Source organism: Pistacia vera, unplaced genomic scaffold (assembly GCF_008641045.1).
Source record: "Pistacia vera cultivar Batoury unplaced genomic scaffold, PisVer_v2 Contig284, whole genome shotgun sequence".
In the NCBI taxonomy this organism is placed as follows: domain Eukaryota; kingdom Viridiplantae; phylum Streptophyta; class Magnoliopsida; order Sapindales; family Anacardiaceae; genus Pistacia; species Pistacia vera.
Genome location: NW_022196095.1, coordinates 1 through 137,636, shown reverse-complemented (window position 1 = coordinate 137,636; position 137,636 = coordinate 1). Strand labels below are relative to the sequence as shown.

Sequence of the window (137,636 nt, the reverse complement as noted above, 5' to 3'; positions counted from 1 at the left end):
TCTTATAATTCGTAAAGTATGTATTGGCAGAGCTTGTACAATTTTGAAGCTACTCAGGTGGTTCAGTGTATGTACCAACAGCCTGATCTGCTCATAGACCAACAACCCAATACTGACATGTATCAACAACCAAATTTCTACTCTGACCAAGACAACCCTCCTGGCCAAACTCCGTTGCTCCAGGTATAAATAATAACCTCAGCATTTACACAACGATTAATTTGAAATATTATTATGAATGATTTACGGAGATATTACCATACAGGAACCTTTGATACGTAACACATATCATGAGTCTGTCTCGAACAACACTCACCTGAGGCAGGTAAGCAGAAGCGGAGAAATAAATTTGGCTAATAGTTTTTGTATTTAGATGCCGATTTAGCCTTTCCGTACTTATTTAATGTGCTTCTGGTATGTTTCTGTAGGTAATGGATCTTGACATGCACCATCCACATTCATCTTCATTTATGCTTTATGATCACAGATACAGAACTCCTGACACTTCATATCTTGTACCCAAGTAATGAAGAAGAATACCCTCACGGCATTCTTCTCTTGTGGATATATTTTGTGTTGTACAGTTACAGTTGCAAATTATTTAGTGTTGAATCATAGAATTAGGTTGGAATACAAAGGAATCAATCTTCACATCTTCTGTATTTTGTACGCATTAATTTGTAAACAAATTGAAAGATGCAGAGGCAATTCATGTACTGATTTAAAATTTTGAGATCAATAAGGTAACCCAGATTGCAGTCATACCTAAAACAAAAGCAATCACTAGCCAGCCATTTGGGTGGGTTAATGTTCGAGTCAATTAGCAAGGCCTTATTACTATTGTTATAAGTAATAAATCGTTGACAAATTTCATGAATTGTATTACGTTTATAATTATTATTAAAATATAAGTTTTTTTTTTTTTTTTTTTTAATTTGAAATTTAAAATTTATAAATCCAAAATAAAACAAGAATAGAGAACATCGCACATGCAAGGAGAGAATGAAATGTGCACTCCTACATATAAGCTATTGTCTACCAAACGCCCATTGAACAATGAAAATGAAAAATCCATTTCCTTTGTTACCATTAATCCTTCTCCTCTTGGTGGTGGGATGGAGTGAGGCAGGAAAGGCGAAAGTCCACATAACGGATGATCTTGACGACGTCGTTGACGATGAAGAAGATGAGGCTTGGAAGGAATGGGGCAAGAAAAAGCCATCCGTTCCTGACGAATTCGATCCACCAAAAATTGATCATGACAAGATGAGCTTGTCTGAGATCCAGCACGAGATCATGAGCCGCCAGTATGGCCCTGTTTACGGCTTTGTCAAACTCCGATTAGGAACTCGCCGGACTCGGGTAATCAATTTCTCTTTTATTTTCGCTTTGGGTTTTCTAGTTGATGTTTTATTTTGGATCTGGGTATTAAATGGCTTTCATTCTTTCTTTTTAGGAAACGGTGACTGAAATTACTAAGAAGTGGACAAAAGTTCTAAAAACTGGAGGTATTGAAGTGAATTTCATGGGTGTTGATCTAGTCACCGTCATGTTCACCCTGCAAAGAGGCCTAGACAACTTGGAGGTAGGTTAATTTCTACAAGTCTGTATCTTCAATTTCAATTTTTGTAGGTTCATTTCTACTAATCTATATCTTCAATTTCAATCTGTGCTTACATCAAATGCATGTGTTTGTGATCTGATTTAATTTTTGTATCAATCCAGTTGAAAGAGTTTTTACTGAATCAACCAGAAGCTTATGAAGTTAAGATAGGGGATCAAGTTTTTCGAAGACCTGGAGATCCTCCTTTAGACCAAGTTATTAAGGAGAACCTTGAAAATGAAGAAAACAAAGAAGTTGATGATGCCACTGCACCAAAACAAGAACTCTAGTTGACAATAATTTTCTATATTAGATTAGGGATCAAACCTTACGTACACCTAGATCTAGACTAAGAATTGATTTCCAACTTTGCTATCTCCATCACCCACATCTAAGAATTGATTTTCTCTTCAATTTACATCCTGCTTATATTTTTCATTTCTCCATGAATCTGTACCGTCTTCACTTACAAAACTGTATTTAACTTATAACTGAAGAACTGAAGTACTGAACTGAAACTGCTGCAAAGATCGAGGATTTATTACCGTATGACTTGATAATTGAAATTTATTCATTATTACTAGGAATCAGGGTATCAAACAAATTATTACAATTGAAATCCACAAGTAATTATCTGTTTGTCTTTGTGATACCATCAATAGCTCGGAAATACATGGCTTCTTTATTAGAAGGCAATGCTGGACATTCAAATAACTCATCTCCATGATTTTCATGAAACGAGAAATTATGCCGTTTTTATTTATAAGTGAAATGAGTAATCTATGAATAATTAACAGTACAGTGAAATCAATCATTATTTCAGCTTCCGACTAAAGTCCGAGAGTTCGAGAACTTGAACCCTGGGAATGCTTGCTGCTTCCTCTCTCTCTTTCTCAGTGTTGTACCCCCATTTACCTGTTCCAATTGATCCACGTTAGCAACTAAAACTACATGCCAGTATAAATATAACATAAAAAGCCAAAAGAGACTTTGGAGGCAGAGAAGACGAAAAGATGGTTACAGAAATTACAAGAAAAACCCAGAAAACGTATTACCGAGATACAAATTCCATGCATTTAATTCAGGCTCTTTAATCACATTCTTCAGAGTTGCAAGTCGATCTTCCACAAAGCTAGTCCAGAATCAGAGGTGATATAGTCAGTTTCATTCAACCTTAGTTAACAACCTATCAATTCAGAAACACGATAGTAGTAAAAGATTGATGGGCAACAGCAGTGCTGTAAAATGATAACTATCAATTATCAAAACCCATCAATTAAGAAACATGGACTACATTATTTGATGTTTAATGATAGTGGAAAAAAAAGTAACCTACTGTAGTGTCAGCCCCTGGTGTTCTGGTTTCTTCTGAAGTTGCTTCAGCACTTCCACCTTAGGACTGTAAGGAGATCAAAATATTTTTTACGAGAGTAACCACAAGCAACAGTGTAAGAGAATCAACCCCAATAATTTACTAGTCTTAATTGCATATGTGAACATACTAACCCAGTTCCAAGGCCATAAATTCTCTCAGGTGGTATTGTAACTCCTGCAAGCTTTTGCAACAAAGCATCTGCAAATCGGCTCTGAATTGGGAGAAAAGGGAAGGTCATTTACTGGTGAGAAATAGAATATTTAAGAGTATTTCTTTTAAATGAGTCCCTTCTTTAGTTTATTTATGTGCACAAGCTGAGTATTGACGTGGCTGAGAGCAAAGAAGAAGAGACTGCACCTGTTTTGTGGTAACTATATATATCCTTGAGCTTGCAAATTTCAGAGCATCAGGAACACCTGGATAGAATCTGCAGAAGAAACACCTTTAAATCTGAAAATTTTCCTGGTCCTATTTGCAGTTCTTTTCAACAAAGTTCAGTTACAATATGTCAATAGTAAACTTATATAGGAAGTCACAAGAATTTGGTTGACATGAGAAGCAACTGAATAAAATTAGGCTAGTCTTGAAAAATGATCACAAAAAAAGCACCACATTTTTTCATCATGCAAACTAGGAGTATCACATATGGTCACTCTCAATAAACTCGTTCACAATACCTATTTGCACCAATCCAAGTTTCCAAGTCTGTATCCATCCATTCGTCTCTGACCTTCCCAAAAAGATCTATTAGATCATCTCTACTGTTTTCGCCCCATTCTTCCATAATGACAGGTTTAAGCTTAGACCAGTTCTCCAATATCCCCTCTACTGTGAGTCCCTCTGCAACCTTGCAAATTGAATGATAGTCATCAGATCCACCAATTCTTTAAAATGCAAATAAAAGAATCTCTGATTATCACTATTCTTGTCTCTGATTATCACTATTCTTGTCAAGAACAAATTTGAAACTAAACATTTGTTTAGCCATTTAACATCCATCAGATAATTTCAACCCAGAATGGAGAGTGTGTGTTCTCTACCCACCGAGGATTTCCGAATGGAAGGTAGTCTCGTCTCCAGCAGCAACCTCACAAGCAACAGATTTTCATATCCAGTTTCGACCACAGGTCTCACCTGCCATAGTATAAGGCATTAATCATCTTCAAAATAACCTTTTTTCCACACAATTCCACTCTCAAACATAGGCAATATCGACCAAAACAAAAAGTCTTATCTTCTTATATATAATACGTTTTCATAGCTAAGAGGTAGCTTCAACATTCATTGAATCTTTTAGTGGCACAAGAGTTGAGAAGTGAGAACCGCTCTAAATCCTATTTTCCACTGTCTAATTGTGCAGTATAAACTCTAATCAACATTTCAACAGAATGGAAATCCTAAACATATAAATAACAAATTATTGAATTTATCTATATCTGGGCTTTTAGAGTGTGAATGAAATTTGAATTGACTAGAATTTCAGAGACGTGAGACAACCAGCTAAAAAGAGATACAATTAAAGAAACTGTGGAGAGCTTACTTTGTACATTTGATCGACAATCCAATCCTCCATGGCAGAATCCGCGCCATCGAATAAACCCGGCCATCTCACTTTGGCAGCCTATCGTACACAAGTGACCCAAAAAGAAACAAAATTAAAATAAAATTGTAATTTGCAATATGAAACCAACGGCAACAGGAAAGGTTGAGAGAGGACCTTGACAGCAGAGAGAGAGCTCTCTCCACAACTGTCACAGAGAACTCCATCAAAGTCCAAGGCATACAAATCTCCCATTTCTCCTTCTACTTTATTTTTCTTTCTTTTTTTCAAAAGATAAATGATTGTATCGTCCCCGCCACCCAACCCTGATTACACTGTTCTTCATTTAGAGACGCCATGAAGCAGGTAGGCTTTTTTGCTTACCAATCAAATTAGGCCACATATTGCTTAGTAGGAAGAGTGTTGGACCATACTATAACAATATTAATATTAAAACTACACTAACAACCTCCTTCCACCCCTTTTATGGAACAAGTTTCGTAATTAGTTGGTTTATAATAGTTCTTATATAGATCTCATAATTAATTATGAATTAATTAATTATAAACTGCTATATCAAGATTATGAGAGAAAATTTATCAGAAATGATTGTTGGTATAGTATTAGTATGACTTAAATTAGTTTTTTTCAATTAAGAAAATAATTTTATACCAGAAGTGACAAAAAAAAAATTAGCCTGGTCGGGATCCGGGTGGATCCAGGTGTTATTCAACTCGGGCCTGCTACGATAGTACCCGAGTCAGGGTCCATTAAGAGAACTGTAGATTTCCGGGTCCGGCTCTATCATTCTAACAACTGGGCCGGGTCCAGGTATGCAATACATTACCTATGATTATCGTGAACTTCGCCGCACCTAATTTAACCTTTTTGGCGGGAACAATTTTCTCAGATATTCTTTTCTCAAATCTCAGCAACTCTCACTCCATTAGGGTTTTCTGATTGCAAGAATCTCTGATTCTCACTTGAACGGCTACGTTTCTGTCAGGTATGTCTCTTTAGCTTAAGTTTGTTTTCCTCTTTCTCGTCTTCATCTTTGATTGGTCGAAAAGGAAACGCAGGAAAATTTAATTTCAAAAGGTTTAATGTTCAACTAGAAATATTTTCGCTTTCTCCGGTTTTGTATAATCACTATCCTCGAGTTACTGTTGCTGAAATTACTTTCCCTAATTTATCAATCATTTGTTAATTTACATAACTGCTTTTTACTCTGTTTGGATTTTGATTAATGGGTTCTTGAAAAAGATATTAATTGAAGTCCCTAATTGGTTACTGTTATATTGTTTTAATTTTTTGATTTTATTGTCGTATGATGCTCTTGATGCTAGTTTACTGATGGATGTTATATATTTTTTCCCCCTTTATTGGCCAGAAATTGTATTGATGGCCAAGGACAAAGAGGAAGCCACACAAGTGAGTAGGAGAGCTACAAGATTGTCCTTGTCTACTGCTAATTCAACCAATGATATTGAAGCAGCAAAATCATTTAATTCCCAAACACTAACACTTGATAACTTAGTATTTGGACAAGAACCCATTGGCTTAGATGATTTGTTATCTTGTTTCCCAGGGAGGCGTGTTCAAATTCTCGAGATACTGCATCTTTTGGGTACCATAAAGTCTTCAATGCCTCCTATGTTTATATACGGGAGTGCTTCTACTGGAAAAACTAGTATTATTCTCCAAGTATTCCGCCATCTCAGAGGCCCTTTTGTTTATATAAGCTGTCTTTCATGTTACAGTCCTCGGATCTTGTTTGAGTCTATCCTGAACCAGTTGTTGTTTCATAAAAAGGATGCAGTTAATGGTTATTCAAGTGTGAAGAAATGTGAAAAGCCATCTGATTTTGTTAATTTTATACGTGAGGCATTGATAAATGTTATAGACAGTCTCAAGGAGAACTCAAAGAAAATGAGCTCAAGTAAGTTGAAGGGACAAGTTAATGGAAGGATGATTTACTTGATTTTTGATAATTTTGACCTTGTTCGAGAGTGGGATAAGAGTTCTAGTATATTACCTTTACTGTTTGGTCTCTGTGATATCTTGAAGATGCCTGAAGTGGGTTTTATATTTATCAGCAATAGCTCTCCTGATACTTATTACTCAAATACTGGTTACATGGAACCTATTCTTGTTTATTTTCCTGAATACACAGAAGATGATCTCCGTCAAATTTTCTTGAGAAACCAAGCAAATCAGAAGCTCTATTCCTCCTTTCTAGAGTAAGAATACAGAACTTATTTTTTCAATAGAATACAGAATTTATGTTTTCATTGATTCTCCTTTGATGGTTTGCTCATACAATTCATGGAGTTGTTTTTTTTCTTATCAAACAGTGTTGTGCTGAGACCATTCTGCAGAGTTTCCAGACGTTTGGATGAACTATCTACAGCATTTTCAACATTATTTAAAAAATATTGTGAACCTTTAAGTGATTTGGGAGTTGTACCAAATGAAGATATGAAGAGAAGATTGTTTAGTCATATTCAGCCACACATTGCTCATTCTTTGAATGAGATATTTAGTGTTGCATCTCAACCTTCTGTTGAATCTGAAGCCAATCAGGAGACCAGGAAGAAAGGAAGTGCTAAGAAATCAGTGGGTTCCAGAGATTTTGATGAGATAGACTTCCATATGTCTACTTCTGCTAAGTATCTCCTTATTTCAGCATTCCTTGCTTCAAGAAATCCCGCCACTCTTGATGCATCACTTTTTGATTCAACTGGGGGTTCTAACAGTCGCAAAAGAAAGAGGAAGTAAGTTTATTGGCAATCTGGTCTTTTAATTTATTTTAATTTTAGTATTACTTGAAAACCATGGTACTATGTAGTAGGATGTACAAATACTTTCACTTTTACTTCTAGAGCTATTTTGTCATTGTATTAATTGTGAGGTTAATTCTGCAAATTGAACAACATTCCCCATGTTTTTTTCCAAAATGATGAATGTATACTCAACTTATTATCTTTCCTCTGTATCAAATGGACTTTGAGTCAAAATTTTAGTTGCAACCTCTTGGTATTTTCATCAGTTTGTTGATCTTTATTTTTTTGAATAGATAGTATATCATCAGCATTTGTTAGGTACTAGACATTGATAATATGATGTTGCTCTATTGCATCTTTTACTTGTCAACATTTTAATTCTCTAGATTAACTACTTCCTGCTTAGGGTCTCTGAAAAATCAGTGGAAAGGAGGGAAGCAGAAGAAGAGGAGTTATTTATGAAAGGGCCTGGAACTTTCTCTTTGGAGAGATTATTAGCCATATTCCAGTGTATCACATCAGTAGGAGAAGATTCATTCGGTGAAGAGGGAGGAGCTGATGGTGTAACAGTTGAAGGAGAGAGTAATGGACTCATGTCTGATGTTCTCTTGCAACTATCCAGTCTCTGCAATGTTAATTTTATTGTCAAAGGAGGAAGCTGTCCTTTAGAGGGTTCAACTCGATATCGTTCTACAGTATCTGAAGATTTGGCTCTGAAGGTAAAAATTCTACAATTTTTACATTTATTACTGTTATTTGCATGATGATGATCTGTGTAATGCAATTTAATTCTCTCAATGATATTGTAAATTATTCAGTTACATACTTTGATCAATGTAGGTTGCAAGGAGCCTTAAGTTCCCTTTGTCAAAGTACTTGTTCAGAAGATAGTCAGTGATGTGAAGAGAAACTTGTATCATGGCCTTTTATCCGTTCCAGTGAAGAGAAATCTCAGAGACAAATCATATGGCCCATAATTTCAGATTCCCATGGTTTGTGCATGGCAAGTTGATTAACACACTCCTGGTACATATTAAGGGAGTGATTATGGGCATCAAGTAGATGAGATCAGTTTTTGATAGGAACTGTTAAAGAAATCTATATATGGTTTGATCAAAATACTGGTTTCTGGATAGTCAATGACTATCTTGCGCGTGTAATGGATTAGGGACTTGATGCAACCTAGTTGCTCTGTTTTATTTTATTTTTTTAGATCTGTATATGTTTATTTTTCATTCTTAGAATTCAAACATGTAAGCTTTATTTGAAAAGAGGCAACAGCAGATAGTATCGGCAGGAATTTGTAAAATTCTGAAGAAAGGGTTAGCTTATGCTACCACTTCTAAAAGGTCTGTTATGAGGACTGTTCTGTAAGGGCCACCCACAACCGGACCTGTTGACACCTTATAGGCCTAAGCATGAGGAGTGAAATAGGTCTTTAACTTTTTCAAACATCATGCCATGCCAGGACAATTGAACAAAATGTCATTGACAAACTCAAAAGAAAAATGTTCAGTGGGTACAGTTGCACTTGATAGATGCATGTTTGTTTGGATCAGTTGTCTTAATTCTTAAATACGGGAAATACGTGTATTTCTGTTTAGGTTTTCCAAAGGGAAACAACCATTGTTGATGTGTGACAAAAGCACAAAAAAATAGTTGGAGTAATTGATGTCTTAATTGACCATCAAGTTTGTATGAAAGCAATAAGGAAATTAATAAAACTAGTGGTGCAGTTGGTGACCTAAATTAATACAAAGACTTTAGTTGGCGTTTGAGATTGACCGCAACCTCATCCAATTTTATGAAATTTTATAACTCTCTGTTCCTTTGAACCATACGTGTTTCAAAAATAGGGTAGAAACCTCTGTTTTAAAACCCAGATCGGACTGGTTCGACCAGGACCTGATAGCTTCTCCGGTTCGATTCAGGTTGTAGAGGTTTTTTTTTATAGTATTTCAAATTTATAGGAACTAATTGAACTTTCTAGGGGTTTTTTGGAGATATGTCAAAAGTTTAGGGATTAATTGGTAATTTTTTGGGGTATTTTTAAAATAAATAAAAAATTTTGGGACTACTTTAAATTTTTTAGGGGTAATTTTATAATATACTAAAATTTAAGGGATTAATATATAATTTTAAAAAAAATAAAATTATTGCTATGTCACCAGTCCAACCGGTTGGACCGGTTGACCCGTGACCTAGGTAACAAAACAGGTAGCCCTCCGATCCAGGATTTAAAACAATGGTAGAAACTATCATTAACTTGGGCAAAAAATAAAATAAAGACTTTTCTCAATTTTGAAAATATTTGTTTAGGGATTTTTGTACCTTAAAATAATTAACAGGTATAATTATATACTACTACATTAGGAGGATTCATAAAATTTATTTCGGTGGCACTGTTCTCATTTCGAAAGTCAATATATATATTACAATTTCTTTATAGTCATAATGGTGAGACTAACTAATTTTATTATTATGAGGATGTTGTAACTTAATAAGAGGTATAGTTACAAAAATTTCTTATTAATTTTATATTTCATGTTTTAGTAGTACAGTATTAGTTAGGATTCTAATTCATGTTTTAATAGTATTAAATTTCAATTCAGCACTTTAATTGTCTACTTTTGAAACAGATAGAAGATTATGTCTTGGAACCAGCAAGGATAAGTGTCCTTAATGGAATTATAAATGTAGTTGTTATATGGTCAAGTTAATGTGAAGCCATATACAATTGCCAATTGTTTTAAGCATTACAAAATTAGAATCTCCAATGTCGATGAATTACAAGTTACAAATAAAGTGGATGAGGAAAACCAAAGAGTCATTGTAAAATTGAGTGATCAGATTTGATAACTTTATTACACTAATCGAATAGATATTAATATCTTTCTCAATCATCCAAATGAGCAACAAGTCATGTATGTTTTAAATGAAGAAGAAATCACTGCAACAATTAGACAATAAGAGAAATAAAATAATCAAAAGGATGATAATACGGAAATATAAAAAGTTCCATGCCAATAAGCTTTAAACATACTTGAGAAGTTAAAAATATTTTGATTTCAACAAGAAGATGTTCATGCTAGCAAGTATAGTACCTGCAAGTTAAAAGATGTGGTAACAACTCTAAAACATAAATTATTCTCTCAAACAACTTTAAATAAACATTTTATTTCATCTTAAACCTTTAATGTAAGGTATATATATATATATTTTGCAATATATAGATAATTATTACTATGTAGAAACAACTTTTCTTAAGACGGGAATTAAAAAAATTATAACTTATTATAATGTGGAGTTTATTCTTATTTATAACTATCCCAAATTGGAAATATAATTTTTTATATCTATATAGAGTTTATTTTTACATAGAGTATTATCATAGAAAGCTTTTACTGTATATATTTTTTTGTGATTAAGGGTGTTCGAATTAGTTTGCGTGCACCTTGACAAATCCTTTGAAACCCTGAAGTTAAAGACCGGATAAAGCATCTAGTAGCCATTTCTTTTAACAACCGAGAGAAATCAAAATCAAAATCAAAACCTCTTGAGTAATATACTTAAAAGTCTCTATCGCTACACCCAAAAGTCTATATTTAACATAACTAATAAAGGAAATTTGGGCAAATACGGCCCCATAATGGCTCGTTCGTTTATTTATTAAAGGTAGAATGACTTACACCTACCCAAGGTATGGAGAAACAACAGATTGGTACCCAAAAGGTTTAAAAAAGACAAACATGTACCTTTCGTTAGGGAAAAGACTATAATGCCCTTTGAGAAATATTAGTCTATTTTTTGAATTACTTTTAGACCCCTTAAGTTTATTAATTTCATCAAATACCCCCCAGAAAAAAGTTTAAAAATTAACAAAAACACCCCCACCCACCCATACTTGCCAGATTCCGGAGGCCACCGACGGTGGTAGCCGGAATCTGTCACAACAGTCTACGCTATCACCGAAAATGGTCGGTAGTTCACCGATCTGGCTGGAAAAGGCCAGATCTGGCTAGAAAGTGACAGCCAAAGATGTGGCCGTCGTTGTCTGTCAACGATGGCCAAAATTTGGCCATCACTTTCCAGCCAGATCTGGCCTTCTCACGTTAGATCTGGCCGAAAAAGGCCAGATCGGTGAACTATCGGCCATTTTCAGTGGTGGCCGCTGGAATCTGACAAGTATGGGTGAGTGGGGGTGTTTTTGTTAATTTTTAAATTTTTTTCTGGGAATATTTAATGGAATTAATAAACTTAAGGAGACTAAATGTAATTAAAAAAATAGACTAATATTTCTCAAGGGCATTATAGTCTTTTTCCTAATGGAAGGTACCTGTTCGTCTTTTTGAAACCTCTTGGGTATCAATTATCGTTTCTCCCAACCTTGGATAGGTGCATGTTGTTTCCTCTTTATTAAAAAGAAAAAAGAAAGAGAAAGTGAAAGTGACTCATAAATAGTTGTGCGGTGGCACGGTATCGAAACCCTTTTCTCAATTAATTTGAGGAAACGAACCGAAGTTTTAAAGTGGATAGAATTAATTTTTGGCGCGTTAGAATATGCGAACTCAATTAATTCTAGGACGGCAAGTTCTCAACCGATTGTATCATTAATAGTAATCTCCATTAATAATTTCATAAGACCAATGTTTTTTTTTTTTTTTTTTTTTTCAATTAAAAGCTTTTAAAGAAACATTTTAATTTCGATGATCAAACAGTTTCTTGCACGGCATAAGAAAGACCTCAATTAGAAGCTGACCAATCTTAATTGCCTATCTAGATGCATCAGTCCAACTAATATTAGCCAAGCCACCCATTGTAATATATTGCTTTCCCCCCACCCCCCCCCCCCCCCCCCCCCAAAAGTAATAGTCAAGTTGCTTAAAGGAGTTTTGACCCGACTATTAAAATGGATAACACAAACAATAAATATTAATTACTTACAAAATAAGTTTGGTTGATGATTACCTAACAGGGTTTTGCACACCAAGCTTCAAATACTTTTATTTAATTAATGTGGCAGCTGGAACTGGAAGTGAATTAATGGAGGCAAGAAAGACCATATTGTAATTTGATCGATCTAATAAATTTTCATTAAATATTAGGTTTTCAGGAGTCTCTTTTTTTTTTTTCACAAGTTATTAGCTATTGGATGATATATATTTTGGGGTCAATGATTCTTAAATATTTGTTGACTTTATCCACCTACAGAAATTACGGGAGTTTACAACATCATAAATATTTTGTAATAGTAATCAGCTGCCAACAGTCAACTAATTAAATAATAATTTTGTAGAAATAGAAATCAATGGAGAAAAGAAGAAAACAAAAATATCAATGAAGCATGAAAATTAGGAGTGCCGATCGGAGTAAGCCATCTGCCTTCTGGTGCGCTTAATCTACATTTGACTTTGCTTTTTTTAATAGATATCAGACGCACTGGGCACGCATTTTCTTATCATACAAGCATTAAAAGACCAAGGTCAACCGTTAGATGAGTCTCGAGAATTTGTTTTAATCGGAAACATATAAAAGATGAACAGTAATATTATTAGTATATGCATGGCAGAGAGGCAAAGTTTATAAGATTGTTGGCGAGTTGCTCACCGAACCCTAACCAAAGTCCGCATGACGAACCCATGCATTTTCATTCAAGTATTTTTATCCAGAGAAAACTAATATAAATCAGAGTTACAATATGGTCATACATTACACCAACCTAGAAACAGTGTGTCTTTTGTGACCCTTTTTATTTTTTATATTCAGTTCATCGTTTTGTGTTTTTTTTTTCTTCTATGGTATCAGCTAGGTGCTCTGGCTCCTCAACCAACCACATTAAATTCTCTTCATTGAATGCATTGAATTAAAGACTCTTTTCTTTCCTGCAAAATTAGGTGTAGAAAAGAGAAGAGAGAGATCTAGTCAAATTTTGATGAGGTTGTAAGGATTAACTGTGTGCATGCGTTTTCTTTGGGTTGATATTAGATAAGAGTTTTTAGCTTATAAAAGTTTCAACGAACTTCTTCTAGGGTATTTATGATGGTTCATCTGATGGTTGCAGAGAGAGAAAGAGTAAGATGGTGCAATTCAAAAGAACAGTCTGGCCTTAATAATTGCTTTTGAATGTAGTTTCACCTATAAAATACGTCTCTAAAACTCTCATTTTGTTCTATCTATCTATCACACTCCTATTTCCTTCTCTTTCTCTCTGCGTTTTACTTGTTTTGCTCTTTTAGATCTCTTTCAACCTTCATTTTCTTTACAAATAAAGCTTATATCAAAAACACAGCCTTTCACTTTATTATCTTCACCCAAGTTTCTTGCATTGTTAAGGTAACTTCTTTTCTATTTTCCCGGAGAAAAATAATTCTCTATAATATCGGTCACATTGTTTTTCTTCCCCATCACCGACTATATATGGATATAGCTACTGCTTTGCTTCTGTTTTCGGCTGTCACGGCTTATCTACTGTGGCTCACATTCATCTCACGCACCTTGAAAGGTCCACGTGTTTGGCCTCTATTCGGCAGTCTCCCGGGTTTGATTGAAAACTGTGATCGTATGCATGACTGGATCTGCGACAATCTTCGCGCGTGTGGTGGCACGTACCAGACCTGCATCTGTGCAATTCCATTCCTCGCCAGAAAGCAAGGTCTTGTGACTGTCACGTGCGATCCTAAAAATGTAGAGCACATATTAAAGACCCGCTTCGAAAATTACCCCAAGGGACCCACTTGGCAAGCCGTGTTCCATGATCTACTTGGTGAAGGGATCTTCAATTCTGATGGTGACACGTGGCTGTTCCAGAGAAAGACTGCCGCATTGGAATTCACCACCAGGACTCTGCGCCAAGCCATGACTCGCTGGGTTAGCCGAGCCATTAAGCTTAGGTTCTGTCCGATTCTTGAGTCTGCTCAGCTCGCCGCTCAGCCGGTTGATCTACAAGACTTATTGCTTCGCCTCACGTTTGATAACATTTGTGGCTTGGCGTTTGGGAAGGATCCGCAAACCTGCGCGTCTGGCCTTCCCGAAAACAGCTTCGCATGGGCTTTCGACAGAGCCACTGAAGCTTCGCTTCAACGTTTTATTTTGCCGGAAATCTTGTGGAAGCTGAAGAAATGGCTGAGGATGGGCATGGAAGTGAGCTTGAGCCGGAGCCTAGTCCACATCGATAAGTATTTATCCGAGGTAATCAATGCACGTAAGCTGGAGTTGCTGAATCAGCAAAAAGATGGGAACCCACACGATGACTTGCTCTCAAGGTTTATGAAGAAAAAAGAATCATACTCGGATGAATTTCTCAAACACGTGGCACTTAACTTTATCCTAGCTGGACGTGACACGTCATCAGTAGCGTTGAGCTGGTTCTTTTGGTTGGTCATACAAAATCCATCAATCGAAGAGAAAATCTTATTTGAATTATGCGGTGTCTTAATTGAAACACGTGGTGATGACACGTCAAAGTGGTTTGAGGAGCCGTTAGGGTTTGAAGAAGTTGACCGTTTGATATACTTAAAAGCAGCATTATCAGAAACCCTAAGGCTGTACCCTTCGGTACCAGAGGACTCAAAGCACGTGATCTCCGACGACGTATTACCGGACGGAACATTCGTGCCAGCAGGTTCATCAGTTACGTATTCGATATATGCAACAGGGAGAATGAGGTCGACGTGGGGAGATGATTGCCTAGAGTTTCGTCCAGAGAGATGGTTGTCGTCTGACGGGAAGAAATTTGTGATGCATGATTCCTATAAATTTGTTGCATTTAATGCAGGGCCGAGAATATGTTTGGGGAAGGATTTGGCTTACTTGCAAATGAAGTCGGTGGCAGCAGCGGCGTTACTGCGGCATCGACTGACGGTGGTGGCGGGACACAAGGTAGAGCAAAAGATGTCATTGACTTTGTTTATGAAATATGGGCTGAAGGTAAATGTGCATAAAAGAGAATTAGAGGGGATTGTAGGAAGAATTAAGGAGAAAAAGGAGGGAGAATTATTGCAATTACATGATGAGAGTAATAAATGTAGTGGTAATGGTGGGGTAAGGGTTGACGAAATGGTAGGTGGTGTTGTTTAAGGTGGTTTTTAATTTGGAGTGTTGGTGGTTTCATGGAAGTAGTATATTTAAGGCGAGGGGACGGACAATGGCTACGAAGCTGTTCAAGTTACGGTGGATCAATTTCATGTCATGTGCAACATTGTGTTTATGTTTCCCACGGGTTGTCAGCAGAAAAAAATTAAAGAGGACGGAGCTTCTACATAGATCATAGTAGTATCATGATATAGATCTCTGCTTTCAATTCCATCAATATTCTCACGAGAGAAAGATAACCATTATAAATTCCTTACTTTAATTTATTTTTCTTGCAGGAAGATGTTTCGTTAGTCTATAAAATTCTTTATTTTCTTTTTGTTTAACTGGATATTACAGGTTGATCATTAAGTTATAGTTTTTTTTGTTTATTATAAATTAATGTCAATAAAATGTTCTTCATTGAAATAAATTATTGGAGATACTTTCTTCGAAATAGGAGTACTCCTCAGTCCGAGGATTTGATGATTCCTTTTCTTTTTAATAGGAATAATCGTAAGATTCTTTATGTCACTTAACTATATTTCTGATCGATTGTTTCTGCAACTTGGTCATGACTAATTCTTAGAATATATGTATATATTTTCTAGTTATGAGGACAAGATTTGGATACGACTAATCTTTAAGAGAGAAAATGGGGAAAAATACCATCGGCAAGACAGCACACAAATTGAATGACAACACTCTCTCAAAATCATGTGTTACATTTTATGCGTCCACCCGACCTAAATTCTTGGGACAAGAGACAGTGAAAAGCCCATTCAATTTAGTTCCTGCGATTACGCTTTTTAGTATGGACTATAGGTAAACCTCAGGCCCAATGGGCTCAAGAAAACCCCGGGCCCAATGGGCTCAAGAAAACCCCTACAACTGACACAAGATCTGTCAAACTGTCACAGATCACTGCAAAGGAATGTAGGTGCATTCTGATAGTTTATTTATTCAGGCAAACAGCAGATGAGGCGTACTTTAAACTTCAAAGCATTATATGGGCAATGGAGAAGGTTCTTGGGTGCAAAACTGCAAATTACCCAAGCAGTGTCAGAAACATGTAAATGAAAAAAAAAAAAAAAAAAAAAAAAAAAGCCATCAACCTGTATTAAGGTCTCAAGTCAACTCAAAAGTTGTCAGAAGTCAATTCAAGGGCCTCAAAAGTTGACGAAAAACTTTCATAAATCATAATAGCATCTTTAAGACTTCTTCATGAGGGTTTCAATTTTCACCCCAGCATGTGTGTATAGATATCTCAAGCCTTATGATTTTCCTGTCATTTCTTTATAACTTGGCTCCTTTTTCTTCAGTTATTAATTTATACCCTCCATCTTCCTCTCATTCTTGCACTACTTTGTCTAATCCAGAATTTTCTCTCCAGTTGCAAATAAGTTCCAAACTAATGTGCCGATGAGGTATAATGCAACAGCTACCTTGAATACGTCATCCCAAGTACCTGCAAAGATAGAGCCCCAGAGATGAAAGATAGACAATAAATAAAAAATTAAAATGTCCACAATAGACTAGGACTGCTATACCTCTTTGGAGTATGTAACCAGTTGCAGCGGTACCAAAAACACCCGCTAGCACTCCTGCTGTGTTTGATAGCCCTAACAGAACTCCCTGTCATTGATACAAGAAAGAGATTTTAAGTTAATCAAGCAAATTATTTAAACAAAACAATGAAAATCAGTTCTCTGCTGGAAGATCACACATAATTAAACTAATAACTCCTCAACTGGGTTTGAATTCCAAGTACAAAATCTCTGTTTACCATTGTGGAACTAAAAGTAGCAGTTAACCAATGAGCTTAAAAATATATTGATATATGTTGTCTAAGAGTTTCTAAATATTCATTAATGTGTTATGGGCAAAATCATTTCAGAGTTGGACAATTGCAAGTGCCATATCCTGTAGTCCTTGAAATCTATAGTTATGTTGAACTATGGAAGATAGCAATAACTCACAGCATAGCGTGGCCCAATGTCTTGGTGATTGGAATAAAGACCAGATTGTGAGAATGCATCTGAGCCCTGTAAACAAGAAGGTATGAATAATTCATCAGGTTTATAACAAGATAGACAGTTGTATCTAAACTACACTAAATCAGCATACACTATCTTGTGTGCATTGATTGTATATGATTACTGTGACTATTTAAATACAGCATAGGAAGGGTATGGTCATCATAACAGAAAAACTATAATATAAACAGCAACTTCTGATTTTCATTAAAGATGAGTTATATCCCCTTTTTATAAAATAGTTAGTTGCATTGGCTCTTGTTCAGTGAAGTGGAACAGTATGCCTCCTTTTCCTTCCCATGCCAGATACTGCTTTTATGGCCTTTTAAGATCAATCTGTTGAATTGTTGAGCAGGTAACAAGTAGCTTCTTCTAGTTTGTTTCTGACAGACAAACATTATTTGGACTATGCTCACTGCACTTATATTATTTAAACCTAAATATCTGAAGGAGCTGCCCCAGATGGTGACAATGTTATTAGCTTTCAGTATCTATAATTTTCGGTACAATTATAACTGCCAATTGTTGAGGATTTCACTGTAAAAATCAATATTTTCTACACATCTTACTTCTAGTGTGATGTACGCAATACTTAGCAACTGACAGCAGAGCTTTAATAACATATAATTGAAGATGATTAAATAAATCGACTTAGGTGAAACTGACATAAAAAGAGATCAAACCTGACTGCATGCCATGCATAGCACTGCCATTGCAGGAGTCCTGACTTTGCTCAGCTGTGTGAGAAAGAAAGCTGGGCCCAGAAACCCAATTGATTGCATGATCTGCAAAATTGAAAAGGATGGAAAAAAATTATTTCCAATTGGTTGAATACCATTTATAAACCACGGTATGGTTGCTTGGTTGTACCCTTGTGGCACTATCCATATGGATAAGATCGATATAAATTAGAATGATATGTGATAACATCCATATTCAGCTGCAAATGTTCCTAAGAAATTACCGTAAGAATCAACCACAGTGTTAATGTCTTACCTTACGAACTGCAGTTATGGAAAGACCTTTGCTCACAAGTGTGTCCGCAATCCAGCCTCCAAGATTTGCAAAAGCTGCCATTGTCAACCAGGGCAAGACACAGAGGAGTCCGGATTCAGTGAGGTTGAACTTCAAGACCTGAGAAAACAAAATAGTTTTATAAGCTTCGTTATGATCATTATAATTATGTCATTATAAAGCACTTGGCCCAATCAACTGCATTGCTTAGAAAAACCATGAAATGAAAGAAAACAAGACACTAATTTATGTCTACCAACCAGGTCACTTTATAAGGTTTATGACCTGCATAGCTAAGTATAATAATATGGGAAGTGTATGCTGGCGAGAGCACTGGTGAGAAACTGGCCATGAAACATGGTTCTAACAGAGATGACCCTACACCAAAAGTAAAAAGGGAGAGAGCTGAAGAGAATTTTGTACCTGGACCGTGGCCACTGAAAACTCAGAATTTCAAGAGGTTTCTAAAACTAAAGGATAAGCAATGTCCAAGAAAACTTGGATAAAACACTACTATAAAGCAAAAAGGTTCATTGTCACATCTAACATTTGCATCCCCACTGTCAGGTAACTTAAATCACATACAGAAACTAATATTACCAATCTCATAATGAAGATACCTGATTATAGTATGTAGGCATCCATGTCAACAGTATAAAAGTGCCCCAATTGTGGCAGAAGTGAGAAATTATGAGAGCCCAGACAGGTGCTTTTGATAATATTAATTTCCAGGGAATCACTGAAACAGGTTCCTTTGACACGCTGCCACCCAATATAAATTTCTTTTCTTCAGCTCTAAGCTCTGGGTCTTCTTTAGGAGAGCTGTACGCCTGGGAAGAAAACAATAAATAAGGAAAATGTTACTTCAGATTTACATTTAACAAATGACTACCATTCAAATATTGTCTAATCTAAGGGAAGCAACAATTTCTGGTGTCCAGCCATTACACAGTTACTGCATGAGAAAAAAAGTAGGCTCGGTTTGTTTTTATTTTAATAATTCAACATATTGTCAAAACAGTACCACTAGATATTGCAACCTAACACGTAAAAATGAAAATTGCTTTCTTGAGATAGGTGAATTAGATGTATCATCAGCAGAACAATTAGGAGAATCATCTACTTACTTTTTTCAGCCACAATGCAAACCAGATGCTTCCCAGGGAGCCAAATGAATAGAAGACAGACGGCCACCCAAATTTGTGGATTAGAATAGGAGAGATGGCCAACCCAGTAACAGAACCAAGATACATTCCGCTATACACTAGGGCAAGCGATCTGCTTCTCTCCGACACTGGAATCCACCTAGATAATATGTTATTCATTGCAGGCATAGCAACACCCTGTAAAGAGATTCTCACCAATAAGAACACTTTGGTCCGTTATTAAAGGTCAAATCCTACATCTAGGAAGCAGGAAGCACTGATACTACATCATTCAAAGTATATAATGGTGTATATTTACGTCATTTTATAATTTCAAAACAGTTAAATACAAAGTAAGACACTATGAGCCACAAAGACCACATGCCAAATAAAAAGTTGTAACAATTGTAGCATCAAAGTCTAACCACCAAGACTAGACATTGAAATTTTAATTTTTCTAATATTCATAAGGTCAATTTATTTCATCTGTCCTCCTCATCTTCTAACCGTTAAGTTGTACCTATCCTTCCTACCATTTAAGCAAATGATTCAGAACAAGAGAAGGAACTTCAACAAGCAAATGATAAACTTATTCACTATGGACTAGTAAAGAATAACAAAGTCAAAGAATAAGAAGATGCCAACCTCTCCAATCCCCATAAAAGCACGCATGATAAGCAAAAAAGGAAGTCCGATTTTTGCAGCAATAGGTGTCAAAACAGTTGCTATTGACCACCAGACCACTCCAAAACCCAATACTAGCTTGCCACCAATTTTATCTGCCCATATGCCTCCAACAATCTACGTGCCACAAAAGTAAGAAAAGTTTTGTTAAATTAAAAGATTGCAGGAGGATATTCAAAGATCATTAATTGGTTGATACAGAACTTTTGCAGTGCCAAGTCATAAAGATTAAAGTACATCCTTCAGGACAAAACAAGTCAATCATAGAAAGTACTCAGCTGCTTGCTGGTGCTTTTATAGAGGGATTAACTATAAATTCTTAAATCCGATTTTGTGTATCTCTAAGGTATACAAGGTAATTTGAACTGCACCTGAGTGAGTAGATAGCCCCAGAAAAAGGAGGACTGAATTAAACCCACTGTTGCACTGTTCCAGTTGAATTCTTGTGACATGGGAAGTATTGCAATGCTCATGTTCACCTACATAAAACATTTGAATTAGCCCACTTGTAAAGAACAAGACATAAAATAAACAGCTGGGTTCAACAAACTTGTTGGAAGTGTTCAATTCTCATGTTTATCAAAATGAAACATTCAGTTGCCAATTCAATATGACATTGGTTGTTAGATATAGCTAGAGAAGGCACCTAACACCAACTTGAAAATAATTAAATTTGACATGTCAAGGAATTTTGTTGAATAAAGAAAACTTTGAACAAGAAATGTCTCAGTAAATACACAATTAGAGAAAAACAAAATACTCACACGATCCATGTTGCACAATAGAAATGCCATAAAACAGAGCAGTACAATCACCCAGCGTTTAGGAAATTGTTCCAACCAAGAAGATGTTTCATGCACATTTCCTTCCAGTAGAACGCCTTGCACTTCTGCTGATGTCAAAGAGTCCACCTTTGCTTCTGTTTTGTCATACTCCTCAGATTTGTAGAAAGCACGAATTCTGTTCACCTTAGCATGCTTGGATTGCAAGGATTTCCAATGGCCAGTTTCAATCCTATCTACTGCTCTTGGTTGAAGCCAACTACCAAGTGAATGTTCTGAGGAAAGATGACATTCACATCTTACACTACATCTTTGTCGAAGATAAATTCTGTGAAACTTTTCATTACATCTTATGGACAAAGGATGTCCCTTCCAGAGGTGACAATGTGTGTATCCAGATATTAAGCCATTGGCCATTTGACTACGCAACTTTTGGTAGAACATGCTTCCTTGTACATTCCGGGCCACAGCAACGCCTGCTCGTTCTCTCCTGAGATGTGAAATAGTTTGATCCTTTTCACATATTTTCCCTGCCCAACATCAAGAAGCACTTTAGAGAGGTTCACCAAAACCACGTAACACTCAATCACACAAACTTTCCGAATGACCAGTCCAAATGTGACATAGATCCTCACCCTCTAAAAAAGTCTGACAATAAACTACAAAACAATCATCATAAATTTAAGTGCAGCAGCTTTAAGACCTTTCTAAAATATCAACAAATGATATTAGCAGTTACAGAGGTAATAATATTATAATAGTTGTAGAGAGACAAATCAGCAATATACAGATCAGTAATACTATATTTACCGACCCAAATACCGATTTTTATATACCGACTCACTACCCAACAACCCAAATCTCAAAATTTAACCCAGAGTGAGTATGTCAAATCGGTCCTGGGTCGGTAAGCCTAGCATTACTGTATACAGATTGCTTACTCTATTTCTTTATCCCAAATTTTACATTTATTTATTGAAAATGTGGGGCCACTTCTCATAAAGCTTACATACTTTAATGGACACGTTTCACACAGAGTTATGGGCGTTACCGACTAGGCGGACTTTCCAAAGTTTCTCCTCAGAAAATAATCAAGAACCTTTTTCTTCTAGACAAACCTCAAATTTATCGAAGTCTAAACAATAGTTAATAAACTATCAAAATAACTGCATGCAGTATTAGCTCTGTTCCGATTAAGCAAAAGTTGTTGCAATCAGATTAAAAGAACAGCCACATATAGATAAAAAGTCTCAGTCCCAATTTGAACCTATCAATTACTCACTGGATGCCGAGATACATCTTCTCCGGTCAATGAATTGAAGGAGATGAAATTGCATAGAGTAGAAGAAACTATTAATAACAACAATAAATGGTAACCAGTTAACTGTTAGCAAAATTTTATATATTTGTAAACAACATAATAATTCCAGATAACAGGTAACTTAAATCACAACGAAACTAATATTACTAATCTCATAATGAAGATACCTGATTATAGTATGTAGGCATCCATGTCAACAGTATAAAACGTGCCCCATTGTGGCAAATGAGAAATTATGAGAGCCCAGACAGGTGCTTTTGTAAATTAATTTCCGGGAATCACTGAAAGGTTCCTTTGACACGTTGCCACCCAATATAAATTTCTTTTCTTCAGCTCTAAGTTCTGGGTCTTCTTTGGAGAGCTGTACGCCTGGGAAGAAAACAATAATATAGGAAAATGTTACTTCAGATTTACATTTAACAAATGACTACCATTCAAATATGTCTATCTAAGGGAAGCAACAATTTCTGTGTCCAGCCATTACAGTTACTGCATGAAGAAAAAGTAGCTCGGTTTTGTTTTTATTTTAATAATTCAACATATTGTCAAAACAGTACCACTAGATATTGCAACCTAACACGTAAAATGAAAATTGCTTTCTTGAGATGGTGAATTAGATGTATCATCGCAGAACAATTAGGAGAATCACTACTTACTTTTTTCAGCCACAATGCAAACCAGATCTTCCCAGGGAGCCAATGAATAGAAGACAGACGGCCCCCCCAATTTTGTGATTAGAATAGGAGATGGCCAACCCAGTAACAGAACAAGATACTTCCGCTATACACTAGGGCAGCGTCTGCTTCTCTCCGCCACTGGAATCCACTAGTAATATGTTATTCATTGCAGGCATAGCAACACCCTGTAAAGAATTCTCACCAATAAAACACTTTGGTCCTTATTAAAGGTCAAATCCTACATCTAGGAACGGGAAGCACTGATACTACATCATTCAAAGTATATAATGGTGTATATTTACGTCATTTTATAATTTCAAAACATTAAATACAAAGTAAGACACTATGAGCCACAAAGACCACATGCCAAATAAAAAGTTGTAGCATTGACTGTATTAAGGTCTCAAGTCAACTCAAAAGTTGTCAGAAGTCAATTCAAGGGCCTCAAAAGTTGACGAAAAACTTTCATAAATCATAATAGCATCTTTAAGACTTCTTCATGAGGGTTTCAATTTTCACCCCAGCATGTGTGTATAGATATCTCAAGCCTTATGATTTTCCTGTCATTTCTTTATAACTTGGCTCCTTTTTCTTCAGTTATTAATTTATACCCTCCATCTTCCTCTCATTCTTGCACTACTTTGTCTAATCCAGAATTTTCTCTCCAGTTGCAAATAAGTTCCAAACTAATGTGCCGATGAGGTATAATGCAACAGCTACCTTGAATACGTCATCCCAAGTACCTGCAAAGATAGAGCCCCAGAGATGAAAGATAGACAATAAATAAAAAATTAAAATGTCCACAATAGACTAGGACTGCTATACCTCTTTGGAGTATGTAACCAGTTGCAGCGGTACCAAAAACACCCGCTAGCACTCCTGCTGTGTTTGATAGCCCTAACAGAACTCCCTGTCATTGATACAAGAAAGAGATTTTAAGTTAATCAAGCAAATTATTTAAACAAAACAATGAAAATCAGTTCTCTGCTGGAAGATCACACATAATTAAACTAATAACTCCTCAACTGGGTTTGAATTCCAAGTACAAAATCTCTGTTTACTATTGTGGAACTAAAAGTAGCAGTTAACCAATGAGCTTAAAAATATACGGATATGTGTTGTCTAATAGTTTCTAAATATTCATTAATGTGTTATGGGCAAAATCATTTCAGAGTTGGACAATTGCAAGCGCCATATCCTTTAGTCCTTGAAATCTATAGTTATGTTGAACTATGGAAGATAGCAATAACTCACAGCATAGCGTGGCCCAATGTCTTGGTGATTGGAATAAAGACCAGATTGTGAGAATGCATCTGAGCCCTGTAAACAAGAAGGTATGAATAATTCATCAGGTTTATAACAAGATAGACAGTTGTATCTAAACTACACTAAATCAGCATACACTATCTTGTGTGCATTGATTGTATATGATTACTGTGACTATTTAAATACAGCATAGGAAGGGTATGGTCATCATAACAGAAAAACTATAATATAAACAGCAACTTCTGATTTTCATTAAAGATGAGTTATATCCCCTTTTTATAAAATAGTTAGTTGCATTGGCTCTTGTTCAGTGAAGTGGAACAGTATGCCTCCTTTTCCTTCCCATGCCAGATACTGCTTTTATGGCCTTTTAAGATCAATCTGTTGAATTGTTGAGCAGGTAACAAGTAGCTTCTTCTAGTTTGTTTCTGACAGACAAACATTATTTGGACTATGCTCACTGCACTTATATTATTTAAACCTAAATATCTGAAGGAGCTGCCCCAGATGGTGACAATGTTATTAGCTTTCAGTATCTATAATTTTCGGTACAATTATAACTGCCAATTGTTGAGGATTTCACTGTAAAAATCAATATTTTCTACACATCTTACTTCTAGTGTGATGTACACAATACTTAGCAACTGACAGCAGAGCTTTAATAACATATAATTGAAGATGATTAAATAAATCGACTTAGGTGAAACTGACATAAAAAGAGATCAAACCTGACTGCATGCCATGCATAGCACTGCCATTGCAGGAGTCCTGACTTTGCTCAGCTGTGTGAGAAAGAAAGCTGGGCCCAGAAACCCAATTGATTGCATGATCTGCAAAATTGAAAAGGATGGAAAAAAATTATTTCCAATTGGTTGAATACCATTTATAAACCACGGTATGGTTGCTTGGTTGTACCCTTGTGGCACTATCCATATGGATAAGATCTATATAAATTAGAATGATATGTGATAACATCCATATTCAGCTGCAAATGTTCCTAAGAAATTACCGTAAGAATCAACCACAGTGTTAATGTCTTACCTTACGAACTGCAGTTATGGAAAAACCTTTGCTCACAAGTGTGTCCGCAATCCAGCCTCCAAGATTTGCAAAAGCTGCCATTGTCAACCAGGGCAAGACACAGAGGAGTCCGGATTCAGTGAGGTTGAACTTCAAGACCTGAGAAAACAAAATAGTTTTATAAGCTTCGTTATGATCATTATAATTATGTCATTATAAAGCCCTTGGCCCAATCAACTGCATTGCTTAGAAAAACCATGAAATGAAAGAAAGAAAGACACTAATTTATGTCTACCAACCAGATCACTTTATAAGGTTTATGACCTGCATAGCTAAGTATAATAATATGGGAAGTGTATGCTGGCGAGAGCACTGGTGAGAAACTGGCCATGAAACATGGTTCTAACAGAGATGACCCTACACCAAAAGTAAAAAGGGAGAGAGCTGAAGAGAATTTTGTACCTGGACCGTGGCCACTGAAAACTCAGAATTTCAAGAGGTTTCTAAAACTAAAGGATAAGCAATGTCCAAGAAAACTTGGATAAAACACTACTATAAAGCAAAAAGGTTCATTGTCACATCTAACATTTGCATCCCCACTGTCAGGTAACTTAAATCACATACAGAAACTAATATTACTAATCTCATAATGAAGATACCTGATTATAGTATGTAGGCATCCATGTCAACAGTATAAACGTGCCCCAATTGTGGCAGAAGTGAGAAATTATGAGAGCCCAGACAGGTGCTTTTGATAATATTAATTTCCAGGGAATCACTGAAACAGGTTCCTTTGACACGTTGCCACCCAATATAAATTTCTTTTCTTCAGCTCTAAGTTCTGGGTCTTCTTTAGGAGAGCTGTACGCCTGGGAAGAAAACAATAAATAAGGAAAATGTTACTTCAGATTTACATTTAACAAATGACTACCATTCAAATATTGTCTAATCTAAGGGAAGCAACAATTTCTGGTGTCCAGCCATTACACAGTTACTGCATGAGAAAAAAAGTAGGCTCGGTTTGTTTTTATTTTAATAATTCAACATATTGTCAAAACAGTACCACTAGATATTGCAACCTAACACGTAAAAATGAAAATTGCTTTCTTGAGATAGGTGAATTAGATGTATCATCAGCAGAACAATTAGGAGAATCATCTACTTACTTTTTTCAGCCACAATGCAAACCAGATGCTTCCCAGGGAGCCAAATGAATAGAAGACAGACGGCCACCCAAATTTGTGGATTAGAATAGGAGAGATGGCCAACCCAGTAACAGAACCAAGATACATTCCGCTATACACTAGGGCAAGCGATCTGCTTCTCTCCGACACTGGAATCCACCTAGATAATATGTTATTCATTGCAGGCATAGCAACACCCTGTAAAGAGATTCTCACCAATAAGAACACTTTGGTCCGTTATTAAAGGTCAAATCCTACATCTAGGAAGCAGGAAGCACTGATACTACATCATTCAAAGTATATAATGGTGTATATTTACGTCATTTTATAATTTCAAAACAGTTAAATACAAAGTAAGACACTATGAGCCACAAAGACCACATGCCAAATAAAAAGTTGTAACAATTGTAGCATCAAAGTCTAACCACCAAGACTAGACATTGAAATTTTAATTTTTCTAATATTCATAAGGTCAATTTATTTCATCTGTCCTCCTCATCTTCTAACCGTTAAGTTGTACCTATCCTTCCTACCATTTAAGCAAATGATTCAGAACAAGAGAAGGAACTTCAACAAGCAAATGATAAACTTATTCACTATGGACTAGTAAAGAATAACAAAGTCAAAGAATAAGAAGATGCCAACCTCTCCAATCCCCATAAAAGCACGCATGATAAGCAAAAAAGGAAGTCCGATTTTTGCAGCAATAGGTGTCAAAACAGTTGCTATTGACCACCAGACCACTCCAAAACCCAATACTAGCTTGCCACCAATTTTATCTGCCCATATGCCTCCAACAATCTACGTGCCACAAAAGTAAGAAAAGTTTTGTTAAATTAAAAGATTGCAGGAGGATATTCAAAGATCATTAATTGGTTGATACAGAACTTTTGCAGTGCCAAGTCATAAAGATTAAAGTACATCCTTCAGGACAAAACAAGTCAATCATAGAAAGTACTCAGCTGCTTGCTGGTGCTTTTATAGAGGGATTAACTATAAATTCTTAAATCCGATTTTGTGTATCTCTAAGGTATACAAGGTAATTTGAACTGCACCTGAGTGAGTAGATAGCCCCAGAAAAAGGAGGACTGAATTAAACCCACTGTTGCACTGTTCCAGTTGAATTCTTGTGACATGGGAAGTATTGCAATGCTCATGTTCACCTACATAAAACATTTGAATTAGCCCACTTGTAAAGAACAAGACATAAAATAAACAGCTGGGTTCAACAAACTTGTTGGAAGTGTTCAATTCTCATGTTTATCAAAATGAAACATTCAGTTGCCAATTCAATATGACATTGGTTGTTAGATATAGCTAGAGAAGGCACCTAACACCAACTTGAAAATAATTAAATTTGACATGTCAAGGAATTTTGTTGAATAAAGAAAACTTTGAACAAGAAATGTCTCAGTAAATACACAATTAGAGAAAAACAAAATACTCACACGATCCATGTTGCACAATAGAAATGCCATAAAACAGAGCAGTACAATCACCCAGCGTTTAGGAAATTGTTCCAACCAAGAAGATGTTTCATGCACATTTCCTTCCAGTAGAACGCCTTGCACTTCTGCTGATGTCAAAGAGTCCACCTTTGCTTCTGTTTTGTCATACTCCTCAGATTTGTAGAAAGCACGAATTCTGTTCACCTTAGCATGCTTGGATTGCAAGGATTTCCAATGGCCAGTTTCAATCCTATCTACTGCTCTTGGTTGAAGCCAACTACCAAGTGAATGTTCTGAGGAAAGATGACATTCACATCTTACACTACATCTTTGTCGAAGATAAATTCTGTGAAACTTTTCATTACATCTTATGGACAAAGGATGTCCCTTCCAGAGGTGACAATGTGTGTATCCAGATATTAAGCCATTGGCCATTTGACTACGCAACTTTTGGTAGAACATGCTTCCTTGTACATTCCGGGCCACAGCAACGCCTGCTCGTTCTCTCCTGAGATGTGAAATAGTTTGATCCTTTTCACATATTTTCCCTGCCCAACATCAAGAAGCACTTTAGAGAGGTTCACCAAAACCACGTAACACTCAATCACACAAACTTTCCGAATGACCAGTCCAAATGTAACATAGATCCTCACCCTCTAAAAAAGTCTTGACCATAAACTACAAAACAATCATCATAAATTTAAGTGCAGCAGCTTTAAGACCTTTCTAAAATATTAACAAATGATATTAGCAGTTACAGAGGTAATAATATTATAATAGTTGTAGAGAGACAAATCAGCAATATACAGATTGCTTACTCTGTTTCTTTATCCCAAATTTTACATTTATTTATTGAAAATGTCGTGCCACTTCTCATAAAGCTTACATACTTTAATGGACACGTTTCACACAGAGTTATGGGCGTTACCGACTAGGCGGACTTTCCAAAGTTTCTCCTCAGAAAATAATCAAGAACCTTTTTGTTCTAGACAAACCTCAAATTTATCGGAGTCTAAACAATAGTTAATAAACTATCAAAATAACTGCATGCAGCATTAGCTCTGTTCCGATTAAGCAAAAGTTGCTACAATCAGATTAAAAGAACAGCCACCTATAGATAAAAAGTCTCAGTCCCAATTTGAAACTATCAATTACTCGCTGGATGCCGAGATACATCTTCTCCGGTCAATGAATTGAAGGAGATGAAATTGCATAGAGTAGAAGAAACTATTAATAACAACAATAAATGGTATCCAGTTAACTGTTAGCAAAATTTTATATATTTGTAAACAACATAATAATTCCAGATAATCCAACACTTCTCCCATCTACTTTAAAATAAAATTCAATTCAATAAAAGATATAGAATTATCAAAACAAAATGCCACCGTCCATTACATAAAAAATTGAGATAAATCCTCCAAGAAGAATATAAAATTATCGAAATGCAGCCGTTGAGCTCCATATCCGAAGCAGAAAAAAAAATTACAGTGAAAGACACGTATACAACAACGGAGCTATTTTTTTTTTTTTTATGTCAGTGAAAATTAATCTAAACCACATATTGAAGTTCATACCTGAACCGATAAAAGAACCGAAATCCCGGCTAGAAATGAAACTGCCGATAGCCATTGGTTTAATACAAGTTTTGAAGACTAAGCTGAGAGCTAATCTATAACATTACAGAATTCAACAACTAAAGGGAGATTCTAGTAGACGTCACTGTTTTTAAGCTCCCGTCTATGTGCAGCTCTGGTCTCTTAGCTCAGAGAGAGGATAAACGGAGTGGTTCTTTTTTTTTTTTTTTCCCCAAGGAGATTTTAAAAAGCGGGAAGTATCTCAGTGGTTTATAATATTCCAAGTAAAAGAGGGTGGAGAGGACGACACGTGGCATCATCATCTTTGTGAAGGAAGTAACGGACAAATTTATACAAATACCCCTCCATGCAAAGAGAAATAACGTTTATTTTAGTGCGAGGCAATGGTAAAATGATGAGTCAGAGATGGGTAGTTTGGAGAATAAAGTTGAGGCAATCTGAGCCGTGCTTACCGAGGAGGCTTTCATCATCGCAAAAGTTGTATTCAGACAAAGACCCACCTGAAAAGGGCCCAAAAAGGGATAATAGAACCAGAATTTTGATTATTTTTGGTCTTTGGTTATATTGCCTGCGTGGAATATTCGCATCGTGACACCTCAGAGTTGGGTTACGCCAGAATTCTATCCGGTAAATTTACAACTCATAATTTCTTAAACAGTGTGCCATATTTATAGGTGGAAAAATTCTTAGAGATGATACATTTCGTTTCTCTTAGATTTTTTTTTTTTTTTTATCACAAAATATCTTAGATTGAAACTATTTAAAATGTAAATTTATAATACAATTTTAGAAAATATAGTATTATTCTTATAAAATAAATCTCACTTTCACATAAAAACGAATGAAATATATCTACGAAGCTCCCGTAACTACGAAAGCCGATATTGATGGTAAAGTCCATCATTTGAAATTTTTACAACACTGTTAGAAGCACAACATAGTCTTCCATAAAAATGATAGTTTTCTTTATTTTACATTTAAACGTGATCAGTAATTATTAAATAAAATAACTTGTTATACATATAATGACCTATGTACAAATAGCATATCATCTTAATATTTTACGAATTTAAACTATTGTGATGTACACCATTAATTAAATTTTTGATTGCAAATTGGAACTCTCTTGAATGATAAAGATAATTTTTTTTTTTTTTTTATAACCGGGATGTCTGAACCAGCTTACGTACACCTCAACTAGTTCACGAGATCCATAAAACAATCTACAAATCTAAATGATTAGGTAAATCACAATATTATTGTAGTAGATGACCCCAAGGTTTGATCCCAGAACTAAAAAAAGAAACAAACTAATGCCTTGGGATTGAGAAAGATAACTTTAATTGCAAGTATTTAGAAGTGTGATCAATAATAAGAACTTTCTGATTCCAAACTCAAATACTGCCAAATACATAAAAGTCTTCCAAATTAAAAATAGTTGCTGAGACTATTAGTTCCTGCATCATGCATATGCCTAAAGTAACATACTACATGCCCCTATTTTACTTCTGAGTTCTGAACTCTAAAAACCGTATAGTTAATCTCGTAGTGCAAACGAATGCTGCTACTTCAATTTGTCCAAGTAACAAGAAAATTTCCACATACTTAAGAAATACAAGATCATAAAAGCCCGAAAATTCTACAGTTTAAACAAATCATTATAAACCCTTTGAAAACAATTTGGAAAACCAGTTCACTGTATTAATTTGTCCCTCCAACAATGACTTGAAAAAGACAATTAAATTGTTCGCAATACCTTCTTACTTTTTGGCGTTGTACATCGACTCCACCTTGCCATCATTCCCTCCCAGCAACAAATACTTGTCCTTCCTAGTTAATGAAGTGCGTTCTAATCCCAGAACATCACCCAACACCTTCTGCACGTAATTCGCCACCTCAATTGATGATTTCCCTCCAGCCTTACACGTCATCTCTACTGGCAAACGATCAAGGAATGTCACCTCATATGTGGGCCTAGGATTCATGAAAAAGAAATAAGGGTCCCAAAATTTAACCCCACGTACGGTCGTCCCATAAAACATACTTTGCTTACAATTCATTGCCACTGGTACAATTCTATCGCTCATTTCTGCGAACAAAGCACTGAATCGCAGCAAGAAGTTTTCACGACAAGTAGTCCCTTCTGGACAAACCACTAGATCACCCTTTTGAAGAAGTTCTGATATACGAGCTGCGTCAGCTGCGCGATCACGTGTCAAAGCAATGGCTGGGATCGGTGACAGAAATCTTGAGAGGCGACTCACGCTATATGTAACACACGAAACTTTGCGTCCAAGTGCAATGGCAATTATGATTGGATCAAGGGCTGTGCGGTGATTACACACGTAGAGGTTGCCAGGGGACCCAGAAGATGGTGCAGGAGGTGGATTTCCGCGAATCACGAGATGGATACCAAGCATTTCGTATGTGTACCGTACGATACGCTCAGGAAGAGGAAGATTAAAGTATACACGAATGATGCTGAGGATAAACCCAAAGGGCAGCCAAATATAGGTGATCAAAGCATTCAATGGGGTCAGCCGCTGAACTAAACGACCATCATGGAAGATGATTCGGCTTTTAAGTCGATCTAGTGCTACAGGTTTTGTTGATTTCCTAGGATGCACCATGAAGCCCTCCTGTTTACCACATAGTATCAATAAATTTATCACATTAATCTAACTTAAATAACTAAGAGTACGAAGAAGAAAATAAAAAAAAACCACGTTTTTTCTACCACATCTGCACAGGAGAAATCACCCACGATGATAGCCACAAAATGACCAAATTAACCAAATAATCAGTAACGTTTCATACCAATGCAATCATAATTCCAAATGTTTGTTTAAAAAGTACTTGATTATCGGTTATCCATGTTTATGAAAAAGGAAAAAATTTTGAATGGAAATTGTGGTGATGACAACTTGCAGCCGTAATTTGAGAAGCGAGAGGCTGGCAGCTGGTTACCAGTGCACCGTAGCTCAACAATAAAAGTCTTTGAATGGACCACCTAATCTTTACACAGGCAGTTGAGGATAGTTAAGACTTAAGACTGTGGGTCAGTGGGTCCTGTTGGGTTAAAAGCTTTAACCTACCACATATCAATGACCTCTGGTCTATGCTGCTTCTCTCTTCTTAAGTCAACAATTAGTTCATAGATTCACTGTTTTTCGTTTTACGTGGCCATCAACAAATTAAACAATTAATGGTAATAAAGATACGCAAGAAAGATAATATAATAAGATAAGATATATATCATGACATTAATACGTTTAACTCTCAACAACCAGAGTTAGAAAAACCTCAAAGAGAAATTTAGATCATATAGATTATATATTGAAAATATTTTTAGACATTATCTTAAATTTTTGTGAAACAACTCTTCTTATGGAACATGTTTTAATATTAATTAAACCTATTATATAGAGTTCCTTAGTCCTTACCGCTTAAAACGTATTATCAACAGAAATAATTTGGAAAAGAAATGTAGTAAAACACAAACCTTGCAAATCGCCATGAAATCATGATCCGACTCTCGGTCACCAATTCCAAGATCCGGGGCTTCCTCCCCAAACTCCTTCAAAATGGCTAACCTCTTCCATTTCCCAACCAAAACCCCGGGCTTCTTCACAAACCCGGTGGCTCTCTTGGTCTTCGGGTTCACTTCGATCTCCGTGCCCAAAACCTTGTCACCACCAAGGAAATCCTTCACAAAAGGCTCCACCATCAGAGTTGGATTCGCCGTCACCACCACCTTCCTCTTGCACTTGTCAAAAACTTCATAACTCTCCTGTCTCACATCAGCTGCATAAAACCTATCAAAATACATATAAATAACTTAGCATAGAATTAATCTAATAATACTCAAAGTTTTTTCTCCTAGCATCGATCTCCTAAACTATGAAGTTGACTGGAAAGTTTTCCCTCCAATCAAACATCTGCAGATCAAGGGGAATAAGCCATGTATATAAGGACAAATCAATTAAAACACTAAGCTGGTAACTATGGTGATTAAACTAATAAAGCCACTTAGGTTAACTGGCTAGGGTTTATTTATCGAAGTCACGAAAGATTATACTAGTATTACTATTGATTCATTCATTGGTATTTGGTTCCTTTTATCTTACCTTGGCAAGACAGCACGAGAAGCTAGTTCAATATCTCGGATCTTGAGGCCAGCGAATGAAATGAAAATGAGGATTTGAATACCAATAGCTTCTGATATGAAGAGGTAAGCAACAATGACGATAGGGAGAGAGAGAAGAAGGACGAGACCGCGAAGTAGACTACCGGCTTCCATGGCCACCAGCATAAAGTAAGGGAAGGAGCTTCTAGAAACTAGTAGTGTGCCATCAAGATCGGCAGCAATTGAGCCGTAAGTTGAGCCTCTACATTCCGTAATCGAGGGAAACTTTCGGGTCTGTTTAGCAGACATTTTTCCGGCCCAATAAGATATGTAACGGTTGTATCTCTCTTTGCAGAAACTTCTGTAAGCCTTTTTCTCTAGAAATTTGTTTCTTTCTATTGTCTCTCTCTTTCTGAGTGGAGGTGAAACTGGGAGGATGGAATGATGAAGAGGTAGCGCCAGGTTTTAAATGTGGGCGTTGAAGGGTGAAATTACGTGAATAGGTTTTTTCCGAAAGGGTAGAAATTAGAATGAACAGTTAAGCGACTTAACGATTATATTATTATATCGCCTAGTTTGACCTTCTGGTCGTCTGACATTTTTATAGCTTACCTTAAATTCATTTATAAATATTGAAATGTGACAAATATTCATAATAAAATGATAATACTACTGTACCCGAAATATTAAAATGAAACATTATATTATATCACAATCATAATTCATGCATGATAAAAATACTTTTTTTAATATGTATACTTCCTCATCGCTATGCTTATAAATTAACGTAACAACAAAATAAAAAAAAATTATATGTGGGGGTCAATGCATTTTTTTTAATGATATTTTTCACTTTTATGAGTATAACATCATTAAAATATCATTTATGTGTGAATTTGTTCACGTCATTTAAAACTGTGTAATTCATAGTACCTATAACATGACATTACAGGTTAATGAGTTTGATTGTGATAATGGGGCGATCTCTTAGCCGGTGGCATGGCATGAATGACTGTACGTCGGTGATGACAGTTCGTGCATTTACTTCTGCTGCGAAACTTTGACTTAACTCTCTTAGAAATAAATCTAGACCGTTAAGATCTTAATCACATAATTATTTTCTTTTTCACACTGAAATGTCCATTTTCGTTCTCTGGAGTGGTGTAGTGTATCGTCAATACAAGAAAAGATCCGTAATTATATATGTCTTAAATGCACGAAGCCTAAGAACATTTTTGTTGTTTTGGCCTTTGGGTGATGAGTACTGGATAGACGATCGGCGTAATAACATTTTTTTAATAATAAAATGTTTTGGTTAGTTGGAGTAGTTGAAGTCTTGAAGAGCTTCAGATTGATGGGTTGTCTGCTTTTATTGGTGGCCTTATTTTCTTGGTTTAGGGTCTATTTCCTGCCAATTGTTGACGCGTGGTTACGTGTGGGATTCTTGCATTCCAGTATGGGTTTGGCTAGCTAAATATTCCTAATCTCAGGACTATAATTTACCACAGTCGACGTAGTTGAGATACTTGTTCATACCTCTTCTGACATAAGAATTTAGTGAGAAATTTTTTATGTTGTATATATTGAAAATGATAACTAATATATGAAAACCAGATTAATTATGGATGTGAACTCTTGATTTTTTTTTTTTTTTTTTAAATTAGGCATCTCCAACCTAACGTTAAGCGTCACGCCATTTTGGTATGGTGCTACAGTGCTGCGCAAAATTACTATAGTACATTACTTTTTTTTTTTTTTTTTGTTAAGTTAATTTGAGTATTAAATTTTATACGAAAGTTCACAGCAAATTTGTTTATTTGTATTTAATTTAATTTGATTATTATTATTAATAATAAATTCATAATAATGATATAATATACCCAGAGTGGTATACTCTCGTACAAACTATTCACGATCCACGTGGTCCCAAAAAAAATTATTTGCAATGAAACAAGAGGGATGTAGAAAAGATGTGGAACGTGCGTTTGGAGTTCTCCAATCGCGATTTGCAATTGTGGCAGGACCGACATGTTTTTGGGATAAAAATGTATTACATGATATAATGACTGCGTGTATTATTATGCACAACATGATAATCAAGGATGATCGTAATGTTGTGCATCGATTGAGAATCAGATGGAAGCGTCAACTCCCGAAATTGAAATTGTCGTAGATGAAAATGTCTGATTTCGAAATTTTCTTACTCGACATAAACAAATCAAGGATACAGAAGCTCACCATGCTCTTCGAAATGCATTAATTGATCATTTGTAGGAAGAACATACTAATTCGGAAAATTAAATTACTATCAATATGGAATTTTACCTTTGTGTTGTTATTATTATTATTTTTTTTTTGTATCATTTTATATTAGATGTAATGTTTTTCTATATTAAATATAATGTTTATTTGATTAAATAAATACTTAATTTTATTAAATTAGTATAATTTTTAAAATAATAATTATTTAATAAAAATATTATTCTTAATATTTAATTAATATATATATAATTAATAAGTAAAATAGATTAATTGTTGATTATTATAGTAAAAAAAATATATATTTTAAAATTTTTTTTTTTATGTAATATTTGATATAATGGATCGGAGGTATAATAGTATTTTACACTGCAAATTTGGTGCAAAACGGTTGGAGATGGTCTTAGGCGATATCAGTCGTCCTTATCTGTTTAAATATCTGTTTCGCTACACCTTGAATTCTCTGGCATTATCCTTTGAAGTACAAGTCTCACTCAATTCTCAGTCAGGTAATCAATTTTCATTAGAAGCTGCAATTTTTGGTTAAAAAATTGATTGAGGCCGGTTACTTTAAATGTCAGTGGCCCAACTGTCACTGCTTGATCGAGATTGTTTAGATGCTGGCCGTCTCTTAATTCCCAGCAACCAATTTTCCTGCCAACACCTTCCAAAGAATTAATTATCATAGGCCTAAGACCAAAGGATCTCTTTTATCTTATATTACTTGCCATCTCACCTGCATCACCTTGACTATAAGCCTTATAATCTTATATATGGTGACTGGTGAATCCAGCAATTTTACACAGGGAAAAGAGAGAATTTTTAGATCTAACGAGATCTGTTAACAGTTAAAATGGGGAATATATATCTATCTACACATTGAATAATTGATAGAAGCTTTTAGGTTAGGTGGATGTAACGTTCACCATTCACCAACCTCACCAATAATTTGCATTGGAGTTATGATGCTTGCAAGGGAGCCCAGGACTACGAGTATTTTGTGAATAAGAGTTGTAAAGGTTATTGATCATTATCGGTTCATTGAGAAAAATGTTTCCCAAACTAATAACAGAGACGAATATTCAGAAATTTTATCAAATGAATTTAATTATATATAAGAACTAAATTAATCATATAATTTGCCAATCAAAAGATTTTTACTATAAATACTTTTAAACCATTAAATATAATAATAGCATAAATAAAATAATTTAATATAATATAGGTTAACACCAATTAGGAATTATAATATTGATGTAATTGATTTTAAAAAACTGTCGGTGATTTAATTGAAAGAAAACTGTGTGTGTGTATAATGTGACCAGAAATTCTCTATATATAAAATCACAAGGAACAAAAAAATTAAAAAGAGCACTGTAGCCTTCTACTATTATATATTCATTGAATACAGATAGCAGATTTTAATGGATGGCTGCCTAGCTACAAGCCTACAACTCATATTTACATGTATCGATCTGACACAGTTGAAAGTTTATGTCGCCATTGAACATTTTTTATTTTCTTTTTGGTTTTTGCTACTACATCGGATCCAATTAATGCCGTCTGTTAGTTGTTACAATGTGAAATCACGGCAACACTCATACTTCAGGTGTGTAGCTGCAACCTCATTTCAAATTCGTTAAAGTAGTTATAAAAGAAAAAAAAAAAAATCGCCTTGACCCAATTACCCAGTTCCTGATCCATGACGCTCAACGTACGAAGGCGATAGAAATTAAAATCAACTTACCAACACTACCTAAGGAGAGGCACCAAACACTTGAACTATTGCAGAACATTGAACTCGAACTCGATTGAGAAATTATCCCCCGAGCCGAAGTAGCTAGGGTGGTATCAGTTGCCTGAGTAACCAATAATCATAGCGGGCAGATTTTAAGCATGAAACTGGACTTTGCCTAAGTTTCATATAATGAAGTACATTCGAAGGCTTGGATCGAATTCATATATAGGACATCTTGTTATTGCCCATGTAGGACGAACTTAATTATTCAGGAAAAAACTTAAACCTCAGTCTTGGTTAAACTGATCAAGCTACTAGCTAGTTGGACTTCATGACTGGAATGATAAAGTTTGGTAATATATCATTAGTTGACTTCCCAATGATCAGATTAAGAAAGGTGACGTGACTAAATCAACTCTAATTAGTGCATTAATCGTGTTCAAGTAATAAAATAATGAGTTTAAGTATCAAAATAAATATTCGTAATTACCTAAAAATATTTACACGTTATTTGAGAAAATAAAATTTTAGATTGTAAAGCTAATGGATTAAAAATAACTAAATTAAACAAATAAATAATATGAAGAACTTTACAATATTAATGAAGTTATGGTACAAATTTCCCCATAATTATGCTTGACAACTACTCTTAATACTCGTTTGTGCTATGAATTGGTAGGATTCCTCTAAAGCCAATTATCTTTATTCAGGTATAACATTCAACTTAATACAGATCCATATTTGGTTACTCTGAAATTAATAAGCATAAATTCATCAATCTCTTATGACTAATTCGCCTTATTCGGTTATGAATTAGATGGACCACAAATTAATCCTAAAATCTCTATTCGATTACTTCTAGTTTTAATACGCTGTGCAATGTTATTCCAATAAAACAATTATGAATATGAATTAAGCAAAAGACCCTAACTTCTCTATTCGAAACATCATCAAGGTAATTGAATCAATCTAACATTCATAAAACATTAAACTTAAACTCTTGCACAAATTCATAAACATAAATATGGTATTAAGAATAAAAATTGTTCAAAACATAATTAGGATATCAGAGCCAAAGTTCAGTTGAGTTGAGTGTTTGACAAACAGATGAGAAGTTAGAGTCGATAACTATCTCTAATACAAGCATGACCCAATATATGGGCTTGACCCAGAGGAGGAATATTGGAACTCACACCGACTAGGCACGCTTAAGCCTACTAGGTGAAAAGAGGGGGTAATCAAGGTGGGCCTCACTCCTCACCCAAAAAAGCCTTGTTGAATGGAAGGATTACCCCCTCTTATAAACTAGTAGGCTTGAGCATGCCTAGTCGGTGTGGGATTCCAACACTCCCTCTCACGGTCAAGCTCATATGTTGGGTCATGACTGTTATTGGAGGTAGTTGTCGGCTCTAACTCCTCACCTATTGGTCAAGCACTCAACTTAACTGAACATGGGCTCTGATACCATGATACAATTTGAGTTGGGCCTGACTCCTTATCCAATAAGCCCTTATTGAATGGGATGATTACCCCCTCTTTTAAATCAGTAGGCTTGAGCGTGCCTAATCGGTGTGGGACTCTAGCACTCCCCCTCACGGTCAAGCTCATATGTTGGGTCATGTCTGTCAATGGAGGTAGTTGCTAGCTCTAACTCCTCACCCGCTGGTCAAGTACTCAACTAAACTAAACCTAGGCTCTGATACCATGATAGAATTTGATATGGATCTGACTTCTCATCCACTAAGGCCTTGTTGAATGGGGGGATTACCCCCTCTTATAAACCAATATGCTTGAGTGTGCCTAGTCGGTGTGGGACTCCAACCTTATTGGGTGAGGAGTTAGGCTCACCTCAAATTCTATTATGATATTAGAGCCCAGGTTCAGTTGAGCTAAGTGTTTGACCAGCGGGTGAGGATTTTGAGCCAACAACTACCTCCATTAACAAATATGACCCAACATATGGGCTTGACCGTGAAAAAGAGTGTTGGAGTCCTACACTGACTAGGCACACTCAAACCTATTGGTTTATAAGAAGGGGTAGTTCTCTCGTTTAACAAAGGGTAATGCTATGGGTACTAACGAATTTTACTAACTAGTGTACTAACTTAAAGGATAGTACGGGTACCATACGCATAGTATGGATACTATATGTGATTTTAACAAATGTTAGTATACTGGTTAGTAAAATCCGTTAGTATGTACAATATTATTCTTATTTTATTATCAGCTGTGAGTGGTATTGTTGCAGGGAATTACGATACCAGGTGAGCTCCATTTTCCTCAAACAACATTGTTTCGTGATAAGAGTTTACTTGTCATCCGCAACAACTGAAGTTAGGTTGTGCTCTCCTGATGTTTTCCTCGACTCACTTGTAATGATGGGACCTTGGTTTGGTTTGGCCCCATTTCAATCATGATCATCACTGAAAACTTCAAATTTTCAACCACCATAACTTTGCATAATCCAATTGTTTATACAATCTTCTTAAATTCCTTTCCTCTTTCATCAAATCCCACTATGCTTGATCTAATTCATGATATTTTTATGAAAAAAAAAAAAAAAATACTGTTATTGAGCGCCTTCAGACACTCAACTCTTTCATCTTAAGAGAATTTACATGTATTGTTTTTAAATTAGGCATCTAACCTAACGTTAAGCGTCACGCCATTTGGTATGGTGCTACAGTGCTGCGCAAAATTACTATAGTACATTACTTTTTTTTTTTTTTTGTTTTAAGTTAATTGAGTATTAATTTTATACGAAAGTTCACAGCAAATTGTTATTGTATTTAATTTAATTTGATTATTATTATTAATAATAAATTCTAATAATGATATAATATACCCAGAGTGGTATACTCTCGTACAAACTATTCACGATCCACGTGGTCCCAAAAAAAATTATTTGCAATGAAACAAGAGGGATGTAGAAAAGATGTGGAACGTGCGTTTGGAGTTCTCAATCGCGATTTGCAATTGTGGCAGGACCGACATGTTTTGGGATAAAAATGTATTACATGATATAATGACTGAGTGTATTATTATGCACAACATTGATAATCAAGGATGATCGTAATGTTGTGCATCGATGAGAATCAGATGGAAGCGTCAACTCCCGAAATTGAAATTGTCGTAGATGAAAAGTCTGATTTCGAAATTTTCTTACTCGACATAAACAAATCAAGGATACAGAAGCTCACCATGCCTTCGAAATGCATTAATTGATCATTTGTAGGAAGACCACTAATTCGGGAAAATTAAATTACTATCAATATGGAATTTTACCTTTGTGTGTATATTATTATTTTTGTTTTGTATCATTTATATTAGATGTAATGTTTTTCTATATTAAATTAATGTTTTTGATTAAATAAATACTTAATTTTTAAATTAGTATAATTTTTAAAATAATAATATTAATAAAAATATTATCTTAATATTTAATTAATATATATATAATTAATAAGTAAAATAGATTAATTGTTGATTATTATAGTAAAAAAAATATATATTTTAAAAATTTTTTTTTATGTAATATTTGATATAATGGATCGGAGGTATAATAGTATTTTAACTGCAAATTTGGTGCAAAACGGTTGGAGATGGTCTTAGGCGATATCAGTCGTCCTTATCTGTTTAAATATCTGTTTCGCTACACCTTGAATTCTCTGGCATTATCCTTTGAAGTACAAGTCTCACTCAATTCTCAGCAGGTAATCAATTTTCATTAGAAGCTGCAATTTTTGGTTAAAAAATGATTGAGGCCGGTTACTTTAAATGTCAGTGGCCCAACTGTCACTGCTTGATCGAGATTGTTTAGATGCTGGCCGTCTCCTTAATTCCCAGCAACAATTTTCCTGCCAACACCTTCCAAAGAAATAAATCATAGGCCTAAGACCAAGGATCTCTTTTATTATATACTTGCAATCACCTGCATCACCTGACTATAAGCCTTATAATCTTATTATGGTGACTGGTGAATCAGCAATTTTACACAGGGAAAGAGAGAATTTTTAGATCTAACGAGATCTGTTAACAGTTAAAATGGGGAATATATTATATCTAACATTGAATAATTGATAGAAGCTTTTAGGTTAGGTGGATGTAACGTTCACCATTCACCAACCTCACCAATAATTTGCATTGGAGTTATGGTGCTTGCAAAAGTGGAACCCAGGACAGGAGGATTTTGTGAATAAGAGTTGTAAAGGTTATTGATGATTATCGATTCATTGAGAAAAATGTTTCCAAACTAATAACAGAGACGAATATTCAGAAATTTTACAAATGAATTTAATTATATATAAGAACTAAATTAATCATATAATTTGCCAATCAAAAGATTTTACTATAATACATTTTAAACCATTAAATATAATATATCATAAATAATTAATTTAATATAATATAGGTTACACCAATTAGGAATTTAATATTAATGTAATTGATTTTAAAAAACTGTCGGTGATTTAATGAAAGAAAACTGTGTGTGTGTATAATGTGACCAGAAATTCTCTATATAAAATCAAAGGAACAAAAAAAATTAAAAAGAGCACTGTAGCCTTTATATTATATATCTTTGAATACAGATAACAGATTTTAATGGATGGCCGCCTAGCTACAACTCATATTTACATGTATCGATCTGACACAGTTGAAAGTTTATGTCGCCATTGAACATTTTTTATTTTCTTTGGTTTTTGCTACTACATCGGATCCAATTAATGCACGTCTGTTAGTGTTACAATGTGAAATAATGGCAACACTCGTACTTCAGGAGTGTAGCTGCACCTCATTTCAAGCTCGTTAAAGTAGTTATAAAAAAAAAAAAAAACGCCTGGACCCAATTACCCAGTCCCGATCCGTGACGCTCAACGTACGAAGGCGATATAAATTAAAATCAACTTACCAACATACCTAAGGAGAGGCACCAAACACTTGAAGAACTATTGCAGAACATTGAACTCGAACTCAGAAATTATCCCCTGAGCTAAAGTAGCTAGAGTGGTAACAATAATCATAGCGGCAGATTTAAGCATGAAAACGGACTTTGCTAAGTTTCATATAATGAATTCTATTGTCTCTCTCTTTCTGAGTGGAGGTGAAACTGGGAGGATGGAATGATGAAGAGGTAGCGCCAGGTTTTAAATGTGGGCGTTGAAGGGTGAAATTACGTGAATAGGTTTTTTCCGAAAGGGTAGAAATTAGAATGAACAGTTAAGCGACTTAACGATTATATTATTATATCGCCTAGTTTGACCTTCTGGTCGTCTGACATTTTTATAGCTTACCTTAAATTCATTTATAAATATTGAAATGTGACAAATATTCATAATAAAATGATAATACTACTGTACCCGAAATATTAAAATGAAACATTATATTATATCACAATCATAATTCATGCATGATAAAAATACTTTTTTTAATATGTATACTTCCTCATCGCTATGCTTATAAATTAACGTAACAACAAAATAAAAAAAAATTATATGTGGGGGTCAATGCACTTCTTTTAATGATATTTTTCACTTTTATGAGTATAACATCATTAAAATATCATTTATGTGTGAATTTGTTCACGTCATTTAAAACTGTGTAATTCATAGTACCTATAACATGACATTACAGGTTAATGAGTTTGATTGTGATAATGGGGCGATCTCTTAGCCGGTGGCATGGCATGAATGACTGTACGTCGGTGATGACAGTTCGTGCATTTACTTCTGCTGCGAAACTTTGACTTAACTCTCTTAGAAATAAATCTAGACCGTTAAGATCTTAATCACATAATTATTTTCTTTTTCACACCGAAATGTCCATTTTCGTTCTCTGGAGTGGTGTAGTGTATCGTCAATACAAGAAACGATCCGTAATTATATATGTCTTAAATGCCCGAAGCCTAAGAACATTTTTGTTGTTTTGGCCTTTGGGTGTTGAATACTGGATAGACGATCGGCGTAATAACATTTTTTTAATAATAAAATGTTTTGGTTAGTTGGAGTAGTTGAAGTCTTGAAGAGCTTCAGATTGATGCGTTGTCTGCTTTTATTGGTGGCCTTATTTTCTTGGTTTAGGGTCTATTTCCTGCCAATTGTTGACGCGTGGTTACGTGTGGGATTCTTGCATTCCAGTATAGGTTTGGCTAGCTAAATATTCCTAATTTCAGGGCTATAATTTACCACAGTCTAAGTAGTTGAGATACTTGTTCATACCTCTTCTGATATGAGAAATTTTTAATGTTGTATATATTGAAAATGATACCGAATATATGAAAACCAGATTAATTATGGATGTGAACTCTTCAATTTTTTTTTTTTTTTTAGAGTAAACGACATATTCCCATGTAAGGTTTAACGAAATCTTAAATTGGTACCTCAAGTTCCATTTATTCTAGATTTCCACTCTTAAAATAATACTGTTAACAATTTTTAAGGTAGTGAGGATGCAATTATCATAATGCCCTTAACCTACATTAATAAATTATGTTTTAACCCCTAAATTACTAAAATTATAATTAATCATCTTATTTTGAAATTACTTCAATTACACCCTCAATGACTGCGCATCGTCTCGGTTTTCACCGGATCTGGGATGTTTCCGATGGCGGCGAACCCCCTGGACACCTCTATCACCTTCCCCATCGTCCGTTGTCCAAAACCCCTCTGGTTCCCGACTCATTGGGCCCTCTAATCGTCGACGCTGTTAGGCTTAGGTTTCCGTCGTTCTTCGCTGGATTCTGATTGATTCCGACGACGAAAATCCAATTGGACATCTCCACTGCAACCAGCGTCTCCAAATCTACAAAATCCTTATGTCCCCAGCAATCGTTTAGTGGCCATTCGCCGGTGGAGACCGACAAAAACTAGTCGCATGTGGCAGCTGTCGTGGCTGGCAATCGGTGAGTGATGAGGGGTTGTGAAAGGTAAGGTTTTGTAGAGGGGAGAATGAGGGTTCGAATGGTGGTGACAAGGGTGATTTTTTGTGGAAGAATCGTCGAAAAAAGGCAAAAAACGTCGACAATTATGTTGGCTAACATGTGTCGACAAGGGCGACAAAAACTAGTCGTATGTGGCAGCTGTCGTGGCTGGCAATTGGCGAGTGATGAGGGGTTGTGAAAGGTAAGGTTTTGTAGAGGGGAGAATAAGGGTTCGAATGGTGGTGACAAAGGTGATTTTTTGTGGAAGAATCATCGGAAAAAGGCAAAAAACGTCGACAATGATGTTGGCTAACATGCGCCGGAGCTTTATTTGGGGCGGCGATTTGCTAATGTGCACCTCTTCTGTGAAATGACCAATTTACCCCTAAACTGTTATATCTAACCATTTTCTGTTATTTTAAGGGTGAGAATCTGAAATAAATAGAACTTAGGGTATCAACTTAGGTTTTCGTCAAACTTTGGGTGGGAATATGTCGGTTACTCTCTTTTTTATTAGGTGATATCAGCCGTCCTCACATGTTAAAGTCCTTATTTGTTTAAATGCCTGTTTCTCTACACCTTGAATTCTCTGGCATTATCCTTTAAAGTACAAGTCTCACTCAATTCTCGATAAGGTAATCAATTTTCATTAGAAGCTGCAATTTTTGGTCAAAAAATTGATTGAGGCCGGTAGAATTATATAGATTTCTTTGATTAACGACAAGAGATTTCAAATGTCAGTGGCCCAACTGTCACTGTTTGATCGAGGTTGTTTAGATGCTGGCCGTCTCTTAATTCCCAGCAACTAATTTTCCTTCCAACACCTTCCAAAGAATTAATTATCATAGGCCTAAGACCAAAGGATCTCTTTTATTTTATATTACTTGCAATCTCACCTGCATCACCTTGACTATAAGCCTTATAATCTTATATATGGTGACTGGTGAATCCAGCAATTTTACACAGGGAGAAGAGAGAATTTTTAGATCTAACGAGATTTGTTAACAGTTAAAATGGGGAATCTATATCTATCTACACATTGAATAATTGATAGAAGCTTTTAGGTTCGGTGGATGTAACGTTCACCATTCACCAACCTCACCAATAATTTGCATTGGAGTTATGATGCTTGCAAGGGAGCCCAGGACTACGAGTATTTTGTGAATAAGAGTTGTAAAGGTTATTGATCATTATCGGTTCATTGAGAAAAATGTTTCCCAAACTAATAACAGAGACGAATATTCAGAAATTTTATCAAATGAATTTAATTATATATAAGAACTAAATTAATCATATAATTTGCCAATCAAAAGATTTTTACTATAAATACTTTTAAACCATTAAATATAATAATAGCATAAATAAAATAATTTAATATAATATAGGTTAACACCAATTAGGAATTATAATATTAATGTAATTGATTTTAAAAAACTGTCGGTGATTTAATTGAAAGAAAACTGTGTGTGTGTATAATGTGACCAGAAATTCTCTATATATAAAATCACAAGGAACAAAAAAATTAAAAAGAGCACTGTAGCCTTCTACTATTATATATTCTTTGAATACAGATAACAGATTTTAATGGATGGCCGCCTAGCTACAACTCATATTTACATGTATCGATCTGACACAGTTGAAAGTTTATGTCGCCATTGAACATTTTTTATTTTCTTTTTGGTTTTTGCTACTACATCGGATCCAATTAATGCCGTCTGTTAGTTGTTACAATGTGAAATAATGGCAACACTCGTACTTCAGGAGTGTAGCTGCACCTCATTTCAAGCTCGTTAAAGTAGTTATTAAAAAAAAAAAAAACGCCTTGACCCAATTACCCAGTTCCCGATCCGTGACGCTCAACGTACGAAGGCGATATAAATTAAAATCAACTTACCAACACTACCTAAGGAGAGGCACCAAACACTTGAACTATTGCAGAACATTGAACTCGAACTCGATTGAGAAATTATCCCCCGAGCCGAAGTAGCTAGGGTGGTATCAGTTGCCTGAGTAACCAATAATCATAGCGGGCAGATTTTAAGCATGAAACTGGGCTTTGCTTAAGTTTCATATAATGAAGTACATTCAAAGGCTTGGATCGAATTCATATATAGGACATCTTGTTATTGCCGATGTAGGACGAACTTAATTATTCAGGAAAAAACTTTAGTTAAACCTCAGTCCTGGTTAAACTGATCAAGCTACTAGCTAGTTGGACTTCACGACGGAATGAACAAGTTTGGTAATGTATCATTAGTTGACTTCCCAAGGTGATTGACTAAATCAATGTTCAAGTAATAAAGTGATTAAGTTTGAGTATCATCTGACAGAGATCAAAACAAATATTCGTAATTATCTAAAATTATTTACACGTTATTTTAGAAAATGAAATTTTACAGTGTAAAGTTAATGGATTAAAAATAACTAAATTAAACAAATAAATAATGTGAAGAACTTTACAATATTAATGAAGTTAGGGTACATATTTTCCCCTAATTATGCTTAACAATTTCTCTTAATACCCGTTTATGCTATGAATTGGTAAGATTCCTCTAAAGCCAATTATCTTTATTTAGGCATAACATTCAACCTAATACAGATCCCTATTCGGTTACCCTGAAATTAAGAAGCATAAATTCATCAATCCCGTACGACTAATTCACCATATTTGGTTATGAATTAGATAGATCACAAATTAATCCTAGAATCTCTATTCAATTACTTCTAGTTTTAATATGCTCTGCAATGTTATTCCATAAAACAATTATGAATATGAATTAAGCAATAAACCCAAACTTCTCTATTCGAAACATCATCAAGGTAATTGAATCAATCTAACATTCATAAAGCATTAAACCTAAACTCTTGCACAAATTCATAAACATAAATATGGTATTAAGAATAAAAATTGTTCAAAACATAATTAAGGTATCAGAACCCAAGTTCAGTTGAGTTGAGTGTTTGACCAACGAGTGAAAAGTTAGAGCCGACAACTACCTCCAATAACAGGCATGACTCAACATATGAGCTTGACCGTGAGGGAGAGTGTTGGAGTCCCACACCGACTAGGCACACTCAAGCCTACTGGGTTATAAGAGGGGGTAATCAAGGTAGGCCTAACTCCTCGCCCAAAAAAGCCTTGTTGAATGGGAGGATTACCCCCTCTTATAAACTAGTAGGCTTGAGCGTGCCTAGTCGATATGGGACTCCAACGCTCCCCCTCACAGTTAAGCCCATTTGTTGAGTCATGCCTGTTATTAGAGGTAGCTGTCAGCTCTAACTCCTCACCTATTGGTCAAGTACTTAACTTAACTGAGCTTGAACTCTGATACCATGATAGAATTTGAGGTGGGCATGACTCCTCACCCAATAAGGTCTTATTGAATGGGAGGATTACCCCCTCTTATAAACCAGTAGGCTTGAGCGTGCCTAGTCAGTGTGAGACTCCAGCACTCCCCCTCACAGTCAAACCCATATATTGAGTCATGTCTGTTGATGGAGGTAGTTGTTGGCTCTAACTCCTCACTTGCTAGTCAAGTACTCAACTCAACTAAACCTAGGCTCTGATACCATAATAGAATTTGAGGTGGACCTAACTCCTCATCCAATAAGACTTTGTTGAACGAGAGAATTACACCTTCTTATAAACCAGTAGGCTTGAGTGTGCCTAGTCAATGTGAGACTCCAACCTTACTGAGTGAGGAGTCAGACCCACCTTAAATTTTATCATGGTATCAGAGCCTATGTTCAATTGAGCTAAGTGCTTGACTAGCGGGTGAGGACTGTGAGCCAACAACTACCTCCATTAACAGACATAACCCAACATATGAGCTTAACTATAAGGGAGAGTGTTGGAGTCACATACCGACTAGACACACTCAAACCTATTGATTTATAAGATAGGGTAATTTTCTCATTTAACAAAGTCTTATTAAATAAGGAATCAAACTCACCTCAAATTCTATCCAGTAATACATTATTTTATTATCAGCTGGGAGTGGTATTGTTGCAGGGCCAAGGCCTTTGATGAGAATTACGATACCAGGTGAGCTCCATTCTCCTCAAACAACATTGTTTCGTGATAAGAGTTTTACTTGTCGTCCGCAACAACTGACGTTAGGTTGTGCTCTCCTGATGTTATCCTCTACTCACTTGTAATGATGGGACCTTGGTTTGGTTTGGCCCCATTTCAATCATGATCATCACTGAAAACTTCAAATTTTCAACCATCATAACTTTGCATAATCCAATTGTTTATACAATCTTCTTAAATTCCTTTCCTCTTTCATCAAATCCCACTATGCTTGATCTAATTCATGATATTTTTATGAAAAAAAAAAAATACTGTTATTGAGCGCGTTCAGACACTCAACTCTTTCATCTTAAGAGAATTTACATGTATTTGATATTAATTTTGAAAGCTTGCAAACAGACAAATTTTTTTGGGGGACAGAACAGGATGGAATTCAACGGAATGATATGAACAGAATGTTTGATTGAAGACATATGGCACGTGGTTGCGGCATTGTTATATATTGAAATAAAATAGCTGAATGAGTGGCAAATGCGTGTTGGTTCTTCAGATTTCTGACATGGATTTGAACATGGGCCTTCAAAAACGGGGTCAGTTAACTGATTGTGACCCATACCGAATTCAACTAAAGTTCACAAGAGTACGTTACGACAGATGGGCTTCTAAAACAATTGACTCCGCTTGGCCCAAACTGATTTTTTTAAAATTATTATTATAAGGGTTAAAGTGCAAAAGAAAAACGGTTTCTAATTCTTCTCATTCTCTCGTTCAGTCCAGAAATGGAGGGGAGGAGAATTACTTCCATTATTTACCTTTCTATACCTATAAGGCTATAACTGTTGATTTAAAAAGAGAAAAATTAAAATTCTAAAGGGACCCAGCCTAACCAACGCTAATAGTAAATAGGGTTCACGTGTGGCGGGCGTTTTGATGTCTTATCGGACCCTCGCTCGCTCGAGACAGCGACGCGAGGCGCACCACATTCACAGAGAAAATCTTTAAACACAGAACATAGTTTTCCGGTTACATACATATATATATATATATATATAAATATATTTATTTAAACCTTTTAATTTTATTTTCTCTCTCATTTATCCATTCTGAGGTCGCCGAAAACCGCCAAATCTCTGCAATTCAAAGCGGACTCTCTCTGCAATTCCAATTATTACTCTCTCTTCTCGAAGGTATACGATAGAAGTTTACACTTTCTTTCTTCTTTGATTCTTTGTTTGTTTGTTTGACGATAGAGAGATTCAGGGAGTAGAAATGTGTATTGTTAACCTAGTTTTAGTGTTTTTCTTTGTAGTATACAAGGCTTTAATCGCTGCTTTGTTCTTATAGGTAGGGTTATGGCTTTGCGTGTGTATATTTATTTCTTGAATTCGTTTTATGTATAAATATTTTTATTCTTTTCTTTGCTTTCTTTTCAGTTAATTGTTTATATGTTAATATTCGATAGGTAAATTTTATATTCTATATAAAGTGTAAAGAAAGAATGGAACTTAATTCTTGAACTGTGGATTACTAGTGGTTAAGATGCAGGAAAATCCAAAACATGCTAAAAGATTTGTTTTGTTGAGCTATATAGCTTAGCTCAAATATATCTTAATAGTTCAGTTTTTATTGTATGTATATTTTTTTATTTGTTAAATTTTAGAATGGTGTGTTATGAAATGTTCAAATTAAGTGATCAAATTGGAAGAATTACTTATACTTGAATAGAACTTCATGTTATACATATTGATTGTAATAGCAGTCTGAGAAATATTAGCTTAACGAGTATGAGATTTTCCAAGGATGCATGCAGGAAAACAGAATGACACACATATAGACCATATCTATTTAAATGATAAATTGGCTGAAACAAAAATTTGAGAAACTTAATAGCATGAGTAGCATGTGTGTGTCTGTGTTATGTTTGGCTTTTAATTGATACATTTATTTTCTTTTTCATTCAAATACTTGTATCTTAAGCTGAAAGTTAAGTTTTGTCAGCTGGATGGTGTGGGGTTTTTTATTCTGATAACTATACCAGTTTGATGATGCAGCTTAAGAAAGTTCATGAAAACTGCTGCTGATAGCAAGGTTCATGGAATTCGGTATTTTTCCATTTCAGTTAGCTTTGTGGAAAACTTATTATAAATTTGAGAATCTTTATTACTTGACAAGGGTAAAACTCTCAGTTGATCTGGTGAATCTAAGCTTCTGACGTTCAAAGAGGGAATTATACAACTTACTCTGCAAAGGATCTCTATAAGTGCTTCTATTGTTGGTTCAAATATTGTCAAATGTCAGAAGTTGATATGGCAGTCATTAAACCTGAGGTATAATATCTTATATGGTTTTGAATCGTTCATTTCAATAAATAAATTAAAAAAAAAAAAATGCAACATTTAAAGGCAGTATAAGGCTAATTAGTGACAGTTTATTCTTAAATCAATTTATTATATTGAAGGTGGTCAATATGTTTCTAAGATTGGAACATATTTTTGGTCCCATGTGATCTATGAGTTATGAGCAAATGTATGGTCGCTAGATCAAATTGTTGTATTGTGGACCATGTTTGTGTGCAATTTAATTTAGTAGTATGATGTCAATCTGTAGTTGAATGTTCTAACTACTTCTGATGCATTGATATGCTTTTTCCAGATGATGAAGTCCTACATCTGGCTCCAGACAGCTGATGGTTCAATCCAACAAGTGGAACAAGAGGTTGCCATGTTTTGTCCCATGATATGTCATGAAGTAATACAAAAGGGCATGGGATCATCCAAGAGCTATGCAATATCTGTTCCGCAACGAGTCAATCCTGCCTCATTGAGCTTGATTCTTGATTATTGCAGGTTTCATCAAGTGCCAGGCCGTTCTAACAAGGTTTTATATGTTTATGAATCATCATTTACCTTTTGTTCAGTTGATATCCTTCTTTGTTATTCCAAGTGGGTACTTGACATTTTCTGTAAAACCATAGAAGTTGGGGCAGATTATAAGCTATCTTTAGAGCATTTAGGCCCTTTTCATTTAATTTTGACCTTTTTTAAGGTATGATGAAGTTTAGGAATGCACCCCTTTTATTTCCTGTTTGACATCATTTAGGTGCAATGAAGTTTGGGAAGGCAGAACTCTGCAAAGTATAACTAGAATTTGATTTTCATCTCTTTTTGTTGGGTGTATAGGAGCGCAAGTCTTTTGATGAAAAGTTCATTCGAATGGATACAAAGAGGCTATGTGAGTTGACATCTGCTGCTGACAGCCTCCAATTGAAGCCTTTGGTTGATCTTACTAGTCGTGCACTTGCACGAATTATTGAAGGGAGAAGTCCCGAAGAGATACGTGAGATATTTCATTTGCCTGATGATCTTACTGAGGTGTCTGGTGCTTGTGGGAACTGTGTTTGCTTAGTATGTCCTTTTCATCTTCTTATTGTTCTAACATAGATCCTTTGTTTAGGAAGAGAAATTGGAGCCTTTGAAAAATACAACTGATGATCCACGGATTCGACTTCTAAACCGTCTATATGCAAAGAAGAGGAAAGAACTGAAGGAAAAGGAGAAATTAAAGGTGACTTGGTTTTTTCTTTCCCCGTTTTACCTTCATCTTCTATATTTTCCTCGTTTGCAGTTTGAGTTCTTGGTTCTGCAGTGTGCATTTTGACCTGAATATTCATTGCAAACCAAATGCAATTATGTGTTTATACTTATGGGATCTGCATATTGACAATGATGGTCATTTTTTCAGATTGTTGAGGTTGAAGAAGACCGTGTGGATGACCGTTCAGTTGATGACCTTTTGTCCTTTATAAATGGAGGAGAAGGAGGTATCATCGGGTGTTGGTTCTTCTGTCCTCTACTCTTGAATTCTTGCTGCTCTATCTTTTTTCTGATTGTATAAAAATTATTAGTGCTTCATGAATAGTTATTATTATGCTGACTGGCTTAAATTGGTGGAAGCGCTCATCACATTTGGATCTTAATTAGCTTACTATTTGATCTACATTTTGCTTCTCCAGTTGTTGTCTATAGCAATACCAACTTGATTATGGTGATATGTAAATTTTTAGTTTAGCATACTTATTTGAGTAATAATATGGAGGGGATTTGGTGACCATAGATCTTTGCACATATACACTTATACACTTGAATGTTTTCTGTTAATATTTTCATAATTTCTTAATTGACATTAGAAACTTAATATATTCAATGGACATGTATTATTGCCTCTTATCCCTGTTTATTCCACTCTACTTCCTCTTTAGGGCCTCATTGGAGGTTATACAATTCTTTTTGACAGATTCTAAAGGGGTTAGAACTTCCAAGAATAAGAAGAAGCATCGAAGAAAAAAAGATCAACAGAAGAGTGCCTCTGCTAATGAAACCATTAAAACCCATAAGCAGGTCTGAAGGACTGTGTAGCTATTTTTTGTATCTTCCTTTTAAGATAGTCTCTAAATCTTAACTCATGCATAAATTGTAAAGGTATTGATTCTTTACATGTGTTGTAGGAGTCAAACGGGCTTAATTCTTTATGCCCTTGTGCTGAGGCTGGGAACGAGTTTAGGCCTGATCAAGGAGAGACATCAAATATGCAAGATGTTGAGGATGATATTTTTGCTCGGAAGTCTGAGTTTGATGACGGTGATGTAGATGACGAGATTGATCCAGCATTGAAGGAAAAAATAGATAGGTGAGGCTATGTTCTTGGATTATTGAATATACTTACTGACTTGTGCTGTTACGCATGCGCACACACATGCACACATGGATAGGTCTTTGTTTGAGAATGCTTGAGGACTGAGGAACTCTGTTTTTTTCTTTTTATCAAATATCAACTGTTATGTCACTTAATGGGGATCTGAGTTTGTTGGTATTTTGTGACATAGATCTTAAGGAAATATTAAGTTGTTTCTTGAAGTTCTAATGATAAACATATATGTATTTGTGTGTGTTTGAAACATCTTGGCCTAATTCTAATGCCGATTAGAAGTTGTGTACAGTTATTAACAATGTATGATATCTGATTTTATTTGGTTTTGTGCTTCCACTGTTGGGAATGCTGCATAAAGAGTTGAACATGGGTTTCTGTGTCTGCGTGTGAGCCAAGTATGGTGGAAGAATTTGTTACATTGATAGGCCCCAAACAACATAGTTGTCTTAATTTTTTATAAGATTCTTAAATCTGCTTCCTCAAAGACACCTTTAGAAATGGTTTGGCTTTATAGAACCTCTGCTGGAGTTTTAGAAATTTTTTGAAGAAGAGAGGGGGAGGGGAGTTTTGTTTATGCTTTATTGAGTACTGCAAATGTTCTTGATATTACATGAGCTCAGTAAACTGTGAGCAGCATGAAGTTGTCCAATCAGGGTAGTACTTCATTGCCTCTATGTAGCTACTTTCTCTGTTGGTGTTAAATATTTTCTTTTACTGTTTTCATAGTGACCTGCTCAATGTTGTCAAAAAATGCCCTTTCAGATAAACGATGTTTAAATTGCGGATATACTGTATGTGAAATAGTGAACTCATTACACCCAGTTATGTTCAAGCGCATCTATAATCGTAATTTATGTTCTGCTCATCTTTAAGCATAGATGAATATGTTCTGCTCATCTGTAACCATAGATGAATTAGAAAATTATTGCTTAAAATCTGGCAAATGACAATGCTAAGGACTTTTAGACATTTAAATTTCTGTCATGTGACCAGGAGCTATGTATCATATTAAGCACCTTTAGAAGTCTTGTCATAGAAAGTAGAAAATTCTTTCACTTATTCATTTGATATTTCAATAGATCATCAAATATGCAGCAATAGTAGAGAAAAGTAATATGCACATGAAGTTGAAATGTCAAAATTTTTTATATGTTGCCTATTGGCTTATGAAACGAAATCTTAAGCTCTGGTATGATATCATGTGATGCAGGGAGGTGGAGGATTTTGCCCGGAGACTGAATTCTGACTGGCCTGAAAGGATGCAAGAGATTCTATCTTTGGGTCAAGAAATAAGGCCACTACATTATTCTGTTAATGGCAATGGTAGAAGAAATGCAAGTATGTTAACTGTTCCTTTTTTTTCCTTTTTCATTACAGTGTCACACTACCTTTATGTGATAAATATTATATTATATTTTGCGTTTCCCTTGGAAGTATGAGATTGTCTGCAGATTTCTCTCAAATTAAGAGTGGAATTTGTTGTTGTAAATGTAGTGTTTGTTGAGTTGCTCTTGAAAATTCTTTCCCTGATTCAAAATCTGCTAGGCTCTATTCACCCCTTGACTTTAGAACACAACTGTCAGAAAAAGCTACTTTTATCAATATGATAATTGCTTATTGACTGATCTGCTCGACCCACCATATTTTAATATCCTTTAATACCACAGTCCATTTGAGCCATGATCTTAATATTCTACATTACTCACAAAGTAATTTCTTTGCATGGAGAGAACCAGATCGGGAGCAGAAATGATATTACCCCAGATTGGCCGCATGGCTGGAACAATTTTGATCAGATGCTTATGCAGGTGGTTTAGTGGCGTCTAAGGAGTTGGTTTTGTCATTAATGTTTACATGTAAGTTTTTCAATTCAATTTTTTAATTTGTTTTCTTGGTTGTGCTTGGCCAAAACGCAATTTTGATTGAAAGGGCAACCTCTTTGTATTTTAATGGAAAACAACTAATAAAGAAACTGTGTTTCTGCAAGTTACTTTGTCTTTGAATATCACAAGCATGTATGAGCTCAGATTGCCCAGTAATTACCTGTCAATACTAAGATACTGGGAAAAGGAGAACACTGTCCACACTGCGTCCTTTTGTTACAAGAGTTTCATTTCTTCTTTTTGTAGTATACTTGGTTAGTTTTCAGAAGTTACATTTCATTATAATTTTGCAGTATGTGCACAAGTAGAGTGATCTCTTCATGATTTTAGGATGCACTTTGTTTAGTGTGTAGAGAAGAGCTTTATAAATTTAGTGATATGTTACAGACTGCTGATGGAAACAATGGATCCTTGAGGATTATTTAAATCACGGGGCTGCTTTGTCAGTGCAATGGCGGAACTTTTTACCTGCTGTTCACAGTATTTTCTGGCTTTCCTATGATGTGGCCAAATTTACTAAGACGGCAAGAGGAAAGACGTAGAAGTCTGTGAGTCTTAATTGGTGTTTCCCAACTTTAGTTACTTTTTGAGCTATATTGAGAGTGATAATTTAATTGTATCGAAAGGTGTCTGACAGAACATTGTTTTTTCTTAAATCTTGTGTCTGGAATATACGGACAATGAAGATTCTTCATCAAAATTGAGATGATATGATAGCCTTTTGCATTATGAATTGCCATAATTAGTCAAGTTCTCATTTCCGGATAATGAGAGTCTAATAGAAAAATTCATCTGTCATGTGATTGTGAATGTGAAATAGGTGGCTTTACCACTTATCTAGTGCCATTGTGGATGAGCACACATAGTTGACTTCAAGTTAAGGTAGAGAAACTGTTGACAGAAGCGTTTTATGTTCTTATTAAAGTATTTATATGTCCAATATGATGTTATGACTGACAATCAATGCTAAGGAAATGAAAATAAGGTTTTGAGGATCCTGCCCAACAACTGATACATTACTAAACTGGTTGTGTGTACTACGTTGAATCACAACCGACTAGAGACCGTCATGCTAAACTGTCGATCATATTCAGCACAAGATTGTCAAGATTCACGAAGCCTATGATAAGTTTATGCTCGCATAAGTATAATGGACTTCACCGTGATTGGACACCAATTCAAGAATATTTGAAGAAATAATAGTGGGGTTGGGAATGGGATATTATGCTCACCGAACCAACGGTCGTAATCTTTTAAGGCATTAGTCAAGCGGGTTTTAATTAAGTGCATCTAACTCTTGGTCAATGGTCAATATCTGAACTCGAAGATGTAATTAACACTATATATGTCAAGATGCTCTCCTACAATTTTGGGTAGGTAAAGTAGTATTTGAGGTCTTCGTGCTAAAAACCTATAAAACTACATTGAGATATCATCCATATCTTTAACATAATCATGAAGGTTGAAATTGGATATGGGGGCAGGGCTTCTCTGGTTCTCCTCTTGTCCACAGAGTTTTAAGTTCACCTCTTCTCTTTCCCAATGTCAAAAAGGTGCCTGCATCCATGAAATAAATTAACGGGTATAACATCACTAATTCGCAAGCTTGATTTTGGAAGAAAAACTCGAAGACAAAAAGCTCTGAAACAAATTTCTGGAGACGTAAGTTTGAGTGCTGCGGGTGCACTATCCCCAAGAAAATATAATTTTTGGCATGTCTTACATATATGCATGAAGTGCACCTTTCTCAAGCTATTGCAACTTACCAAGGGTGAATGGAACAATATAAAGCAAAGCCGGTTGGCCATGTCCATCCATCAGATTCAGAGCCACATATGTAATCAGGAGACCTGCAGTGCAAGCATCATTCGTACATGAGAAAATAGTCATTATTAATAGTTACAACATAATTCTTTTAAACAGAGGACATCCAAGGGCCATCATTACCCTTTTCCTTCCCGTTATTATTATATGCAATGTGATCAATATCCGGTTGAAAAAGAAGTGTGAATGCTCTCTTTTCTGAACTTTACTTTAAATGATTCTCTTTGCAGTGGAGCATAAATTATTATGTCAATTTCTATTGCTAGGATAATGAAACTTCTTAATCATAACATGAAGCGACATATACATGGACGTGTGCGCTCAAACTAAAACTGTTGGTTTTAGCCTAGGCTTTTAAAAGTTATGTTACTCATTTTCTCATGGATATGGGCAACAATCCAATTCCATAATATAGATTTCTCATCTTAACAACAATTACAGTAGCATTTCTCATACCAAGACCATAAGCAGTCATCGCCCACACAAAGTATCCTGTACGAAGATTCTTCTTTGACAACCAATCATACCTGCAAAAGGAATCAGACAATAATTTAATTTATGGATAGTCCATGAATAGAAAACTACGCTCATAGTCATAAATCATCAAATAATGATATAATAGAATATTAAAAATGTTCCTTCTGGCAGCTCCAAGTTGATTTCAGCCCAGAGTTAAGTTTCTGTATAGTGCACTAATAGTTCCAATATTCTCTATTCCCTCTGTTTCTTGATAATAAACAGAAGAATTTTATTAATGATGTCACTCACGAGTCCAATGATTTATCATTTAGCAAAGTAAGTCTTATGAAGTGGGATCAAACATGATAACTCCTGACAACGTTTTTATATTAGGCAAAGCTCAAACCTCAGTGAAAATGCCACAAGCAGTCCCGGTAAGATAATGTCACCAAAACCAATAACACTGTAGCCACCCCAAGGATCAAACATCCGTGGGATTTTCAATAACATGGGGATACTGTCCTCTCCACTCCTATCACCACGAGCTACCTGAAAGACAGGAAATCAGAGAAACTTAGAACTCTCCCTCAATTAGTGCAACAAGCCTTCAGGACCAAATATCATTACAACTACTTACCACTATCATTACACTCTCATGGAACACCCATTTAGAAACGAATACCCAGAAGATATCGTACAAGAAGGCACAACTGAGCAGAACAGTTCCAACCTGATTGCATCATATTTATGACACAGAAAGATATATAAAGAAACATTTATCAACATTATTTCGCCTATCATATGGCAAGTCTCATGATATATATCAGCCATATAATTATTTTTTGTCTGATTCTGGACTTTCAATTTGCCTGATTTATTGGCATGCAACTTTTCTTCTCCATCTTTTTTTGAAATTTTTATTTATGAAATGGATGAAAAAGTTAATAATCAAAATACTGGAATGCAACTCCAAAGATTTGAAGCTAGATAAATAAACAAAATGTAGAACCACAGAATTTCATGGTGTATAGAATAAGAATTGAAGTCTCCATGATTTTTTACAACACAAAATGTCTACAAATGTCAGAATGTTATCATGCTTGCACAAATTCTATCAAGAAAGCAATAAAGCAGATTTATGCAAGGGCATACATGCACACATCTCTAATCAGTAACCACTAAAGTCAACTAAGTCTGAATCATCACCTTGAGGTTTGGTACACGAACAATCTGAAGAACTGTGATCATCAGTGCAATACCCTGAATCAAGAGGCCAAAATTTGGAAGGGGAAGTTAAAATATCATTAGCTGGCAGCTACATTACAAGTTTAAAAATATCAATTAAAAGATAAGCAGATAAATGACAACATCTCCATTATCTTTATCTATCTAACATGTGTAATGGATTCTTTCCTAATAGGTAAGAGTGGACCTCAAACCATTTTATCATAAATACGCCATTGTGACATACAGAAAACGAGTAGAGTCCAGTATCAGCAACATGCTCAACATGAAACAAAATTTTTTGATACGAAATGTTCAAACCAAAAACATAACCTGATTTTACCCAACCAACTAAACCCACTGTCAGCCCGACCAAACCTTTGACTAAATTTAATTCAACTAACGTTAATAAATGTCATACTTTATAAAATAAGGATTTGTTCTTGTTGGGAATGTATTTCTAAATACATTACAAGGATGATGCAAACATTGTGGAAAGCCAAATTGGTCTCGTAGGGAGTCGCAATATCAAATGGCACATGAATAAGGAGTGGCAAGGGGTTCAGGAGCAAAAATGATATTAGCTATGAAAGCAGGGATGTTACACAAAATGAAGTAAACCAACATAGATTGTAAAGGTAGGTTGTGAAAAATCTCTCTTACAAGGATGTCTTGACCTATCCAAGCAAAGGATATGCGACGAAAAACAGCCCATATAACAGAAAATGCTATGCAGAACGGACAAACTGCCAACGTCAGATATGAGACAGCTCCAAATAAGGGTACTTTAACAAACGATTCTCCAGCATGTTGAAACCATCTGAAACTATATTTGTTTAGTTGTCAGTTCCATAACTTTAAACCCGTGGGTAGAAAACTTGAACAAAAGAATATAAAACAGTAGACATGAAATTTAACAAACTTGCATTCTCTTTAACATACTAACAATGCTCAAATATTCTATAATCCCAAAATTGCATATAATTTGTATATCCATTAATAACACAAACAATATAGTATCAGTACTGATAAAAAGCATGTATGACATTTTATGTATGGTAATATTTAGCATGATTAAAACCCTGATATCCATTATTCTTGTATTCTCAAATGTATGGTAATATGTGTTCAAAATAAAATTAGATCCATATTTTTTCCCAATAGTAGAAAACTAGTACAAGCAGAAACAATGCTCTGAAAACATAAGGCAGCATTTTGAGAACTGAGCCATCAAAATCAGGTGATTTGTTTCATCGCTGTACTGTATTTGTCACTACGCTCAGACATATAAAGGTTCACATCCATTTTTTCACAATCTTCTCAAATAGTTAGTGGAACTTCAGCAACATTATATTATCATATCAGTTATAGGTGGGGAAAGCATACATGAAAGGAGAAATATACAATTATTTATTTAGTTTCGATAGGAAAGATGAAATAAATTTTATTAACAAAAAGAATATATACAATGATGGTTAACCAGCAGTCCAACTCAAAAATCCAATCAATATAAGGCCCTGAAAAGGAGTAATAGCATACCATGATAATAATGCTACCAAGCAAGTTTGCAGACCCTGTGAGCAGGAAGAGATTACAAGATTCAGCATCCATCTCAAAAAAATGTTGAAAATGATGCAATCTGAAGTCAAGAAGTCTTTATCATATGCTAGAAGCATTCAACTCATACAGAAACAAAATGGGTATCACCTATAATTTAGATATTTAGTAACTCCTTATCTCTGGAGACAGATGTATCCAGGATGGTTGGCCTATCCATATCCCATATTAATCAGCACACTTAGATGATACGCATATTCTTTCCACACATACGGTCAGTGTATAATGGTTTTCTTTCCCTCTTTATTTAACAGTATCTTGAGCATACCAGGTGTATCAAATCTTTTGATTAACCAGGTATGTAAATGTAAAATTTTTACCATCTATGAATTGAGGATACAGATCTATGGAAGTGAAGTGCTCAATATGGATAAAAGGTAAGATCTAGAAAAGAAAAAGTTCTAGCTTAAGAAGGGGAGAAACATATAGATGTAAGAAAGAATAAAATCATCAGAAATCAAGATGGATAGTATGAAAGGTTAAGAAAGCTATGCTTCATTAAAGAGTTTATTATTTATAATAACCAGTAAAATGTTCTGTAAGAGAGATGCGAAAACTAAATCAAATTAAATAAAGCATGCATAACAAAATGAAAAACGCACCTCTACCCCACCAATGCAAAATAGAACCACTAGAACCTCAAGAAACCAGAGTGACATCAGTTTGTAGAGCATAACCAAGAAACACGAAGCAACCACAACAAAGAGAACTGCTGATGTTGTGTTGATGTCCAAAAAACCACTGGAACTAACATTTTCCGAGTTTAAAAGTTCCTCTGAAGCATCCTGCAGTGCAACATGAGTTCACGAATCAAAATGAGGAACTCATAACTATATTGCCAAAACACTGGAAGAATATTCCTTCAAGAAATACAAATATTAGCTGCTAAAATGCAGCAAATGACCTTTAACAGCTTGTCCTGTTCAATGGCTGTTTCTCTGGCAGTCCAAGCAGACCAGTAAGATGAACATAAAATAGTGCCAACAGCCATAAGCCATAAGAAAACTTCTGCAACATCAACCAGCGGACGCTTTGGAGAGTACAGCTGCACAAAGACTGAAGAAAGGGAATTGACACCCAAACATACAAAAGGTCAAAAACACATTGTATGAAAATGCTGGATCACATACTAACAGGCCAGGAACTAATCCTGAAAATGTCTATTAGCAATAACATCACAGTAATAGCCATTAAAACATGCAGGATAAGGGGAAGCATACCCAAAGAGTTGTTCTTTATATGATTTTCCAAGCTTGCACCAGCATCTTGGGGAAGCATCACAGCAGGTATTTGTATATCTACATCAGTCTCATTGGCTTCACAAACCATCTTGAAAAGTTCTGCAGCATAAAAAGGTCTATAGTTTACAAAACAGAAACACTCCTGAGAAAGCCTCAAGAAATGGAGGAAGTAAATGCAAATACCTGTTTTGTAGTTTATTATGAGGATGGCTGAAGCATTTACCTCTTCAGCAAAATTCGCCTTAGTTGTAAAACTGCAACCACCTCTATGCACTAGAAGTACTTCATGATTAAGCTACAGAAAGGCAAGGCATCCCACACTTATGGATAAAATCAACAGAACATAAGATACAACAAGCTTGAAAGAAAGCGCGTTTCAAGTATCAATAATATATATGTCAAACTGAAAACCTTATTCTTTGGTTTGCTACAACAATCAGGAGGGTCTGCCAGTACAAGTCTCGTTTCATTGGCATGTTTTTCCTTGGACTCCAAAGTAGTGCCAAAACGAGCACCAACACCAACATATTCAATATCTGGTACACGATCAACCCAAGTTGGAACTTTAACCTACAAAACTTCAAATCAGATCAAAGCTGATACATAAAAGCGTGTGAAAGAAAAAAAAAGAGTAACCATAATCATTAGATTCTCTATTCAACGCCCCAAGAAAAAACAATTAAAGATAAAATATCCATTCAACTGGCCTAAAACAGACACTTATGTTAACTCAAATTCAGTTTACTATTATAATCTCACCACGCTACATTTTCTCAGCGCTAAATAAGAAGGAATAAAGAAGAGTGAAGAAAGATATTTCCTCTAAAACGATGTCCGCTTCATAATTTCTTGAGTCCAAAGCCACATCGACATTAAAGCGCAAATTTATCCTCCCGTTTTCCTTTCTCTTCTTGACTACTACTTTTTTTTTCCGTAATTTTTTTTTCAGCAATCAAACAAACAACGATATAATTTTTTTATTTATTCAAAAAAAGAAAACCGAACAGGAAAACTCTACTGAGGTTAAAGCATAACAAACACTACTACACTCTACTCAGTTAAAATAGAGTGAATCTCTTAATTTCATCGACCACTAATTTTCCACTATCTTTTTTATTTCCTCCGTTTTCTCAGCAACGAAACGCAAAAGAAACATCAAAATAAAATTATAAATCAATTCAGGTAAAATAAAAAATAAAAAACCAAAACCAGATTAAACTTACCAAAACGAAGTTGTTCTCGCAACCAGGCCTCTTGGGAGTGTTGTCGTCTCGGTGAACTATGTCACCGGCTGACCCCAAACACGGACTCAGCGACAACACTATGATTAGTATATGTATAGCTCTCTGTATATCCATTTAAAATTACACAGAACGATAAGCTAGGGTTTTCTTGTTTTTTGTGAGAGAAATATAGAGTTTAGAGAAGAGAGAAGAAATTTGAAAGAGAAAATCGCCAAGGAAACTAGAAAAAAATATCGTGAGAGTTGCTTTTTCTTGGCTTGTCGTTTTTAGGCTGCCTCCCGGACATGAAAAACACGCCGTCTGTTAGCGTTTGTTGACTTGTTTTCATTGTACTCTTTTCAACGCTCATGCTCGGGGCGTGTGTTACACGGTTTCATTGGCGGGAATGTGACGTGGACACTGGACTTGCAAATCTTTGTTATTTAATATTAACGGTTTATATTTTAATGACTGGCAAAGACATTTACATTAGGTCGGAGTAACTTTTAAAAGGGAGAACGACATTTTCCCACCCAAGGTATGACGAAACGAACATTCCCACCCTTCAAAGTTTTAAAATGGCACTTTTTCACCATTAATTATGTTTTGTTATATTTTTCATTAATATATTACTAAAAAGATGAAAGTATTTTTAAATATTTAATTTTATAAATTTTTTATTATTTTTTAATTAATTAAAAAGGTCAAATATTGAAAAATAAATAATAACCCTACCTAAAAAGTTATGAGTAATGTTATGAAATTGTTTAAAGTTAAAAATCTTAATATTTATTTATTTATAATATCATTAATATCTCATCACTATTATTTAATAACCTACTAAATTTATAATGTTTTTTATAATATAATGTCTTTCGTTTTTACTAATTAACATATAAAATCAATATTCTTAATTAATTAAATAAACAAAAGAAAAAAAAATATTTACACTTGAACTAATAAATAATCGAGAATACAGACTTTGACTTAACTAAATTTTAATTTATAATAAACTAATTAAGAAATAAACGATTTGAGGGTATTTTCATTTTTTTAGTCAAATATTAACTAAAAACATTAACAAAACCTGACGAAGGGTGGGAAAGTGTCATTTTAAAACTTGATGGGTGGATAACGTCGTTTTATCAAATCTTGGGTGGGAAAATGTCGTTCTCCCTTTTTAAAAACATCTACCCAAATATATTATCAATACATCCATTTCGAAATTGGGATTTTTAATTGCTCTTAAAAGTAACAGTTTATACATATTACAAAATAATTTCTATATATTAAAATAATTACAATTAATTTTTTTTTGTCTTTAATGAAATTATAAATTTACATTATTAAATTGTATAATATTAGAGCATCTCCAATAGTGCTCTTTATTTTAAAGAACATATTTCATATAAATAAAAAGTATTTTAATTAATTTTTAAATATAAAGAACAAAATTTTTATTTAAATCCAATAAACTCTTTAAATTTTATGAGAGAATGTATGGTTTTTCAAAAAAGAAACTTAATAGAAGAGATAAATTATAAATAAAATATATAGAAACTTGTAATTTATTATTTAAAATTAGTATAGAAAGTGAAATTTGACTCTCTAAATGTTGAGGGTCAATCTCACTCTTTAATTTATATTTAAAAAATAAAGAGTCTGTTGACTCTTGTTTTATGGATAAACTCTTTATAATAAAGAGTTTGAATCATATAAAAATTTCTTTAGAGATACTTGTATATAGTTACCGAGAAAAAACATATTAAAATAGGTTTGTTATATTATTTTTTTCTTAATTTACAAATAGAAGAGGATAATGTACATTAATTTTAATTATTATTAGGTGGCTAATAATAAAAGAATAAAAAAAGGTTTTATAAGTCTTTGAGTTTAAGTTTCGTCAGATATTAATAAGAGTAATAATTGAAGTTAGACATTTGAGAATTAACTAAGGTCCATATAAATTGATCCAAACAACTTTTGTTAAAAAAAAAAAAATTGTTACAAGGAGACAAACTTTTGTTGTTTATAAAGTATTAAAAATATATAATTTTAATATTTAAAAATTTTATTTCCAGTAAAAAAATGTCTTTTTTCTGTACTTATCATGTACTATCTGTAACATGTTAACAGTAATCTTTGTATATAAATTTTCTTTTAAAACCAAATCTTTATGCGTTGCATTGATGATGATAAGATATGATTGATAAGTTGATACAAAAGAAATAATCTCACAATAAAGATAAGTGGTGTGGTAGATAGCCAGTTTACATTAAATCAGATGGTGTGGAAGCAGATATAAATATATTTATAAATTAATAAATAACAACCAAAGTGCCAGCTCACCCTCTTACCAGCTGCCACGGAGTTGTTGCATACAGCGAAAGGCGAAAGCGCGTGACACAATTGTTTATGCCATCCATATTTGTTCAAAGGTTACCGGTAACTCTCTAAACTGGTATTAAGTTCCGCATTGGCCGTACAGATAAGGGCGGCACAATAAATATTATCAAGTGTGTTCAGGCTCAGTTGAGGACCAAAACGCGTGAAAGTGTCAATGGGTAAGGATGAGATATTGACTTTACAAGAAACCCGCGAATAGATTAATGACATGTTTTAAAGCTCAGGTGAGGTCAAGTCCATATAAGCAAAAAACTTTCTTAAATCAAAAGTCAGGGAAGCAACAAAGGAGGGGGGGCCCTCACATGGATGCAACTTTTTAGAAGGTGTCCACACATGCATCCATACATGAGTTAATGGTGGGTATTACACGTGGGAGGATATATAAAATTATAAATACACTTGTGTTGATATGATCAAATGGGGTCTAGCTCATTTTCAGATTATCAAAGTCAACTATCAAGCATTATAATTAAATCTGAAGTTAGCTGACTGTGCTGTGTGATGACCTTTTCAATTATGTATGATGAAAGAGTGAATTATTTTACTTGCTATTAATTTGTTGTCTGCACGATGCAATGGTCTAACAGATCTATAAGAGCAGTATACTATAATATCTAACGTAGAAATCCAACCTATTTTACTATGTACAATGTATAATATACCGGAATACATTATCATAATAAATCTATATTGAAAAAGATAGCCAAAGTCAAAGGTAAAAGTTGGTAGAAAATATTATATAATATGTTAGACTGACGGCATAGGTGGAGAATTATTGGATAGATATCTAAAACTGTTGGAACAAACATCTAAACAATTATATTTAACTACCATTATGTATAGTTTCTTCAAGCAGTCATAGGGATTGACCAAGTTTTATTTGAAACATTAATATCACAACCATCAATTAATGCCTTGATGAGATAAGGTTTTAATTAGTCGAGTAAAAGTTCCAGCTTCAGTATTGATTAAATAAGAAATGAGTGCATATGCATTTCAACGATGTTGAAGCCACTCTCGGATTACAGAACGAAGGGCATGGTTGGGGACAAGATTGAGATTTGCAAGCCTGAGATTTGTCATAGGTGAAGTATCATGACCACTCTGCAACCATCCCATCAGAGCCTCTTTTTCATAAGTAAAACCATCTGCTGCTACATGAGGATCTTGCATCACTTCCTGTAAATATAACCAAACAAACTGATATAATGTATTGAATGAAACTTGGTTTGCGGCAAATCAGTACATATATACGACTTTAGGGAAATTCGAATGGATTGGCTGGCAATTGCTCGAAAATCAGTGGTGTAATTATCTGTTTGCAACTTACAAAGATAGTAATTATTCTTTCCGTATTTTGTTTGGATAAGTTGGAAGAAAGTAAAAGAATTTTGTAGCAAATTAATGGAAGAAGAAAAGAAAGAATGAGACATTTAGAGACAGCAGAATAAGTGCAAAGTGTGGGTGGGCAATGACTATGAAGAAAATTAGGAGACTTGAATTAATAATAATAATGAAGAAAATAGCTATGTTCTTGCCTGTAAGATGGGACAGATGAAGTATGATGGAGGTTGACTATGCCCTTGAGAACCCAGCCACGATGATGATGAGACTCCACAAGAAGCTCTGATTGGTAGAAGCGCCATCCAGACCTCTGCTGCAAGGTCTGGTCGTTTGTTTGGGTCAATGTCGCAGCACCTCAAAGCCAAGTGTGCTAATTGTGTGGCTTGCACAAATGGCCAGTCCCCAGCTGAGAAATCTAAAAAGGCTACCAGATTTCCTTCCACCACAACATCTTGTACTTCATTTGCTATATTCAAAGGGGATTTCCCAGTCAACAATTGTAAAAGTATAACTCCAAACAAGTAGATATCCGACTTGGGAGATACTTCTTCCATTTCAAGAACCCGAGGACGGTGCGGGATTCTAAAGTCACTGAGTTTGCATACTAAATTATCATCAAGAAGAATATTTTCAGCTTTCAAGTCTCCATATACCAGGCTGCGAGGCTTTGTGGAATGAAGAAATATCAGGACAGAGCAAATATCAGTTGCTATGCGTATCCTAGTTTGCCATGACAATGGCGGAGAGTTTTCCTTACAACTGAGTCGATCTTGAAGGCTTCCATTCGGAAGATATTCATAAATGAGGGCACAAGCTTCAGGACAAGCTCCAATTAGAGTGATGAGGTTCGGATGTCTGATCTTACTCATAACTTCAACCTGACCATATTTTATCAAATCCATATTATCAACATTACTTTGGAAATGCAATTTTTATGATTCTAATAATACTTGAATGGTAAATGTTTTTCATTAGTGGTGCAACAAATATAAATTGATCCTCAATCTAAAGACCATTTTACCTCCTGTTGAAATTCGGAGTGAGCTTGCGAGCTGTCTGTGTTCAGCACTTTTATAGCCACTGTGGTGGAATGAAGTAAACCTTTATATATGTTCCAGTATCCTTGTTCCCCAATCTTCAAGGATGGATCAAAATTGCAACTTGCTTCATGGATTTCTGCTAAGGAAAAAACAGAGAAGGGCTCTGCCTGTTGTCCCAGAAGCTCCTCAGCTACTTTGAGTGCATCGTTGCGCTCCACCAGCAACTCATCTTGTTCCCTCTTGTAAACTTGTGACATTTCCACGGCAGATAGTTTTTCTTCTTCCAATTTCTTAATCATATAATTAAAGGTCGCAACCTGGTTTTCTAGTGAAACTCTCTGATCCACGGCAGTTAAACGCTCTTCATTCCATTGCTTCTTCATATTTTGAAACTCTTGTTTTTCATTTGCTAGTACTTCCTCGATTTCTTTCCTGCGTCTCAACTCATTGTACGAAATCTCTAATGCTTTGGCCTGAAATTGTGTGCCGTGATTAGAAATCAAATAGGACAAGTTACTGAAATAACAGGACAGATTGATGCCTCTTACATCCACTTTCATTAAGACTTTCAAGGATATTTCATTTTTAAGTTATTAAGATTGAATTAATTTAGATTTATGAAAAATGGCCCAGTTGAGGACGAGAAAGACGAGAAGTAGGGAGGTTTATAGCCTTAATTTTTACATTAGATAACAAGAAACTTTACCTTGCGATTAGCTTCAATGGTAGCTTTCTCAGCTTTAACACGCCTGCGTGACTCTTCATGTACTTCTCTTTTTAATTTTTCAACCTCTGGCTGGGACTTTCCAAGCTTCTCTAATAGTTCACTATCACTTGTTTCTTCCTGTCAAAAACCATAAATCATGAGCCTTGACAACATGGTTAACAGATCAAGTTTCAATTCACCAATCAACTTAATTAATAAAAGATGAATGTATAAATAAAAAATTAATTTTTGCACATTGCTTCTCTGTATTAGTTCATAAGATATGTACCGGCACCCCAGTAGCCTCATTGAACATATCAGATCGAGACAGGTCCCAGAGATTTATATCCATTATTGCAAGAGGATCAAAAGATAAACCTCCTTCCTCTCCACTACAAGAGCCTGTGAAATCAGATGAACTTGAACGACTTCTTGGGTTCGATAGTCCAGTTTCAGAGATTGAAGTTGCATATTCTTTGCCAAAAATATCAACCACACCGCCTCTCCTATAAATATGATAACCCAATTAGCAATCACAATAGCGACAATCAAGCGGCACTGTATATCAAGATTTTAAAGGGACTATATCGTTCAGCAGTACAAATGTTCAGCGTCTCTGGAAAATTACAGAAACACTTTTATCACCATACCGATATAGAACTCCATTAAAAAATAAAGATCTTATCATTCAATTAAGGACACAAAAATCAGGAAAACATAAAGGGACTTATTTTCAAGCATACCCTGATTGTATGAGGTGGCCGCCGCAGATAAACCAAAATTGACAGGAAAGAGGCAAGTGTTCGTGCACATACATAGCTTTCCTAGACTTGATGGATGTCATACCCCTGCAATGTTAAGGCAGTTGGATCATGTATGTACATCCTCTGTGTATAAGAGGAAATACATTGCCGTTCAGTTGACTTGGCTCATATAGTTCAGCTCACATCTTGAGATAAAAAAATATTAAGTTGAAGAAACTTAACCAAACCAATTCTTTCTACTTGATGATAAAATGCTTTGCCCAGGTAGTTGACATTTCACAAAGAATCTTTATAGCACAAGAAACCTCCATATCTTGAATTTATAAAATATAAATAAAAACACCATCAAAACTCCAGATTTTAATAAAGATAGACACATACACAGGCCAAGAAACAATAATATAAATGTCCTAGTAATTGTTACTCGCATAGGGTTTGTCCGCTGCTGCTCCCATAACAAGCTTCTTGATAGAGGCTGATGGACAAGTTCAATGATTCCTTCCCAGTATCACCATCAACATATAGTTTTTCAGCGTACACCTAAAGGAATGTAAAAAAAAAAAAAAACAATCTTTTAGATTACATATAATTAAAGTCAAATGAGAGGAAATATTTAAAATTTCTTTCGAAAAACTCCTATCAGAAAACGGAATCCTCAAACCAAGGACTCTATGCATATAATTTTTTATTAAATAGTAAAATGGTAACTCAAGGGGCTCCAGTAGATAATGGAGTTACCTCAGCATGGTGACATATATTAATGTAATCATCCAGGAACTTTTTCACAGTTTCCCTTTCAAGTTCCTGGTTCCATGTTCCTCAAGCCTGCTCCCTGAAGAATTCCACGGACTAAATCAAACAGGGAAAACCAAACATACTTAACTCGTTCTGAATCTTCAAATGTATTAAGAAAAACAAAAAAAAAAAAAAAACTCTTAAGCATTTAGATATATTGAGCTGCTGGACTTACTCAAAGTGATAACTCTGACAAGCTGATGAACATGAAGAATGCAAAACTTGTGCCCATGAAAATTTTGTAATGCCCATAACAGAGTCGATTGCATTTATTAACATCCTTCCCACGGCAACATAAACAGTTTCACTTGGATGCTTGCGATGATGAACCACTCATTGTTTCACTCTTTACTGCAATTATGAAACCGTAAACTCAAGAGCCAAACTAGTTACAGGATTAAATACATTTGGCTGAAAATGAAAACCAAAGTGTATAATTTGCAGAAGATAAATACTTTGGTACAAGTTTGAAAATTAATTACTGCATTGTCAAGATGCGAATGTAGATGAGTCTCTCAAGTTATTCGCCATTTGGACCAATAAACACACCTAAGTATATAAGATCTATTTGATTTGTTGAATTAATTTATATATAGTATATATTCCTTACTTTCTTTTTTATTGTATAATAATATTCCGACACTCATATATTAAGTATGAGACAATTGAGGGTAAAATGGTATTTGCGAAGAAGTCAAAGCTCCAGTGCTCCATATATGCAATCGAACACAACATTAAATCAATTATTTAGAATGAAAAAATACGACTCTATATATACATAATCTAATTAGCCAGAAATATATTGTTGATGCTCGACTTGCGCACCAACCAATTGTCACGTGGGTGACACTATTTATGAATTTTATGCTCGTGACAATGGATGCCTTTCACAGAAATAAATGAAAAGAGGCTTTTTAAGTGGTTCGGATGCTAAGTAGCAAATCCTACGTCCACTGATTGTATTGATGTTGGTGTGGGTCAGTCGCTAAGCGGACGACGTACAAGAGAGTTAATAAAAGTACTTTGCTCTTACTTCTTACAAGAGAGAGAGTTTTCTCTGGATAATGAATGAACCAACCCCCTAATGGTGAGGTTTTCTACATTTATATCGAATGGAAGCGTGTAATCATCATAAATCTAGGGTTGGTGTGATTGTCAGCACGTCATCCATCTTCACGTCCCGTTTCCCTTTTTCCAAGCTGACTTTGCATGACTTGCTGCAGAGAGACGGACGCGTGTAAGCTCCATGTTTATTCGCAGGTCTGACGTGCGCACATTGTCCTGACGGGGGCAGGTTACTCCCGACGCGACTCCTTCCAGTCAGCTCTTTATTTTCCCGTGCATAACAAATAGTATTATGATAAAAACCAAGCATATTCTGTAAACCATTACCAGTATGATCTCCAGTAGAGGAACAGCGAGATAAAAACGGATTTATGCATATTATGGTAAACTTTGGTCGGATAACATATTGAGTGTAGATTTATGAGAAATACAAAGACTTGAGCCTTAGAAGAAGGATATATGAACCACCACTGAGTGGTCTGAGGTAAAATTAAAAAGATGATCTAATATGGTCTTCCAAGTTCGAGTCTCTTTGATGACAAAAGAGCACGAAAATAATCAATATGGTTCTGAGTTGGAATATGGATCAACATGATCTCCGAGTTCGAGTTCCTATACCCAGTAGGTTTGATCCTTGAAACTCTTACCCAATCGATAGTTCTCTAATAGGGGTCGTATTAGAACGCAAGTTGGTTCGGACACCCCGGTCATAAAAAAAAATTCTAAATATCTACAATTGAGCATACATTGATGAATTGATCTACAGCGAGATAGATGCCTCAAAATTCTCCATTTGAGCACTAGACTTTTTCTCCTTGTGTCGTTTTAAGCAACCTTGCTCTGTCCTTCCTTTTGTTATATTCACATACATCATCTATAATGTCAGCGGTGAGGAAAAAATATACATCATCACAAACTGCTGCTAAATTGTATATATCTGGTACAAGATAATCAATTACGAAAAGCAAATGAGGTTTGTTACAAATCAACTTGCTTTTCCTATATACCCTATATATGTATTTTACTGGAAATGAAGTTGTAATAGGAGGCGATGCTCTATCAAAATCAAGGTCTCTCACTTGTCCTGGGAGATGTTAGAGGGAACAAGGTAAGCAATTCTGGTTCAGTGTATCCTGGTTTAGACCGTGGTGAAGGGTGCAAATAAAACCTCCTCTCTTTGATGGCTTTCTCTCTTCGTGGCTATTCAATTCACTCTTTGCTTGTTCTTCTTTTGTTTCCTTTCTCTATGGACAGCTTTGACAAAATGGTAGATGGGGTACCACAGGACTTGGAAGAAGACTGGAGTTTCCTGATCTTGATGGAGATGAACCAGGTCTGAAATTGATTGGAGGTTTGACTATTTCAAGCTTGGGCCTTGTGTAGTGCCTTCTCTCATGGAGTTTAGAAGTCTGCCGCTTTGTGCCTGCTATCTTTGAGCTGCTCCTCTTTTGTACCTGCTTCACTCTTGACAGACCTGTTAAGCGCTGCACGACATCTCTGAAAGCATTGGAGTCTGTTTGCACGAATGTTGTTAACGGTTTGCAACCCGCTACACCTTGGCTTGCTGGAGTTTCCATGGCTTATTATTATCTCATTAGACAAAGCTCAGTACCAATCAGATAGGCCCTCACCTGCAATGACTTTTTCAGCTGCGAAATGGTAATTTAGTACTTTTGATAGCTTTGTTTTTCATCAAACTGGCAATTTATATAATTAAACATGCTTTGGATAAGCTGCTATTCGCTTGACCATACCTAACTCAGTCCAAAAAAAGAAGGAAGGTAGAAATAGTATAAGAAGTCTTTTAGAGAAAGTGATGGTTGAGCTGTTATTTAGTGAAACTAACATGTAATGTCCATATTTAGCTTATCATAATTTCAGTCAAGACGATGAAACATGTATTTTAATGGTTTCAGAAAGAAAAAGAGAAGAAAAACGTCAAAGAGATGATTTTTGCTGTGATTCTTATCCTAATTGACTAAGCAACTTGTATGAAAGTACTGAATCATGGCCTTTAAGGATTACGTCTCCCATACTTGCGGTGTAGAAACTAGCATGTGTTGTACTATTTCGTGATTTAATGCATTTAGTATCTAAATAAGAGATTGGGTTATATAACAAATGGCACTAATTTTGCTCATTGAAGCTCGAAACACAGATATTTTGTTCATTATTTGCTGGTATTGCTGTCATTTGTACCTTACCTGTCAAAAAGCTAGTTTAAAAGTCTATTGCTTTTACCTTTAAGCTTTGATTCAGATGAGATGTTGATTTTCAGTCCAACAAGATTAGGCTTGGTTAGGCTCTTTAGCCTTTTTATCCCACCACACTCCCTTTCAATTGCCCCATGAAATAAACAAAAAATAAGCAAATTAACAAACACATGGTGGGTGGCCAAATGGGTTCAATTCTACTGAATCTTCAGCAATTCTAATCTTGAAATTAAAAATACAATAGAATGAAAGGGTTTATTTTATTTCCCCCATAATTATCAAAAACCCCCCTTAAAAAACTAAAACCCCTTTAAAAATATCAAACACCACTTTAATATTATATGAAATGAAAAAACCTCTAATAAGAGTGTTCTTTCATACTTTTTTTTTTGGGTTACCTAGGGTGTGGGTCAGTTTACGCGTACCTCAATTAGTCCCCTGACCCTGAACAAGGCTTCCGAAACAAGGTAAGTCCTTGGTCCGTGGCCAACATATTAACAACCTTCTGTAATTCAAACCTGAAACCACAAGGAAGCAAACCTCTGACCCCAAGCTTTACACTGGGCCAACCCATTGTTGGTTAGTGTGTCTTTCGTACTTTCCAATGAAGTTGATGGTTTAACACTAAACAATCTCACATGTTGAAAATAAAATAAACCTAGAAGAAATGGGACTTACTTAAAATGAAAGAATGAGAAAGAAAAGATTGCAAAAACATACCTAAAAAAGAGGCCTTCTGATATTAATCAAAGCAATGAAGAAAGGTGAAAGATTTGGTACATTAAGTTGGAATGTTGAATAGAGTAAATGCAAGTGCAAATAAAGCAAAGGAGAAAGAGGGGAGTTACATAACAACTAATTGGAAGCTAAGGTTTTATGGGTTAGGGTCAAATTGCCAATTATGGTTACCCAATTTGCAATTTTCACCGTTCTCTTCAAATAACTGCCATTATGTTTTCTTTGCTTTGTTAATAGTATCACCTATCATTTATTTTGGATGGGACAACTAAGAAATTTGTCATCCTCTTTAACTAAATTCTCTTTGTTAATTACCTATAATTTGACTAATTCATGACTTAGTTAACCCACAACTTTTATGTAAGGTTGAGATAATTATGATATTGGTTGTCTACATTTTGTGCATATATAGTGTTAATATTATATTATTATAAAACCTACATTATTTAATACAAGCCTTAAACCATATAATCAATTATATGGTCAATTATTATGCTCTGCATTTCAAGTATATGACACAAACAATCCAATGGGCTGTCAAATTACAGCTAGAGCAAATAGCATGTATCACAAACAACCAAGCTTCAACATCATGTGAATATTGGGCAAAGAATTTTTAGCATCATATGAATATTGAGCAAAGGATTTTTACCAGATAAAGGTTTAATGATGTGTTAATTGTTGTTATGGTTTCTCTTTGGGCGTTTGACTTTGTGGGTTGGAATTTGGTTTAAGCCTAAAAGGCTCTACATGAAATTTGCGGCATCGAAAATATGGTCTTGGCTTTAAGAGAACATGAAATATGGTAATGGAGGGTGAGGTAAGAACATCTCTCTACACATTCTTTAATTAAATATCAATCAAAACCGATTAATATACATCATGGAAATAGTAACCTGATCGAATCAATTATATTTAACTAAAATTGGGTCTCCAATTATCTTATTAGAGAACGAAGCCATTAATGAGACCAAAACACATTAATCCGATGAAAAACAATTATATTAATAGTATTCCAGGTTGAGGCTTCAGCTACAACTTAATTACAAAAGTCGACAAAAATACTGCTGCACTTCAATGTACACGACGACCTCCTGCTTCTCAACATAGCGTTTATAAAATATTTTGTATATAATGTTTGGAAGGGGATTATATATAGAGAGAGAAAGAGAACAAATACACATATTCAAGGCTGACTATACAATGGGATGAGAATATTATGGGAGCATTTCCAAACAATATATGGATGATAATGTAGTTTTGTTTTCATTTTTTTTTTTTCTTTTAACTCAGAAGTCTACTATGGAGTATATGTAGAACTAAAATATAAGTTGTTCAATTCTGTTGCAGCCACTCCTGAATTGCAGATCGAAGAGCGAGGTTGGGGACAAGATTTTTGTGGGCAAGTGCCAGGTTTGTCATTGGCGAAGTGTCATGGCCGCTGTCTAACCATCCTCTCACGGCCTCTGCCTCATACGTAAAACCGTCAGCTGCCACATGTGGATCTTGCATGACTTCCTGAAAGTTTTAGGCAAACAAAAGGAACAATTAAATCACACCACAATGAAAGTTCATAGGCCTAAGAGTTGTCAGGAAATATTAATCACAGGTTTCTATTTCTGTTTTCCTGTTTTCTAGTTTCGTTGCAGAGGGGACATTATGTTGCAAATCAGGATGCAGATGAAATGTAATGTGAGAATTAAAATCGTAAATTAGGTATTGAGATGTTTGTACTCGATTCTTAGTGGGATTGCTACGCCTAAATGAATAAATAATTCGCATAAAATTCAATGATAAAATTAGTCACCACTCATAGGCTACTGTAAGAGATACAAACAGAGTTTAAAGGAACAAATGACCTTTACCTGGAAAATGGGACAAATAAAATATGGAGGAGGTTGGCAATGCTCTTCAGAACCCACTCTGAATAATGACCCTCCACATGAAGCCCTCATGGGTTCAAGTACCCTCCATACATCTGTTTCAAGGTCTGGCCGGCTTTTTCGATTCATCTCACAACATCTCAATGCCAAGTTGGCCAACTGCTCTGCTTGGACAAATGGCCAATCTCCAGCCAAAGGATCCAAGAGCGTTTTCAACTTTCCTGTATCCAATGCATACTGAACTTCCTTTGTTATCCCCAAGGCAGGTCTTCCAGTTAGCAATCGCAATAAAATAATTCCGAATGAGTAAACATCTGACATTGGAGTAAGTTCTCCTGTAGCAAGAAACTCAGGATCCATGTATGCAAATGTGCCCTTAGGGTCGGTTCTGCAACATGGCGTTGTGTTATTGCTTGAAAGTTCATCATGAGAAAGTAAGCGACAGATTCCAAAGTCACTAAGCTTGCTCACAAACTTAGCATCAAGGAGAATATTGGCTGGTTTTAGATCACCGTGAACAATGCTGTGAGGTTTACAAGAGTGGAGAAATATAAGAACAGAGCATAACTCAGTGCCAATGCGTATTCGAGTTTGCCAAGATAAAGGGGGAGAATTATCCCTTCAGCTGAGTCGGTCTTCAAGGCTTCCATTGCATAGATATTCATATACAAGTGTCCATGCCTCCGGACAGGCTCCAATAAGTGTAACAAGATTTGGGTGCCTCATCTTACTCAAAACATCAACCTGATATAAAAATGATGTATGTCATATGATGCTTAAGTTGTTATCAAATTCAATTTCTTTCTTTTCATATGTTTTCTCCTTTTTTCTGGAAGAGATTATATTCCTTTTTCTGTTTCCCATAGAAGGGAAATATATTTACAACTATTTGTTACATGTATAGATTAGCTATATTTTTAACTTCTAGTTTCTCACAACATCCTATGTTCGAGTAATAAATAAACTTCAACCAACTCATACAGGGAGTGGAGAGTTTAACATGTGCCCTCAACACTTCCCGTAAATAAATACCAATGAGACATGTTTCTAACCTAGTAGAATTTAATTGCCAGACATATAAAAGCTATGATGAATATATTGTTCATGAAGCAGATTCTTAACTCTAAGCTTGAATAATAACTGAATACCACAGGTCATCAGATTAATGATTCAAACCGAATTGAATGGAAATACATAGCATTAAGGGATCTTACCTCCTGTTGAAATTCTGAGGGGCCTTGTAAGCTATGAGAGTGCAGCATCTTTATAGCCACATGGGTGTGGCGCAAGATACCTTTATATATGCTTCCATATCCCCCTTCTCCAATCTTCAGGGATAGATCAAAGTTATGAGTTGCTTCCTCAATCTCTGAGAACGAGAATTCAGAGAAGAACTGAGGTTGATGTGTGCTGCTTGAGGCCTCCTTTCGACTTCTCCTCAGCTCCTCAGCTTCTTTGAGAGCATTATCACGCTCAATCTGCAACTCATCACGTTCTTTCTTGTAATTTTGTAGAAGTTCAACAGCTGAGATGATTTTCTGCTCCAACTCCTTTACCATCTGATCAGATTCTGCAATCTGACTCTCCAGCAATGATTTCTGATTCAGGGAAATTTGAAGTTCTTCATTGACTTCATCTTGCTGTTTCCTCATCCTTTCAAGTTCCAGCTTTGCCTTTGCTAGTGCTTCCTCAACTTCTTTCCTTTGTTTCAACGCCTCAGCATACAAACTTTCAGATGCTTTAGCCTGTGAATTGGCAGCCACAATTGGCAATATGCATAAGGAAACATAAACTTTCGAGGTTTACTTGGATAATTTTACAAACATAACTAGTCTTCTGCAAACATAACAAAACAAGATCTTAATGTCTAGAATTTCCCACCAGAGACCGATAGAGAGAGTAAACAAAATTGATCAGGAAGAAAGCAACATGCATTTACACTCATTCTCCCATCGATTTGGTAATCAGGTAACAGGTAAGAGATGCATCAAGCTTCATTTGTATGGTATATTGAACATTGTACTTTGTAAAAAATAAAAAGCATCTCCTTTCATTAATAAATTTCTCCGTCCAATAAATATATAAACATGTGTTGCATTATACTTCACAACTAATATTTTACCCTGCGAATAGCCTCAATGGCATCTTTTTCAGCCTTCCCACGCCTGACTGCCTCTGCAAATGCTTCTCGCCTTGAATTTTCAGCCTCTGCCATTGCTTGTTCAAGATGATCATAGAGAGTATCATCAACACTTCCATCCTGCTACCATCAATCAACCATTTTAAGACCGTTTTATTGATTTAAAACGAAATGCTCAGATTTGTCAATCAATCTTAGCTCATCCATGCTAAAGAGAAAGATATGAAGAGAAAGATAAATAGACATTAGAAATTGTCAAAGCTGTATGGCATAGATCTGCATTGATGAGAATTTTGCACATACCAGTACACTTGGAGGAGATGAATTATGAAAATCTTTGGGCTCATGTAGTGTGCTAAACTGGAAGTCATTCTTGTTCCTCTCGGTTCGCCTAAGTGGAGTCAGTGGAATATCATTCCCTCCCCTGGAAGAGCATGAAGAGCGAACTGACTCCTGAGAATGACTCCCCCTAGGTATCCCCTCCCATTCATCAAAAATCCCTTCTGCCACAGAGCTGCTCCCTGGAGTGGACAGCCCTCCGGTGTCATCTGGTACATTACCCCCATTCCCATCCAGAGTCATAGATGTCACTCTTCTCAGAAAATCTTGAACTGGATTGGTGAGTTTAGCTTGGCTACTATGGCCCAGTGTAACAGATTGTGATCTCAGGTGCTGTGGGTGTCCAGTTCCAATGTTTGGACTTGTTTGCAGTGATAAAGATCTAACAGCTAGATCAGTTCCATCTAAACTGCCCTCCCTATTTCAATATGGTATTTGCATTACCAGTCATATCATCAAAATCATGTAAGGTTTAAAACTAAGGCATTGATAACAAGAATAGATTCCAGAGCATTCAAGAGTACATCTGTTCAATAAATCATTTATTAAGAATTCTGTAGCCATATGTAGGCAGTCCATTGCCCATACAGTTGTTCAAAAAGCTCAGGAGCTTCAATATGAGAGAGATTTTCTTCTTCTTCTTTTTTTTTTCTTTTTTTCTTTTTTCTTTTTCTTTTTCTTCTTAAAAAATTCCAAAATCACCAGAGATTCAGCTGCAATTTAAAAACTATGTTTATAAACATGTAAACCATACCTTTTGTGGATAAGGTTCCCATTGCAAATAAACCATATGTGACAAGAAGCAGGTGCCCGTAGGCGCATGGAGATGGCCTTCTTAGACTTGAGGTCCACCATTTTCCTGCAATGTTAAAGCATTAAGGTAAGCCATCCTATATTTGCACTTTATATCCAGAGGAATTCTGAAAGTGCTCCCCCTGGAGGTCTACATGAATGTTATTGAACTAAGGATTAAGATGAATATAATAAATTAAAAGCCATCACTGGTTTCTACTTCTTATAGTGTTTGTCTGCTGCTGCTCCCATTACAAGCTTCTTGATCCCATACTGCAAGATAAACTGAACTAATCCCTTCTCGATAGAGTCCATTTCAATAAGTAGCTTTTCTGCCCGCACCTAAAATGCAAATTTTTATGAAAGCCAATGTAAGTCTAAAGAGTCAGCTGTTGGTCAATTCGGTGTGCTAGTTTTCAGCCAAAAGAAATAGCACTTATGTATTCCTAACTTACTATGCATGAAGCTGTTAGATATATATTCTCTTAGACAGCTCTTCATAACTTCTACTCAGCTTAAGAAAACCCAGTATTTCACATTTGGAAGACCCATTAAATTAAACAGCACAGGGGTAATGGAAGACAAAGAAAAAGAAGTCATACCCCCATTCTTTGACAGATCAGAAGGTACTCATCCAGGTTCTTATGCATCTCTTGCCTTTCAAATTCCCTGTATGTCCGAACTTCCTGTTCACTAACTGAGCTTGCCGGAAGCTTTGTACCTAGTCCCACTGCATAATGAAGCAAAAACAATTAGCAATGAACACCATGTAAACCCAGTTTAGGAATTTGCTCTGTTTACCTTTCTGGATACTTTGGAACTACAGATCTGTTTCGCTTTTATTACAATTTAATCAAAAATTGCTACTAGAATTTCCGTTTATTTTTATTTCAGCCAAATTCATTAAATTATAATATTGAGAGATGCGAAATGAATTGATAAATCACACATCATTACGCAGTTTCCACTTAAACCTAAGAACTTAAGAAGAAATGGATACTCAACAAAGATAAATTATGAACTTACTAACTGGAATCTTTTGGGCGGGTTGGTGAACATGAATTATGCAAATTCTCTTTCCTCTTGAGTTCTGTAAAGCCCATAACAGAACTAGTTTGCTTTCTTTCACTTGTTTGCCCACAGCAACATAAATCTTATCTTCAATTAAACGTGCCACCGGTTCCTTGACGATCTCTCTTCCGATTGACATGATTTCTGGCACCCCAATGTCACGATACCTTTTTGGATCCATCTTTTGTGTCATTGCTGGTACATGACTCACTATAGCCATGATTAATATCAAAGAATTTAATCAGTACAATTTGACACTACCCAATTCAACTTTCTGTTTCTAAAACTCAGACTCAACTTTGAATCGAATCAAAATCATTTCATTCTCTTTCTCTCTCTAAAACTTCTGCTTTCCTCCCGTTCAAAGAACCAAATCCTGAAAGTCTTTACTTTCAAAGTAAAGCGATATTTTTTAGAGGAACAAAAACTCAAAGACGCTTTGTTTATGAAGAGTCGTTGTATGTATGATTGGATATCAAAGGCATGGCTTGTCTTTGGCAGAAATGAATATTGTAAAAACAAATGGTGAGACTACAACATTTTTGGGAAATGTTTATGAAATTACCTTAGAAAAAACAAAAAGAAAATTTCCTGGTGGGATCCATTCTCATTTCTCATAGTCTTAGAACTCTGAAAGTTCTCCCTCTTTGTCTCAACCTTAACTCTCTACCTCGTTGTTTGTTTCCCTTACTTCAAGACGAAGCTTCTCTGAATTTCCACTGGGCTCCACTAAGCTTATCATCAATTTTCTTTTCGTACTGCCTTTTTTATCAACAGTAAACGCGAGGACTCATATTATTCCCCTTTCTTTCTTACTTTCTAATGTACTTACGCCAATAAATTATAATTGAATTTTAATTATCAATAATATTTATATAAATTTAACTAAAATCCAAGATTGATTTTAAATTCCAATATATCTGCTCTTCATCTTCAGACTGTAAAGTCAACCTGTACGGAGAGTGGCTGGGCCAAAGACCCGAGGCATATGCTGCTTTGAATAATTTGATTCTCTCTAAATAACCGTTGTGTGCTAAAAGTCCTTGGTTCAATTTGATTGATTTTACCGACTGACAATTACACCGTTTCTGTATCTTCTACTAAAATTGTTTCAAGGAACGGGTAAGATTTAGAATCCATCGTATCTTTGGTTTCGGATAACTGTTATAATGTATTGGTATTATAAATAATACACGCTAATTTGGTAATTCAGTTCTGTATCAATCTTTTTAAGCTCTAACACGTTTTACATTATATTTTTTTTAATATTAAGTTTAAATCTTAAAATTTTTCACTCTTTGCTTAAGCTTAAACAATCAGCAGTAATCTATCACTAGCTGGTCAAGTGATTAGATAAAAATTTTAAATTTATTAGTCAAGAGAACAGATGACCATTAAAACTCTTACTCCACTAAGAGATTAATTGTAATACTCGTAAGTTGACTTTAAACACTTTCGATTATCTAAAAAAAAACACAACGACAAGCAGCAGGAGAAAATTTTACTGGTTAGCGGTCAGATGACCAACATTAAAATAAAAAATTTGGGTTGGATTGTCTCTGCGTCTTTAGTGGTGAATGATACATTATTCTTACAATAAGAGGGGATTCTGGGCAAGTCAATATCAATAATCAATTTATCTTTGGATTGTCAGACAGCGTATTTTTATACCCGTTTAAAGAGAGGAATATCCTGTAATGAATGTACAGGTAGCAAGATCGGCTAAAATTTAGCAAAGTAATTAAAAATGCCACGGCGCGGTTTTGATTTACCGCAAAGACTTGAATGAATCAGTAAAAGTGGTACGTAAAATCAATAATGAGCAATTACTCCTTTTTTTTTGGTTACACAAGCTCACTTTGAATGTCCTCAACCTAAATCGATCTTATTAAGTTATCTGAAAATGACATTGTTACTCCTATTAAATATAATGATTATGACTAATCAAACGTCATTTTTAGTAAACAGAGTCCCACATTATGCTGTTGACTAATCAACATATTAACCAATACAAATTCTACAATGCTTTTGTTTGTTAACGTAGTAAACATGGCATTATTATTCGGAATCAAACATTACGGTTAGGTGAAGTTTGGACTTAAAAAACTAATGGTTGTTGTTGTTTTCAGTACATTATTTGAAGAAAATTAGCTAAGAGATCATAACACCATCTAATTTTTTCTTATAATAAATAATCCATAGTAAGTTAATTAAATGTTGCTTTGATGTGTCGTGTTGCAAGCTGTCTAAGAGTATCACGTGGGTGAGTCTGGTCAATAATGGTTATAAATTATATTGGTTGGTTTTGATTATCAAGTTATCATACAGTAGGACTTAACCATAAATCTTTACAGATCTTATATTTAATTTGATAATAAACTATGTCGTTTATTGTAGGAATACCATGGCAGATTAGGTTCAAAATGATGGTATCGGAAGCTTCTTTTTGGAAATTTACAAGTTCTGGGCCGTCGCCTTTAAATAAAATTACAATTGGGCTTTCTGAGCTTCTGGCTCTGAACAATATCTCAGAAAGAAATACTCTGAGAGATCCACAGCCGAATCCAAACCCGATTATGATTATATTTAGCGGAGTATGTTGACCCTCAAACTATCACATTTTGCACCCCTCGGTTTCAGAAACATTCAATATCACCCTCATTTTTAAAATTCAAGGGTGTTCCCATCCTATACAACATATATCATTGTACAAACAATAAATTCAACCTAGGTTGATTTGGGGTGGGATTAAGGTTTGTTATGAGATTGGGTGTTTTGGTTACGCAACCAATCTCTCCCTCCATAACAATCTCAGTTTGTGATCGGTTTCATCGTTGTAAATAGTTTGGCGTATGTCTTTTTTGTTGGTGGTTGTGGGCAGGGGTGGACCCAGGCCCCTTGAAGGTAGGCCCAGGCCTGCCCTCAACTTTAAAAGAAAATTTGAAAAGTTTTTTTAAAAGGTAAAAAAAAAAAAAAAGTTAAAAGTTAAAAAATTAAAAAGTTAGGTTTTGTCTTTTTTATATTCAGTTTTTCTAACCCAATTCCCAACTTCCCTTTTACATGCGGATCTGGATTTGGAGTGATTGTAATCCATATTTTTGTAAACCTTTGTGTATTTTACTTTTGTTAGAGTTGTGATTGAGCTCTAAATTTGTATAGAATATTTTTGGTGGATTTGTGGTTGTTATAAATAATAATCCTATTTTTTCCTATGATTTTGCATTAAATTTCAATAGGATTTAGGATACTTCTCATACTATTTGGGCCATAATTGCTACATAATTCTATTAATTTATCTTTATAAGCCTAAACGATGATTTTGAGCATAAATGATAGTTTTGAGCGTAAATAGCATAACTTGAGCTTGGAAACTCAGAATAACCTGATTTTAGAAGCTTTGGAAAGCTAAGAAGCAGAGCTACAACTTTCATGTTTTTGGTTTTTCATAATTCTGACTGGACAAGGGTGAAAACTTGGCTTGAAGTCGTGAATAGTATGTTAGAAACCGAAGAAAAACGTCTTTGGATGTGCTTCAGTATTTCTGCCATAACTTGAGCTATAGACCTCGGATTGCGCTGATTCTTTAACGACTAGAAATATAATTTAAAGGGCTACAATTCATATGTTTAACACTTTTCCATATTAAGACTCTTTCATGGTCAAATTTGGCCCGAAAGATTTTCGCTGTAGTAAGGAAAAAGCTTCGCCGCGGCGAAACTGCGTCAGATGTGAAAAATAAAACGATGCGTTTTGGCTTGCTAGGGCTTGGTTCTTAAGTGAAAGAGGTATAAATTAGCATGCAAATGAAAGAAAAAGGGTCTTGGTTCGTCATTTGGAATGCAACTCTTAGAAGGAGAAGATTATTGAAGATTTGGGCTTCAAATTAGAGAAAATTTCTCCATCTTTTGCTTGTTTTTCAATGATGAATCTTGATTCAGTTTGTTTTTGTTATTTTATTTTGTTTTTGAGTATGAATTGAGTTGTTTAGCTAGGGTTTGATGTAACCTTGATACAATTATTCAAATTTATATGAATTGATTTACTTTGAGTTTTAATTTCATGATTGAGTGTTTATCTCTTTGCTTAATGACTTTTGGATGTTTGATCACCATTCAAATGTGTGTTGCTCACAATGAGACTGAGAAGTGATTTGTGATTGTGCCTCTTGGGATAAATACCGTAGATTAAACAAACGCTAGAGATAGGTTTAGCGATTTATGAAATCTATATAGAATTCCATAAAGCGTAAAAGACTTTGAACTATTAATCTTCATTTTGTTGGGTGCGGAAGCTTAATAGGGATAAGTAAGAAAATATAGTCTGAGAAGGTATGTTTTACAACTTAAGGAATTCGATTTTCAATCAAGGAATTAGAACTTGGGTAATAGATTCTATGATTTGGGTTAGCGTATCTAGGTGAAATCAACACCTTAGCATTTTTTTTAGCATTTTGTTTAATTATTTAAGTTGTTGGGTTTTGCTTTAATTTCATTATCATTCATTTATATTTTCTCAAATTGTATTTAGTTAGTTAATTTTTCATCAATCTAATTTATTGTTGCTTCAATTAGGACTTAAACTAGAAAAATCGGTACTTAGTAACACTATCCTTATGGGAACGATACTCTATTTATCACTTTATTACTTTTTGCGACTAGTGCACTTGTTACATTTGCATTTTTGTCAAAAATACGCATCAGTTAACTCTTTTGATTATATTGGATTTAAGTGGATCGTTAGATTCCCGTGGTTTTTTTATCTCTTCACATTGAAGAGGTTTTTCCACGTAATAATTTTCTTGTGTTTCTTTGTGAATTGAATGTTATTTTCTTATGTTTTCACTAGTTAATTGGCAAATAGTGGCGAAGCGAGGGGCTCCCCTAGACAAAAATCCTGGGTCCGCCACTGGTTGTGGGTGTAGTAAAGTAGTTTGGTATGTAGGTGGGAATTGGATTTTGGGTTAGGTTTTATTTGATTGGTTTATGGATAGAAGGGTGAGGGGAAGAGATAGTACTTCTATTAATTTAATTTTAGATTAGTTTGGGATTTCTTTTGTTTTACTGATAATGGATAATAAAGGGTAAAAATTGTATTTTAACGGTCAAAGGTGGTCAAAATAAAAATTGGTTGAAAGGGGACTGATGTTGGGGGTGATATTGAGTGTTTCCGGAACCAAGGGAAAAAATTTGTTTCACACTGGTTTGGGGGACAAAATGTTATTCGGCCTTATATATATCTCTGAGACTACTTGCCACTTCTCCCGCCATGCTCTATATTTAAAAACCCTCAATCGGTTTGCTCCGTACTCTTAACTGTCTCTCTAAATAGGTCTGTTGAGTTTAAATCACCGAGCTGATCTATTTGGTAATCACCTAGGGTTTCGATTATTTGGAAATGAAATTGAAGATCAACAAAGCCTGTGATCTCAGCTCCATCTCTGTCTTTCCTCCTCACGCAAGGTTTGGTTTATTCTAATTTCCTTCTCTGCCTGTTTGTTTCTCAAGAAAATTCAAGACATGTGGTGAAAGCGTTAATTTTATGTCTTTAATGAACGAATTTATAGGACATATTCCCTCTGTATATTTTACTATTTTGACTTGGATGAGCTTAGCCTTGCAAATAGTTTGAAAACCGAATGTTTAAATTTTTTAAACTATACTCCTGTTTTTTCTCAGAAGCCGAACCGAAGGAAAAAATCTTTCAATTCGTTTTTTATTGTCTTCGTAAAGATTTGAAGGAGATTAAATCATGAAACGGTTTGTTACTTTTCACGAGGACCTGATCAGTTTTAGAGAAAATAAAAAATTCTGAATCTTAGAAATATCATTCACCACAGCTTAGTTATATTAATCTGTATTTTCTCAACAGCTTATCTATATCATGAGTAAATTACTGATTTGAGTTACTTATCTCTGTGATTCATCTCATGTTTATGGCCTTCTTAATTATCCTCAATGTATCTCTGTTTGGTTGCTAAGAACTTATATGCGATCAAGAGATTCTAAAGTTTTTTTTTCGAATTTTAATAAATTTTATAAGCTAGAATTTAGGGAAAAGAAGATTGATCCACTGAGCTTCAAATTATATTATGAAATCAGTTCGGATTAGGTTTTACCATTTTCTCTCCATCCAAACAAAGGAAAATAAATATTCAAACTCATTTCAGTTTTTGATTTATAGTTCTTCTTATATTTGTGCAAACTTGATCGTGTCTCAGTTTCATTAAATGATTCTGTTGGCTTCTTTAAAATAGGAGGACATAAGAAATCAACTTTTTAAGATTTTGTAATTTAGGACTCGAGGAAATAGTCGAATCCATTCTTTAGGCTAATTTGACAAATTTTATTCCGTTTATTGAAGCATGGAACTAGAGCTTTTAAATTGGAGGAGAGAGAGAGAGAAAGAGCAATCTCCTTTCTTTCTTTTCATTTTACTATTTGTTTTCTGAATGTGAAGGAGATCAAGTGCTACGCCAACTGGACTGCATGCTCAGCAGTTTCGATCCCAGCCATCACAGCAATCCTTTTCACAGGGACTCTCATCTCAACAGGGCATGTTTTCCCAGCTTTCTCAATCCTCTCTCGACGAAGTTCTGACAAATGATCAGGTTGAATCTCTTTCTTCCTTGTTATTCAGGTTTTATTACAACAACTGAAGTTTTATTGGGCTTGTGATTGGTTTTGTAACTTTTGTTCACCGTCTTTGTAGAGAGTATGTTCTCAAGAACGTGAAAACACTATGAAGAAGGTGCCTTGCGTACCCCAACATAGTTATCCACGAGAAGAGAGTCAAATGCCAATTTCAAGATCTTCCACGAATCTAATACGCAAATGGAATCCTACTTCTGCTTCTGATCAGAGATGTAAGTTTAGTCCTTTTTAGTGGGAAGAAAAAAGTGCTTTTGACATTTTGTGAGGTGCTTTGGTTCTCTCACATATGTACAAATATAAGGCAATGATATATATAGCTTCATGTATGGTTATATCATGGTGTGAAAAACTAAATCTTTTTTCTTTTATTTTCTTATTTCTTGAGAGCAGGTCAGATTAGTGAAGAACTTGAACGTCGAATTGGGATGATGGAAACTTCATTAAATAGGTTCGGAATGATATTGGATTCTATTCAGAGTGATGTCATTCAAGTGAATAAAGGAACAAAAGAAGTAATGTTGGAGGGTGAGTAGTCCAATTCCTTAAGATATATGCTCCTGTGATTATTGTGATATAGTTCTTATCTATACAAATTTTGTTGTAAGTCTATGAATTAGGAACATGGAAACCGAAAAGTAGTTGGATGAAATTTTTTTAATTTCTAACAGATCTATTTGTTTAGACAACAACTAAACCGGATATTTTTGTAAAAATGACACTTATTTTAAAATAATCTGTCATTTGATATCTCCTGCAACCTTAAGATTTTTGTATCATATGTCGATTTAGATAACATATTTCCCCAACTTTTTTCAGTGGAAGGCATTTCCCAAAAGTTGGTTGCTCATGATATTTCATTGCAGCAGCTAATGGTAAAAATAATCTTTCTGGCCCTGTTTATTTTTATTCTTAAAATGAATTTTATTTGTAGTATTAATGCTTGTAAACTTTTAACACAATTGAGATGTGGTGAACCAGAAAAAGGGAAATGAAGATATCAAAGCTAGCCTTGATGGGGGTCTGAAATCTTTGTCTGATCAATTGGGGAAGGATGCACATGAAGAGAAGTTGAAAGAGATTTTGTTGGTGCTTTCCACCTTTCCAGTGCAAACAGAAGCATCTCTACTGAAATTACAAAACAAACTCAGCAACTTATTGGCCAAAAAAATGCAGGCATGTATGATGCTACAATGAGAAGTTCTGAAATTTTTTTTAAGATTCTTAGGAATTTCTATAAAATTAAATGGCAAGTGGAAATAATCTCACTTTTTCCTATGTCCAGTCGTTTAAAGTTAATATGGTAGACTGTTTGTTTTAATTACTTGCATGGTTAAATGCATTCTCACTCCTTATTTCACTCTTGTAGGCATTGGCTTGCAGCAGCCTGAAGAGCCCTAACCAAAAGTGTGAATTGGCCAATATTCTTTCACCAAAGGTGTTTTACACTTCTCACTAAAAAATTCTTTCGATTAACACTTTTTAGTGAAAGCTTTCTAATTCATCATTTGACTATGGCAGGCACTGGCTGCGAGCTTGAAGAATCCCAATAAAAAATGTCAAATGGCCATTGTCCCTGCTCAAAAGGTGCTTTATACTTATAAGTGAAAGAAACGTTAACTTTTTTGAGCCCTTGTTTATTCTAAACACATAATTCTTAGAAGGCTTTTCAAATTTGAGAATCTGTAGGTTACTGTGCGTCGCGCTATTTCGCAGAGAAAGCCAAAGCCCCTTAAGAAGTATGTAAAACTCAAATTTATTATTTTACTTATTGTGCTGCTAAATTTCAGAAGCCATTATCATTTAGAAGAGTCTTTAATTATTTCCAAAAGCAGAACATAAGGAATTTAAAGAATTTTTGCTCTAAAATTAATGTACGAAGGAACTAGCAACTTAACTGTGCATTTGTGGAACTTGCCAATGTTTAGTGGTGAGCAAGGCAACCACGCAACAGCAAATTTCTAAGATTGTACTCCATGGCAGCTTCTGTTTTTGTTCATGTTGTTTTAGGGTAATAACACAGAGTGGCAAAGATATTGTCATGATTGGACATGTCAGTTTATCCTAGCCAACTCTTTTGTTAATAAAGCCATCTTATGTTTCCATGTATCTAAACCAATTTGGTTTTGGCATCTCTTTGATATCATTGCTAGTAACATGTCAAACTTGTTATCATCTTGTTCCCAGCTGGTGTTATCTTGAACAACCGCTGAAGAAATTTATTCTGCTGTTCCTTTGTTCCCATTGTTCTGGTTGTCTAGAATGTTGAGAAACCTAAAAGCTTCTCTTGATTTCAGTTCAATTGTGCCTCCAGAGGTCTCTGTGCAAGCAATTCAAGTCCCAAAGGTAGAAATGGGAGGTTGGAAGTCTGTAAAAAAGGAACGGCTTATGAAAGAGAAGGTCTCCAGCGAGAATCACAAAAAGAAAAAAGTTTCTTCATCCGTACAGGTAATGCTTAGTTTCTATTTCTCCCTTATCCCTTTGTTGCTCAGAACAGCAGCGTGTTTCTGGTAATAGTATCTTGGTGCATTCTGTTATTAGGAGTTGTGACTGACATTTCGTAATGCACTTGATAGTGAAGGTTGGTCTTTTACCTTATGTGAACATGTAAGTTTTATAGTCTATTTGAGACGGAAAGTCTGTGATGCAGGCAAAAGAATGTAGAATCATCATTGATTCAGATGAGGAGATTGATGGAGGCTTTTCCTGCTTGATTAACGAGAAGGGAACAGGTACCTCCTCTGAATTACTATATGACTGACAATATTACATCCTCTGAAGTTATTCATAAGGGCAAAAGGTACAGAACGCAATTGTTATCTAGAAAGGTGATTATCCATCTAATATAATATAATACTACCTACCGAAAAAGAAAATGGAAGATGTCTATTTTGAAGATGATCTTTTCGTATTTTATCTTTCTTTCACCTAGTTCATAATTGAATGTGAAGTTTGTTATCCTTTTTTATTTGCCTTACTCTATTGTTGTCAGACTTTTTTTGTATGACATATTTGGTTTCCGTACTTAATAATCGCTGGATTGCAATCTAACTGGACCAGTTTTCCTTTAAAGACATAGGAACCGAGTTGATACAGGATGTGAAGGAAGAGACTGACCGGATTTTGAGAAAAGCAAGGAAAAGGAGAAGATACAACAATCCTATAATTATTGATTGAAGGTACAATTATGCCTTTTGCTATCTAAAAGTTTTTAAATTGCCCAACTGGAGACTACAGTTTTTTCCATGTGTTAAAATTACTCTTTGATGTTCTGAAACGACGTCATGCGTATGAAATTTCAAATTTATTGTTTTCCTCTGCTAATTGTGCAACTGCAGGTGCAAGATTACTCCTCCCTGAGATTATGATCAACCGTCTTTTTTTTTTTGCCTGCAGCACTGAGTTGGCCCTTATGGGCAGAGTTATGAATTTAATCAGTTTCGGCTCATCCCTTTACCACGTGCATAACTATTTTGGAATGTTCTTTTTCTTTTTTCCATTTTCTATTTTTGTCCTCCTACTTTGTAGAATCTTGCATCAGGGATTATACGATGCAGTATATTAATTGTATACTTGTATTTAGCATTTGGGCCATCCGAGACCCACAACACAGTCATCTCACATGGGCTTTCCAGATCCAGTCCGACGTTCATTGAAGCCCTACCCTTTAGCTTCTATATGATGGTTCCGCAATTGTAAAATAATTGTTTACCAAATTATTCCTTTTCACTGACTAAAAGGTAAAAACCGAAAAATATGAAATCAGGTTTTAGCTCTTGAACAATTAATTTAGATTGAATGTAAAATAAGCCCAACTTCTATTCAACTGAACAGAACTTTTTAGATTTGCTGAAGTTCGTTACTTCGTTATAGTATAACATAGCATGGCAGCAAAGAACAATAATATAGCGCAGGGTGATGGTGATTGGTGTTCAAAATTGACTGTTAACAAACAATATAAAGTGGAGGACTGACCTAACTGAGATCGATTTATTAACTCTTTTGTTTCATTTTCCCTTGTTAGGTCTATTTCGGGATTAAAGTCGGCATAGAAATTTATCCGTTGTAGACTTGTAGTACCCCTCCCTAAAGTTTGAAAAATGAAAAAAGAAAACAAAAATTCTTTCAAGTATCATTTAGGTCCGCTCTCAACCTCTCTTATACTGACACGTGCTGCCTAATTATCAATTTAGTATATAAAGTATTCTTTTCTTGGAGATGCATATCATTATTGTTATCTAGAAAACTAAAGCAAAGAATAATTTAAGAAAGATCTGGACCCTCAATGCACTAATAGCTATTTCTAATGGTACTTTCCATTCTAAACACGACAACATTGTCAAATTTGGCATCTGATTTTTCAAAGGATTTGTTTGATCGGCCAATATCCTTTAGATAAAATAAATCAAGGTTATCTATAATTTCTATGCTTATTTCATTCAGCCAATGATTAGATTGGTAGAATGTTGATTATTGGATAATCCATTGTTTATTTCTCTAAGATGACACTATCTTGTCTTATTAGAGGACCAAAGACATAAGGGAGATCTTTAATTACAATGCTTTACCAAATCCTTTTTTCTTTTTTTTAATAATACTGTAGAAGCATATATGTAACATATAGGGAAGCAAACCACCCTTTGTGGTTAAATAATTGAATAGAACTTCCAGAGATCCTTAATTTAATTTACCTCGATTACTAATAAGGGCGGTCACTAGAGGTTTATCTGATTGTTAATTTTATAATCTCAAGAATTTTAAAGTACGTAACTGGTTTACCACCTCGATGACAAAATATATTATATTATATGGAAGCAATTCCAAAGTAGAATAAGGACCCACTTTGTACATCTGGATCAATTACGTTATCGTTGAAGCAAAGGTTTATGATCACATGACAAAAATTTACGGTCCTTTTAATGTGGGGCGTTACTTTGCCAATGCACAATGAAGAACCTATTTGTGGTACTGTCAATGACTCATCATTCCACTGCCTCTTTGGTTGGCCAACTCATAATCATACATAAAAATATTAAAGTGGATTTAATCTCCATAATCTATCATTACTTTGTTGAGTGTATTTCAACTTATAATATATACCTTTTTTCACTTTTCTGCATATTGGCATCATGGGCTGGAGCCCTTCTCTTTGAGGTAGCATCCAATGCTTTATTTGATAAAGACAGTGGTTGGAATGGCATATCCAAATGAAAAACCCTTTTCTTTTTTCTCGAGAAAATTATCCTTCCCCACCCACCTTTCATTATCAAAACAAAAGTTTCCACAGTCTGGTAAGTTGCAGATCAAATTGAGCTTTAATTTCATCACAAGAATTATGATGGTTTCCACCAATTTAATAAACCAATAAGCTCCCAATACCAATAGAACAATGGCTAACCATCTTCCTCATATGCATCCCATACCCTCCTTAAACTACAATTTATATATAATTTTTAAGTTGCTAAGACAAATACGGACAGCCGGCTGACATCATATTGTTGTGGTCTCTAATCCTACATGACAACCACCATACCATTCAATAAGCAATATTCACAATATAAAATCTAGCTTTGATACTGTACAGTGACATAATCTGATAAGCTAATTTCAACCAACTATTTTTGGGTTAGATCTTACTGTGTTAACAATGTTTGTGTAGAGAATTCATTGTCTCAATCCACGTGTACGGCCGATGGTGATGGATGGTTACCGGAACCCATTGTCTCCATTTGCATGTATATGAAAATTAAGTTGGTGAAAACATGATTGGTGAAGAAGGAGTGCTTACTTTTTGTGGTCCTCTCTGCTCTGTGTCTTCCCCGTTACAACCCTTCCTCTCTCTTCAATTATCTTGAATTCCTTTACGCGTAAGCAAGTAAACAGCTGCCTCAGTTTAGGCATGCAAAAACAATCTTTCAAGTTAGTTAAATGGGATATTACAAAGGTTAAAGACAACAAACATGATGTTAAACAATCTTAATCTGTCATTTTTCTGGTAAGTTGCTTCCTAATATCCATGATTTAGGCAAGAGTTGGTACTAAATTTTCATATAATAAAGCGGTCCCAATTCGGTAGATAGAGCCATAGATCACTTAAAACAAAATCAATGTCGATAACTTCAAGAGATTCCAGTAATTGGATATATGCACAATTGGACACTTATGAAAAACCCTTCTAATTAACAATCGATGCACGCCTGATTGGGTTGAAACAAAATATTAACCTAACAAAGCAATGGAGGAAGAAAAAACAAAGGGTGGTGAAGGTGGGTAAGTATTGTCTCATATGGGCCTTAGAGCGATTGGAGGAGGAGGAAGAGGAGTCACTATTGGAGTTGGTAAATGAGACTATGAGAGGGGGTCCACATCTTTGTTCTTTCATGCAGTGAATAGGGAGGGACCTCTATTTAGGCCCAACTCCTCCTCACGTGTACCGTCGGCAACGGGCAACTTCACAATCAGCACCAGTATTCTGATTCCTGAATTTGCATGCATCTGATTATTGTTCTCTGCCCACCCCCGGCACTCTTTGTTTTTACTTTTTATGTTTGTTCCTACAACTTAAGATAATTTTAGTTTGAATAAAAGATTTTTTCTCTTACTTTTAAAATACTATTTTACTATCTAACTTTATATTTTATTTTTTATTTTGGTATCGTTACGATTCCTCAAACTCTACTCCTGTCGATCTTACTAATCACTGACAGTTGAGCGATTAGGATTTACGCAACTGTCCCTCTTAAGCCAAATTTCGATCAATTTTAACCATTAAAATCCAACTTTTCACCACAAAAAAACTCGTGAGCCTTTCCTCTTAAAAACCCTTAACAATCTAAACCGAGTTTACTGTTTGTTTGTCATCAAAATATTAATTTAGGTAGTAAAAGAATAATTTAAAAAAAATGTGAGTAAGAAATGTCATTAAACTATTATTTGGGTCGAAAAAAATTGCTAACTCATTTTAGTTTTGCCAATAAATGAATTAATGACCATACATTAGACTTCTTCAGTAAACTAATGAAATTGAGTGGATGATGTTGATAAGTTAATATTTGATCAGAAAATCGTGTGGGTTTTATTTAATTTCAAATATAAAAATTCGATTTTTCTTTTTTGCTTTTGTCGTGGAAGTTTTAAAAATCCTGCACATTTATCCTTTTATCACTAAATTAATTTTGAAACCATAATAAAATATATATTTTTGGTTACGTCTTAATCGTGATTTTAAGTCCAGAAATCACGATGATTTAAACAGAATTTGGTGCATTTGAAAAACAACAAAATTGAGATCGCGGGAAAGAGAGAGTTGAAGGTGGTGAGCACTGAGCAGATAAATAAGCAGATTAAATTTGAATTTCGAAAATAAACATATATGATTATCATCATAGTGGTTTACCAAAAGCCAAACCCTTCATCCCAACATCATTATTAATCTTTATTTTAAAAGTAATTAATGTAGCTTTTGCTTCAATCTGACTTTTAATCTTAAAAATATTAGTGATACATTATAATGCCAAAATCAAACCAAATTGTAGCTTCTCCTATGAAGCCGGCTGTTTTTACGTTTTTACCCCTCCCTCTCCACCGAGTATGTCTATGTGCTGCGCATACGTAATATCGAATCCCGATCCTCATTTTTCAACGCTCATAAATTCTCTCTCTATAGCCTGTAGTCTTTAGAAACCAGAAAGTACATACAAAAACACGACTCCTGTAGACATTTTCTGTATGGAGAGACAAGAGTTTCAGAGAAAAAAGTTAAAAATAATTTTATAGAGAGAGGTGTTGGTGAGTTTGATGATGGCTGAACGTGAAGCCTGCAGTAATAGGAGAAATAAAATGGAGACACAACATACTTTTCTTGAATATGAAGCTGAAGCTCTCTCTCTCTCTCTCTCTCACTCTTACTTTGAAGATGGGCCCCAACAAAACACAAAACCAACTGTCACGTATTCTTCTACGGTCAGCCAACAACATTGTAAAAAGTTATCTCCTTTCACTTTCCATCTCTCTCTCACTTTTTTTTTTCTTCTCACAAAGTCTTTGATGCCTGCCCGTTTGAGAATTGCTCTTAAATAAACTATTGGGTCGGTGCTAAATTGGAATTTGAGGGCCTCTTTTATCTCTTTTTAGTTGTCAACAGATACCCACTTAGAAAAAGTCCTTGTTTTTGCTGTGTTATTTCTCAGCTATTAGAATTTCCTCAAAGTTCATCTGGGGTTTTGCTGTTTAAGAATTCTGCTATTTGAATTTTATCAAGTTTTGAAGATAATCTTTAGAAAAGCTAGCTTTAATCGGCGTTTGTCAGAGAGAATTGGAGTTTTCCAACTGTTTATATTTGGTCATCAACCATTGACAATATGACATTGAAGGAGAGTCTTCAACTTTAAGTAGTACTGGCAAAAAGCAAATATTCCAATTCTTGGAATTTTCATTGTGGTTGTTCAGAGATTATGTGCTGATGGTGTTAAATCATTTAATATCGGAAGTTGCTTTTGCTGCATGCGAATAAAGAGGTCGTTGAATGTGTTTCAAGAATATGATCGCTCATCCCCGCCAAGCTGATCTTTACGTTATTTTGTTTACTAATTCTTGAAGGGAAATTATTAAGCTACGATATAGTTGTGGTCGTGAGAGAAAACTGATCTTTTCGTTGAAGGGAAGATCATATTATCAAAAAGTTTTTGAGTGGTGAGGAATTTGAGGCGTCTGCTAAGGCTTGTGGAGGCAAAAAGAAGGCTCTGATACCTTGCCATCTAAAGAAAGCTTAGCAACCTTGGGCTTTACTCTGTTGAGAAGTTTGGAATTTTTTTTGATATATAGATCTATTTTGGTTATGTTTTTGCTATACTTAGCGGCTGTATCGAATTCCGGCACTTTAATTTGAGGTATGAAGTTCATTTACTTTTATCAATTTTCTGCGTATTCTAATTCCAAAAAAGCTCTATACTTTTACCTTTTATTATCTGTGAATACAATTTTTAGTACTTTCAGGATGTTGATGATTGATTCTGTGTGAACTTGTTACTCACATTGTATTTTAAACTGCTGCAATATGATTATGTATTTGATCATTCAATGATTATTATATATCTTTTAGCATGTTTACTCGTTTGAAGATTTCTGCTTATTTATTTGCCTTGTTTTAGATATTGAATTGTTTGGTGAGGAACATGAATTCTTTAATATCCTGGGAGCTTATATTAAAGAGCTATGACTGGAAATCCGAACTGTAACAGTAAAAAGTTCACTGCATTTTCAGTTATTTTTATGATCTGATACTGTCATTTCAGAAACCTCACATTGTCTTTTAGTAAGGTCAGACAATTTTACCAGTGCGGTTCAATTATGTTCTGTCTGTCTCTCTTTGCATGCATATGCGTGCCAGAGAGAGGGAGTGTTGAGAGTACCAACATTATCAGATGACTATATCATTAGATGTGTAATGTCTTATTATACTGCTTCCTTTCATCTTTTAGATCTGTTTGCAGTCACACGTGAATTCATTTAGTTTTTTTGCACTTAACATATTTTTATCATTGATGTGGCCGAATCCTTTTTTACCTTCAATTTTTTTTGTGTTGAGATATTTAGAGAAGCAGCATTTCTAGGTGACATCATTTAATTGTCCTTTCTTTGTCTAGGAAAAGATTTGGAGGAACAAAGGATAATTACTTCAAAGAATCTTCCCAGTGACCATGGCAAAAAGATCACAGAAACGTCCAGTGCGATATGAGAAAGATCACTCGGGCTGTATGTGGGGTTTGATAAATATATTTGACTTTCGCCATGGTCGCTCCACTCAGAGATTGCTTTCAGATAGGAGGCGTTCTGGCAGACTTTCAGTTGGTAAGAACTCTGTTTAAGATCGAGATGAACTTATTTAAACTGATTGCCCTATTGAAAATGCAGACTGAATCTCTAAGGATGGAGAGATGGTATTTATATAACCTGCAGGGTTTTTTATACTATTTGTTGGTGATTATTAAATTTTGGAAGCTATTATGTTGATATGCTTGGATGGTTATTTTCAGGTGTTGATGATAGACATTGGTTCCAGTTAGACATATTAGTCTAAAATGTGTTCGTCTTCCTCTTATTGGTTGAATCTTTTCTGTCCTTTTCAGGTGCAGGATCCCCAATGAATAAGCTTCATATGTTGACCTGGAATGATAATCGTGAAGGAACCTTTGTAAGGATTGTCAGTTTACGGAAATCCTTATTTTTGAATTTTTAGGTGTTATTACCGAATAAACTATTTGAATTTGTTTCAGGATGGTGAAGAGACTAGAACCGTAGCAGCTGATGCTGGTAAGCCAAGTGTGAAAAGTCTCATAGAAGAAGAGATGATTGGCGAGCAGGATGCCAAGGAGATAAACAATGCTGAAGTAGAAACAAAAGTTTTTGACTCAGAACAAGGAAACCGCAAAAAGAAGTCTCGCAAAAGAATGAAAAAGGCTCAAAAGAAAAGCCGTGACAACATCCATGATCTGGATGCTCTGGAAAGTGTAAAATCCGAAGAATCTTGTCATCACATTTCAGAGCATCAATCAACAATCAGCCTTGATATAGACAATGTAATGGAAGAATTCTGCCACCAGATCTATCAGAAAAGTGTAACTTGTGTGAACCATGACCAGCCTGATGAACTTCATCTGCAATCAAACCAAAAGAATCCTGATTTTGAAGAAAAACTGAGTGAAGCAATCAAGTTGTTAATAGGTCAGAAACTCATTAAAGGGAAACATCTCTCAGAAGATGGGGAAATCCACCCCTCCAATGAACTTCAGGATGCGCTTCAGATTTTAGGTTCAGATGGGGAACTATTTCTGAAACATCTGAAAGATCCAAATTCAGTGCTGGTGGAATGCATTCAAAACTTTCTCGATGCACAGTTGGAGAAAGATGAAGACACCAAGTCAGTTGCAGGATCCAATATATCGGAGCAGGAGGTCAGTAATCTTGGGCAATCTGATGAGCTTGTCAACCATAAGCAGCGAAGATTTTTCAGGAAGAAGGTTAAATCTCAGGAAAGAAGTCCATTGACTGGAAATAAGGCTTCTCAAACGTCAAATAGAATAGTTATTTTGAAGCCTGGGCCAACAAGTGTGCAGAGCCTTGAAACAGAAAGAAGCATTGGCTCATCACCAGAACCTCATTACAGTATCAGAAACAAGGGACTAAATGAGAGAATTGGTTCCCACTTTTTTCTCTCTGAAATTAAAAGAAAGTTGAAAAATGCTATGGGAAAGGAGCACCAGAGAATCAGCACTGATGGTATTCCAAAAGGGTTAGCATATGAGCGTCAAAATTCAGGGAATAGAGACAGAGCGATTAAGGAGAATGTAGGAATCAACTCTCCATCGAAAGACCATTTCTTCATTGAAAAAATTGCTAGACCTGTTGGCGTCAAGAAAGGAGACAAGATTGGCAAGCTGAAAGACTGTGACTTAGATACAAAAGAGAAAAGTGCTAATTTGCCTAAGCAAAGGGTATCTAATATTTATATTGAGGCCAAGAAACATCTCTCTGAGATGCTGAATATTGGTGATGAAAATATGGATTCTTCAAGTAGACGTGTTCCCAAAACTCTAGGAAGGATTCTCTCTGTTCCTGAGTATAACTTCTCTCCTGTTGGTAGCCCTGGAAGAAACTGGGAGCCTAGCTTTGTAACTGCACAGATGAGATTTCTTGACTCTGACACCTTGCAGGAGATGAATGAGAGCACATCATCTCTTGAACAGGACAGCCATTTTAGCCATCTGGGTGAAACAACAAAGAGTTTGGAGACTCAGCCATGCATTTCTGGTGAAATAACTGATGATAAAGTAGAAGCCGCTAGCTTAGATTCAAATAGCTCGGTCAATCAGTTTCATGATAACGAAGTGGGTAAAACCTCCTTTTCTATTGGAGATGAGGTTCTCTCTATAGGTATTGCTTTTTCAACTATCCAATTTATGGTAATAATGCCCTTGTTCCCATTCACATTTTTTATTGTTTAGTTTACCTTTCATAAACATTTCTTCAGATGATGTGGAAATTGTTAAAACAAATGGAGCTGTAGTCCAGGAAGAGAGCAGTGTCTTGGATGCTCCCTGTGAACCAAGTAGCTCTTCCAGTATTAAAGATGATGACCAGAATGTTGATGAGTCAGAAATTGGTGATGGACAAAGTTATTGCTCTGACATCAAACAGGTAACATCATATAAGGGTATTCCTTTGGTACATAAGATCAATCCTTTCTGGTGATTTGTTGATATAACAGCATTTGTAAATTTGAGTTCAAAATGAATCAAACATATCTGGTATGTTTAGAAATAGAATTGCCCTTCATAGCAAAACCATGCAGAATGACTAAATGCTGGTGACTCACTTCTGTTCGTTTTCTTACCTTCCACCAGGGAGCATTAAGTAAAAGAATAGATCATTTTAATAAGAACATAAAATCTTGGGCTAATGTATTAACACCAGCACTGAAAGACCACAGAAGATATATTTGAGCTTTTCTGTGTCTCATCTTTTTAGGAGGGCCTGTTTATTTCTGTCATTTCATCCGATTTTTTTTTTTTTTGTTTTATCTTCCAGGAACTGTCTGTGGATAACCAACTGCCATCATCTCCATTAGCATCTCCATCAAAATCTTCAGCCACCAAGAAGGTTGAAGATCAAGGGAGTGCTATTGATATATTGGAGCGTCCAAGTCCTGTGTCTGTTCTTGAGCCCCTATTTGCAGAGGAGGACATCAGCCCTGCAAGCACCAGATCCCGTTCTGGTATGATTCTAGAGTTTAATTTATCTTATATGTAATACATGTTCTCTTTGTTTCTGACTTTACTTTTGGGCTAATATCTTTTCATTCAAAAATCTTTAGCTGAAGTACCAGTACAACCTCTTCAAATTCAATTTGAAGAATGCGACTCAGCAACTGAAGATCAGTGTATCCAAATGAAAAGTTCTATGGAAGACAAGAAATCAATTTTTGAGTATGTGAAAACAGTGCTACAAACCTCTGGCTTAAACTGGGATGAACTCTTTATGAAGTCCCTTTCTTCAGACCAGCTTCTTGACCCATCATTGTGTGAGGAGATAGAGTTCTTTCCCAGCCAGATCTGTTATGAACAGAAACTCCTCTTTGATTGCATTAACGAAGTTCTCATGGAAGTTTGTGGGCACTACTTTGGTTGTACACCTTCTGTATCATTTGCTAAACCTTACATCCGGCCAGTCCCAAACATGCAAAATGCTCTTCATGAGATTTGGGAAGGAATTTTATGGCATCTGATCCCACTGCCACTTCCTCATACATTAGACCAGACTGTCAGAAAAGACTTGGCTAAATCTGGATCATGGATGGACCTCCGATTTGATACTGACTGTATTGGTATTGAAATGGGTGAAGTCATTCTTGAAGAATTGATGGAAGATACCATATTAAGCTTAGAAAATGAAAGTCCTGAAAGTAGATGTCCGGTGATTCTGGCTGTGAGTTAAAGGATGGGATTTACATGTAAATCAGAATACTCTTCTTTGTTCATATCAATAATTGTAACTCACCTTGTGTCAGGGTGGGAGGAAAAGTAGGTTACTCCTCTATTATGCATCAAGTAGAGGATCAGTGACATCTCATCGCTGAAAGGGAGAATTTGACAGCCTCTTTCTAACTTTGCCACTGAATATGAATATGTGTAGATATACACAATCTTTCATGTCATTTAACCATACTTGGGAGCCTTCTTAGGCAGCAAATCATCAGAGTGAAGGACCCTTCTTGAGCAAAGATCAAATAACTCAAAGTTCAGGTGGTCATTATACAAAGACAGCGTGACTTCCACTGCAACTTTTTCAGTGATGACATATACTCTCTTAGTGATGGATTAGGGCATTTCACCCAGTGACTATAGTAGTGTTCTCATTGCATAACTTGTAGAGTTTGGTGTGTTCTTTATTTTGTCTGATTTCATTCATTCTTCTTCTTCTTCTTTGTTCCGTTGTTTTGCTGTTGTATTTACAAAGTTGGGAGTGTTGCGAGTTGTGATTACTGTGTTATATTATAAGAGCCAAGAGTAAATGAGATTTCACTCGTGTGTGTTAGTATCCCTGATTGTTCTACATGGAATTGTTGAATACCAGTACAAAGAAAATTGTTGATTGCTTGTTCAAGCTTGTTTTATACTTTACTGAAGCCGCAATATTGCACTAAATTCTTCACATTTTTAAACTCTGAAATTATGAATATATTAAAAAAAAAAGAATCTCTTTATTGGGACAGAAATAAGCTATGGAGCTCGTGATTTGATGCAAACGGAAGCTCGACTTATATTATTATTTTTCGTTCATTGTTCAACTTCTGATCTTTTAAGTATCTTGCTGGGCCATCAGCATAGTCTAATTCTATATTAACCACCATAATTGAGTAATGAGCTAAAGAACCTGCAATATAGTAATTCTACATAGGATTCTAGTGTTTCACCCAGAATCAGAATCAGAACAATAACGAACACACAGAGGACAAAGAGAACACAGACAACCCAATCAGGTATTTCCAATAGGTCTTATGGCTTCAGGTTTGATGCTTAATTAAGTTTTATGTAGTTAGACTGTCAGATGACAAATACCTACGCTCTATCCTCAAAAGAAGATTATGCTCATTTGAACAAAGAATTGCAGTTGCAGCACCAAACATTCATGGATATGTACCAGGGACCCGCATAATTTTTAACACCATCAGTTGGCTGTCTGTATGCCTCCTGTAGATCCATACACAATCAAAGCCAATAGAGGTGCATGTCAGCATACATGAAGACAATGTTGTACAGCTACCAAAACACGTTTAAGTTCTGTTAAATAGGCAAATTAACCAGACATTCGGCACTGAAAAGGCCCGCATCATCCGAATTTCATCCATCAAGTTCAAGGATCTTGCAAGGAGTGAAGTAATAGCATTAGTTCATAAGCCCAATTCAGTCCCATAAGTTTATCCTCTCAAACAACATATCTTGATTGAAGCAAAAGCTTAAATAATCATACACTAGAAGGTGTCAAGTTACACAGTTCACAAAATGGTGATATACATTAAAATGAACACAGTTCAAACACTTGATCTTCACGATGTGACAAGTTATTTCTGTTTCTTCATTGATACAACTGCTCTTTTCTTTTCAAAAGCACTAGTTCTGCTTTCTAAATCATCNTCTACATGGAATTGTTGAATACCAGTACAAAGAAAATTGTTGATTGCTTGTTCAAGCTTGTTTTATACTTTACTTAAGCCGCAATATTGCACTAAATTCTTCACATTTTTAAACTCTGAAATTATGAATATATTAAATAAAAAATAATCTATTTATTGGGACAGAAATAAGCTATGGAGCTCGTGATTTGATGCAAACGGAAGCTCGACTTATATTATTATTTTTCATTCATTGTCCAACTTCTGATCTTTGAGGTATCTTGCTGGGCCATCAGCATAGTCTAATTCTATATTAACCACCATAATTGAGTAATGAGCTAAAGAACCTGCAATATTTCTACATATGATTCTAGTGTTTCACCCACAATCAGAATCAGAACAATAACGAACACACAGAGGACAAAGAGAACACAGACAACCCAATTAGGTCTTTTCAATAGGTCTTATGGCTTCAGGTTTGATGCTTAATTAAGTTTTATGTAGTTAGACTGTCAGATGACAAATACCTACGCTCTATCCTCAAAAGAAGATTATGCTCATTTGAACAAAGAATTGCAGTTGCAGCACCAAACATTCATGGATATGTACCAGGGACCCGCATAATTTTTAACACCATCAGTTGGCTGTCTGTATGCCTCCTGTAGATCCATACACAATCAAAGCCAATAGAGGTGCATGTCAGCATTCATGAAGACAATGTTGTACAGCTACCAAAACACGTTTAAGTTCTGTTAAATAGGCAAATTAACCAGACATTCGGCACTGAAAAGGCCCGCATCATCCGAATTTCATCCATCAAGTTCAAGGATCTTGCAAGGAGTGAAGTAATAGCATTAGTTAATAAGCCCAATTCAGTCCCACAAGTTTATCCTCTCAAACAACATATCTTGATTGAAGCAAAAGCTTAAATAATCATACACTAGAAGGTGTCAAGTTACACAGTTCACAAAATGGTGATATACATTAAAATGAACACAGTTCAAACACTTGATCTTCACGATGTGACAAGTTATTTCTGTTTCTTCATTGATACAACTGCTCTTTTCTTTTCAAAAGCACTAGTTCTGCTTTCTAAATCATCTTCATCATCATCATCATCATGATGCCCGTCTTTAGCAGACAGCATTGACTCCTCAGCATTTTTTGCTGCTTTTCTTTTGCGAGCATCCAGCCTGGCATGCAACTTTCTTTCAACTGGATCATTTGAAGGTTGAAATTTGGATTTGAGTGAAACTTTTGCACCTAGTCCAAGCCTACAAAAACAAGCATAATAGTTCTAACAAAGAGCTTTTGATCATGCAATAAAGCCAGGGTGAACTATACAAAGATTGTTATATGACCTAGAAGGTCGGCCTTCTGATTCTACTTTGGTTGGTTCATCCTCTTCAACTTTAGTCATATTGTTAACCCATTGCTCAGCCTGCGCATCAACAATGTCAAGCACAAAGAAAAGGTGAAGATTTCAGTATAGGCAAATGTATACAGTAAATACCAGTGAATCCATGCACTCTCCACGGAATTCAGCATAACCCACTTCCAGACAAGACTAATACTGCTGTTCTTCAGATAACATTGAAATTTATAATGCTCTTCTAGAAGGAAAAGGAAGACATCTTCCAAATGTCCCAAAAACCTAGGCACAATTTCTAAGCCTAAATGAGCATCTGGTAGTATAAATCCAAATTAACATGTACACCGTCATATCATTCATCATCAAAGTCCTCATTATGCTCAATCATAAAAATCAAGTAACACTTATAAAATAAGAAAAAAATCAATGTTGAAATAAATACATATATATTTCCACAACTTAAGTGTCACTGTCTTCTGCACAGGAAGAGAATTCTTGTGAGTCCAACCATCACAAATTCATTACAAGTAATCAGTTCAATTGGGGCGCAAACCCAGAAGCTAAACATGCCATCGAATAAAACACCAAAACTCATTCTTCAAAACCTAATGGAGCAAAAAAGAAGAAAAAAAAAAATACCAATTTCAATGCTTCATCTGATTTAAAAATCTGGGGAGGCCCAGTCTTTACTTGTGTCTCCGAGCTCATTGTACCACCTTTGCAACTTCCTCACTTTATGGCTTCAAAAATGATCCTACAAAGTCACATATAGACAAATTTTCAAACACTTTCCCTGCAACCCACGAAATCAACACAAATTCTTGAAATGCTTCGACACTGTTTAATTTCACTAACAAAAGAGGAAAATATTATTTTCAATTCCTAATATTTATGGACTCCCCATATAGGATTTCATTACCACAACACATTAATATACACAAGATATGATTCTACATAAAGTTCTCAACAATAGAAAACGTTTCCCAAAAAAATCTGAAAATGATCGCGGGGTTGTCACCGGCGAAACATCACAAACAAAAAAAACACCAAACGGCCTACAAAATCACAATACTCAAAAAATTTCATAAACAAATAATTTGACTGTAACCATAAGTTGATATTTCCTTTTCAAAATATATTTTCGTTTGAATAGGAAAAAATCAAACAAATTAAAAATTTCAAACAAATCAAACATCGGGAAAGTGCTAACATGGCTTTAACGTTGCCACCACTTCGTCGCAGTTCACTCAACCCACCACCACCACAACCGCATTCGCCATCACATGTCATCAACGTGATGCTTTTGTAATTGCATCGACGGCTTTCTTTTGTGACGCTGCATCATCGGTGTTGAGTGAAGTGGATTGGCGGCTACGGCGGTGTTGTACAAAAATTGATCAACGGTGGAGGTGAAATTTTGTTGCCGTTAGAGTGTAAGGGAAGATTAATTCAGAATACATAAGGGCATTTATCATTGTTGCTTGTTAGAAGTCTATACAGTAGGACCTTGACAAAGTAGACCAAAACCCCAGTGACTCCTGACCGTATGAGATGCAATTTACTGAGTAATTAAAAGTGAGAGATTCGAAGAATATTGAGTATCTGAGTTATGAAAGCCAACTAAATTACCTAAAACTGCAGAGCTGTTGGTGTAGCAGATCACCAATAAAGGCCCTAAGAGTGTTTTTGGATTTGGTTTTATTATTGATTTTGAAGGGTAAATTTTTATTTTTAAAATAATAATAAAGAAAATAAATAAGGCCATACATGCCTTATCAAGCAAAACCCTAAATCAGGAGGATGAACATGATGGGAAAAAGTTAAATTAAAATAGCCAAACAAGACATTATCTCCTTTGGAGTCAAACTACGGACAGGACATAAATAATACTTCTTGTGTGTTAACTCCCTCCTTTTGGTGCTCCCACTACTCCTTCCGTCAAACCGTCAAACTTTGTATCATTGTGTCTTTACAATTATGGACATCATTTTACCCTAATTTCTATATTTCAGTTTAAATTAATCATTTTTTATTATACCATTTAAATCAGATTTCTATTTTGAAAAATTATTTTTTTAATTAATTCAGTTTTATTTTACTGTAAATATTTAACTACTGAATTGACATCTATGACCTTAATTAGAAACAAGGTCTGATTATTTGATAATTGTTTTTGTTAGTTTTCTATGTAATTATTACAAGATGTAGAAGGGCAAAACAGACCAAACGGATGGAGTAACAAAAATAAATAATTTTTAATCAGTAGATCACTCTCCTCCCTTTTATTCTTTTAAGCGCAGGAAGCAACAGAGGCATCATCATCTTCGTCATCAGCAAAGCTAAAAAGAGTCAAAGTCCCCAAAGCCCGAGACTCTTCTCTTCGATAACCCTAAAATTATTTTCTCTAATACTGTACCTCTCAAATTTTTCAATCCAAAAATCTTTCAAGGTACGCCCTTTACTTGTCTTTCTCTCTAGCAATCTAAATCTTTCTTTTGTCCCATTCTATCCTACACTTATTCTTCTAATTTATGGCTTTGCCATCAAAACCCTAGTTTTACTGCTACGCTCAAACCCTAATCTGGAGTATGTTAATAACTTGTTTCTTGCATCTGAACCCTAAAATTAGAGTTCGGCATAAACCCTAATTTTTGTATGTGTTGAAATTACAAATTAGGATGCTTTTGGTTATAGATTTGGTAATTTACTGTTTATATTCGTTTTAGTACGATAGAAGATGTAATTATGATGTAATTTGCTTGGCGATTCACTAGATTTGTTTTGGTTATATGTGGATGCGGTGCCATTTATTGTCGTTTTTTAAAATTATTTTTTTTCGTTTCGTTTTGGTTTTGAACTGATTTGGCTGCTTGGGTTTGTTATCGTGGGAGGGGAAATGCTAGGGCTGAGTTATTGGTGGTAGTTTCATGGTTAATGTTTGCAGATCAAAGTGATTTGATTAATCTTTGTTGCTGTTTTGCATTCTAGTTGAAACTTCTATATTGTTAAACTTTTGAACATCTTGTTTTTCTGGTTCGAAAGTTTATTGCTTTATTCCTTTTGTTTCTAATTTGGTATTTTGGCATTTCAAAACTTAGGTTTATGTGTTGTGTTGTGTTGTGGAAATTTGAAGTTTTTGTTTACGGGGAGGTTCAACATTTTACTACAGTGTTTGTTTATTTCTATTAAGTTTAGATGTCCGACAATTCGGAAAAATTGGGTTATATATTGATTAGTTCAACTCCAAATTATTGGGGCGGGTTTGTATCCAATATTTTGGCGTTTGCATTTAAAATTTTATTAATGTTATTACTCCGAACTTTTGGCGGCTTCTAACTTTTCCTTGAGGGCTTAAAATAAAACTTTAGCGTATTAGGTAATATTTTATATTTTGGCGGTTTAGAGTAACAAAATTGATTTATCCCCCAAATTCTTGACATTGTATATATTTAGTACAGCTTCAAAATAAATTAAACAAGTAAAATATAAGAAAGTTGTTGGTTTCAAGTTTCAACTTTGTGATACACTATATTGGTTATTTATGGTATTCTCTGTCGTTTATTCCCTATTTCCCTACTTGATCACTTTTTTGTTCGAGATATATTGTTTTGAACTCTTCTTGATAGTTCAGAATTCTGCTATTCATGTGCAGCATTGGCTATCATTTCTTGTTTCATGCTGATGAGCTAAAAATTTGTCGTTTTGGATAAATGCAGTATATCTATTCACATTCTGTCACTGTTGAGGGAGTTGTATCGCATTAACCAAGAGATATTAAATGCTTGAGGTGATAGAATTGACTTCTTTGTTGTTGTATCCAACTATTATTCCATTTTGTATACCAAAAAGGATTCTACTTTATAGCTCACATGGTGATCTTGCTTGGTTAGCTATAACATGCGGATCACTTTTTAATGTGGTTTTGCTTTTACAGCTTCTTGTAGTTTGTTGATGCTGAAAGCAGCATGCCGGTGATAGTTGGGAGAAATGCAACGGTATCATCCTACCAACTGCACTAGTGCTGTTAATAACAGTGCAATAGGTGGGGCATCAGCTAGGGATGCTTCCCGAACTGATTCATCTTCGCTGTCTTCTAACTTCCCTGTAAATTCTAGGTAATGGTTACATAAAGTTTGCTTACTTATGCCTCAAATAGGTCTTGATGAGTTGCTTGGTCCTCTCTTTCCCTCAGTAACCTATAATTTTTTTTATCTAAGGCAATTCTTTATTTTTGAAAGCTTGGGGATCATAGGCTATTTATTTATTTTTTCTTTGCAAGACAGTTTTTAAGTGACAAAGGTCGTTCCCACATAATGAAGTGAATTTTTCTCAATTTTGCAGGCGGTCAAATTCGTTAACACCATACAAGTTGAAGTGTGATAAAGAACCTTTGAATTCCAGGTAATTTCTGTAAAACTGTAGCATTTTTATTTTTTTTGTATTAGTTAATTTTGCCCCCTGTGGAACTATTTAACATAGAAATCACAGAATGGAGTTAAGAGCTTGCAAGTAGCAGTAAGTACCTAGGTGTAGTAGTTTTTGGTTTTGGTAATTTGCTTCTTAATCACATTATCTTATGTTGCTGGGTAATTTCTCTTATCCATTTTTTAATTTGTCATAATTCTATCCTCAGGCTTGGGCCACCCGATTTTCACCCTCAAACTCCAAATTGCCCCGAGGAGACTCTCTCTGGAGAATATGTGCAGAATGGATACAAGGAGACTGTTGAAGGACTTGAGGTATGCTCTTAGAATCCACTTATTCTTGTTAGATTTTCAAGTTGCAGCATTCAGATGTTATTGTTTTATTTTTGATTTGTTAAATTGTTAGTCATCTTTGTCTGACCTTTTTTTCCCAGTTTACCATTATTTGATATTTTGTCACAACTTAAGGAGAAATCTTGTTTCTTGCCTCCAATATGCTCAAGTTCCTTGAGATTTTTTTCATAGTTTTAAGCCACACTAATATGGGCATAAGCATAAGTTAGTCTGAATAAATTGGTCCTTTGATGTGTTTATTAAAGGAACATTATATTGTCTTTTGTCTGGAGAAGCATTTAATTTAGTCAGAACAAATAGGTCCCTTGGTGTATCGTGCAAGGAATATAATCATCTAAGCATGTTTCACTTGCAAAATATTGATGATGAGAGCACATATGTGTCACCCTTGGTGGTTATAATCTAACTTGGTTTTATATGCTGGACAGGAAGTCAGGGAGATTTCACTGTCTCAGGTTCCAATTTTTAATAAGCCTGTTGTCCTGAAGTGCAGAGAGGTGAATGACTTGATTTATGGGGCTAGGACGGCCTTTTGAAGTTCTGCTACTTTCTCCATGTTGGATTGTAATCTTATGGAAAATGCTTAGCGGTTTGCCTGATTGTTAACTATTTGCTATTATCTGCAGGCAATCAGAAAATGTCTAAGGGCCATTAATGAATCTCGAGCTCAAAAGCGTAAGGTGATGCTTTGATCGTTTTCTAATCACTCTTAAGTTTTTTGGGAAGTTTCTTCGCCGGAAAAACATATATATATTCAAACCTGTCTCCCACGTCTGCTTTTGTACTTTTTCTTGAACCATTGTGTACCTTTACAGGGTTATTCTATAATTTCATTTTCTGAGATACATTTATGGATATAGTTATGGAATATGCATATGCATCTATATGGAAGTTCTAAATGGTGGTCATGGAAATTGAAGCTATACGCTTATTTTTTCAATAACAGGCTGGTCAAGTTTATGGCGTGCCTCTTTCTGGTTCACTTTTATCTAAGCCTGGTGCCTATCCTGAGCAGAGGCAATGTGGTGAAGATTTCAAGAAGAAATGGATTGAGGTATGAGTTTTATACTCGGTTTTTATCTAATAATTTCTTTCTTCGTACCTAATTATTTATGTTTCAATAATTTAAAATTTTCCTTTTTTTTTCCATTATAGGGTTTATCACAACAACATAAACGATTACGTTCTTTGTCCGACCATGTTCCTCATGGTTATAGGAAAAGATCCTTATTCGAAGTACTTATTCGAAATAATGTTCCATTGCTGAGAGCAACTTGGTTTATCAAAGTAACTTATCTTAATCAGGTATAGATGCTTGGTTTGTCGAGGAAAATTATCGAATTCATTTAATTAAACCTGGCTTTCTCTTTTCTTTTTAATATGTATATTTTTATGTATTGGAAGGCAGCACATTATGGTTGTATTTTTTCAGGTCCGTCCCAGTTCAGCTAATATTTCTTCTGGGGCTCCTGACAAAAGTCAGCTGTCTCGCACTGAGCTCTGGACAAAAGATGTTATTGATTACTTGCAATACCTCCTGGATGAGTTCATCACAAGAAATAATTCTCATTCTACTCAACACTCCAGAGATCGATCCCCACAAGTGCTTTATGCTGGGTCTGTTTTGCAAAGGAGTGATCCAGCAGCAGTTGTTGATGGTGAGGAGCCTTCCCTGCATTTTAAATGGTGGTATGTGGTGCGGCTTGTGCAATGGCACCATGCAGAAGGGCTGCTTCTTCCTTCTCATATTATCGACTGGGTTCTAAACCAACTGAAGGTATTTTCTTTTTGGTATGCTTATTTTATTTTACGTTTTAGTTTTGGGTAAGACATGGTCTGTGCTCTAATGAAAAGTGTAATTTCTACTTTTTTTTGGGTTTTACATCTCTGGTTTTGATTTTCCTGTATGTGCAGTTTCAGGAGAAAGAATTGCTTGAGATTTTGCAGTTGGTATTGCCTATTATTTATGGTGTTTTAGAAACTATTGTATTATCGCAAACATATGTACGGTCCCTTGTTGGAATAGCTATTCATCTTATTCGTGAACCTTCGCCTGGTGGATCCGATCTTGTAGATAATTCTCGGAGGGCATATACAATGTCTGCTTTAGCTGAGATGCTTCGATATCTAATACTGGCTGTACCTGATACATTTGTTGCATTAGATTGTTTCCCATTACCACCTTGTGTAGTATCGTATGCAGTAAGTGATGGAAATTTTATGTCAAAGGCATCTGAAGATGCAGGAAAGATAAAGAATAGCTCAACTGATGTTGCTTGTGTGGTTAGATGGAAAGGGGTTGATGCTCAGTATCAATCCTTTTCCTTTGATCGTGTCATTTCTGCCATTCAGAGACGTGCGGATAATCTTGCAAAGGGTGCTAGCCCTGGCTACCCTGGTCACAGTGTTGCTAAAGCTGTACAGGCCTTGGATAAAACACTTCTGCAAGGAGATGTCAGAGGGGCTTATAAATATCTTTTTGAAGATCTTCGTGATGGAGCTGTTGATGAAGGTTGGATGGCGGAAGTCAGTCCATGCTTAAGATCATCGCTGAAGTGGATTGGGGCTGTAAGCTTGTCCTTTGTTTGCTCTGTATTCTTCCTTTGTGAGTGGGCAACATGTGATTTCAGAGATTTTCGAACTGCCCCACTGCAAGAAGTTAAGTTCACTGGTAGAAAAGATTTTTCACAAATATATGTTGCTATTCGATTGTTGAAGCTAAAGATAAGAGATTTGCATACTTCACCACGACTCAAGTCTGAGAGCGTTGCAAAATTTCCCAACCAGCAGAATAGTTATACTGGGAGGAAATTTTTGGGAAGTGGATATGAAATAAAAAATGTGAAACGTTTGGATGGAATGAGAATACACTCATCAGACATTTTTGAAAGTCCTGGTCCTTTACATGATATCATTGTATGTTGGATTGATCAACATGAAGTTCACAAAGGAGAGGGTGTCAAGCGCCTTCAGCATTTCATATGTGAACTTGTACGGTCTGGCATTTTTTACCCGCAGGCATATGTGAGGCAGCTGATAGTTAGTGGAATTTTGGATAAGAATGGTCCTATGGTTGACCTGGACAGAAGGAGGAGACACCATCGAATTCTGAAGCAGCTGCCTGGATTGTTTCTGCGTGATGCTTTAGAAGAGGCAAGGATTGCTGAAGGACCTCAACTTGTAGACGCCATGAATATTTACTCAAATGAGCGTTGTGTTGTACTTCGTGAGCTTCTTGGTGGTCAATATCACAATGTGAATGTATCCTCTCAGAAGCTAAAGTCTAATCAGACCCATGGAAGAGAGGGTATTGCTCCTGCTAGAGCTGATCAGTGGAAAACTTTCCGGTCTTGTTCTAGTAAATCTTCTGGTAAAAATGTGAAGAGTGATGCTGACATTGAAGAACTGAAGACTTCCATTTCAGTTCTGCTGCAGCTCCCAAGTTCATCGGCTACATCTGTAGACACAGGACTGGATGAATCTCAAGGGAGTGTGAAAAGGCCTTTGGGAACAGCAGGCAACAAAATGGATCCATCAGAAGGTACACCTGGATGTGAAGATTGTAAACGTGCAAAGAGACAAAAGTTAAGTGAGGAAAGGAGTTCATTTCTTCAAATGGCTTCACCAATTCAATCTGATGATGAAGATATGTGGTGGGTGAGGAAGGGACCCAAACCCATAGAGTCATTCAAAGTTGATCCACCACTTAAGTCAACCAAGCAGGTGTCTAGAGGTCGGCAGAAGACCGTGCGCAGAACTCAAAGTCTTGCTCAGATAGCAGCTGCTAGGATTGAGGGTAGCCAGGGAGCATCAACAAGTCATGTATGTGACAGTAAGGTAAACTGTCCTCACCATAGGACTGGAACAGAAGGAGAAACTCTTAAGTCTATGGATGGGGTCAGGACTACCCATTATGGAGATATTGTTTCAATTGGAAAGGCTTTAAAGCAACTGCGTTTTGTAGAAAAGAGGACAATCACAGTTTGGTTGGTATCTGTGGTTGGGCAGCTTGTTGAAGATTCTGAGAAGACTGCTGCCAAGGTTGGCCAATTTAGTAGGTCTTACGTTCCTGTTGATGATAGAAGCTCTATACGGTGGAGGCTTGGTGAGGATGAGCTGTCTGCTCTGCTGTATTTTATGGATGCTTGTAATGACTTAGTTTCTGCTGCCAAATTTCTTCTTTGGTTGCTGCCAAAGGTTCTTAGTAGTCCCAGTTCAACAATACACAGTGGAAGGAATATTCTGATGCTTTCACGGAATGCTGAAAACCATGTCTGTGAAGTGGGGGAGGCATTTCTGTTATCATCAATTCGCAGGTGCAGTCTCAATTGTATTTATTAATTCAACAGTTCCTTTTTGACATGTCTATCTTTGGAATTTGATTTATGCTTTGTTTGCTTTTGTGTGCAAATGCTTGGTTTTCGTTGCCTCGCTATCTGTTTAATTTTCTTCCTTGTTGGTTTGATTTTAGTGGCTGACTTGTTAGAGCTCTTTCATCTGTAATAACCATTACAATTTTACAGCATTTGTTTTGGATGCTTGTATAGTTTTTTGAATTTATAGTACTTTCTTTCATCTGTAGGAATATTTTTCAAGAGTTTTGATAAATTCTGCTCGTGTCTGTAATAAGCAAATATATTTTGCCTTTAAAAGTTGTCTTTTCTGAATTATTTATCTAGTTTCCTTTTTTATCTGTTGTGTCATGAATTGGCTTTGATGTCTATATGTTTGGCACAGAGATTCAATGAATATCAATTTTTGTTTGTGTCTTATATGTGTAATGATGTATTTGTTCCAGGTATGAGAACATACTTATTGCAACAGATCTTATTCCTGAAGCCTTGTCAGCAACAATGCATCGTGCTGCAGCAGTTATGACCTCTAATGGAAGAGTTTCTGGTTCAGCGGCCTATGGGTATGCAAGGTATCTGCTAAAGAAATACAACAATGTGGCCAGTGTCATTGAATGGGAGAAAAATTTTAAGTCAACATGTGATAAGAGACTCCTTTCTGAGCTTGAATCCGGACGATCTCTGGATGGAGAGTTTGGATTTCCGCTTGGTGTCCCACCAGGAGTTGAAGATCTTGATGATTATTTCCGTCAAAAAATAAGCGGTGGCCGAGTATCAAGAGTGGGTTTGAGTATGAAAGATGTTGTGCAACGGCATATGGATGATGCCTTTCACTATTTCTTAGAAAAAGAGAGAAAACACTTGGCAGCTGGTTCACCGAAAGGACCTGCCATAGAAAAATCAGATGAGGAATTTCAGGTCGCCCAACAAATAATAATTGGATTGATGGAGTGCATTAGGCAGACCGGTGGTGCTGCTCAGGAAGGAGATCCATCTTTGGTGTCATCTGCAGTTTCTGTCATTGTTGGTAATGTAGGACCGATTATGGCAAAAATACATGATTTTCCGGCTGGAAGCAATTATCAAAATTATCCATCTACTACAGGTTCCTTAAACTTTGCTAGGCGCCTTTTGCGAATACACATTACTTGCTTATGCTTACTTAAGGAAGCTCTTGGAGAGCGTCAAAGCCGGGTATTTGAGATAGCTCTTGCAACGGAAGCTTCTTGTGCTCTTGCTGGAGTTTTCTCTCCTGGAAAGGCTTCTCGTGGTCAGTTTCAATTGTCTCCTGAAGCCCATGATTCCAGTCCAAGTATGCCCAATGATATTTTAAATAATTCTTCAAAAGTAGTGCTAGGGAAAGCAACAAAAACTGTAGCTGCTATTTCTTCACTGATCATTGGTGCTGTTCTTCATGGAGTTACTAGCCTGGAAAGAATGGTTACTGTCTTTCGACTGAAGGAAGGGTTGGACGTAATTCAGTTTGTAAGGAGTACAAAGTCCACCTCTAATGGTAATGCCCGTTCAATTGGGACTTTTAAAGTGGACAACTCAATTGAAGTTTATGTGCATTGGTTTAGGCTGCTTGTGGGGAACTGCAGAACTGTATGTGATGGACTAGTTGTGGACCTTTTGGGTGAACCATCTATAGTAGCTCTTTCAAGGATGCAGAGAATTCTTCCTCTTAGCTTGGTCTTTCCACCTGCCTTTTTAATATTTGCCTTTGTTAGGTGGAAGGCATTAATTGTACATGGTAACCTTGCAAACCGTGAAGACATTCATCAGTTGTATCAATCTTTAACACTGGCGATTAGTGATGCCATAAGGCACTTGCCTTTCAGGGATGTTTTTCTGAGAGACAGTCAGAGTTTCTATGATCTTGTAGCTGCAGATTCCACTGATGCTGAGTTTGTAGCCATGCTAGAGTTGAATGGTTTGGACATGCTCTCGAAAGCCAAGGCATTTGTTCCTCTGCGTGCAAGGCTTTTTCTGAATTCTATCATTGATTGTAAAATGCCACATTTTGTATATAAACAGGATGACGTGAATCGGGGTTCTGGGCATGGTGATTCCAAAGGGCAACATGTAGAAAATGAAACAAAACTTTTGGATAAGCTTGTAAATGTATTGGATGCTCTGCAACCTGCAAAATTCCATTGGCAGTGGGTTGAGCTCAGGCTTCTTTTGAATGAACAAGCTCTCATTGAGAAAGTGGAGAACCATGATATGCCCTTAGCTGATGCCATCCGCTCATTGTCGCCTAGTCCTGAAAAAGCTGCTGCTTCTGAAAATGAGAACAATTTTATTGAGATAATCCTTACAAGGTTATTAGTTAGACCAGATGCTGCTCCCCTGTTCTCAGAATTAGTCCATCTCTTTGGGAGGTCACTGGAGGATTCAATGTTGTTGCAGGCTAAATGGTTCCTTGGGGGGCATGATGTTCTTTTTGGGCGGAAAACCATTAGACAGCGTCTCATAAATATTGCCGAGAGTAAAGGCCTTTCAACTAAAGCTCAGTTTTGGAAGCCTTGGGGTTGGTCTAATTCTGGTTGTGGTCCTTCGTTAAACAGGGGAGATAAGAAGTTGGAAGTTGCCTCACTTGAAGAAGGAGAGGTTGTTGATGAAGGCGTGGACTCAAAACGATATGGCAAAGGGTCAACACATATGCTTGATTCTGAGGGTATCATTACCAGCCAGCAGCATGTGACTGAGAGGGCATTCATTGAACTAGTTCTTCCTTGCATAGATCAAAGCTCTGATGACTCACGCCATACCTTTGCAAGTGATTTGATCAAGCAGTTGAATACCATTGAGCAACAAATAAATGCAGTAACTCGTGGAGCAAGTAAGCTGGCTGGATCAACTCCTTCCGGAATTGAAGGTCTTACAAATAAAAGCAATAATCGCAAAAGTATAAGAGGTGGAAGTCCTGGATTGGTTAGACGAGCAGCAGGTACAGCAGATTCTGCTCCACCCTCCCCTGGTGCTTTGCGAGCTTCTATGTCATTGCGGTTGCAGTTTCTTCTGAGATTGCTGCCTATCATATATGCAGATGGGTAATGATACAGTACTTGAACATGATATATTCTATGATTTTAATAATACTGAATGTAGGTTTATTTACCTTTTAATTTGTATGTGGAATATGTTATGACAAAGGATTGTTTATCAGATGGATTTTTGACCGTTGGTGCTGGTTGTGCTTGAAATTTACAACCATCATCTTTGAGTTGTAACAGCAGATAGAATTTTGGCTAAGCCTTCTGCTTGTTGAATTTGTCAGGGAGCCATCTGGACGGAACATGAGGCACATGCTTGCCACTGTAATTCTTCGCCTCCTTGGAAGTCGGGTTGTGCATGAGGATGCAGATCTCTCCTTTTATCCCATGCAGAGCTTTCAGTCTAAGAGGGAGATGGAGTCACCACCTGAAAATTCTTCTGTACCTTTGATGGACTTGTCTGGGGAAAGTCTGTTTGATCGGTTATTATTAGTCCTGCATGGGTTGTTGAGTAGTTGCCAACCAAGCTGGTTGAGGTCAAAGCCTGCATCCAAGTCAAGCAACTTGTCCAAGGATTCTTTTGGATTTGATCGTGAGATGGTGGAGAGTTTGCAGGTTTGTTCATTGTCTAAATACTTGAGTATACAGACATTATTCTTCATACTTTGAGACTTAACCATCTTTTGGTGGTATATTATGATATTTGCCTAGGAGCAAGTATTCTACACATTTTGCTTGAAGGATAAACTTTAGTTAGGTCTTTTATGATTTTGCACCTTTATCTGCAATCTTCTATCAGAAAATATGATTTTGAAGTTAAAGTCAATAAGTAACCATGATATTTACATCCTGATAAGCTGTCTACTGGTGCAGAATGACTTAGATCGCATGCGACTACCTGACACAATTAGATGGCGTATCCAAGCTGCCATGCCGATATTACTACCTTCTGTGCGGTGCTCCATCACTTGCCAGCCTCCATCTGCCCCGGTTTCTGCTCTTGCTTCGCTTCAACCGAGCATCTCAATTTCCGGGGTATACCCTGGAAATTCAAACACACCTCAGAGAAATCCAGTGCCCTTGGCAAGAACTGCTGCTAACTCAGTGAAGTCCAAGACATTGCCATTGCAGCAGGATAATGATATGGAAGTTGATCCGTGGATACTCCTTGAAGATGGTGCAGGATCAGTTCCGTCTTCTAGTAACACTTCTGTAATAGGCAGTGGTGATCATGCTAATCTTCGAGCTGCCAGCTGGCTTAAAGGGGCCATAAGGGTGAGGCGCTCAGACCTCACATACATTGGTGCTGTGGATGATGATAGCTGATTTTAGGTTAACTTCATTTTTGATTTGGTCTGGAGTAAGCAAACCGCTCAACAGGTAAATCTATGTTCTCATTGCGCCTTCTCGCTTTTGGTGTTGATGGGAGCTGTTGAAAGGGGCGTCATTTTTGGAGAGAGAAGGGGTGGTCGACGTTGGGTCCCTGTGAAAAAATGTAAAGATGTGCTCACACGGCCATCTGCCCTGGTATTGGGCCTGCTTGACTGACTAACCCTTTGATCACCCCAATCTGGACCATGCACTAGCAGGTGTGGTTCGGAAACTTCGTTGTATATATAGAGATAAATTGTTTCACTTTACTGATTGGTCTCTGAGTAAAATATCTCAAGAATGAATGATATGTAGCTGTTTCATGCGCATCAATCTTGTAATTCATATGGGCATATCCCTCCTTTCCCTTGCTCATAATAAAATGTACTCACACACGCCGATTTCTCTAGGCATGCGTGTGCTCAAATTAGTATTATTTTTATCTAATATTGGCCATTGCTACTTGTTCATCGGATCCATGCTTTTGTGAAGTTGTTTGATTTATTTTTCTAGGAACTAATCTGTTTTTTATTTTTGTGTGTGGATATATCTGTTGAAGCAATGACGAAAGCAAGTGGTTTCCAACTATCACCGCTATAATACTTCAATATCAGGTTTAAATTCTAGTTCTTCCACATCTAGTTGCCGAACAAATTCACTTTGGATGGCATGAAAAAGGTGGTTTATGTTTCTTGATGCTTTAGCATGGAGCTTAGTCTCAATATGGTCGGTTGGATTTTCAACATAGGACCACCTGCTTCCTGTATTGACCCATCACAGGACATGCTTTATGCATGCCTCACTGATAAATGTAGCCTAATTCACGTCACGCCTTCTACCACTTGTCGGTTCATATCTCTACAAACAAAAGTTGGAATGGAATTTGGAAAAGTACATTACCAAACACATCCAATTTATATGGAATCATGATTGATATTTGTAAGATGAACTGTTTTGTCTCCAAAGGAATGACTTCAGAGTTTTCATTTAATTTTTAATTTTTATTTTTAAAATAAAAAAAATTAAGAAGAATTGAACTGTATTGTACGAAAGTAGATTTGAATTGTATTGTGCGATTGTAAAAGAGAACACGCTACATGTGACACTATTTTTTCACTATCTTATTCTAGAAAACCAAAAATGCATTTGTTTTAATATTCTTCAAAATTCAATCTTATTTTATTCAACTCAAAATATGAACAATTACATTTCTCAATAAATGTTTTAAAATTAATAAAAACACTCTCACCCACCTAGGCCACTATCACCCACCAACAGCCATCGCCGCCATTGCCACCATCAATCGTCGGTGCCATAACAATGCACAACCGATTGGATTTGACCGATCATGTCTGTTTGTTTCCAGCCAAATCTACCACGCATCTGATCGAAAACAGCTAGATCTACGGCCAAAGATCTAATTATCGTTTCGCCGTCAACGACCATATTTATGGCTGTAGATTTGGCTGAAGAAGGTCAGATCGACGCATGGCTAGCCAAATCCAGTCGGTCATGCGCTATCCTAGCGACGTTTGGCCACCGTCCAGCAGTGGTGGCCAACTACTGACAATAGTTGGGTGGGTGGAGGTATTTTTGTTAAGTTATAAACTTTTATTATGAGGGTGTTTAGTTAAATTAATAAACTTAGAGGGTTAAAAAAATTTAAATATTTTCAAAAAATGTACCAAAAACATTCTCATAATCTTATCATATTTTCCAAAAATCCTATTCAGAATAAAATGCTATTATAAAAACTAAATAAATGGAGCCAATAATATTTTGCTTACAATTGAGTCATATAAATAGACAAAAATTATATAAAATTTATGTAAAATGACTATTCTATCTTTTGTTTTTTCTCTGTTTGTATGACTCAATTGTAAGTATAAGTGTATAACATTGCTAGAAGAGTAAACGACTTGTTACCACTCAAGGTATAGCAAAATCCAAGGTTAGTACCCTTAGTTTAATAAATTTTAGATTTCCATCCTTAAATGAACGTCGTTAGGTTGTGACATTTAAGTAGAGGGGCTTTTACCAAATAGCCCTCAAACCTTCTTCTTTATCTCCCCTCCCCATCTTTACTGTCGTCGGCCTTTTGGCTGCCTCCTAACCGGTTTTCTTCACCAATCATGATAGGAACTCTTCCCCAACTTTTCTTGCACCTTCCCTTGCCCCGTTTAACCGAAAATTTGACTAGCTTCCTCCGTTTTCCAACATCCACTTCCTCATAGCGCGACTTCCGATCTTAGGCCAAACCGGCCTGAATTCCGGCATCGTTTGTACCACTCGACCCTACCATCTTCAATCCCTTGATCTCCCAAACAAAACTCCCAACCTTCTCAACCTTTTGAACCCACCATCGTCAGCCGCCACCCTCCCATTTGTGTCGCACGAACATTCCCCTTTTTCGGTTGATTCCGTCATAAAAAACCTTCCCTGAGACCACCATTGTGTTCACCGGCCAACCCCCATCAAAATCCCTATCATCTCCAACCATGGTAGCTGACCATTCACCAGCCACCACCCCACTTAGGGTTTCGCAATTTTGTTGATTTTTGGGTAAAATTGGAGGTTGATTTGTTGTTAATTGGTGTTGGTGTTGATTGATTTTGGAAGTGTGTTGATTGTTTGTTTGATTGGCTGTGATTTTGAGTTGTAATTGGTTTTTCCAGCCACCACCATAAGTCTTTTCTCCCCTCACTCCATTTGCCCACCAGCTATTTGTTAAATTGCCCCAAACAAAAACCCAATCAGTCTTCTCCCAAACGCCTATTAAGTTGTTTGTTAAATACAGAGCGAGGAAGAGGGTTAGTTGCGACATGAACAGACTTGGAATGACGAGGAGGATGGCGAGGAGGTGAATTGGAGCAAGGGAGTTGCAATTTGACACCGGAGATGGCGCCAAGGATTGGGGCCAGGGCTGGCGTCAGCTAGAGACACAAAGTTGGGAGACATTTTTTTTTTAGAAATTTAAAATATAGTAAAAGACCATTTTAACCTTTAATTGTTAAAAGAAATAAAACATTGTTAATTAGAAAAATGATAGAGTTATCAAAAGTTACACACCGAATTTGTGTACCGAATAACGTGACAAAATCTTGACCGTTGATTAATATTAATTTATAATGAATTAACGGTCAGAATTTTATCACGTTATTCAGTTCATACCTTTCGATAACTATAACATTATTCGTTAATTTAATGGTGGAAATCTGAAATTTATGAGCTAAGGGTACTAACCTGGGTTTCGCTATACATTCGGTGGGAACATGTCGTTTACTCTTGCTGGAAAGAGAGTGTTTAGTTATTAAAGTTTAGTTTTTCTGGTAGTGGTAGTGGTACCCCACGCCCACGACGACTGTTGAAATATAAAAAACAAAAATGTGATGACATAGTTATAAATCAAGTTGTTTAGATATTGACCCCACCTTAAACGTCGCTACGGCCTTTATTGGCAGTTAACGAATCAGGCTTTTTTTTTTTTTTTTTTTTTTTTTAATATCTGCAACACCTCCTCTCTATCTCTGTCTCTCCCCGGTAAGTTCTTGGAAACTCTGTTTTTGTTCTTTTCAAGATTCACTGAATTTTATCATGAAAAGATTATCTATCTAGTATTTGATGCCAATTCTTAATTACCCATGCATATATAAGTTTTCCTTTGGATATTTCCCTTTAGTCAATCTCATACAATAATTAGAAAGACTCCTAACTTTATTATGGTGTTGTCAATTTCTAGTTATTATTTACTTTTATTTTAATTCATTAAAGTTGGTTTGAAATTGTGAATGATGGTACAGTTGAAAAGCGCTTGTGTGGTGATCCTTCGTTTATATGGATAGTGAAAAGAGTGAGAGTGTTGGTAGTAATAACACAGAGAAGACAATGGCTCAAGCTGAAGCTGAGGCTCTGAAGAAATGTTTAGAGGAAAACAAAGGGGAAAGTCAGGCTAATTGTAAGTCAAAGCTTGAGGCATTTCAGTCTTCTTCTCATCCAAAGAAACCATTGGGTCGTTTAAGCCTCACGACCGGTTCTCTCACTGAGGTTTGAAGAAATTAGTGGCAACTCAATTTCAGGTGGTAGGGTTGGGGTATAATATTCCATTACAAATATAAATAAATAGGAAATGTCCATAATTAAGAACCTTAGGTTACTGTTCATGCTTAAAGCTCTTTGATTTGTGAATTGTGATGCCTTACATGGGTATTTATTATTTTAGGTAAAATTTCGCATTTCTTTTTTATTTGCCTTTTTCTTAGCTATGTAATGAAGCTTGAGGAAATAAAATCCCTTTGGTTGGATTGAAGTGGAATTTTGTAAATATAAATAAGCCAGTGATCTATTACAATTAGCACCTTACTGCATTCTCTTCTGGAATGAAAAGATGAAATGAAGTTTAGGGATTTCAGCACAAATTCACAATCAACCCAGAAAAAAGTTATGCATGTGTTAGAACTGCCAGTTTCGACAATGCTACAAGTCTTAGAAACAGTCCCTATATGACAGCTAACTTCGTCTCTTTACAAATAAAAAATAGCCATTTTCTAGTTCATTCACCTGACCTTGGAATTATTAAGCTACCAAAACTTGTTCAATGGACAAGCCGGGACTGAGATATCCCTCCTTTGATAATTAGTTCATTTGCAGGTCGTTAGTGATCTTGAGATCTCACTGATCTGTCTACAAAAAGAACATCTTCAATCCAAGCGACAATGTTGAATGCTAAGCCTTCCAGCACTCTTGAATAACTCTCCAGGATTGCTTGCCCCACATCCTGCAAAAATTGCTTTTCAATTGAGTTATTTCTGGGATATATGAATCTAAAGGTGCATGAATAATGAATTAGGTTCGTTTTTGTTGCATAGAGATGAAAAATTGGCTAGAGACTTACCCGATTATATTGAATCTTGCATGTGTCCAAGGATGTTTGTGCAAGTTCAGGGTACCTCTGCTTCAAGCAAAATAACAAACTATCTGCTCTTTCGGCCAAAATGTGATTTTTGTCACTGCGGTCAGTATCAGTCATTAGATCCTTGACCATGTCCCATGAAGATTTTGAATGGCTCATACAGGCTTTTCGCCTCCATGTATACATGGATGCTTCAACTCGATCTGCTAGCTCAAGTGCTTCATGCTCAGATGATAGATTGAGACAATCAAGGAGATGGTCGGGGGAGAATTTGTCTGTTGTATACATATAACGGTAAACTGAATCTCCAAGACATGCTTTTCCACTCTGAAAACAAGATATCTAATTATTAATATGAACCTAGAATGCATAACTGTTCTATTAAGCATCGAATACATGTCTAAGTTTATCATGGTTCTACTTATTGAAAGAAATATGAAGTTTGAGTGTGCTTAAATGAGAGTTGCCACCAAAAACAAGTGAGCAGTAAGGACTAACCTTCGGAAGAGTTTCCATGTATGAGTCTGGGATGTCCATTTCAGCAAGAATACTACTATTGATGGCCATGGCTGCTTTGTGGATTTGATTAGCGGAATCACGCTTGTGGCGTAAGTGTTTCCTTGTCTTCTCAGAGAGACCACCTTGAGGAACGCATGGAACTGGTAGCCACCATTTCTCCTCTTTACGCTGAACAACAACTCTACGAAATGAGCCTGAACGAGTTGAATTAGAGGACATGCTGCCCTGTTCTGCATACCAAAATTCCATGCCTTGGAAACTATCCAATAGTTCCTGTCAAAGAAAATCCACATACTTATTAGCTGAAATTATAGATTCTAAGGATTCAAGAATAAGAATGTGGTAGTTATCTTACTAGGAGCATTTTATCTAGCTGTTGCAGTGCAGGAAGGTTGATGTAAATATCTGCTCTTGGTCTGCTTGCCATAATCTGAAAGATCACAGTATCACGTTAACTGAAAACATGTGAAGACGGTAAACACTGCTTAAATTGGTCTTGGATTTTGGAACTTTACCTCAACTTGCGTTCCATCTCGTAAATTCTGGGATTCAGGGATGAACTCTACTATGTAATCACACACAGAAAGAAGACAATCCATTTCTCTCTTCCACATTGCTTTCTTTCCAGGTTTTAGGGGCTCTAACCTCAAATTTTGCCCAAACACGGTGGCTGAAAAATTTAACATAATTGATTAAGGACATTGAAAACAAAGAAATAATAAGATTTTAAACACATCTCTCAACTTTAGAGTATATTACCATAGAGATTAGTTATGGCATTTGAGATTGTAACCGCTGTGCAGACACCTTTACCGCTTCCAGACATATCTTCACCAAGCAAAAGTTTTGAAAATTTTTCCTTCATCATCTCTAGCTCTGCAAACAATGTTACCACCACAATGGCCTAAGTAAATTTTACTGCTTTTAAGTCATGAAAGTAAATAAAATTTCTGCAACACGACTCACCTAATTCTCCTGCTTCTTGATCATCAAGCTTACCATCCATGGGAGTCTTTTGCTGTTTCATTCCTGATCGGCTTAGAACAGTATGTCCAGATTTTGCAGGTGGCCAGTTAGAAGGAAAAGGCTCACTACAACAACTATTGTCGTCAATGGGGTCTGATAGGGTTGAGATCTCTGAATAAGTCCGGCAGTATGCGAAAGAATCACCACTCATCGTTGAGTAAACTGGAGTTTCTGTTGTTGAATGATCATTTTGATCTATAGAAGAAGGTGAAGGCTGGTAACCCGGATCATAGTTTTCATATAAATGGGAAGAATTTTCCATTGCGGTATATGACTTTTTGTGGCCTAATTCCTCAATTCTGCAGACAATCATCAAAGCGTCAGAAAATTTGGCTTGTCTGCAACAAATTTCTCGAGTTTTTCATCATTATCAAACAAACTAAACAGGAGGGAATTTTCCTTATATGGCAGAATATTAGAGTATATAAAAAAGAAGAAGAGAGACTCGAAGAGTAATCTTTCTTGCAACAAAAAGTAAAAGAGGTCATTCACAGGTCATTTTTGGGATCAGAAATATCAATTATTCACTGAATATTCAGCTGAGTACAATGTATAAAGCAATCTTTGCTACAATAATTTGAAGGTGAAGGTGAACAAACTACTAATATTTGAAAGCATAAAGCCAACGGTTAATTAAAAAAGCAACGGTATAACATTCTTTTTACCTTTAAGAACAGATTTGAATTTGAATGTTGAAGCTAATGCAAGAAGCCGAAGACCGTTTGAAACAGTTCCCTCTTTAAGTATCTTTATTCTCTTGTAACCCTTTCTTTACAAAAGATAAGCTTCCTTTAAGCAAAGCCATATCACCATGATCGTGATCATGAAACCGGGAAATATTAACCACACGATTCTGCAGCCTTTGTGCTCTGATCAAACCAAAAATACCCAGTTGCAAAATCAACAATGGATGAAGGTGGTTCTTGAAAAGTAGCTATTAGTTTTATTTGGTTGAAAGAGAACATGCAGAGTACAAACTTAGTTGGACTTGGACAAGAACAATTAATGGATGTCAGGGGTCATAATATATATGCTCCCGATTCTTCAGAATACGTGATAAATACTTTATTGAAGAAAATAATTCAACAACTGTACCAATCAATCATGTTCTCACAATTTGCAGAAAGATGATAAAAGTCAAAAGTGACTGTCTAATAACCAGTAGGCCCCCTGAATGTGCCAAATGATGCCCTTTTTCATAAAGAAATAGACTTATCTCTTATTATGGGTCAACAATTGAAGAAAAAAAAATGAACAAATTTTACTTCCCCACAAATTTTCAGTTCATGGTCTTACAGGAAAGTCACGGACATTTGGAACTCCATTGAAGATGCTGACAGAGTGTCAATATTTAAGTACCCAATTTTAAGTTTTGCATATCATCTTATCATCCACTTAATCTTCTCAAGTTGGTAGCTCACATGAGGGCATCTTTCATGTTCTTATTTCAACAGCAATTTGTCATTTAGAATATTAAGAATTTCAACTACACATAAATGAGATTAAAATTAGGAATGGAAGAGAAACCTGAACATGGGTTTCTTGGTTGCATGTCTTGGAGATTTAATGAAGTGCAGTAGTTAAGCTTTGGTCGGAAGTTAGATTAGAAGGCACGTGGGTTAAAAAATTAAAAAAACAAAAATTATCTTGTGTACGTCGTGAATTAGACGTGCTTCCCAGTTCTTCATTTGGCCTGTGGACATGACAGAGAAACGTTCGTTGACATTGTTATTTAGAAATGAAAATAATTCAGGTCAAACATGTCTCTATAAACAAATCTCTGACTCGGGTTGCAGAAACTATTGATCATTAATTCAGTAAGATCAAAATAATCACAAAACTGTTAGGTACAAATTTCATGAAGGACATATTTTGCCATGTAGAAGGTCAACAATTTTACATTACATTTATTTGCTAGTTCAGAATCTTGATGATGGTTGACAGAGAATAACAAAGAAAAATAAATAAAGCCTTTGAAAGCAATAAGATCTTATTGATTACATTACATATTCAGCTTATTGTCACAAATGTAAAATCCGAAGTCTGAAACATGCTTCTCTTATGTTTCCTTCAGGCATTTTTCGAATTCATTAGATTCCGGTAGAACACGAACCTAAAACATGACATTTTCCTAAGATTAACTAGGAACCTACAAATTGATTGTCTTGGTAAATTCTCATGTGCAATAAATTCTCTCGTCTGTATAGGCTTGTCTTCCTGAAAAGTTAAAAGCACAATGGTTTTATTATTCTTAGCCTGCAGGAGTAATGACAGAAAGATTGACAAATTTCACATCCTAGCATACTTACTTTCATGATGAATTTAAATCCGACCTTAATCTGTCCTTTGTAGGTGTCATCTTCAAGTACTACATTGTATGGAGCTGGGTTCACTTCAGTTGATCCTCTGTCATTGCTTTCGCTAATTATTCCACCAAGGTAATATCTGCATCAAAAGTTGGATAACTCATCTAAATTGAAACAGAATCTGGGAAATTATAAACAGAAACATGAAAAGGTTCTTTCTTTTTTTGGTTTTTTTAATTGCTATGCTTAATATTTAGAAGGAAACATAACCCAACAAATCAGAGGTAGCATTCCCCTAGTTTCTAGAGCCATTATCTATCATCTTGTGGTAATCTCACAGCCTTCTGCCAGACCCAAATATAATATCCTAGGGAAAGCGTGTTATTTACTAGATATTTAAACCCTAAGCTTAAGAGAGAGAGAAACTTCCTGGTCATCTATCACAAGATGATCTGAGTTCTGCTAAATTATTTTTTTTATCTGGCTCGTGCCTCACGATTATTTGGAAACAAAGGGGAACATGATACAAATATTAACTAGGAGGAACTTCTAGCATGGACATCAATGAAGGAAGGGTTTACATGGTTTCACCAACAAATCCACCATCTGTGAATAATTCCACGTCCATGATTCTGAATTTGATATGGGTGAAGTTTCTCCAATCAGATTGAGGGAATTCGAATATGAATTTCTCATTCCACCAGGCCTTTCCATCTTTAGCTGCATCACAAAACTCAGTTACTAGGATACCAGAACATACTGGCATTCAAATTTCAAGGCATCAGAATAATAAAACTCAACAAAAGCATATCTAAACCTGATGATACTTTGCTTCTATGTACTTGAGTTCCAATTTGTACAATGACGTAATAGGCTGGTGTTCCTATGGAAAAAAAATGATAAAATTAAAACAGCTAGCAACCTCTAATAGTTAAAAAGATGTAGTGAAAAAAAAAGTGACGATCCTACTTCAAGGAGAAAACATAAGAGTATGCAAACATGACTTTCTTATAACTAAGGGGAAAGAGTACCAAAAAAGTTTGTATGTCTAATGCCTTCAGCATTAACAAGAAGTACTTCAAGGATTCCTCGTTTCATGTGTGTGTCTCCGTGTGCATGAAATATGGAATACATAATAGTTGCAGTTTTGCAAACTCACTTTATTCAACAGTAAACCTATTGTAAGGGCAATTTAAGGTATCTCTAATCCATTTCCAAAATTAATGCATGTCAAAGTCAAACTATAACTGCTTAGACAATTAATTTTAATTTACACTTTTCCATTAATCAGATGTAAGACAATTAAAATGGTTTACGTTTGCCTAGTTACACCTTTCAATATTTAAGTGTTTGTATTATCTTCTGTTTGATATAAGTTATAGAATTGAGAATTTAAGGAGAGTATCTACATTTTCTTAGTTCCTCTTCTAGGAAGGGAATAGTAATGTAAAACTAGATGTTTCAAATTTCTCCGGAATCTAATGTGGAGCTGAGAAGTCAAGAACACTGTTTCTCTTCTCTCAAACATATCTCAGGATAATATTAATCAATAAGTAATCCAAGATCTTGACTTCTGTTCCAGAATTATTATTTCGATGGCTTAGTTATAAGAAACACAAAATGAGAAACGAACTGAAAGAATCAAACTAAGGCACTCTTATTTTTGCAGCTATTATTAATATTAAAATTATATTTTCAACACATCATGACAAGAAGAGCATACAAATTAAGGAATCAATTAAACAAACTTACCTGCTGCAAATACCCAATAGAAAGAATTTTTCAGTTTCTACACATCATAACATCTTATCTTCCTCTGCATACAAGTCTAACAAAATTTTACGATACCTAGAATTATTTGGGTCCAAGGTCATGGGTCATTCAACCACGTACTCTGCTATCTCAATTGATCCGCGTGCTAATCTGCAACCAGAAATAAGTGTTCCCCAGATTCTTTTATCAGGTTTCACAGGCATTTTTTTGACAAATTCAAGGGCTTCTTCGACTTTCCCTTGATGACTGAGCAAATCCACCATGCAAGCATAGTGCGAAAGTTTCGGGGTAATGTCATATTTCTCCTTCATAGAGTGAAACCAGCTCCAACCTTCATATTCTAGTCCACAGTGACTACAAGCAGATAAAACAGAAATAAAAACAACGTCGTTGGGCATTACCCCTGAATCCAACATGTTTGAGAAAGTTTCAAGAGCCTCATCTCCATACCCATTCATTCCATACCCTTTAATCATTGAACTCCAGCAGATTAGATCTTTACTAGAAATGTCATCGAAAAGAGCCTTTCCTTGCTTCATCCTACCAAATTTGCAGTAAAAATTAATCAAGGCTGATGTCAAGTATGAGTTTGATGTGTAGCCTGCTTTAATTAATTGGGTATGTATACTCTCCCCGAGCTCTTGAGCTCCCACTGAAGAACATGCCAGCAGCAGACTAACAAAAGTGAACTCATTAGGTTTTTCATTCTTCAATTGCATCTGTTTAAATGTAGTTAAAGCATTATAAGGCTGCCCTCCTTGGGCATATACAGAGATCATTGCACTCCAGGCAATGAGATCTTTGTGAATCAACTGATCAAACAAATTCCTAGCCATACCCAACTCACCAAACTTAGCATACATATGGAGAAGCGTAGTCCCAAGGAAAGAAAAATTGAGAAATCCCTTTTTTAATATGTAGCAGTGAAATGACAACCCAAATGTTGTCTCTTCCAATTGTAATAATGCCACAAGTATGTGCCCAATCATAGTTTCATCTGGTTCAAAACAACGAAATTGCATCAATGAAAAGAAACCCAACGCTTTTCTGGTGCAATCATTCTCAATACAACTGCGGATCATAATCCTCCATGAGATTAAATTCTTCTTCCAGTTACCATCGAAAACCTGAATGGAGGCCCCAAGATCCTTACACTTTGCATACATATCCACAAGAGAGTTTTGAACGTTGGTAAACGAAATAAACCCTTGCCTTATTGAAAATGCATGAATCTGCTTGCCAAGAGATAGACCATCAGAAATATAAACACAAGCAGGCAAAATGCTCATAACAGTAACATGATTTCGTTTGACACCGTAACACTGCATTTCCCTAAACAATTCAACGGCTTCAATGTACAGGGCATTTTTCACGCACGCTGCAACCATTGCACTACACAAAACAACATCTTTATTCGATATTTTTTCAAATAATTTCCAGGCAACTGCCATGTCATGATCACAATAAAAACCAAGAATAGCCGTTAAAACCACCACTTCTGATTTAAACCCCATTTTGATGACCAGCCCATGAACCATTTTTATCAATTCTAAACAATTCAATGCACCAAAGGCACCGGCTACATTCAATACCGTTACTTAATTCGGCCTTTGATCACTCATAAAATTCGTTTTGAACAAACCAACAGCTTCCTCCGGCTTGTTTTTTCTTACCAAATTCGAAATTTTCGATGTACATGATATTACACTGTCCTCCACTTTAGCGTAAAGATCGATTGGATTCGTGTATGAATATTTCTGGGGCAAAGTAACGTAACATAAAATACGTATGTCGTTTCTTGTAAAACTGTGTCGTTGGGTAATTCTATCGAACACTTTGTAAGCATTGCGGAGAATACAGCACATGTTTAACTGATACTTACTTGCTCAGCTGTGAAAAAGAGAGAGAGCTCTTCTGCTCATGAGGGAGAAAGAGAGAGTGAGAAAATGCACGCAGTAATTCAAACGAGGTCCAAGGAGAGGCGTGTGATTGTGACGAAGAGAAGGAAAAATCTGTCAAGGGTAATATGAAGTCGTTTTACAGTGCTTGCATTTACGAGAAACAGTCCCGTCTGCTAGTGGTTTGTTTGTGCTTCTCTAGTGTGTATCATTGTTGTCTGCAGAAATAAAAAAATAATAGGAGTAATATATCCAAATTATATATCCCAATTTCTAGATTCCAAATCATATGTTTTATATAAATAATAACTAATTTGTAAATTGAAGCTCAAAAATTAATTAGCATCATATCACTTGAAAGTTGAAACACAAAAATTATAATATAAAATGACACAATAATAGAGGAAATGAGAATCGCGACTCAGCCGGAACATGGAAAATCATTGAATCAATGTAGATTTTTATCTAAGAACAAGTTTGGTTATTTGAACTCTTGCTATATATATATATATATTCAACTGAGCATGTTTTCGCTACTCGCTAGTAGTATAATATATATATTGTTTATTGTAATTCTTGTTTGTTCCTTGTGGCTGCGTCGCCTTTAATGGTTTTGTGGGGATCAAAACGCATATATTCAGAGCTTTTGCTTATGTGGGCCGGTGACTGAATATAACAAGGATCCGTGAGTAAAAACTTTAATTATTGCTTATGAAGTGGAATTAATCATATTGTGGTTTCGTTACAAATTCAAACTAAGTGAAACTGAGTATTGGAAGTCTATGACTGCTTGAAAGTTAGGTTAAAATCAAGAGTTAACCACTTTTGTCCACTCAAATAATAGTTTAATGACACTTTTCCACCTAATTTTAAAATATCATTTTATTATTTAAATTTACATTCCGGTGACGAATAAAAAACAAACTCGGTCTAAGCTATTAAGACTTTTGAAGAGGAGAGACCGATAAGTCTTTTGATGGTGGAAGATTAAATTTTGGTGGTTGACATTGATCGGAATTTGACTTGGGAGGGATAGCTGCACAAACCCTAATCGTTTGATTATCGGAGATTAGCGGGGTCAATAAGAGTAGAGTTTGAGGGGTTTTGGTAAGTGATGATCGGGAAAGAGAATGGTGACGGTGTGGGGTCAGAACGATGTCAGAATGAAAACGAAATATCAATTTAGGTAGTAAAGTGATATTTTAAAAATTTATAGATAGAAAAATATCATTAAACCATCATTTGGATGGAAAAAAATTTCATGACTCTAAATTCAATAACTTAAGTAGAAACGGAGCCTGTAATGATTTTGATAGATTGTTTTACGACTATAAAACAAGGTGGTGGTCGTGCTTATCAGCTTATGTCTGCCATTTGATGGCCAATTATGAGCTTTTTCGCTCATTACGAGGTAAGTGGGTTTTAAATTAATGGTACATTTGAGAAAATAATCAAGTTTCTTTAATCCAAGGTATTTGATAACGCACACTGTTTGCCAACTATGATTTCAAAATAGTGAACTGGGGACTGTGGATTTCCAGAATTTTCTGTTTTATAAAACTAAATGGTGTTCGTAAGTCAAATGGGCATCAGATTTGATTGTCTTAGTTTTTATACGCTAGGGTTCATCCTGAAGCAATTGAGTCCAGTGGGAAGTGCAGGCACTGAAAATTTTACCACTGTAAATTGGAGCTAATCTGATGTATTTCCATATAGTAAAGGGTATATATTATATGCATTTATTCTGGAATTTATCTATGAGTTTATGCTACACAGAAGAAGATTCTAGTCTGTTTCTTATATAATGAAAAATATGAATCAAGAGATTCAGAGGTTTACATGCTTAGTCTCCAAGAATATGGGCTGGGCAAAACTTTCTCCGTAAGAATCCAAGCTCTGAAATCAATGCACAACAGAATATGATAAATTCATGTGGAGAGGACACCATCTTACCATACACCAGGTTGTCATTGCTCCATTTGACTGCAAAATAAACTATTCAAACTATCATTTCGTTGACAAGCTTCAAATATAAAGCCAAATTCCATCTTTTTCGTTGAGTAGATGTATTCTCAAGCTCTTTAGGTCTTTACTTATAACTAACTAGTTGCCAGTTTTCTATGTTGCTGTAATGAATATATCTATTGAAAGCAGCAACTAGTATAAGATTATAGGGCTAATATTGCCTATTTGCAGGAATATAATACAGAATTAGTTGATTTAACTAGTCTTTTTAAAAACATATGGAACAATTAACCTCTTTAATTAGTGCATGTGAATATGATATGTCATTTGTGTATGCCTTTTGTGTGGTTATAAGCTATAAGCCTATAACCAAACATCTGTTTAATTGCCCAAGAACTAGGTTGACAAACCAAACCTTTTTCTCTTCATTATGTCTGAATCTCAAACTGCTGTGGATCTTCCAATTTTAGACATTTCCCAGCCCTTGGACTCATCATCTCTGTCCTCCATTTCTGAAGCCTGCAAAACATGGGGTTTTTTCCTCATCAGCAATCATGGAATTTCCAAGGATGTTTACACGAGACTTAGTATGCTTTCAAAACAACTCTTCGGCCTCCCTTCTGATACCAAGCTTGAACTTGGTCCTTTATCTTCCACGAAAACTTATACTCCTCATTTCATAGCTTCTCCTTTCTTCGAGAGTCTCCGAGTTGCTGGACCAAACTTCTTTGCATCTGCTCAGAGTTCTGCAAATATACTCTTTGACAAACAGAGTCTTGAATTTAGGTATCATTTTTATTATTATTATTTCTGAAACTTATACCTCCCATTTCATAGTTTATCTTCTCTTCTTTTTTGTACTTTTTAACTTGTCTCTTTTTCTGTTTTTTACTCCTGACAGTGAGATATTGCAAGAATATGGCAGCAAGATGGCAGAATTATCAAAGAAAATTATAGAGGTATTGCTAATGTGCTTGGGGGATGGTTTCGAGAAGAAATACTATGAATCAGAATTCAAGAATTGTCATGGATATTTGAGGATTATTAACTACACTCCGCCACAAAGTTTGGAGAATGAAGTAGAGGGGCTAGGAATGCACACAGACATGAGCTGTGTAACTATCGTGTACCAAGATGAAATTGGTGGGCTTCAAGTGAGATCAAAAGAGGGAAAGTGGATGGACATTAGCCCATTTGAAGGAACCCTGGTGGTGAACATTGGAGATATGTTGCAAGCTTGGAGCAACGAAAAATTTAGATCATCAGAACATCGAGTTATTTTAAAGCGACCAGCTAACCGTTTATCTCTAGCTTTCTTTTGGTGCTTTGAAGATGAAAAGGTGATTTTGGCACCAGATGAAGTGGTAGGAGAAGGAAATATGAAACTTTACAAGCCATTTGTGTGCTTGGATTATCTGAAATTCCGAGAAAACAATGTAAAAGGGAAATTTGAAAAGGTCGGATTCACAGTCAAGGACTTTGCTGGGATCAGACTCCAAATTTGAAGTGAAGATCATATATTTTCTTAACCTTCCATTTGTTGTTTCATGTTAGTGACTAAAAATTGTTGTTCCAGTGTTGTTGAGCGTCAGATGAGAGAAGGGATTCCATTGGGTTTGGGGAGCTCTGACCTGTTGGTAGTTAATAGGGCAAAGGCTGGACGGTTGGGAGTTCAACTTCCAACTTCCAACTTATGTATTATAATTCTCCTATTTATCTACTTATGATTGTATTGTCTGGAAATATATAATAAGACCCTTCTTTTTGTTATGCTTATTTTTTTTTATTTTTTTATTTTTTTGTGTTGACTGGAAGTATCCGTTTATCTGGGTTAACTTGTACACAGCTCAACAACTTCTTTGAACTTCCTCAATTACCACCCCTATTAATAACACAGGTGGATCAAACTCAAGACTTCTTGAGTAATATGCTCAAGAATCCTAGTTGACTGCTAGATCACCCTGCTGCGGTTTGGTTTGCTTATTTCCTTGCTTTAGATTTTGATTATTTAATATCCATTAAAACAGAACAGAAGGCAACGCAAAGCGAGATGGTTATGAATGACCCAGTGTAAAGAGAAATCCTTCCTTGCTTCTCCACGACAGCCCAGAGGGTTTCCGTTGACTTCTTGCTGTCAACGAAAATTGAGTTAGGCTAGGAGGTGATATTGCCTGCCTTTATTCAATCTTTTCCTCGTTCTTGAGCCTGTTTAATAATTGATTGCATGAAGTTGGCACTTGACAACTTGTAAATTTTGGCAGACCCATTAGAGATAGAATATTCTCAATTTAAATTTTCAGCTCATCATGTAGACAGTAGTAATACAAATTAAAGAATCCACAATGTATGTTGCTCATGAAGCCACAAATCAGAATTCCATCAATCAATCAATTATATGGATCAATAAGATACGGAAATTGCATCATAAATTAAAGCATTTTATTCAAATGAAGTGAGATACAGCAGGAGCAAATAGTAGATAGATTACATTGAAGGGTTTTGTTCTCCATCACTTGGGCAAGTCATAAGTCAAGCTCATTAGATGAGGCCGACGAGTTGATGCAGAACACATGTCAGGAGGAAGTGGATCCAAGTTCTCACATTACAACTACACGTTACACATATGAAGAAACTAAATCTACAGAATTGAAAATCCTACTAGTGTAGGTCGATTACTAGTTTGATCCGACTTCCTAACACTTGCCAGCAACCTTCCATAGAGCTTGTTTAATCATTGCTGCTGGTGAGACGGCTGCTCCTTGAAACTGAAACCAATTCAAATGAGTTAAACATGTGCATTTGTTTGTGCAGGGGAGAATTCAGAATGCAGCTAAAATGTTGTACTGAAGGCCAGATTAAAGTAAGTCCAAATATACTAAGTTATGCAGAGAAGATGAAGAAAAAGAGTGGGGAGAGAGAGGGGAATCTGCTAAGAGTGACCTTAACACAAACCTTAGATTTAAGGGCCAGGGTGAGAATGCCATCAAGATTTGACGATATAACTGAGTAGGCATCCAAGTGCAGATTGTTTATAGCATCCATGATATCTAGTAATATAAATTCTCTATATGGACATCTCATCTCAATCAGAACCTCTTTCTCTTTAATACTGATTTTCACATCGAATGGTGGGCCATCTTTGAGAACAACTTTATTGGTTTCTGGGTCAGTTTCATCAATGTCACTGGCCTTCCTCTTGTTTATCCAAGGCTTCCTTCCCTGATCAATTTTTTGGTTGTCATAGTTATCAGATATCTGTTCTACCATATCCAGGTGATTTCTTTTAGGCCTTGCCTCAAAATCAACAGAGTCCATGCAGGATTCCAACTCTTCTACTCTTGCCTCAAGCTTTTTCAAGTATTTAATAGTGTCATTGAGAATTGATGCTTTGTCAACCTGCATAAAAACGATCAACTTAACTGATAAGAAAATCAGAAGACAGCCAAGCATTTGATTTCCCAACAATGATTTATGAAAAAAAAAAAAAAAAAACAATGAAGAAAGGGGAAAGTCATTTCGAAAATTTGCAGTCATTGTGAAGGCATTACTAACTAAATTAGAGTGTCAATAAGCTGCATGGTTCAGAAATTAGATATTGTTGATAACTTTCGTAAACTTCCCAAAGTATTTTGTCACAGTGACAGAAACCTAGAGAAAAGATTATCAGAAAAAAGAAATGACAACATAATTTGAACAGATTATAGCAGAATCACCTCACAAATAGATGGAACCATTGACCTTAGGACCATAAATGTTTCATTCTCTCTTCTCTGATCTGATGAAACATGTCCAGCGCAAAAATCATCCCTTCCCATTGTTGTAAGGCAATTTTTTCCGCATATTTCCTTCTGCGACTTATGAGGGCAACTGCCATACATCAAAGGGACCGTAAATAAAATCTTTTTTAATATGTTCAGCTGTACTCGTAGCCTATGACCATCAGTTATTCCTCCTTTCTTCCAACTCATAAAGCTGGATTTGTTACCACAACTAAGAAAACACAGGTTTTCAGTCAAACGATTTGAGCTTGCCAAAATAGCAGAAAGAGTTCTTTTGTATTGTGAGTCATCATCTGCTCCAAGATCTAAGGAACTTAGTTTAGTATGATTGCCTTCTTGAAGTTCTTTCAATTGAATTTTTCCAACATTTTCGCGCTTTGGAGAAGAAGTAGCCCTTGTTTGGTGCACAAAAGCTTCAGATATACAGTCACTTGAGTTCATGGAATCTGGTAGGCCATTGCTGAAGTCATCATCCATGAAATGCCAACTTTGAACTTGAGAAGCCCCACCATTAATACCTTCAAGCATGAAAGAGTCTTCAGTCTGGTGATTATGCTCACAGCCCTTCGAACATTCATCAGGAGAATCCATGTGGATTTCTTCATTGATATTTCCCTGTAAGTCATCAACTCCCTCACCATCAAATTTGATTTCTTCTCTGGGAGAATATAGGCTCTCCAATGCCAATGTATCTACTATCTCATGGCTGACCTTGGTGCAAATTGGGTCATTATCATCATCTGCATTATGAGGAGGAGAGGAAGATTTCTCTGAGCAAACAGGCTTCAAGAAGTCCAATAAGGAAGCTTTGACATGTTGAAGGAGACTTGGATCCTCCGGGATCTTCAGATAACCCAGAAAATAAAAAGAAAGAATAATTACTTAATGGGTAAATAAGCTACAGAGCTCATATAATCAAAAAAACAGAATCTTGGGGATCTGACTTCAGAAAAGAAACTACCAATTCAGTGACACCAAGCTCAATCACACCATCAAGATGAGGAAAACATACAACCGTCTGCAACAATAAAACAAAGGAAAATGTCAACATTGAAGTTCACAAAATGAATGAGATTGGTAAAATGGGTTCAACTTTTAAGTTGCAAGCAGACAGTGTTGTGATCATCAGTTATAATAATCTCCTTCACTTTTAAATATTTAGTTTTCTTTTTGGTGTTCAAGGAGAGTTCCTCATACCTGAATAGATGCACTCTAAGAGAAATGGTCAACAACCAGATGCAGAAAGAAGATAACAAGGAAACACAAAAAGTCAGTTTGTTTCTCTGGTTGTAATACATGATTATATACAGAACACATGATATCATTTAAACTGAATTTAACTAGATTAAGGAATATCTACCTTGGCCAATAAAGAACGTGAGAATACTTTACTATCTGCATATTGAGCATTACATAGCCATATGGTTTCACCATTTGCAAGTGCTCTTCCTGGCAAACTATGAAACAATGTTGAAGTATCATGTTACTACAGTTAGACCAGTGGTAATAATACAAGATTATGAGGGGAAACATCATTAGCCAGTTAGAGAAAAAATTAAGATTTGAACAATAGAACAGAGATAGTACCCTTGGCCAGTATGGAATACAAAGGACATGCAAACTAAGTAATACCACTCTGCATCTGTGAGATCCTCCGGAGACAATGCAGCAGAAGGCCTCTTATTAGCCTGCTCACTTTCTCCTTCCAGAAGAGACTCATAAAGCTCTCTTAGTTGCTCGCTCCTTTGTAAACCTATTTTATCAGCTTTAATTTCCATGGCTTGGACAGTCTTCATAGTCTTGATGTCTCCGTTGTAGTATCCATCAAACCACACCAGCACCCTAAAGAATGTTGACCAGACCACATTTTATCTAGGTAAGTACAAAGAATATGAATGAAAAGTATGTAAACTATACTCATTATATGTCATTTATTAATAACTAATCAAAAGAGGAAATACTTTCAGCGGCCATTTTCACATCAAATCAGCAAAACCTCACTATCCACTTTCCCATTTTCTACAAATATCCATGTAAAAAAGGGACTAAGCATTAAGCTTGTGTATTGTAACATTTCTTTACTGCCAAATGGTAAACAACCCACCGACTTCATACCACTAACTTTCAGGTGGTCCATTTATAGCTGCCAAGAAATCAAAATCTGAGCTCTTAAATTGCATTCCAAAATGACATACAGATATTAAACATCAACTTCTCAGGAAATTTAAGAAACGAGTAAACCAACCCAGATGCCAGTTTCATCAATTTTTACCATAAGGCAACGTCATTGCATTTTCTGCGGCAGAAAAGCCATAATTTACCAAGAAAAATCTGAGTTAGACCAGAAAGTAAAGTTATCATTTTGGATAGAGAGATGATATCCACAAATTCAAGACACTCCAAAAACTACACAAACCCAGATATACAAGTCAAGAGAAAGACACCCAAAAAAGGAATTTGACAGAAGAATGGAAATAACTTTGTGAAAAAAAAAAAAAAAAACCGTGGAGGTAACATACCCTTGTTGTGTAGTTGATAATGACCAGAAAATTGCATAGCTCCACTGGATACTTCTAACAGCCACTGCAAGCTGTTTTCTTAAGTTTTGCAACAACCCATCATGGTTTTGGGTGGCATTAGCAGCCATTTCACAAACACAAGTACCACCTCAATTCAGG

General features: G+C 35.7%; 21 protein-coding genes, 2 long non-coding RNA genes and 1 pseudogene across 41 annotated transcripts in view; 10 read left to right on the top strand and 14 right to left on the bottom strand.

The window, feature by feature from the left end:
• Nucleotides 1–651, top strand: part of LOC116134281 (protein FAR1-RELATED SEQUENCE 5-like) — a 3,427-nt gene extending 2,776 nt beyond the window's left edge. The window contains exons 3-5 of the mRNA XM_031419953.1: nt 31–183; nt 266–325; nt 429–651. Coding sequence (XP_031275813.1) covers nt 31–183; nt 266–325; nt 429–527 — 312 coding nt within the window. The 3' untranslated portion in view covers nt 528–651. The remainder of the gene's footprint in view (nt 1–30; nt 184–265; nt 326–428) is intronic.
• A 332-nt stretch (nt 652–983) lies between these two features.
• LOC116134268 lies at nt 984–2,053 on the top strand. Its single transcript, XM_031419943.1, has 3 exons — nt 984–1,362; nt 1,457–1,585; nt 1,726–2,053. Exons 1-3 carry the CDS (start codon nt 1,057–1,059, stop codon nt 1,891–1,893), a joined length of 603 nt encoding a protein of 200 aa, XP_031275803.1. The 5' UTR covers nt 984–1,056; the 3' UTR covers nt 1,894–2,053.
• Nucleotides 2,054–2,143: 90 nt separating this feature from the next.
• LOC116134267 lies at nt 2,144–4,876 on the bottom strand. The gene is made up of 9 exons (XM_031419942.1): nt 4,696–4,876; nt 4,519–4,599; nt 4,023–4,112; nt 3,656–3,825; nt 3,336–3,405; nt 3,110–3,189; nt 2,940–3,002; nt 2,659–2,735; nt 2,144–2,518 (listed from the first exon to the last, which is right to left on the bottom strand). Exons 1-9 carry the CDS (start codon nt 4,771–4,773, stop codon nt 2,418–2,420), a joined length of 810 nt encoding a protein of 269 aa, XP_031275802.1. The 5' UTR covers nt 4,774–4,876; the 3' UTR covers nt 2,144–2,417.
• Nucleotides 3,145–8,545, top strand: LOC116134266 (origin of replication complex subunit 5-like). Its single transcript, XM_031419941.1, has 6 exons — nt 3,145–3,222; nt 5,429–5,524; nt 5,909–6,758; nt 6,873–7,292; nt 7,708–8,020; nt 8,142–8,545. The coding sequence occupies exons 3-6, from the start codon at nt 5,920–5,922 to the stop codon at nt 8,190–8,192; spliced, it is 1,623 nt and encodes a 540-aa protein (XP_031275801.1). The 5' UTR covers nt 3,145–3,222; nt 5,429–5,524; nt 5,909–5,919; the 3' UTR covers nt 8,193–8,545.
• A 4,622-nt stretch (nt 8,546–13,167) lies between these two features.
• Nucleotides 13,168–15,718, top strand: LOC116134295 (cytochrome P450 86A8). Its single transcript, XM_031419980.1, has one exon. It carries the CDS (start codon nt 13,719–13,721, stop codon nt 15,375–15,377), a length of 1,659 nt encoding a protein of 552 aa, XP_031275840.1. The 5' UTR covers nt 13,168–13,718; the 3' UTR covers nt 15,378–15,718.
• Nucleotides 15,719–16,456: 738 nt separating this feature from the next.
• Nucleotides 16,457–22,834, bottom strand: LOC116134208 (ascorbate transporter, chloroplastic-like). Its single transcript, XM_031419884.1, has 12 exons — nt 22,816–22,834; nt 22,636–22,722; nt 21,015–21,562; nt 20,622–20,729; nt 20,212–20,367; nt 19,549–19,764; nt 19,042–19,251; nt 18,404–18,541; nt 18,091–18,192; nt 17,351–17,416; nt 16,922–17,006; nt 16,457–16,839 (listed from the first exon to the last, which is right to left on the bottom strand). The coding sequence occupies exons 1-12, from the start codon at nt 22,832–22,834 to the stop codon at nt 16,742–16,744; spliced, it is 1,833 nt and encodes a 610-aa protein (XP_031275744.1). The 3' UTR covers nt 16,457–16,741.
• Nucleotides 22,835–23,426: 592 nt separating this feature from the next.
• On the bottom strand, nt 23,427–29,759 carry LOC116134241 (ascorbate transporter, chloroplastic-like). The gene is made up of 11 exons (XM_031419912.1): nt 29,526–29,759; nt 27,949–28,496; nt 27,556–27,663; nt 27,146–27,301; nt 26,483–26,698; nt 25,976–26,185; nt 25,338–25,475; nt 25,025–25,126; nt 24,285–24,350; nt 23,856–23,940; nt 23,427–23,773 (listed from the first exon to the last, which is right to left on the bottom strand). Exons 1-11 carry the CDS (start codon nt 29,578–29,580, stop codon nt 23,676–23,678), a joined length of 1,782 nt encoding a protein of 593 aa, XP_031275772.1. The 5' UTR covers nt 29,581–29,759; the 3' UTR covers nt 23,427–23,675.
• Nucleotides 29,760–30,906: 1,147 nt separating this feature from the next.
• LOC116134316 (probable glycerol-3-phosphate acyltransferase 8) lies at nt 30,907–34,126 on the bottom strand. Its single transcript, XM_031420002.1, has 3 exons — nt 33,674–34,126; nt 33,049–33,361; nt 30,907–32,185 (listed from the first exon to the last, which is right to left on the bottom strand). The coding sequence occupies exons 1-3, from the start codon at nt 33,979–33,981 to the stop codon at nt 31,307–31,309; spliced, it is 1,500 nt and encodes a 499-aa protein (XP_031275862.1). The 5' UTR covers nt 33,982–34,126; the 3' UTR covers nt 30,907–31,306.
• Nucleotides 34,127–49,408: 15,282 nt separating this feature from the next.
• On the top strand, nt 49,409–55,923 carry LOC116134282 (SKP1-like protein 21). 14 transcript variants are annotated; one of them, XM_031419957.1, is made up of 13 exons: nt 49,410–49,808; nt 49,931–49,965; nt 50,660–50,723; nt 50,808–50,948; nt 51,274–51,498; nt 51,801–51,992; nt 52,075–52,185; nt 52,363–52,441; nt 52,915–53,018; nt 53,126–53,307; nt 54,539–54,666; nt 55,057–55,184; nt 55,599–55,923. In XM_031419957.1, the coding sequence occupies exons 4-12, from the start codon at nt 50,913–50,915 to the stop codon at nt 55,143–55,145; spliced, it is 1,146 nt and encodes a 381-aa protein (XP_031275817.1). In that variant the 5' UTR covers nt 49,410–49,808; nt 49,931–49,965; nt 50,660–50,723; nt 50,808–50,912; the 3' UTR covers nt 55,146–55,184; nt 55,599–55,923. The 14 variants fall into 14 exon arrangements, 13 of the variants coding, with proteins under 13 accessions (XP_031275826.1, XP_031275817.1, XP_031275824.1 ...); XM_031419964.1 differs by lacking the exon at nt 49,931–49,965 and having other exon boundaries at nt 50,673–50,709; XM_031419962.1 differs by lacking the exon at nt 49,931–49,965 and having other exon boundaries at nt 50,673–50,709; nt 50,794–50,948.
• Nucleotides 55,924–56,388: 465 nt separating this feature from the next.
• LOC116134246 (signal peptide peptidase-like 4) lies at nt 56,389–62,989 on the bottom strand. Its single transcript, XM_031419918.1, has 14 exons — nt 62,800–62,989; nt 61,988–62,146; nt 61,760–61,871; nt 61,556–61,675; nt 61,240–61,391; nt 60,938–61,120; nt 60,258–60,292; nt 59,382–59,544; nt 58,701–58,754; nt 58,132–58,224; nt 57,901–58,043; nt 57,492–57,562; nt 56,978–57,061; nt 56,389–56,768 (listed from the first exon to the last, which is right to left on the bottom strand). The coding sequence occupies exons 1-14, from the start codon at nt 62,932–62,934 to the stop codon at nt 56,665–56,667; spliced, it is 1,608 nt and encodes a 535-aa protein (XP_031275778.1). The 5' UTR covers nt 62,935–62,989; the 3' UTR covers nt 56,389–56,664.
• A 3,212-nt stretch (nt 62,990–66,201) lies between these two features.
• LOC116134207 (U-box domain-containing protein 33-like) lies at nt 66,202–68,149 on the bottom strand. The gene is made up of 3 exons (XM_031419883.1): nt 67,571–68,149; nt 66,744–67,427; nt 66,202–66,384 (listed from the first exon to the last, which is right to left on the bottom strand). Exons 1-3 carry the CDS (start codon nt 68,147–68,149, stop codon nt 66,202–66,204), a joined length of 1,446 nt encoding a protein of 481 aa, XP_031275743.1.
• Nucleotides 68,150–68,274: 125 nt separating this feature from the next.
• Nucleotides 68,275–69,183, bottom strand: LOC116134206 (putative U-box domain-containing protein 55). Its single transcript, XM_031419881.1, has 3 exons — nt 69,039–69,183; nt 68,585–68,801; nt 68,275–68,433 (listed from the first exon to the last, which is right to left on the bottom strand). Exons 1-3 carry the CDS (start codon nt 69,137–69,139, stop codon nt 68,275–68,277), a joined length of 477 nt encoding a protein of 158 aa, XP_031275741.1. The 5' UTR covers nt 69,140–69,183.
• A 377-nt stretch (nt 69,184–69,560) lies between these two features.
• On the bottom strand, nt 69,561–70,242 carry LOC116134201. The gene is made up of 3 exons (XR_004128695.1): nt 70,030–70,242; nt 69,798–69,891; nt 69,561–69,599 (listed from the first exon to the last, which is right to left on the bottom strand). It is a non-coding gene; the product is annotated as an uncharacterized LOC116134201 (long non-coding RNA).
• Nucleotides 70,243–71,866: 1,624 nt separating this feature from the next.
• On the bottom strand, nt 71,867–73,650 carry LOC116134200 (annotated as a pseudogene).
• Nucleotides 73,651–75,139: 1,489 nt separating this feature from the next.
• Nucleotides 75,140–80,762, bottom strand: LOC116134199 (U-box domain-containing protein 33-like). Its single transcript, XM_031419875.1, is given in 9 exon segments — nt 75,140–75,388; nt 75,736–76,497; nt 76,968–77,498; nt 77,876–78,013; nt 78,197–78,650; nt 78,987–79,091; nt 79,245–79,366; nt 79,627–79,754; nt 80,051–80,762. Coding segments are annotated over 9 exon segments (2,688 nt in total). The 5' UTR covers nt 80,316–80,762; the 3' UTR covers nt 75,140–75,205.
• A 4,727-nt stretch (nt 80,763–85,489) lies between these two features.
• On the top strand, nt 85,490–90,312 carry LOC116134307 (protein PAIR1). Its single transcript, XM_031419995.1, has 13 exons — nt 85,490–85,554; nt 86,552–86,702; nt 86,804–86,957; nt 87,136–87,270; nt 87,562–87,617; nt 87,724–87,918; nt 88,112–88,180; nt 88,264–88,329; nt 88,432–88,481; nt 89,040–89,190; nt 89,393–89,474; nt 89,822–89,921; nt 90,081–90,312. The coding sequence occupies exons 1-12, from the start codon at nt 85,490–85,492 to the stop codon at nt 89,917–89,919; spliced, it is 1,272 nt and encodes a 423-aa protein (XP_031275855.1). The 3' UTR covers nt 89,920–89,921; nt 90,081–90,312.
• Nucleotides 90,313–94,475: 4,163 nt separating this feature from the next.
• LOC116134237 lies at nt 94,476–100,836 on the top strand. Its single transcript, XM_031419908.1, has 7 exons — nt 94,476–95,630; nt 96,387–96,591; nt 96,870–96,934; nt 97,017–98,673; nt 98,771–98,937; nt 99,328–99,514; nt 99,614–100,836. Exons 2-7 carry the CDS (start codon nt 96,441–96,443, stop codon nt 100,231–100,233), a joined length of 2,847 nt encoding a protein of 948 aa, XP_031275768.1. The 5' UTR covers nt 94,476–95,630; nt 96,387–96,440; the 3' UTR covers nt 100,234–100,836.
• A 902-nt stretch (nt 100,837–101,738) lies between these two features.
• Nucleotides 101,739–105,213, bottom strand: LOC116134297. 4 transcript variants are annotated; one of them, XM_031419983.1, is made up of 5 exons: nt 104,913–105,126; nt 103,923–104,037; nt 103,273–103,352; nt 102,968–103,185; nt 101,739–101,886 (listed from the first exon to the last, which is right to left on the bottom strand). In XM_031419983.1, the coding sequence occupies exons 2-5, from the start codon at nt 103,989–103,991 to the stop codon at nt 101,861–101,863; spliced, it is 393 nt and encodes a 130-aa protein (XP_031275843.1). In that variant the 5' UTR covers nt 103,992–104,037; nt 104,913–105,126; the 3' UTR covers nt 101,739–101,860. The 4 variants fall into 4 exon arrangements, with proteins under 4 accessions (XP_031275843.1, XP_031275844.1, XP_031275842.1 ...); XM_031419984.1 differs by lacking the exons at nt 101,739–101,886; nt 104,913–105,126 and adding an exon at nt 105,134–105,213 and having other exon boundaries at nt 102,820–103,185; XM_031419982.1 differs by lacking the exon at nt 101,739–101,886 and having other exon boundaries at nt 102,820–103,185.
• A 370-nt stretch (nt 105,214–105,583) lies between these two features.
• LOC116134285 (mediator of RNA polymerase II transcription subunit 12) lies at nt 105,584–117,070 on the top strand. 3 transcript variants are annotated; one of them, XM_031419969.1, is made up of 14 exons: nt 105,586–105,732; nt 107,000–107,070; nt 107,218–107,398; nt 107,625–107,684; nt 107,917–108,022; nt 108,490–108,558; nt 108,688–108,741; nt 109,008–109,115; nt 109,217–109,366; nt 109,494–109,838; nt 109,976–112,377; nt 112,860–115,469; nt 115,697–116,027; nt 116,286–117,070. In XM_031419969.1, the coding sequence occupies exons 3-14, from the start codon at nt 107,271–107,273 to the stop codon at nt 116,736–116,738; spliced, it is 6,816 nt and encodes a 2,271-aa protein (XP_031275829.1). In that variant the 5' UTR covers nt 105,586–105,732; nt 107,000–107,070; nt 107,218–107,270; the 3' UTR covers nt 116,739–117,070. The 3 variants fall into 3 exon arrangements, with proteins under 3 accessions (XP_031275830.1, XP_031275829.1, XP_031275828.1); XM_031419968.1 differs by having other exon boundaries at nt 105,596–105,732; nt 106,936–107,070; XM_031419970.1 differs by lacking the exon at nt 107,000–107,070 and having other exon boundaries at nt 105,584–105,732.
• A 3,222-nt stretch (nt 117,071–120,292) lies between these two features.
• LOC116134322 lies at nt 120,293–121,089 on the top strand. The gene is made up of 2 exons (XR_004128717.1): nt 120,293–120,323; nt 120,584–121,089. It is a non-coding gene; the product is annotated as an uncharacterized LOC116134322 (long non-coding RNA).
• Nucleotides 121,090–121,098: 9 nt separating this feature from the next.
• Nucleotides 121,099–123,750, bottom strand: LOC116134321 (rop guanine nucleotide exchange factor 3-like). Its single transcript, XM_031420008.1, has 7 exons — nt 123,178–123,750; nt 122,971–123,087; nt 122,727–122,881; nt 122,567–122,641; nt 122,191–122,484; nt 121,675–122,019; nt 121,099–121,557 (listed from the first exon to the last, which is right to left on the bottom strand). The coding sequence occupies exons 1-7, from the start codon at nt 123,548–123,550 to the stop codon at nt 121,435–121,437; spliced, it is 1,482 nt and encodes a 493-aa protein (XP_031275868.1). The 5' UTR covers nt 123,551–123,750; the 3' UTR covers nt 121,099–121,434.
• Nucleotides 123,751–125,254: 1,504 nt separating this feature from the next.
• On the bottom strand, nt 125,255–128,938 carry LOC116134273 (pentatricopeptide repeat-containing protein At4g21065-like). Its single transcript, XM_031419947.1, is given in 6 exon segments — nt 125,255–125,454; nt 125,547–125,682; nt 126,125–126,263; nt 126,361–126,426; nt 126,575–126,697; nt 127,309–128,938. Coding segments are annotated over 6 exon segments (2,241 nt in total). The 3' UTR covers nt 125,255–125,307.
• Nucleotides 128,939–131,406: 2,468 nt separating this feature from the next.
• On the top strand, nt 131,407–132,936 carry LOC116134271 (gibberellin 20-oxidase-like protein). Its single transcript, XM_031419946.1, has 2 exons — nt 131,407–131,965; nt 132,081–132,936. The coding sequence occupies exons 1-2, from the start codon at nt 131,610–131,612 to the stop codon at nt 132,682–132,684; spliced, it is 960 nt and encodes a 319-aa protein (XP_031275806.1). The 5' UTR covers nt 131,407–131,609; the 3' UTR covers nt 132,685–132,936.
• Nucleotides 132,937–133,595: 659 nt separating this feature from the next.
• Nucleotides 133,596–137,629, bottom strand: LOC116134274 (transcription factor EGL1-like). The gene is made up of 8 exons (XM_031419948.1): nt 137,478–137,629; nt 136,546–136,800; nt 136,319–136,415; nt 136,156–136,170; nt 135,920–135,976; nt 134,893–135,801; nt 134,132–134,575; nt 133,596–133,944 (listed from the first exon to the last, which is right to left on the bottom strand). Exons 1-8 carry the CDS (start codon nt 137,603–137,605, stop codon nt 133,873–133,875), a joined length of 1,977 nt encoding a protein of 658 aa, XP_031275808.1. The 5' UTR covers nt 137,606–137,629; the 3' UTR covers nt 133,596–133,872.
• Nucleotides 137,630–137,636: the final 7 nt, after the last annotated feature.

Coding starts and splice junctions, on each gene's coding strand:
- LOC116134268 (XM_031419943.1), top strand. CDS start 1,057: ATGAAAATGAAAAATCCATTTCCTTTGTTACCATTAATCCTTCTCCTC. Junction 1,363..1,456: donor TAGGAACTCGCCGGACTCGG/GTAATCAATTTC, acceptor CTTTCTTTTTAG/GAAACGGTGACTGAAATTAC. Junction 1,586..1,725: donor GAGGCCTAGACAACTTGGAG/GTAGGTTAATTT, acceptor GTATCAATCCAG/TTGAAAGAGTTTTTACTGAA.
- LOC116134267 (XM_031419942.1), bottom strand. CDS start 4,773: ATGGGAGATTTGTATGCCTTGGACTTTGATGGAGTTCTCTGTGACAGT. Junction 4,113..4,518: donor TTGTCGATCAAATGTACAAA/GTAAGCTCTCCA, acceptor ATACTATGGCAG/GTGAGACCTGTGGTCGAAAC. Junction 2,519..2,658: donor TGCATGGAATTTGTATCTCG/GTAATACGTTTT, acceptor CAATTGGAACAG/GTAAATGGGGGTACAACACT.
- LOC116134266 (XM_031419941.1), top strand. CDS start 5,920: ATGGCCAAGGACAAAGAGGAAGCCACACAAGTGAGTAGGAGAGCTACA. Junction 7,293..7,707: donor AGTCGCAAAAGAAAGAGGAA/GTAAGTTTATTG, acceptor CTTCCTGCTTAG/GGTCTCTGAAAAATCAGTGG. Junction 8,021..8,141: donor CTGAAGATTTGGCTCTGAAG/GTAAAAATTCTA, acceptor TGATCAATGTAG/GTTGCAAGGAGCCTTAAGTT.
- LOC116134295 (XM_031419980.1), top strand. CDS start 13,719: ATGGATATAGCTACTGCTTTGCTTCTGTTTTCGGCTGTCACGGCTTAT.
- LOC116134208 (XM_031419884.1), bottom strand. Junction 19,765..20,211: donor CTTTTATGGGGATTGGAGAG/GTTGGCATCTTC, acceptor ATCTCTTTACAG/GGTGTTGCTATGCCTGCAAT. Junction 17,007..17,350: donor ACATTGGGCCACGCTATGCT/GTGAGTTATTGC, acceptor TATCAATGACAG/GGAGTTCTGTTAGGGCTATC.
- LOC116134241 (XM_031419912.1), bottom strand. CDS start 29,580: ATGGCTATCGGCAGTTTCATTTCTAGCCGGGATTTCGGTTCTTTTATC. Junction 26,186..26,482: donor TTGCATTGTGGCTGAAAAAA/GTAAGTAGATGA, acceptor TTTTCTTCCCAG/GCGTACAGCTCTCCTAAAGA. Junction 25,127..25,337: donor CCATAACTGCAGTTCGTAAG/GTAAGACATTAA, acceptor TCAATTTTGCAG/ATCATGCAATCAATTGGGTT.
- LOC116134316 (XM_031420002.1), bottom strand. CDS start 33,981: ATGTCTGCTAAACAGACCCGAAAGTTTCCCTCGATTACGGAATGTAGA. Junction 33,362..33,673: donor TCTCGTGCTGTCTTGCCAAG/GTAAGATAAAAG, acceptor GTATTTTGATAG/GTTTTATGCAGCTGATGTGA. Junction 32,186..33,048: donor ATTTCATGGCGATTTGCAAG/GTTTGTGTTTTA, acceptor TGTGGTAAACAG/GAGGGCTTCATGGTGCATCC.
- LOC116134282 (XM_031419965.1), top strand. CDS start 50,913: ATGTCAGAAGTTGATATGGCAGTCATTAAACCTGAG. Junction 51,499..51,800: donor TGCCAGGCCGTTCTAACAAG/GTTTTATATGTT, acceptor TTGGGTGTATAG/GAGCGCAAGTCTTTTGATGA. Junction 53,308..54,538: donor TTGAAGGAAAAAATAGATAG/GTGAGGCTATGT, acceptor CATGTGATGCAG/GGAGGTGGAGGATTTTGCCC.
- LOC116134246 (XM_031419918.1), bottom strand. CDS start 62,934: ATGGATATACAGAGAGCTATACATATACTAATCATAGTGTTGTCGCTG. Junction 58,225..58,700: donor TTCGTGTACCAAACCTCAAG/GTGATGATTCAG, acceptor TGATGCAATCAG/GTTGGAACTGTTCTGCTCAG. Junction 57,563..57,900: donor CTTGTGGCATTTTCACTGAG/GTTTGAGCTTTG, acceptor TTCCTTTTGCAG/GTATGATTGGTTGTCAAAGA.
- LOC116134207 (XM_031419883.1), bottom strand. CDS start 68,149: ATGAAAGTGGATGTAAGAGGCATCAATCTGTCCTGTTATTTCAGTAAC. Junction 67,428..67,570: donor ACTCCGAATTTCAACAGGAG/GTAAAATGGTCT, acceptor AAATATGGTCAG/GTTGAAGTTATGAGTAAGAT. Junction 66,385..66,743: donor TCATCTGTCCCATCTTACAG/GCAAGAACATAG, acceptor TTATATTTACAG/GAAGTGATGCAAGATCCTCA.
- LOC116134206 (XM_031419881.1), bottom strand. CDS start 69,139: ATGACATCCATCAAGTCTAGGAAAGCTATGTATGTGCACGAACACTTG. Junction 68,802..69,038: donor GGCCACCTCATACAATCAGG/GTATGCTTGAAA, acceptor TCATATTTATAG/GAGAGGCGGTGTGGTTGATA. Junction 68,434..68,584: donor ATGAGGCTACTGGGGTGCCG/GTACATATCTTA, acceptor GGTTTTTGACAG/GAAGAAACAAGTGATAGTGA.
- LOC116134307 (XM_031419995.1), top strand. CDS start 85,490: ATGAAATTGAAGATCAACAAAGCCTGTGATCTCAGCTCCATCTCTGTC. Junction 86,703..86,803: donor AAGTTCTGACAAATGATCAG/GTTGAATCTCTT, acceptor CCGTCTTTGTAG/AGAGTATGTTCTCAAGAACG. Junction 88,330..88,431: donor CCATTGTCCCTGCTCAAAAG/GTGCTTTATACT, acceptor GAGAATCTGTAG/GTTACTGTGCGTCGCGCTAT.
- LOC116134237 (XM_031419908.1), top strand. CDS start 96,441: ATGGCAAAAAGATCACAGAAACGTCCAGTGCGATATGAGAAAGATCAC. Junction 98,674..98,770: donor AGATGAGGTTCTCTCTATAG/GTATTGCTTTTT, acceptor ACATTTCTTCAG/ATGATGTGGAAATTGTTAAA. Junction 98,938..99,327: donor ATTGCTCTGACATCAAACAG/GTAACATCATAT, acceptor TTTATCTTCCAG/GAACTGTCTGTGGATAACCA.
- LOC116134297 (XM_031419984.1), bottom strand. CDS start 103,991: ATGAGCTCGGAGACACAAGTAAAGACTGGGCCTCCCCAGATTTTTAAA. Junction 103,353..103,922: donor CAGATGAAGCATTGAAATTG/GTATTTTTTTTT, acceptor GTTGATGCGCAG/GCTGAGCAATGGGTTAACAA. Junction 103,186..103,272: donor TCAGAAGGCCGACCTTCTAG/GTCATATAACAA, acceptor TTGTTTTTGTAG/GCTTGGACTAGGTGCAAAAG.
- LOC116134285 (XM_031419970.1), top strand. CDS start 107,271: ATGCAACGGTATCATCCTACCAACTGCACTAGTGCTGTTAATAACAGT. Junction 108,559..108,687: donor TTGTCCTGAAGTGCAGAGAG/GTGAATGACTTG, acceptor TATTATCTGCAG/GCAATCAGAAAATGTCTAAG. Junction 109,839..109,975: donor GGGTTCTAAACCAACTGAAG/GTATTTTCTTTT, acceptor CTGTATGTGCAG/TTTCAGGAGAAAGAATTGCT.
- LOC116134321 (XM_031420008.1), bottom strand. CDS start 123,550: ATGATTGTCTGCAGAATTGAGGAATTAGGCCACAAAAAGTCATATACC. Junction 123,088..123,177: donor TCAAGAAGCAGGAGAATTAG/GTGAGTCGTGTT, acceptor CATTGTTTGCAG/AGCTAGAGATGATGAAGGAA. Junction 122,882..122,970: donor TGCCATAACTAATCTCTATG/GTAATATACTCT, acceptor TAAATTTTTCAG/CCACCGTGTTTGGGCAAAAT.
- LOC116134271 (XM_031419946.1), top strand. CDS start 131,610: ATGTCTGAATCTCAAACTGCTGTGGATCTTCCAATTTTAGACATTTCC. Junction 131,966..132,080: donor AAACAGAGTCTTGAATTTAG/GTATCATTTTTA, acceptor TACTCCTGACAG/TGAGATATTGCAAGAATATG.
- LOC116134274 (XM_031419948.1), bottom strand. CDS start 137,605: ATGGCTGCTAATGCCACCCAAAACCATGATGGGTTGTTGCAAAACTTA. Junction 136,416..136,545: donor GTATTCCATACTGGCCAAGG/GTACTATCTCTG, acceptor ATTGTTTCATAG/TTTGCCAGGAAGAGCACTTG. Junction 134,576..134,892: donor TGGTTCCATCTATTTGTGAG/GTGATTCTGCTA, acceptor GTTTTTATGCAG/GTTGACAAAGCATCAATTCT.